At 47.2% G+C, this 144,179-nt stretch overlaps 1 protein-coding gene across 1 annotated transcript; it reads right to left on the reverse strand.

Annotated features, from left to right (window-relative positions):
• Nucleotides 1–13,800: 13,800 nt before the first annotated feature.
• Nucleotides 13,801–73,013, reverse strand: C21H14orf132 (chromosome 21 C14orf132 homolog). Its single transcript, XM_055417586.2, has 2 exons — nt 72,781–73,013; nt 13,801–22,439 (listed from the first exon to the last, which is right to left on the reverse strand). Exons 1-2 carry the CDS (start codon nt 72,805–72,807, stop codon nt 22,215–22,217), a joined length of 252 nt encoding a protein of 83 aa, XP_055273561.2. The 5' UTR covers nt 72,808–73,013; the 3' UTR covers nt 13,801–22,214.
• Between the last annotated feature and the right edge of the window lie 71,166 nt (nt 73,014–144,179).

Genomic DNA, 144,179 nt, shown 5'->3' on the forward strand with positions numbered 1-144,179 from the left:
CGTGTTCGTGGATTGGAAGAATAAATATTGTGAAAATGAGTATACTACCCAAAGTAATTTATACATTCAATGCAATCCCTATCAAGCTACCAACGATATTTTTCACAGAACTAGAACAAATAATCTCACAATTTGTATGGAAATACAAAAAACCTTGAATAGCCAAAGCAATCTTGAAGGAGAAAAATGGAACTGGAGGAATTAACCTGCCAGACTTCAGCCTCTACTACAAAGCCACAGTCATCAAGACAGTATGGTACTGGCATAAAGACAGAAATATAGATCAATGGAACAAAATAGAAAGCCCAGAGATAAATCCACGCACCTATGGACACCTTATCTTCGACAAAGGAGGCAAGAATATAAAATGGAGAAAAGACAGTCTCTTTAACAAGTGGTGCTGAGAAAACTGGTCAGCCACTTGTAAAAGAATGAAACTAGAACACTTCCTAACACCATACACCAAAATAAACTCAAAATGGATTAGAGAGCTAAATGTAAGACCAGATACTATTAAACTCCTAGAGGAGAACGTAGGCAAAACACTCTCCGACATAAATCACAGCAGGATCCTCCAAGACCCACCTCCCAGAATATTGGAAATAAAAGTAAAAATAAACAAATGGAACCTAATTAAAATCAAAAGCTTCTGCACAGCAAAGGAAACTCTAAGCAAGGTGAAAAGACAGCCTTCAGAATGGGAGAAAATAATAGCAAATGAAGCAACTGATAAAGGATTAATCTCCAAAATATAAAAGCAGCTCCTGCAGCTCAATTCCAGAAAACTAGGTGACCCAATCAAAATATGGGCCAAAGAACTAAACAGACATTTCTCCAAAGAAGACATAAAGATGGCTAACAAACACATGAAAAAATGCTCAACATCCCTCATAATCAGAGAAATGCAAATCAAAACCACAATGAGATACCATGTCACACCAGTCAGAATGGCTGCTATCCAAAAGTCTACATGCAATAAATGCTGGAGAGGGTGTGGAGAAAAGGGAACCTTCTTACACTGTTGGTGGGAATACAAACTAGCACAGCCACTAAGGAGAACAGTATGGAGATTCCTCAGAAAACTGTAAATAGAACTGCCATATGATCCAGCAATCGCACTCCTGGGCATACATACCGAGGAAACCAGAATTGAAAGAGACATATGTACTCCAATGTTCATTGCAGCACTGTTTATAATAGCCAGGACATGGAAGCAACCTAGATGTCTATCTGCAGACGAATGGATAAGAAAGCTTTGGTACATATACACAATGGAGTATTATTCAGCCATTAAAAAGAATACATTTGAATCAGTTCTAATGAGGTGGATGAAACTGGAGCCTATTATACAGAGTGAAGTAAGCCAGAAAGAAAAACACCAATACAGTATACTAACACATATATATGGAATTTAGAAAGATGCAAATAATAACCCTGTATACGAGAAAGCAAAAGAGACACAGATGTATAGAACAGTCTTTGGGACTCTATGGGAGAGGGTGAGGGTGGGATGATTTGGGAGAATGGCATTGAAACACGTATGTTGTCATATGTGAAACGAATCACTAGTTCAGGGTCAATGCATGTTATAGGATGCTCGAGGCTGGCATGCGGGGATGACCCAGAGGGAGGATAAAGGGAGGAGGGAGGTGGGAGGGCGGTTCAGGAGGGGGAACTTATGTAAACCCGGGGCAAATTCATATCAATGTATGGCAAAACCAACCAATATAATATTGTAAAATAATTTGCCTCCAATAAAAAATAAATTAATTACCTAAAAAAATAAATAAATAAACACTGAAAAAAAAAAAAAAGAAAGTGAGGGGAAAAAAAAAAGAATTTTCAACAGTATTTTGTGATCCACACAAAGGCTTTGGTGTAGTCAATAAAGCAGAAGTAGATGTTTTTCTGGAAAAAAAAAAAAATATGGGCCAAAGGACTAAATAGACATTTCTCCAAAGAAGACATAAAGATGGCTAACAAACACATGAAAAAATGCTCAACATCCCTCATAATCAGAGAAATGCAAATCAAAACCACAATGAGATACCATGTCACACCAGTCAGAATGGCTGCTATCCAAAAGTCTACATGCAATAAATACTGGAGAGGGTGTGGAGAAAAGGGAACCTTCTTACACTGTTGGTGGGAATACAAACTAGCACAGCCACTAAGGAGAACAGTATGGAGATTCCTCAGAAAACTGTAAATAGAACTGCCATATGATCCAGCAATCGCACTCCTGGGCATACACACTGAGGAAACCAGAATTGAAAGAGACATATGTACTCCAATGTTCATTGCAGCACTGTTTATAATAGCCAGGACATGGAAGCAACCTAGATGTCCATCTGCAGACGAATGGATAAGAAAGCTTTGGTACATATACACAATGGAGTATTTTTCGGCCATCAAAAAGAATGCATTTGAATCAGTTTTAATGAGGTGGATGAAATTGGAGCCAATTATACAGAGTGAAGTAAGCCAGAAAGAAAAACATCAATACAGTATACTAATGCATATATATGGAATTTAGAAAGATGGTAACCTGAACCCTGTATACGAGACTGCAAAAGAGACAGAGGCATATAGAACAGTCTTTGGGACTCTGTGGGAGAGGGTGAAGGTGGGATGATTGGGGAGAACGGCATTGTAGCATGTATATTATCATAAGTGACCAGTCCAGGTTCGACGCATGATACAGGATGCTTGGGGCTGGTGCACGGGGATGACCTGGAGGGAGGATATGGGGAAGAGGGAGGTGGGAGGGGGGTTCAAAAAAGAGAACACATGTACACCCGGGGCGGATTCATGTCAATGTATGGCAAAACCAACCAATATATTAATGTAAGGTAATTTGCCTCCAATAAAATAAATTTTAAAAAAAATTAAAAAAAAAGAAAACATAACCAAAAGTACTCTGTGAAGTATAAAGCGCTATGCATGGGTGGGTTACGTCAGGCTCCCCAGAGCAACAGTAGTTACACTGGATTGTAACGGGGCTGCCCCCACTCTACTGAAATGAAAAACCATGGTGGAGCTTTTCTGATGTGTTCTAATTCACTGGGGGCAGGACACAAAGGGGTGCCAGTCACATGTGCTGATATCAGGGTCAGGTCTGAGGTGCTAGGACTCACTGGTGGGCTGGACCTGGGGCCACGCATGCGTGCGTGCTTTGTCACTCAGTCGTGTCCTTTGTGACCCTGTGGACCGTAGCCCACCAGGCTCCTCTGTCCATGGAATTCTGCAGGCAAGAATTCTGGAGTGGGTTACCATTCCCTCCTCCAGGGGATCTTCCCAACCCAGGGATTGAACCTGGGTCTCTTGCATCTCCTGAACTGACTGGCAGATTCTCTACCACTGCACCAAATGGGAAGCCTATACTTGGGGCCATCAGAAGCCACTAAAAGGCCAAAGGCAGAGGCTATGATTAAAGCCAGAAAAGTCGAGCCTGTGGTCAGATTCAGAGTGTAAGATGCTGGAGGCAGGGGATGCTAGAGTGGGAGCAAGAATGCACTGAGGTAGCAGCAGGGTAAAGAACACAAGACGGTTCGTGATGAATAAGACAGGGCCCCTGGAGTGCCCCGGGGCCGCTTCTCATGGGAGTCAGGGTCAGCGTGCACTGAGTGGGTATCAGCCAAGCCTCTTTCTGTCACAAGGCGAAGAAATCCAACTCAGACTGATTCGGACAAACAGACTGTATTAGCTCATACAGCTGAGAAGTCCACGGGTAGGCCTTCAGGTGTGACTTGATCTAGGAGTCCAGTCAGACCCATGAGAAGCCAATGTTTTTCTTTACATCCCTGGGCTCTGCTTCCTCCCTGGCTCCATTCTTAGACCATTCTTCTATTGCCAGGGCAAGATGGCAGCTGCCACTGCAGGCTCATATCCTCATGACTGCCCATCCAGCAGAAATAGTCTCCTCTCAGTGTTCTCATACAAGTCAGGGGATCGTTCTGCTTGCACCCACTAGGTTGCGTAACGGTGCCTGGCCCAGTCACCGGTGCCAGGGGGCTGGAAAGTCATAGGTGGCCAGGCTAGGACCACGTGACTGCCCTTCACACTGTGGCCACTGAGCCTGGGAAGGACCAGTACATAACTGAGGGAGGTGGGTCCCCAAAAGAAGATGGGTGCTCTAGCAAAAGCGGGGACAGCAGGTGCTGAGAAGTCCCAAGACCAGCACAATCTGCCTCAGAGCCAGGAAGCAAAGTCTGAATTCTGGAGATGCTAGATCCCAGGGGAACACCCACAAGAGTCATATTGGGGTGCCCTTTCCACTTAGCAGAAGGGACCAACAAGGTTAAATCCCCCCCAGCCACCAGCAGACCCCCCCAAACCACCGCTATGCCCCAAGGACATCAGTTTCCTGCCAGGGCTTCTCCCCAAATACAGACCCCTGCTGGGAAAAACGTACCTTCTGAGGCTTCATCTCAGGGGAGAGTTGGGTCATGCCACATGACCATCTCTGAGCAGGTCTTGAAAACTAGACAATAGGACTCTGGGTTACAGGAACTGAGTCCTACTCCTGTCTGTTCAACTCAGAGTTGTGCGTGCATGCTAAGTCGCTTCAGCCAAAACTCAGTGAATGCTTGCTGGTTGAATGAATGAATGATGCTATTTCCAAAGGCAGTTTTGGAACAAGACAAGCACTTTGTGAGAAATGGGTACAAAACTCTCCTCCCCACCCAGCTCCTCAGGGTGGCTGGGCACCTCGGATCTCCTTTTGAACTGTCATCCTGGGCTGGACCAGCAACCCCGCTCCTCCCCGACCCCCCCCGGGGAGCAGAAGTCTGAGAACTGCAAAGGTCTCTCTCTGCACATGCCAACTCCATCCAAACCCCGACTATCGGACACCTGACCAACACCAGCAGGCTCCCAGCAGCCTGAGGCTGTGTCCCTGGCATGACCCAGCCCCCACCGAGTGAGTTCCTGTCCGGAAAAGCTCCCGGCTGGCAGAAGAATTTGCCATTTTTTTTCTAGCCAACACCTCCTGTCTGTTCTTAAGGAAAATTGGCTTTTACTTTAAAAAAGACTTAACAATTGTGAATCCTCTGTCTGTTTCCCCTTTGAGAGGTCTGTGGCCCTCTTACAACATAGGAGGGTCTTTCTCAAGGAATTGAAATGTGATCTTCAGGACGGAGGGGGCCTCTGCCCCCCATTCCCTGGGTTGAGGGGAGATTGCATAGAATTGCCAGCCAGCAGACACCGCTGGCCTCGGAGCATTTACCCTGATCCCACCTTTGTGGTTTTTCACTTCCGTGAGCCGCGCCCTCCAACTCCCCTCCCCCCACCCAACACCCTGCTTGTCCCTCCCCTCTCTCCACTCCCTCACCCTTGCTTTGGAAGCTGTCACCTCTGGACAAGTCAGAGCATCCCCGCAGCCAATCGTTACTGAAGAAGCTCTGTTCTCACAGCATTAACTCCTGCCAGCTCTGTTTGTCTTTGCCAGTTTCCTGACAACCCTCTCTCTAAACAGCCTGCCTTTTCATCCTAGCCCATCCCTAGCTTTATTTTTTTCCTATGACACTTAGTACCATTTGATCTTTTCTTTAATGTTTATTTAAAATATATTTTATCTTTCATTATACTTTTTGGCTTGGCTGAATGCCATGTGAAATCTTAGTCCCATGACCACAGATCGAACCTGTGCCCTCTGCAATAGAAGTGTGGAGTCTTAACCACTGGGCCATCAGGGAGGCCCCAGCACCATTTGACATTAAAGGGAAACTGTTCTTCCACTTAAAATACTTCTGACACCAAATGTATTGGGCTATTTTCCCCATTTAAAACGACTCTTAGAACCTACTGGGTTCTAACACTACCTAGGTTTAGTGTCAAATCCCAGATTCAATGGCTCAGTCCCAAATGCTGCCCCCGCTGCAGACACCAGTCACAAATACCAGGTCCCCAGGCCCTCCATACTTCTCTCTGACTGGCTGTAAACAGGGGGTTCCCGTCACCCCCTTCCTCAGGTTTGATAGTTTGCTAGAACAGTTCACAGAATAACATTTACTGGTTTATCATTCAGTTCAGTCGCTCAGTCGTGTCTGACTCTTTGCAACCCCATGAATCACAGCACGCCAGGCCTCCCTGTCCATCACCAACTCCCGGAGTTCACTCAAACTCATGTCCTTCGAGTCGGTGATGCCATCCAGCCATCTCATTCTCTGTCGTCCCCGTCTCCTCCCACCCCCAATCCTTCCCAGCATCAGAGTCTTTTCCAGTGATTATATAACAGATGTTATTCTGGAACTCGTCACATGAGGTGGACAAAGTATTGGAGTTTCAGCTTCAGCATCACTCCCTCCAATGAACACCCAGGATTGATCTCCTCTAGAATGGACTGGTTGGATCTCCTTGCAGTCCAAGGGACTCTCAAGAGTCTTCTCCAGCACCACAGTTCAAAAGCATCAATTCTTCGGCGATCAGCTTTCTTCACAGTCCAACTCTCACATCCATACATGACCACGGGAAAAACCATAGCCTTGACTAGATGGACTTTTGTTGGCAAAGTAATGTCTCTGCTTTTTAATATACTATCAAGGTTGGTCATAACTTTCCGTCCAAGGAGTAAGCGTCTTTTAATTTCATGGCTGCAGTCAGCTTCTGCAGTGATTTTGGAGCCCAAAAAAATAAAGTCTGACATTGTTTCCACTGTTTTCCCATCTATTTCCCATGAAGTGATGGGACCAGATGCCATGATCTTCGTTTTCTGAATGTTGAGCTTCAAGCCAACCTTTTCACTCTCCTCTTTCACTTTCATCAAGAGGCTTTTGAGTTCTTCTTCACTTTCTGCCATGAGGGTGGTGTCATCTGCAAGTCTGAGGTTATTGATATTTCTCCCAGCAATCTTGATTCCAGCTTGTGCTTCTTCCAGCCCAGCGTTCCTCATGATGTACTCTGCATATAAGTTAAATAAGCAAGGTGACAATATACAACCTTGATGTACTCCTTTTCCTATTTGGAACCAGTCTGTTGTTCCATGTCCAGTTCTGACTGTTGCTTCCTGACCTGCATACAGGTTTCTCAAGAGGCAGGTCAGGTGGTCTGGTATTCCCATCTCTTTCAGAATGTTCCACAGTTTATTGTGATCCACACAGTCAAAGGCTTTGGCATAGTCAATGAAGCAGAAATAGATGTTATTCTGGAACTCTCTTGCTTTCTCCATGATCCAGCGGATGTTGGGAATTTGATGTCTGGTTCCATAAAGCACACTAAGCTTCCCAGGTGGTTCAACGGTAAAGAATCTACCTGCCAACACAGGAGAGGCAGATTCCATCCCTTGGTTGGGAAGATTCCCTGGAGGAGGAAATGGCAACCTGCTCCAGCATTCTTGCTGGGAAATCCCATGGACAGAGGAGCCTGGTGGGCTACAGTCCATGGGGTTGCAAAGAGCTGGACACGACCAAGTGACTGAGCCCACCCCCACACATCGAGAATATTATAAAGGATCCAGATGAACAGTTGGATGAACAGGAGCACAGAGCAAGGCCTGGAAGAGTCCTAGGAAGGAGCCCCGTCCTTGAGGAGTTTGGGGTGCACCCCTCCTGGAACATGGACATGTTTATCACCCAGGAAGTTTTCCAACCCCCACAGTTTGGGGGTGTTTACAGAGGCTTCACCGAGTAGGCAGGGTCGATGATGAACTCAGCATCCTCACCCTAGAGGATGGGGGTGGATCTGAAAGCTCCAAGCTTCTAATTATGTCTTGGCTTTTCTGGCGATCAGCCCCCATCCAGGAGCCCACTTAGAAACACCCCGTTAGAACAAAGGATGCTCCCATCACCCAGGAAGTCCCCAGGGATTTAGGATCTCTGGGTGAGTTGCTCTTATCACTCAGGATATGACAAAGGTCTTAAGAGCCCAATGTCAGAGACCAGGGACAGAGACCAAATATATTTTTTCTTTTATTAAAAAAATATTGGGTTGGTCAAAATATTCTTTCAGGTTTTTCATAAGCTGTTCTGGATAAACACACACCCATGAAACCATCACCGCCATCAAGGCCATAGATAAATCCGCACCTCCCAATGTTTCTTCCATCCCTTTATTATTATAGTTGTTGTTCTTACTGTTAGAACACTTAACATAAGATCTACCCTCTTAGCAAATTTTAAGTATGCGATGCAGTGTTGTTACCTAAAGGGTGTTCTGTGGTCTGGCTGCAAGAGCTCAAAAGCCATACAGGCCAGGCTGGTGGAAAGGAAAGCCTGTTTCTTTTTTTTTTTTGCTTAATTCAGATGCCGGTGACTGGTTGAGGGGGGTTGTCAGACATCTGTCCAGAGGCTGATTCCACCCCCACCCCTGACTGACAAGCTGGCGTGAGAGCTTCTACAGAAAGACTGGGGCGGGGGGAGGCTACAGCAGAAACAGCGCAATCAGCCCTGACAGTCATCCTCAAAGGCTGCTGGTGGCCTGGCCAGCATCATCTTGGTCGTTGTAAGTACGGTTAATCTTCAGTTCCAGGGTTGGTTTCTTCCTATTTCTTTGAGACCGGTTCTCAGAATTGTGGCAGCTCATGTTGTGGGTACAGTCTGGTCATCACGGAGTTAACTTCTCCAGAATACTGATGCTCTAGTATCTATAAGACAGCTCACAGGATATGGCTCAGAATACTATCTGCAGCCCTTGAGAAAGAGCTAAAGGTCCTCGACTCTGCTGAATGACGACATGATTCTTATTTAGTCTCCTCTGACGGTTTTCCTTTGTCTCCGTATTTCTCACTTCTGTGATTAAACTTATTCTTTGACTAAAGTTTTCCACAGACCAAAGTCAGGCCACGGACACAGTGAGGGGGCAAGGACCATGGGGTCCTGCTCCGTTTCAGTATCGTTAGCTACAGACACAGGTATATTATGATGTCACAGATCCATTATTTAACTCTTGCCTTGTTTCTTATCTCCCATCTCCAGGAGAGGGTGCTAGAGAGACCTTGGTTCGGTCACTTCTGCACCCTTTCTGTCTAGAATAGAGTCTGGCCCATAGGAGGTGCTGGAGAAGGAAATGGCAACCTGCTCCAGGATTCTTGCCTGGAGAATCCCAAGGACTGAGAAGCCTAATGGGCTACAGTCCACGGGGTTGCAGAGAGGCAGACACGACTGAGCGACTCGGTAACACAGTAGGCGCTCAGTCATCAATGATCGAATGAACAAGCACATGAACTTCAGCTTCTTTTCTAAAAACTGGATCTCGGCCTCGCGTCTGGGCTGCCAGCCTGGTAAGGAGACCCTCCTCTGGCCGCCCCCTACCCCCGGGGCTTCCCACAGTCCACGCTTTCACACTTTTGTCTTCAGCTGATCCTTTGTACCCTCCCATCCCCCCAAGACAGAGTAGGGGCCCAGCCTCATTCCAGCCCAGACAGGAGCCAGGTAGGCGTTGGTTGGGAAAAGGCCCATCCAGAATCGAGGCTGGACTGGAAAGTGTTTTGTCAACCTCCAGGGCAGCACTTCTGGAGTGCTGGTTGCCATGGTAGTTAACGTTATTTGTTCAGTTTGCAGAAAAGGCCCCAGCAGCCTGGCCTGTATAAATATTAATCATGGGGATATTTCTGCTGCCCGGGTCAGGCCAGTGCCCAGCTAGAACCTGGGCCAACAGGGACCTGGCCGGACCAAAGGAAAGATGCCCGCAGGTGGTGGGCTCCCGAGCTCTGTAAACTAGGCCGTGTTCTCAGAATCATTAGAGGGCCCTTCTGCTTTCCTACCGTTCCTCCTCCCTCAAAGCTCTGACAGCTCCACGGGTGACGAGGGGTGTGGCCCTCCTGCCAGGCACCCAGGTTCCACAGTGCTTTTCATCCCAGCTCTTCTGTTCATTTATTCTCCCACGTATGTGGAGACACAGCACTGTCCCCATTGGGCCCTGTGGGAGACACAGGGGGAGCCCACAGGAGCCTTTGTCCTCCATTGGGATGGGAGCACGACAGCCCCCCTCCAAAGTGCGCGGCTCCTAGAGGAAAGGAAAGAGCTGTGCTTGGTTAAAGGATTATTTCTTTACAGGCTCAGTGTTGCAGCTGGACATTCTGCCCCAGGAAATGCATTATCAGACCATTAAACTATCAAGGCTGATTGGTAGAAGGCAAATAGAATGTGAACGGATGTATTTACCAAGCAAATTTGTAAAACCAAAAGTTTAGTATACATGCTGGTAGGGGTGGGGTTGGAGTGGGCAGTGGGGGCATTTTTTGGTAAAGGCTGGCCTGGCTGCAGGCTTCCCAGGTGGCTCAGTGGTAAAGAATCTGCCTGCCAGCACAGGAGATGCAGGAGACGTGGGTTCAATCCCTGGGATGGGAAGATCCCTTGGAGAAGAGAATGGCTACCCATTCCAATTACTCTTGCCTGGAGAATCCCATGGACAAAGGAGCCTGGCGGGCTGCAGTCCATGGGGTCGCAAAGACTCAGACACAACCGAGCAATGCATATACGGCCTGGCTGCAGCCTCTTAAAATGGAAATGTAGCTGCTTGGACTGTGGCTGCTGCCTTCACTTGAAAACTCTTGCTGCCTGCCTTCTTCCTTATTTCAAAGTGACGCTCATCTGTCTGGAGAACACGGTGTGTTGGGCTGTGTGAAAACCCCTGCCATCTTCACAGGCTGCACTGGGAGGGAGTGGGGTAGGAAGGCCCCAGGCTACTGGCCCCAGCTGGGGAGGGAGGGGATGCTGGGGAGATGGTGGGAGGTGCAAGTTTGAAAAGTCAATTCAGGAGTCACTTCCTAGCATCTGGAATCCCCTGGTGGCTCACAGGTAAAGAGTCTGCCTGCACTTTGGGAGACCTGAGTTCGATCCTTGGGTCCAGAAGATCCACTGGAGAAGGAAATGGCAACCCACTCCACTATTCTTGCCTGGAAAAATCCCATGCACAGAGGAGCCTGGCGGGCTACAGTCCATGGGGTTGCAAAGAGTCAGACACGACTGACTACACTTTCTTTCCCAGCATCCTTGCTCCCTCTTTTTTCCGGAGGCTGTGCTCTTCTCTCTGAGAACCAGACCTGCTTGGGTACAGCTGATGGCAGCCCACAGCCTACCATGACCCTCACCCTGACATTCTGGGCCCTTCAAGCTGGCTTGATGTCCATCACAGCCTTGACCTCCAGGCTCCAGCCTGAACTCTCACCCCCACCCCAGGATCCATGGACCCCTCTGCTATGGACCTGCTGCTCCAGATTTTATGCAAGGTTGAATCTTGCCTCCTCTAGGCAGCCTTCGGTGACTTATTTGGCTTTGTTTGCCCCCTTAGGAGCCTGTGCAGACTTGTATTCTGGAACCCCTTCTTTCCCTTGGCTCACTCACCTGTGGGGCAGTTGACAGGCTGTCAGCTGGGACAGAGGGGTGCTTGGGCCCTGGGCTCCCCTCCTCAGGCAGGCTAACCTCAGCTCTGCAGGATTCCAAGGTCATCAGGAGAGAAAGCTGTGAACCTTCCCGAGGCCCATGCCCAGGACTGCCCAGTGTCCATCCTATCAAACCCTCTTGGTGTACACAGGTTACAAGGCCAGTCCATAGAGTCAGATGTTGGGGAGACAGGGCCCCCCTGACTAGGGCAGCTGTGAAGTTGCCCTGGGAAAAGAGCTTGGGAAAGGAGCTTGCATGCAGGCCTGGGAATATTTTCTGGCCCTTTCTGCATCTCCCACAAGCAGTCAACATGGGTTTCCCTGAAGAGCAACCTGGGGGATAGGATCACACGGTGTGGTGTGAAGCGAGTTAGTCTGCCCCTTTCCTCCCATGGCTGCGGGGTTCAGGCCCGGCCTAGTGGGCAGATAACCTGTGTTGTCAAGCTCAGAAGGGCCCCACACTTGGTTTTTTGCCCTGCAGTCGCCATCTTGAAATTCTTCCTAACTCTGAACAAGAGCTCTGCATTTTCACTCTACAATGGGTTCTGCAAATGAGGTAACTGGACCTGAGAGTGGCAGCTGTTGGTTATCTGCTCAGCACTGAATGACCTTGCTCTGGGAGGGCTCTTCCTGCTAGACAGAGACTAGAAGAGCTGGAACCAGTCCAAGGTGATGGTTGAGGGAGGGGGATACTCTGCAGCCCAAGGCTTCCCAATCATAAGAGCCCGACACTTGACCCATGAATCTTTTGACTGGTCTGCCCCACCCTGTGACGGCCCCATGGGTAGCCCCTCCTATATTTCAGGATATCTGGATGACCTTGATGCATGCTCAGTTACTCATGTCTGACTTTTGGCGACCCCATGGACTGTAGCCCAGTTGTCCATGGAATGGACTCTGTCCATGGAATTTTCCTGGCAAGAACACTGGAGTGGGTTGCCATTTCCTACTCCAGCAGATCTTCCTGACCCAGGGATTGAACCCACGGCTGTTGCATCTCCTACATTGGCAGGCAGATTCTTTACCACTAGCGCTACCTGGGAAACCAAGAAGCCACTGTAACTGTTCCCAACTGTGTACCCCAGGAGACTCAGGATGGAAAAAAACAGAATACTGACCCTAGATAGCTGAAATTCACATCAAATGAATGACTCAATGCACCTAGACTCTTGCATCTTCCAGTCCATAGAAAAGTGCTGAATTTATTAACTTGAAATGTCTGGTCTTCTTTAATCAGCATTAACCTTTTGATGTTCGACTACGTGGTTTTCATGGCAAAAATTCCTGTATATTCTGGCTCCTCCCTCACCTCTTCAGAGCAGTCCCTCGGGGTATCTTAGAGGCTTTCTTCCAGGCTTGAGTCCTCACTTTTGTCTGCTAAATAACACATAATTCTCAACTTTTAGGTTGTACATTTTTTCCAATCGACAAGGTAACAACAGTACCTACTTTATACAACTGCTGTGGAGATCAAATGAGCTAATATACACGGAAAGAGCTCAGAACTGCACAGAACACCTAGTCAGTGACACGTTTGCTGTTACCAGTGAATGAATGAATAAAGCTGTTACATAACTGCACACTCACTGTGCCAGGTAGTGCTGAAATTTACTGGGCTGGTCCTTCAGATACCGTTCATTTATTACCTGCATGTCTGTTTCGTCTTTACCATGAGCCTGGCACTGTGCTAGGCGCAGGGGTTAAAAAATTGAGTAAGATCAATTTTGCTCACAGATGACTCAGAGTGGGGAAACTGATGGGAAAAGGGTGAACGTAGCTTCTGTGATTTGCAGCAGGTAATGTGATGAGGGGGAGGTGTGGGACAGGGGAGGAGGGACTCTGTTCTGCCTGGGAAGTGGCGGGAGGCAGAAATGCTTCTGGAAGGGGGGTCTCCGAGTAGCTCCAGTCCTTTATGTCTCATCACAGAACGAATTCAGCGAGAGGCAAAATGATACATAAGAAGCGATTCATTAGAAAAGGACGCTTGTGCTTTCCAGGTGGCGCAGTGGTTAAAGAATCTGCCTGCCAATGCAGGAGATGTGAGAGACATGGATTTGATCCCTGGGTCAGGAAGACCCTGCTGGAGAAGGAAATGGCAACACACTCCAGTATTCTTGCCTGGAAAATCCCATGGACGGAAGGGGCCTGGCAGGCTACAGTCCATGGGGTCACAAAGAGTTGGACACGACAGAGGTTTATACACACATTCCTGACGGGTTTATAAGCAGGTGGGCAAGAGAGTGTGGCCCTGAGAACTCGGTGGGCTATGGTTTTATAATCAAAGGAAAAATGGGGAGGGGGAGAAGACCACCTCTCCCTCATTCTTGAGTAGACGTCACCCTTCCAGAGGTCACCCTTCCATCATCAGCTCCTCCTCCATGTCAGGCAGGGGAAGTTTCTTGTCTCTACAAGGTCAAACTGAGTCTGTCATGGCACAGTGGAAATGAGCAAAAAGGCAGTGGGCTGTGCTAATATTCTCAGTCATATGGTTTCGGCGTAACGTCAACTTTTACTTACACTTTTGTTTTCAGTTTCTGCAGAGAAGCCTGCCGTAGGAATCATAAACTTACTGACCTCCTGGGCAGGAGGTGGGTCTCAGGCCACCATCGTTTACAGTTCTGGGGGGCATGCCTCCAGCTTCTGTTGCATGGTGTTGTGGTTAAGCAAACCTGCTTTCTTGAGTGATCATTAGTTTACGGGGGTCTCCCATACTGTTTCCTTTACCTATGATCCCTTAGTGGGACTGACTATGTAATCGCCTACTTTCTCCCTTTATTCTGTCCCTATGAGAAGGAGCACCAGAAGGGAGACAGCGCTGGTGGCGAACCTCTCAGAGATGAGTCGACAGCATCCTTCAGACAAAGCACAGGTTGGATTCAGACACAGAGGAATTCACTGTTTTCTTTTTTTAATCATAATAGAAAATGACAACAACAGCAACGGTGCCAACGGTCAAAGGGACACAATTCCACATGGCCACATTTTTTTACATCCGTTAAGGTTATAGGTTTTGAATCAAAAGAGCACACTGAAACCCTACATTAAGAAAGAGACTTTTCACTGTAGTAAAAGTTAGTGATCCCATTGTGAAGCCTGGGGGCTTCAGTAGCAAAGGACTAAAAGAATAGTTAAAATACCTTTTTATTCAGTAAACTACTTACATGTACAAGTTGAATATGAAAACATTAGTAAGACACAGAAATATTTCCGATTTTCTCGGCATGAAGGATTGGCATCTGGACGGTGGCTAGTTCCAAGAATAAGGTTTAAAACTTTAAATAGTAGAAACTTTAAACAGTAGAAAGAGTGTTAGTATGGTTTCAACTGGGGGAAACAGGGTGAGAAAAGATCAGAAACAAGACAGGATGTAGATTTGTCCAAGTCTGTTAGCCAGCTCCCCCATCTCCACCCCTTCTAAGATTTTCCCCAAGAAGCCTTTCTCAGATAGACTGATGAGGGTCGGGTGCCCCAGGGCCCAGAGACTCACGGTTACTGGCTAAGGGGGAACATGGGACAAGCTCAGCCCCACCGTCACATCCACTTTGCAGAGTGCCCCATCCAGGGTGACTCCCCATGACAGCCCAAGACAATGGAAAGCGAGAGGACGTGGATTTTCAAACTTGCTAGATTCCAGTTCGCTGCCTTCCAACTGGAAATGTTTTTAACTTGAGGCAGCAACCCTGATCACTTTTGTAGCTCAGAAGACCTTTGATTTATTCAAAGACTCACAATCGGGGAAAGAGGCCCTTTGGGAGATTCCCATAGTCTGGGAACTAGAGAGGGCATGGTCCGGTGCTGGGTGTCCCAACCTCGGCGTAACTGGCACCTGGGGAGATGCACACTTCCTTGTCCCAGGGGCTGGTCAGCCACATCCCTGGCTTCCACCCACTAGGTGCTATCAGAATACAACCCCCCCCCCATGTCATGAAAATCAAAACTGTCTCCAGACATTGCCAATGGTCCTTTAGGAGATGAAACTGCCCCCAGATGAGAACCGCAGTCCTAGTGGTTGAGAAACTTCAGAGATAGAAGCCTTGGGCTCAAGACCCCACTCTCCTGCTCATCAGGGCGATCTGGCAATGCTCCCAAACCTCTGGGAGACTGCTTCCTTGAGAAAGTGTGAAAATTTGGAAGTTCCCTTCCTGCCAGCTTACAGAGCCCGAGTCAGAACCATTTGGGTTGCTGGGACAATATTTTAAACCATGTCGAAGTTGTTCAGTCCCTCAGTGGTGTCTTGACTCTCTGCGACCCCACAGACAGTGGCACACCAGGCTCCCCTGTCCTTCACTATCTCCCAGAGTTTACTCGAATGCCTGTCCATTGAGTCAGTGATGCTACCTAACCATCTCATCCTCTGCCGCTCTTTAAACTATACATGCAGTGATTCTCTGGTTCATAATGACTTTGGGGGAAAGAGCTGATGAAACTGACTCTGAGGCCACTGGTGGCCGCTCAGCCACGTGGAGGCGGCTCGCTGGTGGGGAGGGCTCTGCATCCCCCCAGTAGTCACAAATTCCCTGCGGATGTGCCTCGTACGTCTGTCAGGACTTCTTCCCGAGGCAGCAGGGGCCTCAAACTTCCTCCCGGGAAGGCGGGAAGTCAGCTTGCAAAAGGGCCCAGGAGTGGATGAAAGGCTTCATCAGACAGCTGGCTGGAGAGGTCTGGGCAAGCACGAGTCTGCACAGTGGTCATAAAGCAGGTGCCCGCACATCCTGGGAACCGTGCAGCCCGACCAACCTCTCCAAGGGCTTCCTCTGCCTTTATTCTCTACCTTGGCAAAATATTCGACTGTTACCACGACTCAGAACAAGCTGTGCGGACTCATATTCCAAAATTTACAGTTTTAGGTGCTCCTGACCATCCATTCCACTGCAGCCCCAATAGCTGCTGTCTTCTCGCTCTGGGAGGCGCTTCCTCCCTGCAGTCACTGTGGTCTGCACTGCTTTGCCCCTGCCCACCTCCACCCTCCCATCCGAACAAAGGGCAAGAAAATGCTCAAGGTCTGATCTCCAGAAGCGACTTGCTGGGGACACCCGGCCACCGCTGAATTCTGATTTCCTGGGTTTCTTGGAGGGGCTTCTTTTCCCACTTGGAGATTTTTGACTCCAGCCCTGTGCGCTCCCAGTGTTCCGTCCCCTGGCTCTCCTCCACCCTCTCACTGCTGACCAAGACCAGGGCCCCCTGGAGCAAGCGGGGCAGGACAGGAGCACACGGGACAGCCAGGCTCCTGCTGCTCCCTTGGGCCAGGGGCGCAACTCCCAGGGCATCTCCATCAGGGCAGCCCAGCACATCCAGGATTTGCTCTATGTGGGGGGTGTGTGTGTGTGTGTGTGTGTGTGTTTTTTTTAGGTGCTGTCACGTCCGACTCTTTTCAACCCCGTGGACTATGGCACACCAAGCTCCTCTGTGTGTGTGTGTGTCTGTGTGTGTGTGTGTCTGTGTGTGTGTGTGTGTGTGTGTGTGTTAGGTGCTGTCACGTCCGACTCTTTTCAACCCCGTGGACTATGGCACACCAAGCTCCTCTGTCCATGGGATCTTCCATATTTATTTTTTTGGGCAGACCCAGATACAGAATCTCCCAGTCAATGCGTATGGCTGTTTCAGAGCTTCTAGTGCTCAGGGACAGAATTCTCAGAACAGTGACTTATTCCCCAGCCCTGCTTTACTGCCCAGGAAGATGCCACATGTTTGCACTCCAGGGATCAGAGCTTTTCCTTCCATTTGTAAAGGCTTTTGCTCCTGAGACTCGGGGTGGGGAGGTGTTGGGGTGGTGGGTTGCTCAAAGGGAGGGCTTGGCCCTGGATACAGTCCAGAAGATCAATGTCCAGGCCGTCCAGACCCTTCCAGACGTGTTTACAGGCTGATACGCCTTAAGAGCCACAGTTGGCTTTGGCAGCTATTGCTATTGCTTAGACTGTAGCCCACTAGGCTCCTCTGTCCACGGGATTTCTCAGGTAAGAATAATGGAGTGGGGTGCCATTTCCTTCTCCAGGGGATCTTCCTGACCCAGGGATCAAACCCATTCTCTCGCATTGCAGGCAGACTCTTTACCATCTGAGCCATGATGGAAGCCCCAGAGGTCAGTCAAAGGGGCAAAGGGGGCCAGATGACAGCTGGCTGAGGACACGATGGATGCCCATCCCAAGGCTGGGCACAGGCAATCTGGGTTCCCTCAATGATCCCAGGTGAATGCATGACACCCCCAACCTGGCATCCATCCAGGGGCCTGTCAGCTCTCCATTAACTTACAGCCTGGCCCCAGCTGACCTCCCAAAAGTCCTGTTTAAACACACTCTAAGGCCTCTAGCTGCTGCGAGGTTCTGAGACTGACAAATACCTGTGCACGGCTATCTGCCCCTTTCTAGGACTTCCATCGAAATCCATGCTCTAGGATCAGCAGAGCCCAGCCTCAGAGGCCCGTCTGAGGTTGCTCCATCCCAGAGGGCTCGTCACGGAGGGTGTGGACGGAGGGAGATGTGAGGTAATCAGCGAGCCTACAGTCTGATCACAGCTCCTCAGCCACACAGCCTGGCCTCAGCTTCCTCTACAAAAAAAATGACAATAATCCCCATGCACCTCTCTGCACCCTCACTCCTGCCGAGGGATGATTAAACGAGATATGGCTCACAGCACAAGGAAGGCGCGCAGGCTGACAGCAGGAAGAATAAACGGTTAATGGCATCACTACTAATAAGGAGAGGTCAGCTTCCTGCGGGAGGAGAGGACCATTCGTCTGGAAGGAGTAGGGCTGCTGTGTAGACAGCGGCCAAGTCTCTCCAGTCTCCAAGCACAGCTTCCAAGGGATGCTAGTGGGCTGGCTGGCAGGCGGCCAGGCCTTCCATTTATAGCAAGCTGGAAAGTGGCCTGTTGTCTCTCGAGCCCAGCGGTACTTACTAGCCAGTTCTCCCCTTGGATCCCGGGGGACTCTCTAAAGGAGAAATGAGCTTCTTTCTCTGGGGGTAGATGGGTAGATGGGGCCAAGGGAGCCTCATTTGCCTCTTGACCTTGGACCTATGGAAAGGGCAGCGATGACAGAGCGGGAGCCCGCAGAGCAATCGTCTCCCCCAGGGCCTACGAATCCCCTGGGGACACACCTGGGTCCAGGGTCCTCTGGCCTGGCCGCTCTTCCAAAGCTCCAGGGACTGCAACTCCTGCCCTCTTAAAGCAAGTGTTGCTATGCGCGGTGAGATGCAAACACACAGGTTTGGGATGTGGGATGTTCACGGCTTGCCGAGGGGAAATGGAGGAGCACAGGGAGAGGCAAGTACAGAGAACATTCCAGAAAAGGTAGGGCCCCATCTCCAAGGAGCAGCCACTAAAGAGGCAAGTCCCTCCTTTCTCAGCACAGACTTGTCAAGCCAGGGTGGGCTCAGAAGCCAGCCTCACCCAGGAGAAGCCAGAACGGGAGCCCCAGGCTGGGGTCCAAGGGAGGAGCATCTGTCCCCTACTTGCTCAGGAGAGTCTTGGCGCTCAGCAGAAGGACTGAGCCCAGGCTTGGGGCCCAACTTGCAGCACCGACCGTCCCAGGACTGTCCTTATCGATTCTGGCTGTGTGAGCCCCTCCTCGTGTGGGTCCCCTGTGGGGCTCTGAGTCAGGGCCCTTCTGCGTGTGTCCTGAGAACGCTGGTCTCTGGGTGCTTCTCTGGCCAAGGAAAGAGACTTGAGTTCAACTTAGAGGCAGGCAGGCAGGCAACAGGGACCCCCTTCCCCAAGGAGGCCGAGCATGTCCCAGCCCAGGATGGTCAGACCCTTCCACCTGCAGAAGTCAGAGTCAGCCGGGCCACGCCACGATGTGGGACCTCGGGAAATGGCCTCGAGAGACTCAGGGCCTGGTTTAAAGATGCCCGGAGACGCCACGCAGCCACTAAAGGCAGCATGGCGTTCCAGAAAGAGCCTGGCTTTGGGACCAGATAATTCAGGTTCATCTTGATCGTCACTTTGCTGCTGTGGCCTCAGGCAAGTTATTCCACTCCTCTGAGCTTCTGGTCCCTTATCTGTGCATCGGAGCAATGATGCTCTAGAGTAATGCCTGCATGCTCAGTTGCTTCAGTCATGTCTCTTTGTGACCCCAGGGACTGTAGCCTGCCAGGCTCCTCTGTCCATGGGATTCGCCAGGCAAGAACACTGGAGTGGGTTGCCATGCCCTCGTGCAAAGGATCTTTCTGACCCAGGTATTGAACCTGCATCTCTTAGGTCTCCTGCATTGGCAGGCAGGTTCTTTACCACTAGCGCCACCAAAGGTAATGGGGAAGATTAAATCTGTACCTGTTAACAGGGGACAAGGCTTGGATAGACTCAAGCAATACGGCCTTTACTTAACATCCAAGACAAATCCCCTTCTGTGGCCAGAGGGAGAAGACAGCGCACTCTGGCTGGAAATCTAACAGGCACGACGATCCCCGATGTCATCTGAGTGAAGTTGGAAAAAAATAAACAAAATCATAAGAGATGGAGTGGGCTGACCCTGGGTAAGACACTGCGATCCATATGGATGTCAAGTTTGGACAAGAAGGTCCCTGAAACTCCTGATCATCTCTGGCCCTGACATTAAGAAGAGAGAGAGACTTGAAAGTTGAATTTTACTAACATTCATGTCAGGGGAAAGAAAACCTTCATAGGGGAGACTCCCATGCCCAGAAACACCTCGTGAACCTGGGGACCCCCAGGGCTGCCCTGGAAGGCTGGAGGGCTCCTTAGAACTAAAAGTCAAGCTTTCCTCTCTTCCCCTCTCTGCCCCGTGTTACCAAACGTAGATCCTTCTCTCCCAGGGCCAACCCCACAGGCCATTTGAGAACAGGGTGCTGCTACCTGCCTCGGACAGGGCTGCAGGCTTCCAGGGGACATGGGTTCAGAAGGCAAAGAATGCGTGTGTTTGGACAGGAGTGAGCCCCATGAAGACAGCTTGTCTCCCCAACCCTGGCTCTGGACTTCACTCCTTGGGTTTGCTCATGAAGACACTTGTCTATCTAAGGAAGACCCTGCTCATGGGGCAGGCAGGGCCCAGGCCTTGACAGAAAGAAAGTTACTGGAGAAGCAGCTGAGATGCTGTGCTCGAAATGGCCATCACCGAGCCCTGCCTCTGAGCTGTTCCTGCCTACAGACGGCGAGGCCCGCTCTGCTCAGCAGTTCCAGAAAGAGTCCAGGGAGGCGGTGCCACATCCCTTCTCCTGATCCCTAAAGGCCACGCTAACACTCAGCGCTCATGACCGCCACTTGAGCTGAAGGTCAAGTGAAGGTCAAAGCCGTCTGGAGGTCAGGCTGGTAATCCCATTAATGCAGCAGCTCAGGGCCAACCTCCCGGAGACAAGTGGCCGCCTCCGGACATTTAAGATGTCCCTTCGCCTGTCATCAAGAATATTCCTTTTCTCCTTACACCACAGTGACAAATTCAGCCTTCTTTTTTTTTTTAACAATTGTCCCCAAATACGCATGAGGGCTTCTTTACCAGTCTTTGAAGTTTCTCAGCCACTGAGAGGGAGTTTATGCCATCTATTTCCTTTTGTCCAACTGCAGGGAGGAAGCAAGGAAAAAGCCACTCTGGGCTTGTGGGCAAGCCAGCCTGTGTCCTAGCTCCTCCTACTCTTGGGGGACAGGGAGGGCTGTCTTGGGGAAGGGTGGCTTTCCTAAGGACGGAAGAAAAGCGAGTCCTTTGCTATGTGAATCTCCCCCAGCACATGGGTGCACTCAAAGGCCAAAGGGCCTATGGTCTTAACGCGAGGGCTCCTAGGCTAGCCAGGATTCCCCAGCCATTGATTTTTAAGCATATCAGGAAATTGACTCAGGCAGACCACAATTACACCTGCAAGAGTGCACGGTAGCCTAGTGGAGTTTAAAGTGTGGGTATCTTAATGCCCTGCCCACCCTGCACACAGCTTCAGAACCACCTGGATAGTCCCTCCCCACCCAGGGCAGCTGAGAAGGCAGGAATGTGCTCAAGAAAGGGCTGAGGTCGGCCAGAGACAGCCTTGAATCACAGTCAGGAAATGTCCCTCCTTCTCTGACCCCTGCCGTTCCGTACTCTGGGACCACAGGCAAGTCACGCCCCTCTCTGGAGGGGCCACCCTAAATTCCCCATCAATTCACGAGATGCACAGACCTCATCTATAGAGTTCCGTGACTTCTCAGAGAAGAAAGAGCCTCTTGAGAGGGTAGCCAGAAGAGTTATCCACCTGGCAGGTCTAATTTTTAAAGGGGCCTTCTCTTCTCTTTACAAAGACAAGAAAGTCCATTAGGCAGATAAAAACCACCAACACTACCACCCCTGAGATCCACACCACCAGGAATTCCCCCATCCTTGGGTTTCATAAGGGGTCAGGTGACTGGCATCAAAGACGCCATTTCCAGGTCAAAGAAGGAATGGTCTATGACGCTTCCAGGGACCACCACCAATATTCTGAGGGGCCGAGTGGGAAACCAGATTGCGGTGGAAACACTCGGGTCCTGAAGGCCGCCCTTGCCCCAGCACCCCACACCCCAGAAGTGATATTAATACATTTGCCTAAAAACAAGACACGTAAGTGATGATTTAGTGCCAGCAAGGGATCATCCAATCACGTCTGTATTTTAAACCAAACTTGGCTGTTCCCGCCGGTCTCATGTTCGTGGAATGTGGTTTCAAGAATTTTCCAACCTGTTCCTCGAAGGTTTTGCCTTGTCATGCCTCCAGGGGCCGGATGCCCAGGCTTCCACATTTTCTGGATCAGCTGAACCACAGCAGAGGGGTTTTGAAATCTGGGCTGCTTAGGGGAAATTCCGGATGCATGGCTGCTCCGCTTGAGAGGCTGTGCTCCCAGTCAGAACTCCTGGTTCTAGAACATGGGTGCGGTCACAGGCCGGCGGGGACAGCGCCATCAGTGAGCCCAGCACAGGCGGGCCGGCCCGGAGCTCCCACGGCTCAGAAGGTGAAGGCGTACACCACTCCCACCACCACGATGTTCCCCAGCGTCGCGATGATGGCGATCCAGAGCAGGACCGCGTCGTGGGAGGACCTGGGCGGCTCCTCCGGCTGACCTGGGCCGTTGGAGGCAGCATGCACATTGGTGGAGGAGTTAAAGAGGGAGTACTCAGTGCTGAAGTCCTCGTTGGGCGAGTCCATGAAGGCGCCTCCCATCATGGGGAGCTGGGAAGAAGGAGAGAGAGAGAATTAACCAGGGCTGGGGGCTGGAGGGCCGCCTGCAGCGGGGAGGGTGGCTGGTCGGGCAGCCCCGTGTGAAGACACAGCACTGAACCGGACTTCGTGACTGGCCTTTCAAATAAAGCACAGTGCGCACTTTCATCTAGGAAAACGAGCGCACACAGCAGCCTTTTGAGGCAGACGTTCATGGCAACCTTGCAGGGGAAAATTTTAAGGTCCCCAGCTGTTCAGCAGACAATCCCGCGGGTAGTTGGCAATTCTTTGGGACGTATGGACCCTCCCTCTCTAAACACCAGACCGGCGGTGACAGCACACATCCTCACGTGTCTTTATTCTTCCCCTAACTGTAAAAATAATATGGGCTCAGCACAGAGCACTAAGAAAGCACAAAAGGAGAACAAAAAAGAGAATCACAATGTCACCACTTTGGGATAATCACTTAATACTGTGAAATCTGCCTTTCCAATCCTTTGCGTGTGTGTATGAGAGAGACAACCTTTAAACATGTTGTTGTATACTCCTGTATTAAAAAGCCTATCAAAATGCCATTTTACAGTTGTATAATATTCTATCCTAAGTACAAGCCATAAAGTAATCATTTCCCCAGAACTGGAGATTTAGGAATTTGGATGTTTTCCTGTTATAAATATGACAAACCTAGACAGTGTGTTAAAAACCAAAGATATCACTTTGCTGACAAAGGTCAGGCGAGTCAAGGCTATGATATTTCCAGTTGTCACGTATGGATGTGAGAGTTGGACAATAAGGAAGGCAGAGTGCCAAAGAATTGATGCTTTTAAACTGTGGTGCTGGAAAAGATTCTTAAGAGTCCCTTGGAAAGCAAGGAGATCTAACCAGTCAATCTTAAAGGAAATCAACCCTGAATACTGGAAGGACTGATGCTGAAGCTGAAGCTGTAATACTTTGGCCACCTGATGTGAACAGCTGATCATTGGAAAAGACCCTGATGCTGGGAAAGACTGAAGGCAGGAGGAGAAGAGGGTGACAGAGGGTGAGATGGTTGGATGGCATCACTGATTCAACGGACACGAACTTGGGCAAACTCCAGGAAGTGGTGAAGGACAGGGAGGCCTGGCGTGCTGCAATCCACGGGGTCACAAAGAGTTAGACATGACTTGGCGACTGAACAACAGCAGCCAACATCCTATTCATACACTTGTGCATCCACACACGCTTGCACGTACACATTTATTTTTTGGAGCAGACCCAGATGCAGAATTTCCCAGTCAATGGGTATGACTGTTTCAGAGTTTCTACTGCTCAGGGACAAAATTCTCAGAAGAGTGACTAATTCCCCAGCCCTGCTTTACTGCCCAGGAAGATGCCACACGTTTGCACTCCAGGGAGCAGAGCTTCTCCTTCCATTTGTAAAGGCTTGAGACTTTTACTCACCTGAGACTCGGTGACGGGGGAGGGGGGTGTTGGGGGGGGGGTTGCTCAAAGGGAGGGCTTGGCCCTGGATACAATCCAGAAGATCAATGTCCAGGCCGTCCCGACCCTTCCAGACACATTTACAGGCTGATACGCCTTACGTCCCAGAGCTGGCTTTGGCAGCCACTGTCATTGTTTAGACTGCAGTCCACCAGACTCCTCTGTCCATGGGATTTCTCAGGCAAGAATACTGGAGTGGGATGCCACTTCCTTCTCCAGGGGATATTCCCAACCCAGGGATCAAACCTGAGTCTCCTGCATTGGCAGGTGGGTTCTATACCACTGAGCCACCAGGGAAACCCCTTGGCAACTTTTAGGCCCACAATAAACTTTTTTTAATGGCACATGAATGAATGAGCACTGGGCAGTTGAGCCTTCCTTGGATGACATTTACCGAGCTACCACTACTACTGCCCCTACAGAGACCCAGCTATGGTCAGGAAATGTGCTGGAGATCTTAAAACACTCTCATTTAGTCATTCGTTTCTCCAGCTGCAGGGTACCATGGTACCCCCATTTCACAGATGGGTAAGTAAAGGTCAAGACCACTGCACTCATCTGTGCTGGGGTCAAGTCTGAGAGCAGTGCGTCTGGCTGTGGGGCCAGGGTGCTTCCTGTTATGTCCACAGCCCTCCCAATTCCTGGATCAGACTCAGTACTGGGTCCTGGCACAGTCACTGCTCCCTGGGACCACGCTCCAGTGGGGATGTGTGTACTGCCCGGGGGACAACGGGAGCAGAGTGGGGACCGCCTCACTCAGCCACTCGTCTGACTTGTGCTAGGGACTGTTAATTAGGGGCCATAGTTCTAGTCTCTGCAGCGGTGAGCCAGATGGGGGAGACCCCTGCTTCTGGGGGTCCACGCTCCAGCTGGGGATGAGAGCAGGAAAGGAGAAGGAGTGGAAAAGAGGGGCAGGAAGGAGGGATGGAATAAAAAAGAAAGACTATATGAGGGGGAACCCGAACCATTAGCAAATTCACACAGAGAGGCTACTTGCAGGCAGTTCCTTGTGCGGCCTGCTCTGAATCTCAGTGGCCTCTTTTTAAAGGATGCCCATGACTGGGGCAATGGGTGCTTTTGAGCATCTGCGTGGGCTGCGAAGAGCAGCCTTTGACCGGCTCGTGCTCAGAGGAGCTCGTCATTTCATCCACAGCACAGCTCGGTCCCTTATTTAGGTGGGGACCAGACAGGTGTCAATATGGGAGCTGTAGTGACAAACAGAGGCCACCGGGGGGCGACTGCTGATCCTTGCCGGGGGGCTGCCGGTCACAGGGGTGAGTTCACTGTGAGAATTCACCTGGGGCTGCATTTATATATGCAGCCTCCTTTCTTAGACCTTGCAGTTCCATTTCTAGAATGTTATCCTAGGGAAACAATTATACCAGAGATGCACAAAGATGTTGTCTAAATATTACACAGAATGTTCAGTGGAGGGAATTAAATAAATGCTGGTGTATCTATCCAGAAGATTACACAGTCTTAATGATACAGACCTATATGCAGGTCAAGTAAGATACAGATACCACAATAACATTATAAATGGTATTAACAGCATGATATTTTTGTAAAACTACTTGTATGTGTGTGTGTGTGTATGAGTTGCTCTGTCATGTCCGACTTTTTGCATCACCATGGACTGTAGCCCACCAGGTTCCTCTGTCCATGGGGATTCTCTAGGCAAGAATACTGGAGTGGGCTGCCATTCCCTTCTGAGGGGATGCTCCCGACCCAGGGATGGAACCAGGTCTCCGCACTGCAGGCCGACTCTCTACCATATGAGACACCAGGGAGCCCGATACATGTGCAAGTGCATCAGAAGACTCTGGAAAGACGCTGGATGTGAACTGTTAACTGAACAGTGGGACTAATTGACACGATCTTTTTACTTGTATGTGTATTTCTTTCTGGGCTTCCCTGGTGACTCGGTGGTGTAGAACCCACCTGCCAACGCAGGAGACATGGGTTCAATCCCTGGGTCGGGAAGATCCCCTGGAGAAGGAAATGGCAATCCACTCCAGTATTCTTGTCTGGGACAATCCATGAACAGAGAAGCCTGGTGGGCTACAGTCCATGGGGTTGCAAAGAGCCAGACACAACATAGCGATTAAACAATAACCTCCTTCAGTTCAGTTCAGCTCAGTTCAGTCGCTCAGTCATCTCCGACTCTTTATGACCCCGTGAATCACAGCACGCCAGGCCTCCCTGTCCATCACCAACTCCCAGAGTTCACTCAAACTCATGTCCATCCAGTCGCTGATGCCATCCAGCCTTCTCATTCTCTGTCATCCCCTTCTCCTCCCACCCCCAATCCCTCCCAGCATCAGAGTCTTTTCCAGTGAGTCAACTCGTCGCATGAGGTGGCCAGAGTATTGGAGTTTCAGCTTTAGCATCAGTCCTTCCAATGAATGCCCAGGACTGATCTCCTTTAGAATGGACTGGTTGGATCTCCTTGCAGTCCAAGGGACTCTCAAGAGTCTTCTCCAACACCACAGTTCAAAAGCATCAATTCTTCAGTGCTCAGCTTTCTTCAAAGTCCAACTCTCACATTCATACATGACCACTGGAAACCTCCTTACATGTGTCTATTATAACAGTGTATTAAGCTATTAAATTAGTGTACGTTCGAGCTATTTCAAATCCTGAAAGATGATGCTGTAAAAGTGCTGCACTCAATATGCCAGCAAATTTGGAAAACTCAGCAGTGGCCACAGGACTGGAAAAGGTCAGTTTTCATTCCAATCCCAAAGAAAGGCAATGCCAAAGAATGCTCAAACTACCACACAATTGCACTCATCTCACACGCTAGTAAAGTAATGCTCAAAATTCTCAGGCTTCAGCAATACGTGAACCATGAATTCCAGATGTTCAAGCTGGTTTTATAAAAGGCAGAGGAACCAGAGATCAAATTGCCCACACCCACTGGATCATGGAAAAAGCAAGAAAGTTCCAGAAAAACATCTATTTCTGCTTCATTGACTATGCCAAAGCCTTTGACTGTGTGGATCACAATAAACTGTGGAAAATTCTGAAAGAGATGGGAATACCAGACCACCTGACCTGCCTCTTGAGAAACCTATATGCAGGTCAGGAAGCAACAATTAGAACTGTACATGGAACAACAGACTGGTTCCAAATAGGAAAAGTAGTACGTCAAGGCTGTATATTGTCACCGTGCTTATTTAACTTATGTGCAGAGTACATCATGAGGAACACTGGGCTGGAAGAAGCACAGGTTGGAATCAAGATTGCTGGGAGAAATATCAATAACCTCAGATATGCAGATGATACCACCCTTATGGCAGAAAGTGAAGAGGAACTCAAAAGCCTCTTGATGAAAGTGAAAGAGGAGAGTGAAAAGGTTGGCTTGAAGCTCAACATTCAGAAAACAAGGATCATGGCATCCGGTCCCATCACTTCATGGCAAATAGATGGGGAAACAGTGGAAACAGTGTCAGACTTTATTTTTTGGGGCTCCAAAATCACTGCGGATGCCGATTGCAGCCAGGAAATTAAAAGACGCTTACGCCTTGGAAGGAAAGTTATGACCAACCTAGATAGCATATTAAAAAGCAGAGACATTACTTTGCCAACCAAGGTCCATCTAGTCAAGGCTATGGTTTTTCCCGTGGTCATGTATGGATGTGAGAGTTGGACTGTGAAGAAAGCTGAGCACTGAAGAATTGATGCTTTTGAACTGCGGTGTTGGAGAAGACTCTTGAGAGTCCCTTGGACTGCAAGGAGATCCAACCAGTCCATTCTAGACGAATTCAGTCCTGAGTGTTCATTGGAAGGACTGATGCTAAAGCTGAAACTCCAATACTTTGGCCACCTCACGCGAAGAGTTGACTCATTGGAAAATACTCTGATGCTGAGAGGGATTGGGGGCAGGAGGAGAAGGGGACGACAGAGAATGAGATGGCTGGATGGCATCACCAACTCGATGGACATGAGGTTGGGTGAACTCTGGGAGTTGGTGATGGACAGGGAGGCCTGGCGTGCTGTGATTCATGGAGTCACAAAGAGTCAGACACAACTGAGCGACTGAACTGAACTGATACTTAGTATATTTTAATAGGATGACAAACACAAATGTGAATAATAATTAATGTATCTTCTGTTTAAAATAAAATCAGAAGTTTAAATAAAATAGCTGTGACCTTGTTTTGCCCCTCAGCTGGTGATATGAATGAGACAAGTTACAGATGAATCACGCACATCCATACTAGGGGGTCAGCAGAGGCAGTGATTGACTGCCCTGCAGGGAGGGGGCCGGACTTTCCCATGAAACCTACTCACCCTTTGGATCTTAGCTAATGGTCCTGTCCACGACAGCCTTCCATCCTGTGTACCCCCAAGACCACGACCTCTCCTTGGGGGCTCCTGTCTCAAGATGTAGTTCTTATCTCGACCCCTGACCCCAGAGGTCTGGAAGCTCTCAGCAAGGAGCAGACAAGTTACTTCTCATCGTGAAATTTCTAAAGCCTTGCCCTGATCATCCGTACAGTTGCTGCTGCTGCTGCTGCTAAGTCGCTTCAGTCGTGTCCGACTCTGTGTGACCCCATAGACGGCAGCCCACCAGGCTCCTCCATCCTTGGGATTCTCCAGGCAAGAATGCTGGAGTGGTGGTGCCTAATAAATCCTGCTGATTGACAGATGAGTGATAACCACTCTCAACCTAGACCGACAACATTGTTGGCCGATTCTACCCCTCCTGCATCTCCCCACTGATCCCACCCCTATCTGGGGGAGTATCCTCTCCTCCAGCAGCCATGACATGGCACCACCCTTCTCTAGGGTCTTCATCTGACCCGCCCACCCTTATATCAGGTGAGGCCGAAGACACTGTTGGCTGAGGCCTCTTAGAAGGTGGGGTTCAGGCCAGGCTGCAAGCTGAATTTCTCCCTCACGAGCAAGCCTGGACTTCGAGGTTGGTTCAGCCCCCTTCCCTGACACCTCTGCTGCACGCCCCTCCCCAGAATTAATCACATACCCGTTGCCCCTGGCCAGCGACCATCGCAGCTTCTCCTCCCTCCCCCAGGGCCCTGGGTTCTTAGACAGACCACTCCCTTCCCCCGACTCCACTCCTGTTGAGATCTCTGGACCTTAGCCTGTTCCCCTGTCTCCCCTTCTTCAGGGCATATGGAGGTACAGTGGGTATTTTCATCCAAATCATTGGAGGAAAAGGTGGGGCACTGGGCAGGAGGCACGGGTTCAATCCTTGCCCTCCCTCTCCCCCAGTCAGGGAAGTTCCACTGGGCACTTTGTGTGGCAAAAATAAAAAATTAAAATGACACACATTTATTATCTCACAGTTCTGGAGGTCAGAAGCCTGACTGCACTCATACTGGGCTCCCTCGGGCCATCTCCCATCTCAAGACCCTGAACCATCCTCATGCACACAAGGTCCCTGGCCAAGTAAGGTGCCTACCACAGGCCTGGCTAACTGGAGGTGGATCTCCCACCACACGGGGAACTCTTGAAGGCAAGGCCACAACCCATTCATCTCAGGCCTCCTCACCCCCATTCGTAACACAGAGAAGGTGACAAGGATGACAGTGTGGAATTACTGAACTTGAAATCAGCAGACAGCCGATTTCCTGCCCCTGATCCCAGAGCTCGTGGGCGATGGGACGACTCGTTCTCCACGGTGAACCCCGCTCTGCCCTGCACCTCAGGGTCACGGCCCGTGTCTGGTTCTGCTGCCTCAGGGTGTGGGGGAGGGGGTGGGCTCTGGTGTCAGGAAGACTGGGGGGGGTGAACCCTGCTTCGTTACAGAGTATAGCCGAACGAATCATTTACCCAACTCGCCCCCATTTCCTTCCCTGTAAGTGATGGAGATAATACGGTGGAACTGCCAGATTCTCCCAAGGAGGGAATCAGGTCATCCTGATCCCGGTCACGCAGTCATTCCAAATATTCTCTTCTTCTCTTGTTTGGGCAGTAATTCAAAACCGAGAGCATGATGTATATCTCTTATTCAGCTGCTTCAGCTAAAGTGAGGGAGTCGAGAACACGGCCTTTCCAGGCGTGAGTTTTTGTGCAATCAATTAATCAGATGCTCCTTCGTGACTGTACAGATCGCCCTCCACACCCCCACAGGTTTTGTCAAGACCACCTGCCAAGAGATGCTCTGAGTCCGGCCAGCACTGTCACTCAATCCATCTCCTCAGGATTGTTGGTATTGATGGTTTTTTCCCTTTGTGAAACGGAGTCTACTTCAAAGTGCCAGGTAAGACATGGAAATAACTATACACAGCAAAATCCCATGAATAGAAAACCAAAAGAGGTTGGCCTCAATTTCACCATCTGGGAAGATCTGACCAGAAACTGACTCTTGGTAAGAACGAGGGAACAATAGCTGAAGTCACTTCAGAGTCAGGTGACCCCAGAAGCCTCTGGAAGGTCTTTCTGAAAGCCCCTCCAGCCGGCCAGGTCTAATCTTAAGCCACTTTCGGAGCTGCCCTCTGGATATCACACCCTTATGGAGATGAGTAACTGGGCCTTCTCACACCCATGGGCAGGTGTCATCACTGGACCCCTGAGGAGGGGATGAGTGGCCTTGATGAGGTCACGGCTCAGACCTGGGGGTGATGATCCCTAACTTCAAACACCAGGAAGTCCATCCTGCAGGAAAGAGCATGGCTTGAGGAGAAAGAACAAGAGGAGACGTCTTGTCTTGCTCAGTCGTTTAGTGGCTAAGTCATGTTCAGACCTCTTGCGATGCCATGGACTCGAGCCCGCCAAACTCCCCCGTCCATGGGATTTCCCAGGCAAGAATACTGAAGCGGCTTGCCAGTTCCTTCTCCAGGGGATCTTCCCAACCCAGGGATCGAACCCATGTCTCCTGCTTGGCAGGCGGGTTCTTTACCACTGAGCCACCCGGGAAGCCCCTGCTCACTCAGTTAGATGCTAGCAATCAGAAGGACGCTGCACGGGGCGAGGATGGGGGTGGGAGCAGGGGACTCATTTCCTCATCAGAGACGATCTTGTCAAGATCAGAAAAAGTCTCGTTGGCTTATTGAAGCGGGGACACCAAAACAGGGTGTTCAAGGTCAGTGTTACCTGCTCAGATTTCCTGACTGTAACTGCCAGGATGGTGGGGACCTTTTCTTTCCCACAGTATCTTGGAGCCTAGAACAGGGCAGACACTCCAAACTGTAATACTTGGTGAGTGAATGAATTCCAGGGCCATTAGCCAAGAATCCCACAGGCATACTGAGATTTGGACCCGGAGCCAACATTTCCCTTTTCGTGGGCTCAAGACCCATTTCTTAATCTGAGGTTCAGATTTTTTCATTTAAAACTGGGGAGGGGCTTCCCTGGTGGCCCTGTGGTTAAGAATCTGCCTACAATGCAGGGAACACGGGTTCGGTCCCTGGTCTGAGAAGATTCCACATGCTTCAGAGCAACTAAGCCCATGCACCACAACTACTAAGCCTGTGCTCTAGAGCCAGAGAGTCACAACTACTGAAGCCCGTGTGCCCTAGAGCCCGTGCCCCTCAACAAGAGAAGCCTCCGCAATAAGAAGCCACAGCTAGAGAGAGCCCGCACACAGCAACGAAGACACAGCACAGCCAAAATTAAATTAATTTAAAAAAATGTAGACAGCCTCACAGAAGAAGGGAGATGCCGTGAAAAACACTTTTGGGAGGAAAAAGCTAGTCTCAAGATAAACTTAGTTATCATCCCTGAAATTAAAAACACTCCTTAAAAATAATCCTATTATGCATGGATCCACATATATGCAAATGTATAGACAAGGATGGTAAATACATCAGCTAGATTTACAGCAGCAGCAGCAGCTGCAATTTGTCTGAAAAAGGAGGAGATGGGGGAAGGAGACTGATTCTTTTGTAATGTGTTATTCTGAGAAAAGAAAGGTGAGGAAGCATGATTAAATATTAACAGGGGTCTGTTCTGGTTGGTGGGCATATGGATGTCTGTCGCCATCTGGTGTTTTAAACTTGATCACATCAGTTCAATGCTTTGAACACAGGAGAGCACCACACATGAGATGGTTAGGACCAGACACCCTCGGAAGCCAGGATGGTGCCTCCGCCTTGGGGTGCCTGTCCTTCCATGTTGGGGTCGCCGTGTGGCATGTGTGGCCCAGCATGGCGTGGAAGGGCTCCAGGAGGGCGTGGCTGTCATGGACACTAGGGCCCTGTCCTCCAGGGTCCACGCAGTGCCCACCCCACCCCCTACAGCAGCCCTGCTCCATGGAGGCAAGGTCTCCAGGTCCCATCTGTTTCCTCCGAGGAGTCAGAAGTGACATAAATCTCCCCTAAGCTGGGCCCCACCAGGGGAAGGAGCAGAAGATGCTTTCAAAAGAAAATCTCCAAAGAGCGGTCACCAGAGCCCAGCCAGACACTTTCTTGAATAACGAGCACCTTGCACAGGAGGGGACATTTGTTGGCAGCGGCTGATGAAGGGAGCTCGCGGGCCATACCCGGAGCTCCACCGGACTCTGCCCCCTCGAAGGCCCTCCTCAGGGCCCCGGCACTGCAGGGTCCCAGCCCAGGCACATGTAGATTCAGCTAGACTCTGGAGGATGGGGCCCCAGTGTCCACGGCAGCCACACCCCCTGGAGCCAGTCCACACCACGCTTGGCCACATGTGCCGCATGGTGACCCCAACACAGCGGATGAAAAAGTTAAAATTGTACTAGAGTAAAAACATTCCCGGTAGCTCAGAGCATAAAGAATCTGCCTGCAATGCAGGAGACCAGGGTTCGATCCCTGGGTCAGGAAGATTCCGTGAAGAAGGAAATGGCAACCCACTCCAGTACGCTTGCCGGGAGAATCCCATGGACAGAGGAGCCTAGCGGGCTACAGTCTATGGGGTCACAAAGAGTCGGACACGACTGAGCAACTAACACACAAAAACATTCCTATTGTCCTACGTCCCTTTGGGGCCAGGAGACTTGGGGTTTGGCCGGTGCAGCCCTGTCCCCCTTTCCGAGGCTCATTCACCAGGAAGCAGCTCAGATGAGCCATCGCCAAGGTTCAAGTCCAGTGCTCAGAAGTCTGGCAGACACTAAGAAGCCCAGAGTCAGTTATGAAAGTGAAGTCGCTCAGTCGTGTCCAACTCTTTGCGACCCCATGGACTGGGGGCCACCAGGCTCCTCCGTCCATGGGATTCTCCAGGCAAGAGTACTGCAGTGGGCTGCCATTTCCTTCCCCAGGGGATTTTCCCGACCCAGGGGTCGAACCCAGGTCTCCCGCATTGCAGGCGGACGCTTTAACCTCTGAGCCACCAGGGAAGCCCTTATAAATGGCGGTAAAGTGAGACCTGAGTGGTGAGATCGTCAGATAATCGCTTAGATGAAGTCCTCAGAACTAATAAAGTCCTCCTCTGCAGGAGGCCAGACCTCCTGCACAGCACAGGAACTTGACAGTATACTCTGTAATAGCCTACATGGGAGAAGAATCTAAACAAAGAGCAGATATATGTATATATATATATATATATAAAACTGATTCACTTCGCTGTCCACCTTAAACGAACACAACATTGTAAATCAAATAGATGTCAATAAAATTTTAAAAATGTTCCTCAGACAAAATACAGGGCACCCAGTTAAATGTGAATTTCAGATAAACAACAAAATAATTCTTTTATATAATAGTAGTAAAATACTCTGGGAGTTGGTGATGGACAAGGAGGCCTGGCATGCTGCAGTTCATGGGGTCGCAAAGAAGGGGACACGACTGAGCGACTGAACTGAACTGAGTAAAATAATTTTTTTTGTGTGTGTGTCTCTGTGTGTGTGTATCTCTGTGTATGTGTGAAGTCGCTTCAGTAGTGTCAGACTCTGTGACCCTGTGGACTGTAGCCCACCAGGCTCCTCTGTCCATGGGATTCTGCAGGCAAGAATACTGGAGTGGGCTGTCATGCCCTCCTCCAGGGGATCTTCCTGATCCAGGGATTGAACCTGTATCTCTTCTGTCTCCTGCATTGGCAGGCAGATTCTTTACCATTAGCGCCACCGGCTGCTGCTGCTGCTAAGTCGCTTCAGTCGTGTCTGACTCTGTGTGACCCCATAGACGGCAGCCCACCAGGCTCTCCCGTCCCTGGGATTCTCCAGGCAAGAACACTGGAGTGGGCTGCCATTTGCCAAGCCCTAAATAATTTTCAGTTCAGTTCAGTTGCTCAGTCGTGTCCGACTCTCCGCGACCCCATGAATCACAGCATTTAGTATATCTCAAATGTCATATTAGACATATTTTGAGCAAAAAAAATTATATGTGTAGTAAAAAATTATCTGACATTCAAATTTAATTGGGCTAACAAGCACGGCTGCGTTCTGCCCACCTTCTCCACCAGCCGTGCCAACCAGCAGATGCCCCACGTGACCCCAGACACGTGCTTATTCTGATGCAGGCAGAAACTGAGAGCTCCAAACAGACCTGCTTTGGGCTCCCGGGAAAGTGGGAAATCCTTTTCTCCTCCCCCTGAGGCTATCAGTGGGAGGGCTCTGCCTCCTTCTACAGAAGCTCAGGGTCAGGATCAGTGCCAGGGCTAGTCTGCAGTGACCGCCCCCAGCCCCAGGCTTTGGGCATCTTGTCTGAAACCACTAATGAGCATCACACACCTGGCATCCAGGCCTCTGGGCCACCAAGCCCGAGGGCCGGCTCAGGAAGTCACGTGGCCCCTGGCGCTGCTATCCCGGCAGAGAACTGGCCTCCACACTTGGCTCTTTTGTTCAAAGAGTACAAGGTGTAAGAGCAGCCCTGCCCTTCCGTCAAACTCAGAGCGCTCAGGCAGCCGCCCACCTCCCTGCGTGCTTCTTCCGTGCAGGCTGAAGTTAACGGCAACATTTGCCACTCCTGTTGGCTAGTGTTTACATGCTGAAGAGTTTGAATTAAAGACAAAGTGGAGGAAACAAAAACAGTAGCTACCATTGATCGAGAGCCTGCTCTATGCCAGGTATGCCCTGGGCATCTATGGGCATGGCTGCATTTTATCATGAACAACGAACCCCTTGGGTTGGGTACCATCATCACGTATGTGAGGGGTGAAGCATCGCCCCACAGCCAACTCCACGTGGACGCTGATGCTGCGCACGATCAAGAGGAGAGATGCTTTATTCCCTCAGAGAGAGGGGAACCATGCGGCACCCCCAAATGTGACCAGGCAGAATGCCATCCGGGCCAGTGCTTAAAAAAATAACGTCAGGGATTTTTAAAGTCTTCATTGAACACGTTACAGTATTTCTCCTGCTTTATGTTTTGGCTTTTTGGTTTTGAGGAACAGGGGGACCTTAGCTCCCTAACCAGGGATCGAACCTGCGCCTTTTGCACTGGAAGGTGAAAACTTAACCACTGGACCACCAGGGAAGTTCTGACACGCTGAGAGCTTTCAGAGCAAGCTCGGTGTTTATTTGGTGCCTCCCTCACAGCATGGGATCACCGCGACATGAGTCTGGTGCAACGGTGGTTCTCAAAAAGTTTCCTGACCAGGGACGGTGATGGGTCAGATCCCATCAACTGCAGGGTTCACACTGTCCTTCTTACTTACCCCTGAGCTCTATGTTCCAGGCATTTTCACGAAGCCGCCTCATGGCTCAGGCTGCTAACCTGCCTACCGGCTCTCCACCTGGGCTCCTGTCCTCTCCTGAGCATAAAGGGGCCCAGCAGGGATGAGCAGGAAGTCCCAACAAAGAGCTGTTTCACCCTCACACCAGCCCAGCAGCAGGGAGGTGGCTGGGGGCTCAGAGAGGGGCAGTCATTTCCCTGAGCTTGCACAGCTATAAGTAACTGATCAGAAACCAGCAACATCTGCCAACTCCTAACCCCTATTGTCACCCTGGGCTGTATGGCTTTCTCCACTGGCGCCCCACACTAATTCATTCCTACAACTGCTGAAATATGTTATGTTACATTACATTTATTACACTATATTTTACTTATTATATCATATTGCATTACATTATATTATAGTTAGCTAGGTACTAACATTACTGGCTGGATGGCATCACCGACTCGATGGACATGAGTTTGAGTGAACTCCGGGAGTTGGTGATGGACAGGGAGGCCTGGCGTGCGGTGATTCATGGGGTCGCAAAGAGTCGGACACGACTGAGCGACTGAACTGAACTGAACTGAACATTACATGAGGGCTTCCCAGGTGGCGCTAGCAGTAAAGAACCTGCGGGCCAATGCAGGAGACGTAGGAGACGTGGGTTTGATCCCTGGGTCTTGAAGATCCCCTGGAGGAGGGCATGGCAACCCACTCCAGTATTCTTGCCTGGAGGACTCCCATGGACAGAAGAGCCTGGCAGGCTACAGCTCATGGGGTCAAAAGAGTTAGACACGACTGGAGCGACTTAGCACATCACATCATGTTACGTTACGTTACATTGCATCATAGTTAGCTCCGTACCTGGGTTACATTATAGTACATGATGTTAAGTTCATTATACTGTCAATACACTGTATTACGGCTAGCTGTGTGCTTGTTGTTTATCTTTCTTAAGGGCTGTGAGCTTTTTAAGGACACAAGCTGAGTTTAATTTTTCTTTGAATCCCCAGTGCCAAGCACATCAATTCACACAGACTAGATGCTAAAAATATTTTTTTATTAAAAAAATGTTTTCTCAATTACTTGCTGCACCTTGCACTCTTTGATACAATAGCTACCCGGTGGGCGAGGTGGTTCTACTTGTTGTGGCTGAATATTTCTAGATCCACAGAAGGCCCAAGAAAATAAGGATATTTTTGGAAAGCCTGGGAGCATTACAGAATTAAGAGGAAAAATCAAATTCACCATCTTTGAAACTGTTGCCATAGAAACTCAGGCCAACGCAGCAGGAGAAAACACTGTCTCATCAGAACCCATCATCTCTGATTACGAGAAATAAAGAGAACACTTGCCTTGGAGACAGAAAAGCCAGACAGCAGTGTAGGGGTCCAGACTTCCGGGACCCTGTCCACAGGGAGAACTCAGACGCCATCACTTGTTTTTAGAGGAGGCTGGCTAAGAACCTTAAGGAGAAACAGCCAAGACCAGTTCAAGTTGATGCCACCTTACTGACTATTTGCAGTTGAGCAAACACAAAACGAAGGGGAGTTTTGAAATTCTCCCTGAGGGAACAATAGGCAAAGGTTGTCATAAATTAGTACCTATTCTGCCCCAGTGAATTCAGTAGCATCTTCTGAGTAATTCCATAGCATCTCAGCAATCAACTGAGCGTCCCCTGTGGGGGCCCACAACCTTACCTGAGGGGGGCCTTCATCGTATCAAATTCTCTTTTTCCAGTAGAATAAAATCTCAGGGCCTGAGGGCGATGGCAAGATATTTATGCTACTGTTCATTCACTCATTGGCTAAGCAAGCATCTACTATTCGCGAGGGGGCAGGGGTGAAAGCCTGAGGTGCAAAGAGAAAAAACACCTGATCCTCATTTTGGAGGAAGAAAGAAGGACAAAGGGAAAGAGAGAAAAGGCGGGAGAAAGAGGGAGGGAGAGAGGCGGGGACAGAATTAACTAAAGAAACAAAATCTGAATAGAGTGCGTTCTACATGGGAGCGTGTGCATACCAGAGAGACGGCGGGAGGGGGCGACGGCACACCAGCGTCTTTACCCTCTGCTGCTGCTGCTGCTAAGTCACTTCAGTCGTGTCCGACTCTGTGTGACCCCATAGACGGAAGCCCACCAGGCTCCCCCGTCCCTGGGATTCTCCAGGCAAGAACACTGGAGTGGGTTGCCATTTCCTTCTCCAATGTGTGACAGTGGAAAGTGAAAAGTGAAAGTGAAGTCGCTCAGTCGTGTCCGACCCTTAGTGACCCCACGGACTGCAGCCTACTAGGCTCCTCCATCCATGGGATTTTCTAGGCAATAGGACTGGAGTGTCTTTACCCTCTAAGTGGGTCCTTTCGGATGATTTCTAAAACCCCCCTCCTCTATGTGACAAAATGACGAAATCATTTTCAGAGTACTCGCGACAAGAAACAAATAACAACAGCCTTGGCGGGAGAGACTGGCATCTTCATGGAATGTTTTTAATGTTTGAAGACACCAGAGTCTCCGTCAACCTATAAAGGTCCCGGTGAATCGCCACACCCCTCCCCCCCAGGGACACCTGTGTGCGCAGGGAAAAGGGGCAGACACAGCACAGACCCCAAGACGTGGCATGACTGATGTCCTGGGAAGCTTCCAGAAAGTTTTCACGAGGAGCTGTCCCTTGATATGGGTCCTGATAGATGGACACGGAGGAGTCTGTCAGGCAGAAAGAAGGGGTTGATCTGTCCAAATTCTTCTGATATGATGAGATAGGACCTAGTTCATAGCAATGTCACCCCATCCTTCATTGGCTGTGTCGGGTACCATCCTGGAAAGCTGGCTGTGGCTCCCACCAGCCCACTTGGGACATGTAAAGCTGTGATGACAGGTGTTCCTGTCTGAAGGCAAAGACTCTTCTTGTCCATTGAGAAGCCATGTTGAAGCCCCCTGCCTGGGCACAGGAGAGAAAGAGAGCCCAGTGTGCTGTGAAAAAAACAGGGCAGAGAGGATCCAAGAAAGTGAAAGTGAGGTCACTCAGTCATGTTTGACTCTTTGCGACCCCATGGACTGTAGCCCAGCAGGCTCCTCCATCCATGGGATTTTCTAGGCAAGAATACTGGAGTGGGTTGCTATTTTCTTCTCCAGATCTTCCCGACCCAGGGATTGAACACGGGTCTCCCACACTGCAGGCAGACTCTTTACCTTCTGAGCCACCCGGGAAGTCGAAGATATAAGAGGCTGAGGCTAAATGCCTAATTCCCTCCAGTGAGCATGATAGTTCCACAGATGGCCTCAACAGAGTCCCAGAGTGCCAGGAAAGCAAGTCAAGACCCAGCCATGACTTCTGGTATTCCCCCGAAGTCCCCACCATCCTGTTTTTGGATCAAGAGGACTTTGTAAGAAGTAACTGCTCACAAGGAAGCTTAATCCCTCATCAGCTGGCATGGCCAAGAGGGCTACTCCATCGTGATCCTCTGTCCCCGAGGGTAACATCCACCATCCGCAGGCTTGCGGGGACCAGGAGGGCTGGGACCTTGTCCACAGCTGCAAATCAACAGGCGCTTAAGAACCTCTCTGGGTTCAGCTTAACAAATAAACATCTCTCACCTCCTGACCACCGCTTCATAGCCTCCAGAGTTTTTTTCAAATAGTAGATGAAAAAATTTTCTTTCTATGCGCTTACAGTCATGGTTTTACTGTGTACTGACACCTTTTCTTGTTTTGAGATTCAGGAGCACTCGTGCTATCTTTGATCTTGAGCGCTTTGCACACAGCAGGTACTCAATAAATGCTCACTGGCTGGTTTGGGCAAAATCAAGTCTGTACTACGCACCACAGGAAACCTGTCTATTTGAGAGAACTCATCTTAGAAATGAGGTTGCATTCTTCCCAAGAGTATTTAAGGACGCTCCCAGGCTGATGAGGGCCAGGGTGGCCCAAGAAAGCATTTCAGTCCTCCGTGGAAAAACCCTGGTTCAGTTTCAGCTGAAAAGCTTGGGAAAAGGATCTGGGCTTATTTCCTGCAAGATCTGACAAGGATGCCACTCTGAGGATTGGTGTTAAGAGAATCTGATTGTCACCAGCAGCTGGAGGGAAGGGAGGAGAGAGGGAGGAGGAATTTGTTCTAAGAAGCAGAAAATACCTCCTTTTCCATCAAAAAAGACAGTCCTCTTGTTTCAAATGAGTAAAGTAGAAATACACACAGGTTCATGTGCTCAGTCACGTCCGACTCTTTGCAACCCCGTGGACTGCAGCCCGCCAGGCTCCTCCGTCCATGGGACTTCCCAGGCAAGAGTACTGGAGTGGGTTGCCATTTCCTTCTCCAGGGGATCTCCCCGACCCAGGGATCGAACCTGTATCTCCTGTAGCCCCTGCACTGGAGGTGGATTCTTTACCACTGAGCCACTTGAGAAACCTAAAGATACGTGTGGGTGACTGTGATCTCCATGTCAGCTTTTGCAACATGCAGGCAAGAAAGAAGGACAGAAAAATGAAAGGCTGAGTAAGACAAAGAACCACGGGTCCTTTTGGTTTTCTGTCCTGATGAATTGGGAGCAATCAAAGACCGTGACACTCATCACATAAGTGAAATGGGAAGAAGGACTGGGGTTCCAGCCAGGGTGCAGATTCAGGCTCTGTCTCCCATGGAGGGTGTGGCCACAGGCATACCACCTCTCCCCAAGCCCATTTTCTTCACCTGACCTGTCTGTGGGGCAACTCCTGGACTGCCAGACCATGGGGAAGTTCAGAGGTGATCCACTCCAGTATTCCAGCCTTGAGAATTCCATGGACTGTACAGTCTATGGGGTCGCAAAGAGTCGGATACAACTGAGCAACTTTCACTTTCACTTTTCTCACTAAGGAGATGTGTTGTTACCGAGATAGACAACTCAGTGGTGGAGGAATTATCCCTTTGAGAATGAGTGAGAAAGCTGGGGAATTGTGCGAGGCATTTATTTCCTTAAATCTTGCTCACCCGCAGGCATCATCTGTTATATACTGGTTATACTGTGGCTAACAAGTTCTACTTAAAAGAAAACACAGTAAATTAAACACACACCCACAAACATCATATTTGCTATTGCAGCTTGGATATTCCTCACACCCAGCCCAAGCTACCGCTCTGGGCTGTCCTGGTGACCCCGTTTGTTGTTTGTCACTTAAACAAAAGCAGGCAGCTCTTTGAGTGAACTGACCAACTTAATCCTGGGGCGACAAGACACATGCCCAACAGCAACAGAGTATACCAAACCCCAGCTACCCAAACAGAGAGAAAGGGCAGGACGAGGGGTTGGGCCATCCAGATTTCAACACCCGACTCGGCTACTGCAGAGCTGTGTGACCAGAGAAGAGTCCCTCACCCTCTCTGAGCACTATTTTTCTCAGCTGTAAGATGGGACCAATGAGAACACTTCCCTCCTTGGGATGCTGTGAGGACTTCATGAGCTTTCAGATGTAAAGACCTGAGCTCAACGCTTGGCCTGGGGTGTTAAGCACAGGGCCTGGCACCACATGATTATTAATTTAATAAGCAAACAACTTTCTAGCAATGATTGCTACCACTACGATTATTAGCCGCTTTTTCGATGGTTCTTGCCACTTTAGCTTTACTACTTTAAGATGGTGCATCTCTGAAAAGAACTTTTTCAAACTCTGGCATTAGGAGCTCAGTATTTTCCTTCCAACTCTAGAATCTGTAGCAAACAAGCAATGATCTAGGGAAATGGGCTGGAGGGGTGTGCTGGGGCATCCGGGAACCCTTGGCTCACTCCCTCCCCCAGAGAGCATCTTGGACCCTCTGATGTTTGGGGGATGGACGGGATGGAGGGCTTATTCCCCGTTGGTGGGCAGACTCCCTGGGGCTGGCGGTGAGGGGGAGGGAACAGATGCCTGGCCGGGGAGGAAAGTAAGTGCGTGGTGAGGCAGTAGGAGGGAAGAAAGACAGAGGGCCAGCAGAGCCCCGAATTCCCCGCTCACAGCAGGAGAGAATGCGGATGCAAACCAGCTGCTGGAATAAACTCACCCTACAGAGAAACATCAATAACCTCAGATACGCAGACGACAGCGCCCTTACGGCAGAAAGTGAAGAAGAACTAAAGAGCCTCTTGATGAAAGCGAAAGAGGAGAATGAAGAAGTTGGCTTAAAACTCAACATTCAGAAAACTAAGATCATGGCATCCGGTCCCATCACTTCATGGCAAATAGATGGGGAAACTGGAAATACTGGCTGACTTTACTATTTTGGGCTCCAAAAATCACTGCAGATGGTGACTGCAGCCATGAAATTAAAAGATTCTTGCTCCTTGGAAGAAAAGTTATGACCAACCTAGATAGCATATTAAAAAGCAGAGACACTACTTTGCCAACAAAGGTATGTCTAGTTAAGGCTATGGTTTTTCCAGTGGTCATGTATGGATGTGAGAGTTGGACTGTGAAGAAAGCTGAGTGCTGAAGAATTGATGCTTTTGGACTGTGGTGCTGGAGAAGACTCTTGAGAGTCCCTTGGACTGCAAGGAGATCCAACCAGTCCATCCTAAAGGAGATCAGTCCTGAGTGTTCATTGGAAGGACTGATGTTGAAGCTGAAACTGCAATACTTTGGCCCCCTGATGGGAAGAACTGACTCATTTGAAAAGACCCTGATGCTGGGAAAGATTGAAGGCGGGAGGAGAAGGGGACGACAGAGGACAAGATGGCTGGATGGCATCACTGCCTCAATGGACATGAGTTTGAGTGAACTCCGGGAGTTGGTGATGGACAGGGAGGCCTGGCGTGCTTCAGTCCATGGGGTCTCAGAGTCGGACACGACTGAGCGACTGAACTTTGTTGCTGTTTATCCACGAGACCAACAAACATGTCCAACTCTGGAAGCTTCTACACCTCGCAAAGCGCGCCTCCACCGGCTCCGCTCAGTCAGCGCTCGCAGTGTAACACAGGGCCACTCTCCATCGGTTCCGGCCAAGAGACTGCGGCCCTGGGAGACAAGGGCTTGTCTGAGGGCCCCAGCAAGCGTGGCGGTGGTGGTGGGGTTGCAGCTCAGAACCAGATCCGCTACTTTCGCCTTCACGCCATCCTCACACCCCGCCCTCGGGATAGGCTGGGAAGAATGACACTGTCTGGGCCACGGGGCTGCCCCTGACGTCTGGCTGCACCGATGCCAGCCCAGGGGAAGGAGCGATGCTGAAAGGCTGGAACAGGAGAGCACTGCCTTGGCCCGCGGGGTTCAGGGCACCTGGTTTCCAGGAGACGGGGTTCTGAACCTGGCCTTGAAGCAGGGGGCATTCTGGGGAAAGCACAAAGGGTTTGGGCAGCATCTGGTTGAAGCAGGGACCAGGAAGGTGTGTGCAAGGCCCCAGGTGAGAGAGGCCGCCTGGGTCTGCTCTTAGGGAGGGAGGGTCAGCCCAAGTATTGGGATGTTATCTCATCAGCCAGCATTTCCCATATCACATGGAAATCTCGGCAGCATGCTTGAGTGCTGGGCTGTGTGGGAAAAACTAAAAGTTAACTTCGATTAAAACCTGTTCTGATAAATCCTGCTTTGCTTTAAAGTGTTCTCAGAGCAGGTGACGGAGAAGGCAATGGCAAGCCACTCCAGTACTCTTGCCTAGAAAATCCCATGGATGGAGGAGCCTGGTAGGCTGCAGTCCGTGGCGTCGCTAAGGGTCGGACACGACTGAGCAACTTCACTTTCACTTTTTACTTTCACACATTGGAGAAGGAAATGGCAACCCACTCCAGTGTTCTTGCCTGGAGAATCCCAGGGACGGGGGAGCCTGGTGGGCTTCCGTCTATGGGGTCACACAGAGTCAGACACAACTGAAGTGACTTAGCAGCAGCAGCAGAGCTGGTGAAGTATTGGAGCCTTTTAAGAAGTCTCAAGCAAGGAGACAGACATTTAAAATCCCTGGAAGCATTTTAATAAGTTGCACAGTTTTCAATAAACCAATATTCACAAGGCTTTTAAAAGTCAGACAGGGAGAGTTAAGGGTTGGGGGTCAGGGGAGAGGCAGGCAGCGATGATGTCATCAAGGAACCTTCCTCCAGGGGATAAAGCATTACTGGAACAGGGCACAGCTATTTCCAGAGACAAAACATGTGAGTAAGCTGTGTGCAAAAAGGGGGCTAACTCTTCTGTGTGAATCAGGGATGTGGAGAAGTGATCGAGAGAGAAGGATGTACCCCGAGAACTGCTGGCAGGGATGGGGGTCGGTGAGAGTAGTGGGCAACAAGGATCAAGTCCTTGGGGGACGCTGACTGGGAGAGGACATAAGGAAATGTCCCACTTCTCGATCTGGGGGGCAGTTACGGGGGCATCTACATACGTATGTTGCGACCCCCAAGAGCACCCTGCATTTGTATGTTGGGGTCCCGAAGAGCAACCCACATTCAGTGATTCTCTGCGGGGAGGCATGGTCCCCACTACAGCACAGGACACAACACCGGACCAGCAAAGGGAAAGGACACGTGGGGTGAAGAAATCATGGGAAGCCAGGCGCAAGGTCATGGGAAGCCAGGCACAAGCTGTGAAGCCTCCCTCCCAGTGGAGTCACACCGGACAATCCCAACTCCCCAGCAACAGGCTGTGATGAAACGTCTAAGATGTAGCCAACTCAAGTTAGTACCCAGGGTTTTTACTGGGGGCTGGCCGGTAGGCACCCTCTGTCAGTAGGTACCAAATCCCAGACTTCCAGGAGGAAAGCGGGTACTCCACACAAACCGTATTATTTGCACGAACAGCGGAGGCACAGAGAACCATTCTTATCAGTCAGAATCTTGGGAATCCCGGCCAAGGACCAACTTGGTAAGCAAAGCTTTTCCAGGATGACGATCAGGCTTGCTATGTAAATTATCTGCACAATATGTAGATACATTGGGCTGGACACTTGAGTCGTGATCTGTATTGTCTGTAAGGTATCCTTCAATTAAAAAAAATAAACCCAGAAATAAATAATAAAATAGAATCCGCAGCTATGTCTGCATGCAATTTGAGAGACTCTGGGTTTCTAAGTGTGGTTTAAACAGATAAGATTATCTAATATTTACGTAAGTTACCATAACGTTTAAGTTAAAACTGTACCGATCTTGTATCTTGTCCTCAAAAGGTCAAGCTTTTATTTACCACGAAAAGCTGCCAGCTTTGCTGTTATAATGACTCTTTTGCTTTCACAGTTTTAAGGACTGATGACTTATAACCTTGAGTCTATGGATATTTGTTATCATTTGTTAGAATATTTGCTGTAGAAAACTCTGGGCACCTAAGGTTATGAACTGTTTGCTTCAGAAGGGTTTTTTTGCACAACCCGGCTATATGGCTGCTGATGGCTGACTTCCTAAACTGGTAAGAATGAGCTCAGTGGGGATGGTGCTGCTTGAATTAAAATCAGGACCACAGCTAACAGCTTTTGCTGCCTGGCACACAATTATTTTGCAAGTAAAACAGTGTGGCTGACAGATGAGCTTTCAAATGCAATGTTGATTCTCAGACCTCCAGAAGGAGCTGAAAAATGGGAACTGATCATGGTATTTAAGATGATGTTCTGGGAGGAGTGGCTGGCTGAGTAGGGGGCAGCTGGAGTCAGGCTGGTCAGAGGGAGCACAGGGCAGTCAGCAGGTCCAAGCATGGGTGACAGGTGAGCCCAGTGCTATGGGTTTGTATCCTTGAAATAGTGATGGCACACCGCCCTTCCCATCCCTGGGCTTCCCTTCCTTTGTTTTTTAGTTGCTCAAGTCGTGTCTGACTCTTCGTGACCCCATGGACTGTAACACGCCAGGTTTCCCTGTGCTTCACTCTCTCCTGGAGTTTGCCCAAACTCATGTCCATTGATTGAGTCAATGATGCCATCTCATCCTCTGTCACCCACTTCGAGATAATGCTCACCCCCAGGTCTATGCCAGGAGCTGGACCCTTGATCTTCCTCATTTGCACTCAACCCTTCCAGACCAAAGTCATTTGCTCAGTTGTGCAGAAAAGGAAACAGGTGTGGAGCCTGAGGCAGCTCAAGGCACGCGCCAGCATGGATGGTGGAACCAGAGTTTGAAGGCTGGCGCATCTTCCACCAAAGGCAGAAGCCTAGCTGGGACAGGGAACGCAGGGGTGCAACATGTTCCCCCAGACCGGAGGCTCTTCAATGGGACCATTGTTAAGGCTGACGAAAAGAAGGTAGAGGAGGAGCAGGTGGCCTAAGGCGGCACCTCTTCTAGAGGCCAGTTCCCACCCAGGGTGCACACCCTGCCCTGGGCTCGTCCCTGCAACCCCAAAGCTGTCGCCTGCAGGACTTGCGTTGGCTCTGTGGACGCAGTTCCCAGGCCAAGCCGCTCCTGGGGCAGTAGGATGCATGCAAACGTGTGATGCACAACCCGAGCCCCTGTCGCACTCTCCCCGTTCTCGTCTCCTGCCTGACTGGAGAACCAACGCTCCCAGGAGGCAAATGCCCCAGAGCAGACACCCAGAGTCTCAGGCAGGAGCCTAGGCCAAGTCCAGGGTCAACCTGTCGGGCATGGCCCTCCCCGGGCTCAGAGCTGGCCTCTGACAGTGGGCCTTGTGCATTACAGAGGGGGATGGAGAGTGGGACAAAGGAAGGGGTTCTGAGCCTCACCGGGTGGGAGGAGATGGGAGGGACAACCCAGACTTCACCTCTGTCCTGGCCTCCCCTCCTTCCTTCCTTCCTTGCTGAGGAGCTCTCACTGCCCCAATGTCAAATTTAGGATGTCCCAAACCACACTGAACCTGAACTGGCTGGAATCCAGAAATTACAGAACTCAGGGACCTGCCAGCCTGTTGCCTCCAGAGCCTGTGACCAGGTCAGAGCTGTCGCCACCTACAAGGAGGGCTCAAGTGTGCAGAAGCAGAGCAGCAGGAGAGGAAGCCCCATAACAGCAGGCTTGAGATGACACCTCCTCCAGGAAGCCCTCCTAGAGATTTCCCCTGCTCTGTGGCCCAGTCCACCCTTCTCTCAGAGTACTGTCAGCTCTCTTGGCTCCTCCGCTATCCCTCTGAATGGCTGGCCTTGATGGCAAAGACTGTCCTCATCACCTCTTGTCTCAATTCCCAGCAGGGAGCCAGCCAATCCCCACGGAGTGGGTGGGTTGGGGGGTGGTGACCGTTGAATGAGTTAAGTGGATTAAGGAATGATAACAGGCTTGGCAGGAAGCCCTGAGTGGCATCTTCTGCTTATTCCGTGGTGGTCTGAGCACCTCTGCTCTGGAGGCCTGGGGACTCATCCGAAGGACCCACACATGTCCTGCCTTCTGCCCTTGGTGCCACTCTTGTCTGCCAGCCCCCTTCCTTCTCTGCACGCAGAGCGCACCCTTCAGATGCAGCTCAGGAACCTTCCTGGGGCACTCGCCAGACGTTTCCTCAGCTCCCACGGAGCAGTTCCCTGCATGTCCCACCTGCTTCCATTATTATCCCTGTCTACACCCTTCAGAATGGCCGGGATCCAGCCTGGCCCAGAGAGTGCATCCTGTGTGTCTAGAGGGGGCCCAATTCTCCCCTCCGTACCTTTCAGCTTTGAAAACAAAGGTGGTAACCCCTGTTCCCCTCTCTCTGGACTCCAAGCTCTATGTTGCAAATCACGGGTGGAAATCCGAGGTCACCTATTAACTGCTATGCTCTGATTCTCCGCAGACACTGAGCTCAGATCAAAAAACCAACCAGGCCCAACTGCAGAGCTGCTGAGCCCAGGGAGGAAGCCAAGAGAAAGAGTCCGTGGCTGCCTGGTGTTCAGTTCAAATCCCAGTCTGCTACTTACTTCACCTCCCTGAGCCTCAGTTGCTTCATCTGAAAAAATGGGTAGAATTGGAATTTCTACTTGAGATTTTGATGGTGAGGTTTGGCTGTGTTGATTCAGGTAAGGCTCTCAGCAAGAACCTGGCACCTGGCAAACAGCAAGTGTTATCATGGTCAGGACAGTCACAGCGACCCGAGGGACCAACAGATCCTAGACGGTCCATTCCTCCAGCCCAGGTCACATGATTCGAGAGACAGAAAGAGCCTCTTCTGCAATGGATCCAGGACACGGAGGCCACATGCTCCCCCACCCCCCAGAATATCCACTTAATTTTCCCGACCGTAAGTATGAAAAATGGACTTCGCTTCCCACAGACCCAGTAAACATCATTTGTCAGGAGTTGAGCAGATTTTGCTTTTGCAGAAATGCTGCTCCTCCCTGTCTGCCCATGGGACGGTCCACCTTGCTTCCCACTGGGGTGCCATGAGCTGCAGGGTCCAGCAGCCTGAGCTACTCTGGCAGCTTTGAGAACATCCCAAGGACTAATCCCTGGAGCAGGGACAGAACGGGCAGTTCCATTCACTGGGACTTGCCTGCAGCCCACTTTAACAACCCTGCATGCTCCTCTGGTCCATCCAATATCCTGTGTGTGTTACACCTCCACTTGCTAGACCTTGCATGCACGGGGCACTCTCTGAAGCCAGCAGCCTTGCTGACTGACAAGCTGGGAGCTGGGAGGGCCCTTGAACACTGACCAGGGTCCTGGGCCAGGCACGGTGTTGAGTGTTTCACCGAACATGGCAGAGAGAGGTGTGATGGGTTGAGATCACTCGAGGTGCAGTGCGGAGAAGTAAAGCGACTTGTCCAGGTCACACACAGTCAGGAAGGCTAAAGAGAATTTGGACCAGGATCCCTTGACCTTGTTTCCAGAGTCTCCCATCTCTCCACCTAGTAACCGATTTTGTGGTCCTACCCTCCCACCCCATTTTCCTAGACCAGGAAACAGAAAATAATGCAATCTCAAAATGGGCACCATTTTCTGGCCAGGCTCTGCATGGCCTTGTCAGGGTCCTCCCAAGGATCAGACTCCTCAAAGCAGGAAAAGCCATCATCATGACACTTTAGAGATGAGGAAACGGAGGCTTAGGAAACTGTATGACATGCTGGGAACTTCCAGCTGGTTTCAAACTCAGGATTCAAACCCAGGTCTGCCTGACTCTGCATCTCACACCCTTCACCATCAAGCTACACTGAGTTCTCAATGTAGCCCAGAGAGGGAGTGTTAATCACCCCGCCCCAGGGTCACACAGTAGGTGAACAGGTCTCTACCACCAAGGCCAGAGAGCAGGTCTCCACAGTTTCAAGCTCCTCAACTCTGGACCCACAGAAGGATGCCTTGGGGAGTTAGTTCTGTACTCCCTGCAGGAGGCAGAGCACAGAGGGTCCTGCCCCGTGAATGCCCATAAACGCCTACTGAGTGCTGCTGGCATGCTGAGCAATCTGCAAGGAGCCAGGGAAAATAAGCTCACACCCCCCAGCCTTCTTTGTTTTGCTTTTGCTAATCAGCTCCCTCCAAGGGGCAGCTGCAGGGGCCTCTTTGCTCACCAGGCAGCAAGCTTCTGTCTTCAGCCCAAATCGCGCTGGGCAGCCTCAGGCTACTGAAACGAACAGGCATCCTAATGGCTCCGCTGAGCGCTTGACACATGTGTTCTGCACGCTCCGTTTATCACCTCCTTTCGCTCTTCCTTCAGTCCCGCGAGGTGGGTTCTGTGCTACAGACGAGGAAGCTGAGGCTCACTAACCCATTCAGGTCCCGGAGCCCTGATGTGATCCCGGCTCTGCTCTCTCTGCCCCAGACCCCCATCCCCAGCTTCCCAGATCCTCGCCACTGGGCTCAGGGCCAGGACAGCGTCCTCTATCCCATCTGATAGGAGCCCCGAGGACTAGGTCGGTGGGGGATGGCAGAGACGGAGGAAGGGAGACCTCCAGATAATGGTGACTGCGGATTCGGAGACTTCTCTCTGTGGTCGGCTCAATACAGGGCACAGCAAGGGTGCTCCGAGGATACTAATACAAAGGATTCCTTAGAGCACACTGGGAAAGTAGGAATCATGCCTTTTTCTGGCTATAGAAACTGAAGATCAGAAGGCTAGGAATTCGCCCGAGGTGGCACAGCAGCTCTGGAATGGCCAAGGGAGATGCAAGCCCAGATCTGTGCAGTTTCTAGGGATAAGTATAAACACACTGTTGGGAGACAGTTCTTGAGTCTTCATGTTCTGTCTGCTTTCTCAGTAAAGGCATGCCAGCTCTTGTTTCTGACTATCTTTTCAATGTCTGTACAGCAATGATGTTTGGACAGCAAGCTTAATCTCCTAAGAAAGAGACAACAACAGCATCCCCTTGGGGGCAGAGAGAACATTTGTTACCCGACCAGGATGATTATCCCCCTTTGAGACAATAACATCTCCCTCTGAGACGAAGGACAAAGGTTAAGCAGGTTTGCTAGCGGCTCCCTTTGAAAGAGCAGGGTTTCCTAAGCTCACTGTTACACAAACCCATGGCACAGAATCCACCAGGGCTCTGCCCAGCCCCTGTGGGCCTTGTGGGGCACCGATGTGAACGTGAAGCTCATGCTGCTGACTCTGCTGTGAGCAATTAAGCCCGCTGTCTAGAAGGCTCAAATCTTGGGTCAGCATCTTTTACATCGTGGCAGGTTAGCTTGCGAACAAGGTAAAATTTCAGACCCTTCACAGTTCTTGACATATCTGTGCTGAAGTTCAAAAAAACCAGTTGTACAAATTCTGGAAGGGAGAACTGCTGAAGAGCAGCACTCAGGAAAGATGGACCTGTCATTAGAATGAGGTAAAGATATAGCATTATTTAGTGCCCAGTGGCCATATTAATGGGTATATCAGAGCTAGATCCAAGGAGGTGATAGATTCTTCTAGAGTATCATGTCTTGTTCTGAGAAGAAGACAGACTAGACTCTGATCTTGTGAAGATTCCAGAGAGATAAGTCATTTGGAAAAACAGTTGAAGGAAATGGCCACATTTAATACCAAAAAAAAAAAAAGGATGATGCAGGAGAAGGATTACAGGATGATGGTAGAAACATAATAAATTATCAGGACTTCAGTAATTCTGTACAGTTTTACATCCATCATCTTGTTTCATTCTCTTGCCTATGCTTTGAGATAGGTGATACTATTCCCATTTAACAGACAGAAAAACTCAGGCTCTAAGAAGTTAAGAGAAACCTGTATGCAGGTCAGGAAGCAACAGTCAGAACTGGACATGGGACAACTGACTGGTTCCAAATAGGAAAAGGAGAACGTCAAGGCTGTATATTGTCACCTTGCTTATTTAACTTATATGCAGAGTACATCATGAGGAACGCTGGGCTGGAAGAAGGGACAAGCTGGAATCAAGATTGCTGGGAGAAATATCAATAATCTCAGATATGCTGATGACACTACCCTTATGGCAGAAAGTGAAGAGGAACTCAAAAGCCTCTTGATGAAAGTGAAAGAGGAGAGTGAAAAGGTTGGCTTGAAGCTCAACATTCAGAAAACAAAGATCATGGCATCTGGTCCCATCACTTCATGGGAAATAGATGGAGAAACAGTGGAAACAGTGTCAGACTTTATTTTTTTGGGCCCCAAAATCACTGCAGATGCTGATTGCAGCCATGAAATTAAAAGACGCCTACTCCTTGGAAGGAAAGTTATGACCAACCTTGATAATATATTAAAAAGCAGAGACATTACTTTGCCAACAAAGGTCCGTCCAGTCAAGGCTATGGTTTTTCCCGTGGTCATGTATGGATGTGAGAGTTGGACTGTGAAGAAAGCTGATCGCCGAAGAATTGATGCTTTTGAACTGTGGTGCTGGAGAAGACTCTTTAGAGTCCCTTGTACCACAAGGAGATCCAACCAGTCCATTCTAAGGGAGATCGATCCTGGGTGTTCATTGGAAGGACTGATGCTAAAGCTGAAACTGCAATACTTTGGCCACCTCATGCGACGAGTTGACTCACTGGAAAAGACTCTGATGCTGGGAAAGGTTGGGGGCAGGAGGAGAAGGGGACGACAGAGAATGAGATGGCTGGATGGCATCACCGACTCTGAGGACATGGGTTTGAGTGAACTCCGGGAGTTGGTGATGGACAGGGAGGCCTGGTGTGCTGTGATTCATGGGGTCGCGGAGAGTCGGACACGACTGAGCGACTGAACTGAACTGAACTGAACTGAAGAAGTTAAGCAGCTTGCTGCAAGTCGTGAGGGGCAGAGCCAGGCCTGGAACTCGGGCATTCGGCCTCCCCATCTCAGATGCTCTCTGTGGCCACAGACAGTCACAGAACAGGCTTCCAAGTGCAGACAGGATTAGACTCTCTTTCAAGGACCAGTGGGCAGAGTTAAAGGGAAGATGATTTTTCACTCAAGAGAGGAAGTTCGTACTGAGGAATGCCCATTTACTGACCCCTTTCCCGGTGCCACATTACCATACTGAAGTCTCAAAATCCTGACTGATCGTAACTCATCACAATGACCACAATCGCACTCCACAGCTGAGAACACCGGGGCTTCGGAGAAATGGAGTGATTTCCCCAGATGCGCAGTGGCAGGGCCACGTCGGAGCCCAAGGCTACCTGCCCCCCTGTGGAAGTCACTGCTTTGCGAGGTGGTGTGAGCTCCCGGTGATGAAGATACACAGAGGGTAAACTCAACCTTCCCAGGAATGCTGGGGACGGAGGCTGGCGTTTCACGGCAGATCTGCCCAGGTTACCTGGCCAGGGTTGTAGGGCGATGCAAACACACGAGTGAGAACTCACATGCACTTGGCTGAGGCAGGAGGTACGCTGGGGTGGAAGAAGAAGGTGGCAGGGTGGACTTGAAGAAGCACGTGCTGAGGGTGCTTGATGCTGCACAAGCCCTCTGTGAGGGCCCATCACGCATTTCAGAGAGGGCAGCGAGGCTCAGAGAGCCTGAGGTCTGGCCCAAAGTCACATGCGGGAAGGGCTAAGACAGGCTGCTGCTGCTGCTAACTTGAGCTGAATGGAAAAGCCTAGTGCAGGGCCCCACAGGCGGCAGACACTCTGCAGGGGCCCAGGGGGGGTGCTGGGGCCTGGGACTTCGAAGGACGGGGGGGTGCAGGGTGCAGTGGTGAGACTGGGTGTTGTCAGTAAGCAGCACCTTTCGGGGCAGGAGCGCTGCAGACCAAGGAGCAAGGGCCCGGAGGCTGACGCAGCACCCAGCTCAGGCTCGTATTGATTCCTTGCTCCCTTTTGATTCATTTATTATTTAGTAACCAGCTCTGGCCCTGGAACTAGGCAGCCGCAACCCTGGCATAAATAAGACGCAAACGTTTGTCTTCAGGGAACCTCAGACACAGGGATGCTCTGATGGAGCCCAGGATAGAGTCTCGGGGACTCAGAGAAGGAAAGAGGGCTGATCCCTTCCAGAGGGAGCAAGCCTCCCCTCCCCTAGCCCTTCGCAGGCTCTTTCAGCCTCCTGTGGGCTCTGCCTTCACCTCTGGTGCCAGGCAGTCTGAGCTCTGGAAGAGCTTGCTTCAGCACAATCCACTCTGCCCACACAGGCCCCGGGGAGGAAGACCCAGGCTAATAGCTGCGCTGCGGAGGTTTGTGACACAGAATCACACCTGCTTGGGGCTTGGGTCCCCCTCCACTTTCCGTTTTACACTCTGCAGTCCATCAGCTGCCACTCAGCAATGGCACCGGGCTCAGATCCAGCTTGCCTTAGTCCTTCCTGCCTAGGGACTGTGGGCCAGACCCTCGGGCTCTCTGAAACGGCCCGTGATGGCCCTGCTCTCACAGGGGCATCACGAAGCACAGACGCTGGCCCTCAGCAGGTGCTTAAGTTCACCAACACCACCTGCCCCTTCTTCTTCCACCCGAGGGTGGATCCTGCCTCACCTGTGAGCTTGAGCCTGAACGTGAAAGACTTGTGAAAGCGAAAGTGTTAGTCACTCAGTTGTGTCCATCTCTTTGCTACCCCAAGGACCGTAGCCGCCAGGCTCCTCTGTCCATGGGATTCTCCAGGCAAGAATATTGGAGTGGGTTGCCATGCCCTCCTCCAGGGGATCTTCCCTATCCAGGGTTCGAACCCGGGTTCTCCTGCATTGCAAGCAGATTCTTTACCATCTGAGCCACCAGGGAAGCCCATGTATTTAACTCATGCTCACATGATGTTGGTGAGGGTGACAGAGATGACAGAGGCTGGTGATAGCATCTTTTTGGCTCCTTGACATCCCCCAACACAAGACGGGAGATGTTCCAGGCATGCTGCCTGCATCCCACCCACCCCCTCTACCTGATTGATGTGGTTGCTGGGATACGCAGTGGGGCCCAGGTGGAATCTCCGGTGGGAGTGCAGAAGGGTTGGCAGGATGTCAGGGAGTGGGCAGGAGATGCAGGCGGCAGAGCTTCAGCTCAGGGCAGAGAGGCAGGGGTGCAGGGGGCTGGGGAGTGCATTAGTCACCTCCCTGAGGTCCCCCTCAAAGCTGGTGGAAGCCAAGCCTTAATACATTTCTAATCACCTCCCAGAGCTCTGTGTTGAGGAGATGGATAAGGAGCTATAACAGGTTCTGGAGAGGACTAATAGTTCCGGCTGCTGGCTGCCATCCTGGGTGGGCCTGGGGCCGAAGCAACCTGCTCCCCACCCCCTCACTTTCATTCTCCTGGGGAAGGAGGCTCCTCCGAGTCTAGGTGCCTGGGATGGGGGCGAGAGGGAACCGGCCCTGCTCATTAGGCTGCCCAACTCCCGGCTGCGAGACTCAAGCCCTGGATGACAACCTGGCTCTCTCAACGTCCCATGGAGTATTCTGTCACAGGACTCGCTGAAGGAAGGCAAGCGGCAGTGCGGTGCAGAAAGGAACTGGGGCAGTCCAGGCACGTTCTGGCGAAGTCTGGTATCAGAGACTCACCTGTGAGGTTACATTTTACAGCATTTGAAAGGAGAGAAGTGCAGATCAAGGTTCCACAGCGGGGAGGGGGCAGCAGTGGACCAGATTCAGACTTAGCACGATATTCCTTTTCCCCCAATGGGAGGAAAGGAGTAGGGGTGAAACATGCTTGTTAAAAACACAGGGTTAAGAAAACTCTGCTTCCAGCCAAGATGGAGTAACAGGGACTAGATTTGCCCTTCCAGAGGGAAACAATGAAAAAGAACAAAACACAGGGAAATGTTTTTCAAGACACTTTGGGTATCAGGCCGGGAGGGACAGTGACCTTGAGAGATGGGAAACAAGGCAAGAAAACCACGTCATTTGTGTTTACTGCCTGGGAATCCAGACGGAGCCTGGTGGACTCCGGCATTGAAGAGATGGGACTGAGCGTCTGGGGAGCCTGGGGGCAGCTGGAGACCCAGGAGGCAGAGGGTGGAGAGGAGAGAGCTGAACACAGATCTGAGCCACTCAAATATTTAGCAGAGGACTGGTGAGCACAGGTGTGTGACGAAAACACCCAAGGCAGAGAAAAAAGTCACCAGAAAAGATGACAGGGAATAACGCCTGCATTCACATAGGCCACAAATAGGATCCATTTCCACCAGCCATTTTGAGAACTCTCATAATTCACAGGGTATTGAGAAGAACACTCAGAGCAGCCTTACCTCAGTAATGGGAAAATAATACTCTTGGACTAAAGATGGCTCAGGTCCTGCCTAATACATTGTAAAAGCAAGACCCAAAAGGAACAAACTGTTTCCAAGTAATATAAGTGCATCTCAGAACAAAGCTTGAGAATATTTACAGGAATATGAAAACACCTAGCATCCAACAAGGTAAAATTCACAATGTTTGGCATCCAATCAAAAACTATCAGGCATGAAAAGCTGTAGGAAAATGTGATTCATGAGAAGGAAAAGCTATCAATCAAAACCAACCCAGAGCTGAAGCAGATTTAGAACTAGTATATGAGGACATTTGAACACTGTTATAATGGTATCCCATATGTTCTAAGAGTTGTGGGAAAAAATGAACAAGTTCAGAAGAGAATGAAAATATTTTAAAAAGACCCAAGTTAAACCTCTAGACACGAAAACTACAATGTCTGAGGTAAAAAATACACTGAATGGGATTAGCAAAGATTAGATATTAAAAAAAAAATGTTGGTGAACTTTAAAGATACATCAGTAACAATTATCCAAAATGAAACACAAACAGAAAAAAAGATTTTAAAAAGTGAACAATCATCAGGGAGTTGTGAGATTATATTTCAGTTCAGTTCAGTCGCTCAGTTGTGACCGACTCTCCGCGACCCCATGAATCACAGCACGCCAGGCCTCCCTGTCCATCACCAACTCCTGGAGTTCACTCAAACTCATGTCCATCGAGTTGGTGATGCCATCCAGCCATCTCATTCTCTGTCATCCCCATCTCCTCCCGCCCCCAATCCCTCCCAGCATCAGTCTTTCCCAGTGAGTCAACTCATTGCACGAGGTGGCCAAAGTATTGGAGTTTCAGTTTTAGCATCAGTCCTTCCAATGAACACCCAGGATTGATGTCCTCTAGAATGGACTGGTTGGCTCTCCTTGCAGTCCAAGGGACTCTCAAGAGTCTTCTCCAGCACCACAGTTCAAAAGCATCAATTCTTCGGCGATCAGCTTTCTTCACAGTCCAACTCTCATATCCATACATGACCACGGGAAAAACCATAGCCTTGACTAGACAGACCTTAGTTGGCAAAGTAATGTCTCTGCTTTTTAATATGCTATCTAGGTTGGTCGTAACTTTCCTTCCAAGGAGTAAGCGTCTTTTAATTTCATGGCTGCAATCAGCATCCGCAGTGATTTTGGAGCCCCCCAAAATAAAGTCTGACACTGTTTCCACTGTTTCTCCATCTATTTCCCATGAAGTGATGGGACCAGATGCCATGATCTTTGTTTTCTGAATGTTGAGCTTCAAGCCAACCTTTTCGCTCTCCTCTTTCACTTTCATCAAGAGGCTTTTGAGTTCCTCTTCACTTTCTGCCATAAGGGTGGTATCATCTGCATATCTGAGGTTACTGATGTTTCTCCTGGCAATCTCAATTCCAGCTCGTGCTTCTTCCAGCCCAGCGTTCCTCATGATGTACTCTGCATATAAGTTAAATAAGCAAGGTGACAATATACAACCTTGACGCACTCCTTTTCCTATTTTGAACCAGTCTGTTGTTCCATGTCCAGTTCTAACTGTTGCTTCCTGACCTACATACAGGTTTCTCAAGAGGCAGGTCAGGTGGTCCGGTATTCCCATCTCTTTCAGAATATTCCACAGTTTATTGTGATCCACACAGTCAAAAGCTTTGGCATAGTTAGCCTAATAAATGGTATGGACCTAACAGAAGCAGAAGATATTAAGAAGAGGCGGCAAGAATACACAGAAGAACTGTACAAAAAGATCTTCATGACCCAGATAATCACGGTGATATGATCACTCACCTAGAGCCAGGCATCCTAGAATTAGAAGTCAAGTGGGCCTTAGGAAGCATCACTACGAACAAAGCTAGTGGACGTGATGGAATTCCAGTTGAGCTAGCTCAAATCCTAAAAGATGATGCTGTGAAAGTGCTGCACTCAATATGCCAGCAAATTTGGAAAACTCAGCAGTGGCCACAGGACTGGAAAAGGTCAGTTTTCATTCCAACCCCAAAGAAAGGCAATGCCAAAGAATGCTCAAACTACCGTACAATTGCACTCATCTCGCACGCTAGTAAAGTCATGCTCAAAATTCTCCAAGCCAGGCTTCAACAGTGCATGAACCATGAACTAGTAGATATTCAAGCTAGTTTTAGAAAAGGCAGAGGAACCAGAGATCAAATTGCCCACATGCACTGGATCATTGAAAAAGCAAGAGAGTTCCAGAAAAACATCTATTTCTGCTTTATTGACTATGCCAAAGCCTTCAGCTGTGTGGATCACAACAAACTGTGGAAAATTCTTTAAGAGATGGGAATACCAGACCACCTGACCTGCCTCTTGAGAAATCTGTATGCAGGTCAGGAAGCAACAGTTAGAACTGGACATGGAACAATAGACTAGTTCCAAATAGGAAAAGGAGTACCTCAAGGATATATATTGTCATCCTGCTTATTTAACTTAGATGCAGAGTACATCATGAGAAATGGTGGGCTGGATGAAGCACAAGCCGGAATCAAGATTGTCAGGAGAAATATCAATAACCCATAGGGAGATGACACCACCCTTATGGCAGAAAGTGAAGAAGAACTAAAGAGCCTCTTGATGAAAGTGAAAGAGGAGAGTGAAAAAGTTGGCTTAAAGCTCTACATTCAAAAAACTAAGATCATGGCATCTGGTCCCATAACTTCATGGAAAATAAATGGGGAAACAGTGGAAACAGTGGCCGACGTTATTTTTTAGGGCTCCAAAATCACTGCAGGTGGTGACTGCAGCCATGAATTAAAAGATGCTTGCTCCTTCGAAGAAAAGCTATGAGCAATCTAGACAGCATATTAAAAAGCAGAGACATTACTTTGCCACAAAGGTCCATCTAGTCAAGGCCATGGTTTTTTCAGTAGTCACATATGGATGTACGAGTTGGACTATAAGGAAAGCTGATGCCGAAGAATTGATGCTTTTGAACTATGATGTTGGAGAAGACTCTTGAGAGTCCATGGACAGCAAGGAGACCAAACCAGTCCATCCTAAAGGAAATCAGTCTTGAATATTCATTGGAAGGACTGATGTTGAAGCTGAAACTCTAAAACTTTGGCCACCTGATGCCAAGAGCTGACTTATTTGAAAAGACCCTGATGCTGGGAAAGATTGAAGGCAGAAGGAGAAGGGGACAACAGAGGATGAGATGGTTGGATGGCATCACTGACTCAGTGGAGATGAGTTTGGGTAAATTCCAGGAGTTGGTGATGGACAAGGAAGCCTGGCCTGGTGCAGTCCATGGGGTCGCAAAGAGTCAGACACGACTGAGTGACTGAACTGAACTGAATATACATATAAATAGAAACACCAAAGGAGAAAAGAAAGAGGAAGGAACAGAAAAATGTGTAAAGAAATAATAGGAAACTCAGAACACAATAATAAAAGAATAATAATCTAATTAAAAATGAGCAGATGACCCGAATAGGCATTTTTCCAAAGAAGATATTCAAATGGCTAACAGCTACATGAAAAGGTGTTCAACATCACAGACCATCAGGGAAATGAACATCAGACCACAGTGAGACATCACCTTGTGCCTATTAGAAAGACTAGTATCAAAAATAGAAATAACAAGTGTTGGTGAGGATGTGGAGAAAACAGGTCACTCGTACACTGCTAATGGGAACGTAACTTGGTTCAGCCACTATGGAAAACAGCATAGGGATTCAAAAATTAAATTAAAACATTAAAAATAGAGCTCTATATGACCCAGCAATTCCACTTCTGGGTGTATACCTGAAGGAAATGAAATCACTATCCTGAAAAGATATTCACACTCACATATTCAGAGCACCATGATTTACAATAATAGCTGCTGCTGCTGCTGCTGCTGCTGCGTCACTTCAGTCATGTCCGACTCTGTGTGACCCCAGACAGAAGCCCACCAGGGTCCCCCGTCCCTGGGATTCTCCAGGCAAGAACACTTGAGTGGGTTGCCATTTCCTTCTCCAATGTGTGAAAGTGAAAAGTGAAGCTGCTCAGTCGTGTCCAACCCTTAGCAACCCCACGGACTGCAGCCCACCAGGCTCCTCCATCCATGGGATTTTCTAGGCAAGAGTACTGGAGTGGCTTGCCATCACTGAAAACTTGTTCCTATTGACAGATGAACAGATAAAGAAATATCATACATATTAATATGTGTATATAAAAGATCAAACCAGTCAATCGTAAAGGAAATCAACCCTGAATATGCTAAAGCTGAAGTTCCAATACTTTGGTCACCTGATGCAAAAAGATGACTCATTGGAAGAGACCCTGATGCTGAGAAAGACTGAGGGCAGGAGAAGGGAGCGAGAGAGCCTGAGATGGTTGTATAACATCACCAACTCAGTGGATACGAGTTTGAGCAAACTGCAGGATACAATGAAGGACAGGGAAGCTGGCGTGCTGCAGTCCACGGGGCCACAAAGAGTCGGACACAACTTAGTGACTGAACAACAAATGTGTGTCTGTGTGCTGAGTTTCTCAGTCGTGTCTGACTCTTTTTAGCCCCAGGCTCCTCTGTCCATGAAATTTTCCAGGCAAGAATACTGGAGTTGGTTGCCACTTCCTACTCCAGGGGATCTTCCCAACCCATGGATCAAACCCACATATCCTGCATCCCCTGCACTGGCAGGCCAATTCTTTACCACTAGCACCATCTGGGAAGCCCCATGTGTATGTATGTATATTATTAGTAATATAATAATAATATATAAATGTATAATTCAGCCATTAAAAAAGGAAATCTTGTCATTTGAGACACATTGGAAGGACTTTGAAGGCATCATGCTAAGTGAAACAAACCAAATAGAGAAAGACAAATACTGTATTCTCTCTCTTATACATAGAATCTTGAAGAAAAAAAAAACACCTCATATAAACAGACCAGACTGGTGCTTTCCAAAGGCAGGGGGTTGGGGAATTGGATGAAGTTAGTTAAAAAGTACAAACTTCCAGTTATAAGATAAATAAGTTCTGGAGATATAACATAAAGGGCAGTGACTACAGTTAGCAACACTGCACTGTACATACAGAAGTTGCTAAGAGAGCAGATCTTAAAAGTTCTCATCCCAGGAAAAAAAGAACTGTAAACATATGAATTGACAGATGTTAACTAAACTTATTGTGGTAATCTTTTGTGCAACATATGCATGTATGAAATCATTGTGCTGTACACCCTAAAATTATACAATGTCCTATGCCAACTATATCTCAATAAAACTGGGAGGACGGGAGAGAAAGAATGGCAGAGAACTCTCTAAATTGTGATGAAAAGTATAAACTCACAGATAGAAGAAGCTCCCAAACCCTAAAGATGAGAAGCATGAAGAAAACTACACTAAGCTACAGTATAATCAAAGTGCCCAAAATCAATGAGGAGAAAACTCTAAACAGCCAAAGGGGCAAAAAAAGGCACATTATGTTGGAAGAAGTAGGATACGGATGGCAGCAGATTTATCAGTGGAAAGAGTGGAAGCAGGAAGATGGTGGAACAATATTTTGAAAAACAGTCAACTTAGAATTCTATTTTTTTCAGTAAAAAGATAAGTATTCAGATATGAAAGCCAGGGGACTTTCCTGGTGGTCCAGCAGCTAAGACATTGCACTGTCAATGCAGGGAGCCCTGGTTCAATCCCTGGTCAGGGAATCAGATCCTGTATACTGCAACGAAGGAGTTCACACGCTGCAACTAAAGGTCCTGCACAAGGCAACACACATCAAAGACCCACACACGGCAGCTAACACCTGGCTCAGCCACATAAATAAAGGAATTCAAACAATACGAAAGCCAAAAAAAGACATTTTCCCCCAGACATACAAAGGCTGAAAGAATCCATCACCAGCATTTTGCACTACTAGAAATGCTAAAGTCTTTTAGGCAGAAGGAAAATGATAACACACAGAAATATGGGTCTACACAAAGCAAAAAAGAGCGCTGGAAATAGTGCCCATATGGGAAAATATTTAAGTTTTTTCCTTACTATTTAAATCTCTTTAAAAGGTAATTGACTTAAAAAAATAATAACAGTGTAACATGAGGTTTAAAACACATGTAGAAATGAAATGTGCAACTGTAATTTAATACCACAAGAGCTGAGAGGGGAGAAATAGAAGTGTATTATTATACGGCTCTTACACTGCATGTTAAGTGGCATAATACCACTTGTATATGGACTGTGATAAGCTAAAGATAAATCCTAGAAAAGCAACCACCAAAATAACAAAATAGTTACAGCTAATAAGCCAAGAGAGGAGATAAAATGGGAGAATTAAAAATTCTCATTGAATCCAAAAGAAGGAAGAAAGAGAGGGAAAGGGAAACAAAGAACAGATGGGACCAATAGCAAACAATGAGATAGTAAATTTAAACCCAACTATAAAGACAATCTGGGTTCCCTGGTGGATCAGATGGTAAAGAATACGCCTGCAGTGCAGGAGACCTGGGTTCAGAAGATCCTCTGGAGAAGGGAATGGCTACCTACTACAGTATCCTTGCCCGGAGAACTGCATGGACAGAGGAGCCTGGTAGGCTACAGTCCATGGGGTCACAAAGAGCCAGACACGACTGAGTGACTAACACTTTCACTTTTCATATAGACAATTACATTAAATATAAGTGGTTTACACATACTCCAGTCAGACGGCAGAGATTATGAGACTGGATTTAAAAAAATAAGCTGAAGAGGCACAGAGATCTGAGTTTGAATTCATCCAGTGGGCCCTAGGCATGTGACTTTGCCTCACTAAGCCTCAGTTTTTTCACCTATAAAATGGATCTTAAAATTGCCTATTCCTTGGGGCTGTCATAGGATTAGGAAGTGAGATTCTACGTGTTATTCAACCCAGGGTCTGCCTGGTACTTCCTGACCACTTGATAGAGGGCAGCAATGTAAAGCTACTGAGCACAAAGCGGGAAGGTACTGTGACATCCTGAGAGACGAGAATGAGTGTGGAGTCAACAGAGATGGGTTTCTATCGTCTCAGAGTAGAAAGAGCTGGGTTCAGACCCCCCAAAATGGGCGGAGCAGACAGCAGGTGCTCCACAAACACTCACGTGTTCAGTTGGAAATGCGCAGTCCATCTCCAAATGTCCTGCTTCTCTTAGCTCTGGGAGGTGCAATTATTTCAAGTCAGATGGAATATCCTGACTCTTAACACACTATCTAGAAACTTGGTCTACAAAACTTATTACAGATTTTTACATCTTCCTTAACTTCTCATTACACCACTGCAAAACTATAGCACTATATGCTCTCCTGAGGCAAGTCTAATTAGAATGATAAAATATTTAAATCTTTTAAATGAGAATTCAAAGCACACGAAGACAAGTCCTTTGGTTAAAAACATCTGGGATAATAGACAGTTTGTATTTTAATGGTAATTCTTGCTTTAAGAAAAAGGAGCAGCCACTGGCTGGGAAAACATTTTCTAAGCAGCAGACTGCAAGACTCCCTAGAATTCTCTGGGCAGCGCGGTGCTTCCTCTGGGAAGGGGAAACTTCTGCTGGCTTCCTGCAGATCTTTCAGAATGCTCCCACAGGCCTTTGAGTATAGCTGCAACCATTTCAAGAGATAACACAGACTCACCTCTTCAGCTTGACCAGAAGCATTTTGTGGGTTTTTTTTTTTTTCCTTCTGTGAAAAATGATTAAAATACAAACTAACTGTGAGCATCTCCAGGTCCCGGGGGAGGCAGGGTGGGGGAAGAGGGGCTGGCAGTGGATATATCAGCATCTCAGCTATGATTAGACCATGCGTCTGTCTTCTAGAAAGACCCACCCAATGGAAGATCCATCCAGATGTGACTGTGTTTTCCCACCAACAAGGCCAAGCTTCTAAGAGCTGGGCTACAGAGGGAGACAGCGGTGGGGAGGCCCGTGCTCCTCAAACCCAGGAAGCCCCCTCAAGTCTCCCCAGCAGGCAGTGACCCTCCTTTCCTAGGTTTCACACCCCTTTTCCCTTCATAAATCAAAAAACGGACTGTCACTTGCAGCAACATGGATGGACCTAGAGATTGTCACATTGAGAGAAATAAGTCAGACAGAGAAGCAAAAACATTGTACGAGTTCTCTTATACGTGGAACTAAAAAAAAAAGTGATACACATGAACTTACAAAACAGAAAGAGACTCGTAGACTTAGAGAACAAACTTATGGTTGACTGGGGGAAGGGTGGGGGTAAGGTATTGTTAGGGAGTTTGGGAAGGTCATGGACACACTGCTATGTTTAAAATGGATAACCAACAAGGACCTACTGTATAGCACATGGAACTCTGCTCAGTGTTATGTGGCAGTCTGGATGGGAGGGGGGTTTAGGGGAGAATGGACACATGTACATGTAGGGCTGAGTTCTTTGACCGTTCACCTGAATCTAGCACAGCATTGTTAGTCGGCTATACCCCAATGCAAAATAAAAAGTTAAATCATTAATTTTAAAAATTAAAATGAGTGTATAAAATAAACTTGCTGCTGCTGCTGCTGCTAAGTCACCTCAGTCGTGTCCGACTCTATGTGACCCCATAGAAGGAAGCCCAACAGGCTCCCCCGTCCCTGGGATTCTCCAGGCAAGAACACTGGAGTGGGTTGCCATTTCCTTCTCCAATGTGTGAAAGTGAAAAGTGAAAGTGAAGTCGCTCAGTCGTGTCCGACCCTTAGCGACCCCACAGACTGCGGCCTACCAGGCTCCTCCATCCATGGGATTTTCTAGGCAAGAGTACTAGAGTGGCTTGCCTAATAAACTTAGCATGTAATTAATATCAAAACAAACCAAAAAAACTTACTGTCTTGCTGCTGCTGCTGCTAAGTCGCTTCAGTCGTGTCCGACTCTGTGTGACCCCATAGACGGAAGCCCACCAGGCTCCCCTGTCCCTGGGATTCTCCAGGCAAGAACACTGGAGTGGGTTGCCATTTCCTTCTTCAATGTGAGAAAGTGAAAAGTGAAAGTGAAGTCGCTCAGTCGTGTCGGACCCTTAGCTACCCCACAGAGTGCAGCCTACCAGGCTCCTCCATCCATGGGTTTTTCTAGGCAAGAGTACTGGAGTGGCTTGCCATTGCCTTCTCCGACTGTCTTTCTAGTTAGTACCTAATAGGCTGAACGATAAGAAATTATCACTTTGTAGGTCAAAATGGTCAAATATCAGCAACTTCATATAGTTCAGCCTGATAAAGTTTTGGTCTAGCTCCTTAGTAATAATCTACTTCTCTCCTGGGCCTGGAAATGTACAAGGTGTTGCCAAGCTCTACACACATCTGTCTCGTCTAGAGATCCTTACTGCCCTGGCAGTCCCAGGATGAATCCAGTCCACAGACCTGTTCTGTTGGTCCAGGTGTAGCCTGCCTCCAAAGATGTGTGCCATCCATCCTTCCCTCCCCGGGTGTGTGTGCTGCTTTCTGCATGACAGGTGGACTCTGATTCTCCAGTCCTTCAATCTGGGCTGCGCTCAGGATTTTCTCGACCAAATGAATGTGCAGTTTGTGACATTCTGGGACTTCCAAATCTGGAACATAAGAAACTTCATAGGGTCCCCCTAGGAATGCTGATTGGAGAGGGAAGGCAGTACCAGGCAATGACCCTGAGACCACCATGTGGGGATGGGAGGGGGGAGCCCCATTTGCCTAAAGAAACATTTGCAGGATGAAAGTCCAAGTGGAGAGAAGGGTAAGGCTGCACAAAATGTGTCAGACACACAAGGAAAACTGTGATGCACATTTAGACTTCAGCCCAGCGGCCCCAGCTGACACCATCAGAGCACAAATTGCCCAGCCCACTTATTCCCAAATTCTGGTCCCATGAAAGAAATCATTGCATTAAGCCATTAACTAGCTGAAATTATATTGAAGTGAAAGTCGCTCAGTCATGTCTGACTCTTTGCGACCCCATGGACTATACAGTCTACGGAATTCTCTAGGCCAGAATACTGGAGTGTGTGGCCTTTCCCTTCACCAGGGGATCTTCCCAACCCAGGGATCAAACCCAGGTCTCCCACATTGCAGGCAGAATCTTTACCAGCTGAGCCACCAGGGAAAGCAATGAATAATTAAAGCAGATGACTTCGTGGTTGGTCGGTTGAATTGGGGGATTAGGCCTGACATAAATACACTACCATGTGTAAAATAGACAGCGAGGGGGAACCTGCTGCCTAGCAAGTAGCACCAGTCTGCAGCCTGTTAGGAATCGGGCTGTATAGCAGGAGTGGGGTGAGCGAGCGAACCTTCACACCTTCATCCGCTGCTCCCCACCGCCAGCAGCATCCCCCACTCCCACCCCATCCATGGAAACACGGTCTTCCGCGAAGCCAGTCCCTGGTGCTGTTGTGTGCAGCACAGGGAGTTCAGTTCGGTGCTCTGTGATGATCTAGAGGGGCGGGCTGGGGAGGGGAAGGAGGGGACACATGAACACATGTAGCTGATTCACTTCGGTATACAGCAGACACTAACACAACAGTGTAAAGCAATTATGTTCCAATTAAAAAAAAATAAAGATTTTAATTAGCTGTCAACATTGGAAAATCCAGACTGCTTGGAAGCATCGGCGTTTTCGGTTTTCTTAAAACACCCACGAGTGCCTGCAGCCCCTGGCCTGTGTGTCTGCAGGGCACGAGCATGCTCCTGGAGCTCCGGGCCGCTACCTGTGTGCCCTCCAGGCCAGGCCCCTGTGCCCTGGGTCACCGCAGCCCCCCACCCCATCTTGCTCCACTCCATGAGTCCACCTACCTGGCCCCAGTCACCCCCTCCCTGCCTACTGGCTTCATCTCCACTACCCCCTGACCTGCTGCTCGGCCCAAAAGAATAACTGCTTGCACCCCTCATTTCCAACAAGAGGCACCGTTCAAGTGCCATCCGTGTCATGTCATCACCCCAGCCTGGAGGGGCCTCACTCCTTTGTCTACATAACCCGCTATGCATCCTTCAAACTCAGCTCAATTCGGACCTCCAGAAGCCTCCCTGAACCCCTAAGCTGGGGGAGATGCCTCTTCTGGGGTACAGGGCAACTGCATTTACTCCAGCCTGTCACATTATCACACAGCAGGGCCTGTGACCCTCTGCCCCTCAGTGCTCCAGAGGAAGGGCCTGGCAAGCAGGAGATGTTTGCTGAATGACTAGATGAACGGTTCCACGAGGAAGGCCATTTTGTCCCCATTTCACAGGGGAGAAAACTGAGGTTTAGAGAAGTGATCTTTCCACTCCCTCTCAAAGACCAGTGGCCACTAACACAGGAACCAAGATCGCACTCTTTAGGGATCTTAAGACCCTATTTGAGGGCTTCCTTGGTGGCACAGAGGATACAAATCCTCCTGCCAATGCAGGGGACATGGACTCGATCCCTGGTCCAGGAAGATCCCACAGGCCAGGAGGCAACTCAGACCATGGGCCACAACTACTGAGCCCGTGCTCCAGAGCCTGCAGGCCACAACCATGGAAACCCATGTGCCTAGAGCCTTCTCAACAAGAGGAGCCACAGTGAGAGGCCCGAGCGCTACAAGGAAGAGAAGCCCTGCTCGTCTCAACTAGAGAAAGCCCGTGCAGCAACCAAGATCCCGTGCAACCAAAATATAACAAAATATATAAATATTTAAAAAATAAAAAATAAATTTATTTTTAATAAATAAATAAAATTATTTTAATAAATGAAAATTAAAATGTTAAAAATATGCCATTATAGGTTAAATTATGCCTCCCCCAAAGACATAGTGAAGTCCTAACTCCCAGGACCTGTGAATTTGAACTTACTTGAAACCTCGACAACATATTGAAAAGCAGAGACATTACTTTGCCAATGGTCCGTCCAGTCAAGGCTATGGTTTTTCCAGTGGTCATGGATGGATGTGAGGGTTGGACTGTGAAGACAGCTGAGCGCCGAAGAATTGATGCTTTTGAATTGTGGTGTTGGAGAAGACTTTTGACAGTTCCTTGGACTGCAAGGAGATCCAACCAGTCCATCCCAAAGGAGATAAGTCCTGAGTGTTCACTGGAAGGACTGATGTTGAAACTGAAACTCCAATACTTTGGCCACTTGAAGCGAAGAGCTGACTCATTTGAGAAGACCCTGATGCTGGGAAAGATTGAAGGCTGGAGGAGAAGGGGGTGACAGAGGATGAGATGGTTGGATGGCATCACCGACTCAATGGACATGAGTTTAGGTAAACTCCGGGAGTTGGTGATGGACAGGGAGGCCTGGTGTGCTGCAGTCCATGGGGTCGCAAAGAGTCGGACACGACTGAGGGAGTGAACAGAACTGAAAATAAGATGTATGCAGATGCTATCAAGGGAAGGTGCCAGTAGGAGGGTGGGCCCTAGTCCAATGTGACTAGTGTGCTGGGAAGAGGAAGAGAAGAGATGCAGAGACGTGAGGAGAGGGCCAGGTAACCACGGAGGTAGAGACCGCAGTGTGGCTGCCAGCCATGGACACAGCGATTGCAGACCACACCATGAAGCTGAGAGACAGGCTTGGGATTGTCCTCCCGGGAGCCTTCGAAGAGACCACAGCCCTGCCGACACCTTGACTTTGGACTTGGAGCCTCCGGAACTGGGAGAGATTACATTCCTGTTGTTTTAAGTCACCCGGAATGTGGTCGTTTGTTACGGCAGCCCTAGGAAATGAATACGGATTTAAGAACTTGTTTCAAAATGTACCTGATCATGATACTTCATGTTCCTTGGAGGCTTGATGATTCCCTGAAGCTGATCCATGGAGGGTCCTGGGTTCCCCCTGTCCCCCAGTATCTGGACTGCTCTGGGAGGGGAAGGACAGGCCTGTGGTCAGCAGCCGAGGCTCCCCTCCTGGCTCCCCTGCGTGTCAGCTGAACCACTCTGTCTCTCCATCTTCTCCCTGCCTGTACCCTGAGAATATACAGGTACCCACTCCGGCTCCAAGTTTCCCACCTGCGACAGGGATGGTCTGGAAGAAGGGAGAACCTCGATTTTCTTTTTCCTTCTTTTAAATTTTATTTACAATACTGTGTTAGTTTCTGCTGTACAGCAAAATGATTGACCTATAGACACACAGATAGATAGACAGATAAATATCCTTTTTCATGTTCTTTTCCATTAAGGTTTATAACAGCGTATTGAATATACTTCCCTGTGCTATAACAGAAGGACCTCATTGTTAACCCATTCTCTGCATAACAGTTTGCATCTGCGAATCCCAAATAAGGATCTCTATTTTGGAGCAAGTTCCCATTATTCTGGGCCTCAACATTTGAATTTGCTGAATTGATACTGGAGTGACTTCCAGGGACAACATGGCTTTTTATGACCTAACAGGGACCTAACAGCCAAAGATTTGCTCCATCCAGAGAGGTGGGAGAGGAACAGCCCTACAGTGTGGGTTTCAGGTCCAGGTCTCAACCTTGATCGCACACTGAGATCAACTAGGGGATGAAAATTAAATATTGATGCTGGCTCCCAGCTCCAGACTTAGATGGGAGTGTCTAGGGCGGGACCTGGGCAGCAGGACTCTTAAAAGTTTCCCGGTGATTCTAATGGTGGCAACGTTTGGGAACTCCTGGGTTTATGCTCGTCACTGTAGGGACAATGGAAGACAAAAATAAGAGTGAGTTCTTCTGCCCTGCTGCTGCTGCTGCTGCTAAGTCACTTCAGTCGTGCCCGAGTCTGCGCGACCCCATAGACGGCAGCCCTTCTGCCCTGGGCCTGTTTTTTTCTTTAGGGGGTCACAACATGTGAACAGGGCTCCTTGTACCTCTAGTTCATTCCATGTGTTGGCCTAGCACACAGTAGGTCCCTTAAATGTTCCTTCCCTTTCTGCAGTCCAGCTGTCTCAGGAGCTTCACATTTCATGCATGACGGAAGCTCACGGACTTACCCCCGAGCAAGCGCTCCAAGAGTCCCAGGCAGAAGCTGCAAGTTCCTTACAAGCTCACCTCAGAATGTCACTCACACTACTTGTCTTGGTCAGAAAAGTCACTAAGCCCGGGTCAGATCAAGGGGAGGGGAATCAGATCTCCCACCCCCTAATGGGGAGCCAGCAGGCACCTCCAGGAGGTAGGGAAGGGATGGCTGGAGCCATTTTTAGAGACAGGCTACCCCACTGCCAACATAGGGCTTTAAGGATCAGTCTTCGAGATATGTGCATCTCCCCTCCTCCCGGCTCCCAGGGGTCTGGGTAGCCTTGCTCTTCTGGCCATCTCTGGCCATAGAAAAGCATATACCCCTGTTCACCGTTCAACCTTCTAGAATCTCCAGGGACCCAGGGACTGGGTACAGAGGGCCTGGGGTGTTTTCAGGGTTGGGGAAAAGGACAGCAGAGTGCCTTCAAGGCTCAGGAGTGAGCTGAGTCTTTATATCTTCAGCATCCACAGCATCTTCTAAACCAGACCCACAGCTCCATGTACATGTACTAGGGAGGGTGCATCCGCATAAAAGGATCTGCTGGAAAACTGATGTCCACTCTTGTACATCCCAGAACAGTGTCTTCTTGATGTTTAACTTCTGAGAGGGGTGTCTATCTAAAATGGTGCATATCCTCCAGATATTTTTTAAGCCACAAAGAGAAATCATATTTCACAACTTTGTGAAGGGGAAGAGACTTAGGGTTTGGAGCCACAAGATGTGGTTTCTTCTGCTCCATCAGTGAATCAAACAGGTGTGCGCTTTCTATTCCATCCATCCCTCCAGCTTCTGGGCTCTGCTGAGGCTGAGGTCTTCCCAGGGCGCTGCTTCAGTTAGAAACTGATCATGCTCAGTCACCTACAATGGCTCCCACTGTCTTCTGCTTCACTGTGAACTTCTCATCCCAGGCAGTGAGTACCTTCTGCCACCAGGTCCTGGCCTCTCTCTCCCAATTCTACGATGCCCCCTACCCTCCAGCTTCCTGGAGGATTCTGTGAATACATTCTGGGCTTTCCTACCTCCATGCCTCTCTGCTTTTTTTTTGGTTGCACCGCGTGGCTTTCAGGATCTTAGCTCCCTGACCAGGGATTGAACCTCAGCCCATGGCAGTGAAAGTGCCAGCTCCTAATCACTGGGCCACCAGGGAAGTTCCGTGCCTCTCTGTTTAGAATACCTTTATTCCCAGGCCCACCAGGGGGAATCTGCCTCTAGTTCTCATCCATCAGAACCTCTAAGCTCCAGAACTGATGAGCAGGTGTTCGGGCGGGGGCATGTGACACCTCCAATTCACTGTCTTTTCCTGTGATTGTCTTTTCGAGTACATACATTTTGTCTTACCCACTCCAATCATTTCACAGATGCTTATGGAGGGTCTACTATATGACAGGTATTTTGGTCGCCCTTTCTGGGAATGGCCTGGTCTGGCATTCTCCACTGCTCTCCAAGGGTGCAGAAAGAAAATGTACATCCTATTCAACTGTCCCCCAGCATCCCTGTCCCAGTACCTGACACGGAGCTTGGCATCAGGCCAGCACTCAGCATTAGCCGAACAAGTAGATGGAGGTGTTCACATATCTCTGTCCAACTGCCCCCTGCCACTGTGTGGGGACAGCAGCTTGGTCACACACACACCCTCCTGGTGGTCACTGCACACCCGCAGCTTGTGCTGGGCACGCACTGTGGCCAAGCATAAATGCTGCGGTTGTCATTGTTTAATGGCTAAGTCATGTCCAACTCTTTTGAGAACCCATGGACTACAGCTTGCCAGGCTTCCTCTGTCCATGGGATTTTCCAGGCAAGAATACTGGAGCAGGTGGTCATACCCTCCTCGAGGGGATCTTCCCAACCCAGGGATCGAACCCATGTCTCTTATGCTTCCTGCATTGGCAAGTGAGTTCTTTACCACTGAGCTACCTGGGAAGCCTGGAGAAGAGATGAGCCATCTTTAAATATGTCTGCCTGGTCCTTTATTTTGTGTCTTTCTCAGGGGGAAGCAATAAGGTGGAAAACCTAGCAGCTTTGCAAATCCTCAGAGCCAGGTTTGAAACCCATGTTCCTAATGATGTGTCCTGGGTTACTGCTAACCAATGAAATTGTTTTTTAAATGTTTTTTAAATGAAATTGCTTCATTGCACTTAAGTGTGGTATCCTGATCTGTAAAATGGGATAATAATACCAATGTATTAGAATTTACTGTAATCAAGTATGCAAGTGTCCATGTCTGGCACAGAGCAGGTGCTCAGTAAATGTCTTTCCACATTTGATGGCACTTCATGTTTCTGTCCTTGCAGCTAGCCCAGGACTGAGCATGTAATCAGTGCTCAAACATCTGTCCACTGAAATAAACCAACCACATTAAACATGAATTGTAAACAAAAAAGAAAAAAACAGAGCTCAACCTCTGAGCAGGCTCTGCCTATAGGTGTTGAAAAGCCCTAGTTTATTTTGTCAAGTTACCATAGCAACTCCTGAAGCTTCAGCCAGTCCTAGGGTTAGCAGTAATCAATTTATCCTGTAACCATGGCAACGTCAGCTATTTGGTGGGCTCTAAAGGGAATCAGTTGGTAAAGAATCTGACTGCAGTGCAGGAGACTGGGGTTCAATCCCAGGGTTTGATTCCAGGGTCGGAAAGATCCCCTAGAGGAGGAAATGGCAACCCACTCCAGTATTCTTGCCTGGAAAATCTCCTGGACAGAGGAGCCTGGAGGGCTACAGTCCATGGGGTCGCAAGAGTCGAACACCACTTAGCAACTAAACCACCAGAGGGGGAAGGCAGAGGCAGACACTGAGTCCCTGTAGAAATAAATTTGGTGACATCTCATCACTCACCACACAGCTACCATCACCACTGCCTAAAATGACGTCCATGAGACAATATTTCTAAACATGCATTTAGAAATAAGAGATAGAAAATTAGGCAAAAAAAGACCAGCATGGCTCATGAAAGCAATTAGCATTATGGAAAACCTGTAAAAAGGCTGCCAAGAGCTGGAATCTGGGTTCCCTTTAGCCAACTTAGGGAATTCTGCACCCATTACCATCTGCATTGGGGACTCACTGTCCCCATGGCCTGGGCTGCGCTGTTACTTTTTAAAGAGGCCTCCACCAGGGTGAAGTTTGGGGGAAAAGGAAGATATCCTCTGAAACGCCATTCCCTGGTAAAGTAAACAGCAGCCAGTGGGGCTCCTGCCACATACCCAGGGGACAGAGGGAACCTGGGGGTCCTTCTTGCCACTGGACTCTCAACATAACCAACCTGGCAGAAGGTGCCAGGTCTGAACAGGGTACATGGGGACTTACTCCCCGAATGCAAACGCGGTGAACCTTCCCGAGAACCAGACTGCAACTCCGAAAGGCCACAGACAGCTCTGGAAAGCAGGCGTTTGCCTTTGTTCTGGCTCCAGAGTTAAGGCACCAAACGACAAGATCACTCCACGACCAAGGCTCCGGGGGATTCTCCTGGACTAAAACCAAGCGATGAGAGGTCATTTGTTTTGTCTGCCACTGGGAACCTGTTCTGTGCCGAGGAAAGAACAATCGCGCCCGGCACTGAAGGCTACAGACTTAGCACGAAGCAAAACAAGGACAGAGCCGCTGCTGTGCTCTGAGCTCTGGCGCTTGGCGGGTCACAGAGCGGGTCTCGCCGCCTTCCAAGGGCTAGTCTGTGGTTTCCATCAACGGCGAGAAAAGTGAGGTGGGAGGCGCCGGAGGTGAGAGCAAGTGGCAGGTTACCCGGCGCCTCGGGAAGAACCGGAATGGGGAAGACCCAGGTTGCCTGCCCAACCCGGGCTCGCACGGATCTGGGGCTGCCTCGCCTTGAAGGGCTCTGGGGCAACGGAAGGGGAACCCCGCCGGAGCGGGATGGGCCGGGAGGGACCACTGCCCAGGCCCCGAGCTCAGGTCGACGCGGCGAGCTCAGGCCGGCCCCACGCCCAGGAGCCGCGCTCGCCGCCCCAGACGCGCGCACCAGGTGGCGATGCCAGCTCCGGACAAAGGACCGGGACTCGGATCGCCGGCGGGCGCCACCTCCTGGCCTGCCCGCTCCCGGCGCGCCCAGCCCCGGAGCGGAGGGCGAGACCGTGGCCCCGAACCTGCTCAAACTTGGCGGCCCGAGGCGCGCGTGGAAGGCGCCCCCTTACCTGGGCGGCCATAAAGGACAGATCCATGGTGTCGCGGCTGCCGCCCGCGCTCGGGTCCTCGCTGCCGCTGCCGCTGCTGTCCAGCCGCCGCACAGCTGGCCGGAGAGGGCCACGCAGCGAGCAGGGGCTCTTGACACCGCGCGGCACCCTGGGCAGCTGGGTGGCGGCGGCCGGTCCCGAGCCCGCGCGGTGCCCTGCTCCTGCTCTGCGCGTTCGGCTGCTGGAGGGCTGGTGGGCGGCCTGGAGCCGGGGGGCGGGGCGGGGCGGGGCGGGGGAACTGGACGCCCCTCCACGTGACCGCTCCCAGCCCCGCCCCCCGAGGGCGGGGCTCGGCGGAACCCCCGGCGCTCCCACTCGCTTCCCTGCGGGGAGGGGTGCGGAGTAGTGGGCGCAGGGGCCTGCTGAGGCCCGAGGTCGCGTGTCTGGTCCTTACAAGAGCCAGCCCTGAATCCGAGTCCAGCGCCCTGGGCGCCCTGCCCCGTGCTGTGGCGCCCAGGCCCCAGGGGCGGCCAGCAGGGCTTTCATGGGGCTGGCCCGCCAGGGTCAGGGTTAATAGATTTTGTGCCAACCCTGTGCCCAGAGTCCCGTGTCCTGGGGACCCTGAAGCTGGGCAGAAGGATGTTTAAATCCTAGCTCTGCTTTTGCCGTTTGGGCAAGGGAGTGGCTCTCTGAGCCTGGGTTTCATCGTCTGTAAAAGGAAGAAAACAGAAGCAGAGAATTTAATGAGATCATGTATCTGGGACATAGTGTCTTCAATAAATGTGAGCTTCAACGTGGCTAATAGAACGGAGACTAAGCTGTGAATGATGCCTTCTAGAATTGCACAGTGTGCAACTTGCACAACTCACACCTTGTGGCTCTGTTTCTATCTTTCCTTACCTTCAACAATATCCCAAACTGAGCAGATGCCATAGCTCAGATGAGGACGACAGCAGAGATGCCAGAAGGGGCTTATCCCCTGTGTGTGCATGTCTGTGTGATACCCTGACCTGGTGGCTGGACCACAGATGAGCACGTGGGAGTTTTGTTCTCAAAGGGCTCCCTGGCAGGGAATAGATTGTGTGTTACCTGTGCTGCCGCCTGTGCTGAGTCCTTGCTGCTGCTGCTTCTGGTCCAGCTGCCTGCACAGCTGTCCAGGAGAAGGTCATGCAAGGAACAAGCCTCCTCGCCCCCCCACACACACACCCTGCCACCCCCCCCCCACAATGGCAGCAGCACAGAGCACAGTTTAGCAAGGGAATGGGACCAATGCCTTACTGACAATGTTCTGTGCCATCAAAATTCACCCTAATCCCCAATCTGATAGTATTTGGAAGTGAGGGAGAAGCAATTAGGTCACTTGGTCATGAGGGTGGAGCTCTCATAATGGGATTAGTGCTCTTATAAGAAGAGACATCAAAACAGTTCTTCATTTTAATTGAGTTTATTGATATTTAACTTTAGCGTTGACCCTTGTAGAAGAAATGCCTTCCCAACTTGAAACCACAGAGATACTCTAGTTTTTAACTTTGATTTTGTGTTTTCATATTTCAGCCCTTTTCTCACTGATTATTTTTTGGTCTGGGTTAAGGCAGCAATTTTCCCTTTCCCATGTTAATCTATTATCCCATCCCTTTTATGAACAAGTCCAGCCTTTTTTGATTGGTGATGATCAGTGACACCAAGTTTGTCAAGTTTCAGTCCAGGTGTGGGCTTGTTTATGGGTTGTCTGTTCTAGTTCTTTTGATGTTCAGTCTGACTCTTTGCAACCCCATGGACTGTAGCATGCCGGGCTTCCCTGTTTATCCCTACAGTAACGCTATTTTGACCACAGTTGTCAACTTCACTGGGCCACAGGATGCTCAGATAGCTGATTAAACATTATTCTGTATCAGATTTGGGGGAAATTGCATCTTTAGTATGTTGAGGTTTCAAGTCCATGAAGACAGTATGTGTCTCTATTTATTTAGACCTTCTTTGATTTTTTTCATCAGTGTTGTGTAGTTTGTACAGCATACAAAGCCTGGATGTGTTTGTTAAATACACACCTAAACATTTCTTCCTTTTCTTTTCTTTTTTAGTGATTGTAAATTTTTAGGTATTGTACTTTTAATTTTGTTGTTCATGTGTTCATTGCTAATATATAAAGATATCATTGATTTTTTATGTTTGTCTTATATCCTAGAACCTAGAACTTATTAGTTCTTGGAATTTTTTTGTGAATAAATTTCTTGGGATTTTCTGTGTAGACAATTACTTCATCTGCAAATAGGAACCATTTTACTTATTCCTTTCTGATCTGTTTGTTGTTTATTCCCTTGTTTTGTGCCTCATAGCCCTGACCAGACATCTAGGTTCAGTAAGACTGCTGGGAGCAGACATCCATGTTTCCATGTTCTCATGAGGACCCCAGGAGGCGAGCAAAGCAATGATAAAGGTGGGGAGGCCAGCACGAGGCAGTGCCAGCGGAAAAGCGGGGCTCACACTCCTGTACCCTCACTGCTCTGTGATGACGGTGTACTTGTGAAGCAGAACAGGACCCTGTGGTCCTTGCCGCCTCACCATGACCTCTGCCTGCCTTTTGTCTGTGGAAAACTTTAGTCAAAGAATAAATTTAATCAAGAGAAGTGAGAAATGGGAAAACAAAGGAAAACATTCAAAGGAGACTAAATAATAATAACATACTCATTAAGCATAGTCAAGGACCTTTAGTTCTTTCTCAAGGGCTATAGATAATATTCTGAGCCATATCCTGTGAGCTGTCCTACAGATACTAAAACTCCAGGTGGAGAAGTTCACTACACGATGACCAAACTGTACTCAGGACATGAACTGCCACAGTTCTCAGAATTGGCCTCAGAGAAATGGGGAAAAAATAGACCCTGGTACTGATGATTAACTGTACCTAAAACAACCAAGATGACGCTGGTCAGACCACTGATGACCAGTTTGAAGATGACTGTCAGAGATGACTGTGCTATTTCTGTAGATAGCCCGCCCCCCACACTCTTGTCTATAAGAGCTCTTACCCCACTGGTTGTCAGGTGGAGGGGAGTCAGCCTTTGGACAGATGTCTGCCACCCTCACCCTCCCCCAGCTGCCGGCATTTGAAATAAAACAAATTTTCCTTTCCACCAGCCTGGCCTGTTTATTGGCTTTTGAGCGGTGAGCAGCCAGATCCACACACTCTTTAGGCAACACTTGGACAGGCGGCTCATCTAGAAGATGCTCTGCAGACAAAAGGTTTGTGCCTTACCTGTAGGCGTGGCCTTGCTCAGGGGAACACAGACCTCTCCCAGGACTCAGCTCTGAAGAAAAAGAGAGATGGAACACCCTGTAGTCCATACCTGCATCAAGTGTGTCTTCTCGGATGAGTCTTTCCTGCTCCCTAGTTCCTTCATTTCTAATCAAAAGAACAGGCACGGGCCCACCAATCTTAAGTCCGTTTTTTATTGTATTTATTCTTATTTTTGGCTGCCTTGGTCTTCGTTGCTCGTGTGGCCTTTCTCTGGTTGCAGTGTGCAGGCTTCTCATTGTGGTGGCTTCTGTTCTGGAGCACGGCTCTGGCGCATGGGGGCTTCAGTAGCTGTGGGGGGCAGACTCAGTAATTGTGGTTTTTAAGCTCTAGAGCACAGGCGCAGTAGGTGGGGCACACGGGCTCAGCTGCCTCAAGGCACGTGGGATCCTCCTGGACCAGGGATCAAATCCATGTGCCCTGCATTGGCAGGTGGATTCTTAACCAGTGGACCACCAAGGAAGCCCCTCTTGCATCCATTTTTAACACCCACCATGTCCTGGAGGTGAACAGAACTGTTTAATCACCATGTCCTTTGACAAAAGAAAGCTTTCTTCTGTTGCCACACTCATAGTGACAAGGATGACCAGAGGATGTGTTATTAGCAAACGCCCGAACTTTTAAGTTAGGCTTTTTAAAGTGTTTTTAAGACACTCTATTGATGTGTAACTTACAGAAATGTACCCGATTTATATACACAGGTTGATGAATCTTGATACACACCCGTGTAACCAGAACTATGATCAAGATATAGAACATTCCACTCTCCCCCAAAAATTCCCTCTTGTCTTTTTGCAGTCAACCCATAGCCCCCAGCTCCAGCCTCAGGCAAACACTGATCATGTTTCCGTAATTGCAGGTCAGATTTGTCTTTTCTAGATTTTTCTACAGATGGTATCTTACAGATGGTACTTTTCTTTGTTGGACCTCCTTCGTTAAGCGTAATGTTTCTGAGACTCATCCATAGTGTTGCATGTACTGGTATTTACATTTTTCTTCTGAAAAGCATCTTATGTATGGATGTACCCCAGCTTGTTTATCCATTCTTCCTGGCTGAGCTGTGAGCTGTTATGAATAAAGCAACCATGAACTTTTGTGCACAAGTCGCTGTATAGACATTTTGTTTTCATTTTCTTGGGTAAAAACCTGAGCATGGAACTGCTTAGTTGTATGTTTATAATTAGCTGCCAAACTGCTTTACCAAGCATTTCACACATTTTATGTTCCCACCAATAGTGTATGAGAATTCCAGTTGCTTCATATTGTCACCATCACTTGGTATTTTCTTTTCTAAAGAAATATTTATTTTTATTTCTTTATTTATTTGGCAGCATTGGGTCTGAGTTGAGACACAAAGGTCTTCGATCTTTGTTGTGGCACGTGGGATCTTTAGTTGTGGCATGGGAACACTTCATTGTGGCATGTGGGATCTAGTTCCCTGACCAGGGATCGAACCTTGGGCCCCCTGCATTGGGAGTCTTAGCCACTGGACCACCAGGGAAGTCACATACTTGATATTTTCATCATTTTTAACTTAAACTGTTCTATCAGATATAAGGTGGTACTTTATTACAGTCTAAATTTGAATTTCCTCAATAATGTTGAACCTCTCTTTTACTTGCTAGTTATTGGCCATTTGTATATTTTCTGTGATGAAGGGTCTATTCTAATCTCTGCTTTAAAAAATTGAATCAATTGTCTTTTTACCACTGTCGCTGTTCAGTCACTAAATTGTGTCTGATTCTTTGCGACCCCGTGGACTGCAGTGCACCAGGTTCCCCGTCCTTCACTGTCTCTGGGAGTTTGCTGGAACTCCTGTCCTCTGAGTCTTTTTACTACTGAATTGTAAGAGTTCCTTATGTGTTTCGGGTACAAATGTCAGATGTTTGTACTACATGTGGTTTCTCCCAGCCTGTGATTTGTTAAATTTTCTTAATGATGTTTTTCAAAGAAAAGTTCTGAGTTTTGATAAAATCCACCTGGTCTTTTTTTTTTCCTCAATTATGGTTCATGCTTTTTGTGTCCTATTTTAGAAATCTTTGCCTATCTCAAGGTCATGAAGATTTTCCCCATTCCCCCACCCCTGCCTCCCTGCAAAGGTTTTATAGTTAAAGATTTTTGTTTAGGTCTATGATCTAGTTTTTGTTTTTATGTATGGTGTGAAATAAAGGTTGAGGTTCTTTTTTATTTCATTCCCAAATAAATTTTAATTTGTGCCAGCACCACCAACTATCCCTTCTCTGTTGAATTACCCCAGACCAGGATTATATTAAAGAAGACACAAAATTTAAGGTGGCACGTACTCTCAGGTGCCAGCTTTGTACTTGTGGGACCTTGAGTGGATCTCCTTAAATTTTAATTCCTGGGCAGCTCACTGGCCTCACCCACTGATTAAGCACCTCACAGGTAGGTCTCCACATTAGAAATATCACTTTATAGCTCTCCCTGGGCAACTGCATCCAGGCATGTAATGATCCAGTGAGGACTCTCAGACTTCTGTCCTGAGCTCCAGATGGGCCTATCCAACTGTCTATTCAGCAGCCTTTGAAAGTTGAAAGTTAGTCGCAGTCGTGTCCAACCCTGCAATCCCATGGACTGTAGCCTGCCCAGTCCTCTATCCATGGAATTCTCCAAGCCAGAACACTGGAGTGAGTAGCCTCTTCCTTCTCCAGGGGATCTTCCCAACCCAGGGATTGAACCCAGGTCTCCCGCATTGCAGGTGGATTCTTTACCAGCTAAGCCACAAGGGAAGCCCAAGAATACTGGACTGGGTAGCCTATCCCTTCTCCCACAGATCTTCCTGACCCAGTAATTGAACCAGGGTCTCCTGCATTGCAGGCAGATTCTTTACCAACTGAACTATCAGGGAAGTCCCCTGGGTGGCTAATGGCATCTCAGATTTAACCTGGCCACCACTGAGCTCTGATTTCCACTGGGCACCATCACAAGCAGGTAATGGCTCTACCCAGGTCCTCCATGTACTGTTCTGCCTGTTGCACACTGCACAAGAGTGCCAGCAGAGAGGCAGTGGGGTTAAAATCCAGCCATGCTCCTCTTGTGGAGTCCTGTGCTTGGGTTAGAGGCCACATCTGTCCCAGGGAAGGAGTGCCTTTGCTAATTCCCCCAAAGGCCTCCTAGTACATGCAGGAGTTGTCCTTCAGTACTCTCTTCCTTGCACTTCACTCTCAACCCACCAACCCTCTTTTTCACTGTGCTTTGGCCACACAGGCCTTTTTTTTTTTCTGTCTCAGCAACATACCAAGCACATTTCCCAGAGGGACATAGTCTTTGCTATTCTTTCTGCTTGGAACTCTTTTTCTCCAAATCTTTCTTTTGATGGTTCAGGTTTCATTTCAAAAATCACCTCCTCTGGGAAGTCTTTCCAACCTTAAGTAACCCATCCTTAAAGTAAAAATAGCTTTTATTTTTTTCTATAGCATCTCTCCATTTTTGAATGCATTTATTTGCCTCACTTCATGGCAGATAGATCGGAGAAGGCAATGGCGAGCCACTCTAGTACTCTTGCCTGAAAAATCCCATGGACGGAGGAGCCTGGTGGGCTTCAGTCCGTGGGGTCGCTACGAGTCAGACATGACTGAGCGACTTCACTTTCACTTTTCACTTTCACACATTGGAGAAGGAAATGGCAACCCACTCCAGTGTTCTTGCCTGGAGAATCCCAGGGATGGGGGAGCCTGGTGGGCTGCCGTCTATGGGGTCACACAGAGTCGGTCACGACTGAAGTGACTTAGCAGCATGGCAGATAGATAGGGGAAAAGTGGAAACAGTGATAGGTTTTATTTTCTTGGGCCCCCAAATCACTGCAGATGGTGACTGCAGTCACAAAATTAAAAGACACTTGCTCCTTGGAAGAAATGCTATGACAAACCTATACAGCATACTGAAAGCTGAGACATCACTTTGCCAACAAAGGTCCATCTAGTCAAAGCTATGGTTTTACCAGTAGTCATGTACAGATGAGAAAGTTGGATCTTAAAGAAGGCTGAGCACTGAGAATTGATGCTTTCTATCTGTGGTGTTGGAGAAGACTCTTGAGAGTCCCTTGGACAGCAAGGAGATCAAACAAGCCAATCCTAAAGGAAATCAACCCTGAATATTCATTGGAAGGACTGATGCTGAAGCAGAAACTCCAGTACTTTGGCCACCTGATATGAAGAGCTGACTCACTGAAAAGACCCTGAAGCTGGGAAAGATTGAGAGCAGAAGGAGAAGGGAGATGAGATGGTTGGATGGCATCAGCAACTCATGGACCTGAGTCTGAGCAAGCTCCAGGAGCTGGTGAAGGACAGGGGAGCCTGGCACGCTGCAGTACATGTTTCAAAGAGTTGGAGATGATTTAGCAGCTGAACAACAGCAACTTGCTGGAAGAGGCAGTCTACCATGGGCTCTGAGAGTCCTGAGCCTCAGTCCACCTGCCTACTCTTGGTCCTGGAAGCTTGGCATGGAACAAGGCTAGGGGATGAGTCTTTGCCCAGAACACTTAGAGGATTTGGGTTCCAGGGATAGTCTCCTGACTGCTGTTCTGCCAAGTACTGAATACATGATTCATGAGCACAGAGAACTTGGGATCCTGTGGGGGAGGAACATTCCGTTCCTTAAAAGGCTCTCAACTTGAAGGCCACAGCAGGGAAACTGACCCTGTCATTTTGCTTCATTTGGGACCCAGATGGAGTGGGTAGGGGGCCAGGAGACCCTGGAGCAGATGCCGTTTTTCCTGGGAGGCCTTTACAAACGGTTTAAGAATTCATGAGCTTCTCACTAAGCCACCTGATAAATTATTTACAGCACGTCACAGGGGTGAAGATGGCCCAGGACCCACCTCTTTATTTATTTTTATTATTTAAAAGATGTTTATTAGAGTATCGATGCTTTACAATGCTATGTCAGTTTCTGCTGTATAGCAAAGTGATTCAGCTGTATGGTTACATGTAACTCCTCGTTTTTTGGATTTCCTTCCCATTTAATTCACCACAGAGCACTGAGTCGAGCTCCCTGTGCTAGACAGTAGGTTCTCATTAGTTACCTATTTCATGTGCGACAAGTTACTTCAGTCGTGTTCCACTCTTTGCGACCCTATGGAATGTAGCCTGCCAGGCTCCTTTGTCCATGGGATTCTCCAGGCAAGAAAGCTGGAGCAGGTTGCCTTGCCCTCCTCCAGGGGATCTTCCCGACCCAGGGGTTGCAATCATGTCTCTTAAGTCTCCTGCATTAGCAGGCAGGTTCTTTCCCACTGGCACCACCAGTGGGATGGCCTAGTCACCAAGCGGTGTCCGGCTCTTGCAGCCGCATGGACTATGGCCTCCCAGGCTCCTCTGAGCCAGAGTTTTTTCCTCTCTAAAAGTGTAGTACTGATTGCAATCATGGAAGGAGTGCCGAGCACTGAACCTGCAGATAGTAGGTGTGCTGTCCATGGAAGGAGGGAAGGAAAGTTAGTTCAAGCCCATGGGGAGAAGGAGAGTGTTGGTTTGATACAGAGATTGCACGTCCGTTTATGTTTATTCTAGTTAAACACATGTTCTGCTAGAACGAGTACTCCAGGGGATTACAGAGAGGGAGAGACAGGAAGAATAGTTTTTACTTATCCATGAAACGCACCAACACCTAGCAATTGGCTGGCTTAAACAAAGTGCTTTGGGAATGTTTCCCAAATGAACAAACTAATGCGCTAATAAGCACTTATGGTTGAATAAAGGAATGGATGAAGTTGAGGAGGAGGAGGGAGGAAGTCAAATGCCTCCCCATGTCCCCTCGCCTGCTTTCCTTTGCCCATGCACACACATCAGGGCTGATTTAGAAGACGAGTGATGGCCAGATACTAGAAGCTCAGCTGCCAGGGGCTCCTATGGCACGGAAGGGAAACCTGGAGCTGGATTCCTGGGCCATTGCCACTCCACAGAGAGATAGAGGCCCACTAGCAACACCTCCTAGCGTCACTTCTGGTTTTATTTTTTGTTTTTTATTTTTGTGTTTTTGCCTTGCCTTGTGGCTTGCAGAATTTCTGTTCCCGATCAGAGATTAAACCAGGGGTCTCAGCTGTGCAAGTGCCAAGTCGTAACCACTGGACAACTAGGGAATTCTCCTAGTATCACTTCTTAATACAAAGCAGAGAGACCTTCCTAAATTCATTCACTCTCTCCAAAACAATTCCTAAGTTCCTACCAAGAGCCAGGTCTATGCAAGGCTCCCTGGAGGGGTGAACCACAGCCTCACTAGGCCATAGCTCCAGGGGAGGGAAATGTACCAAGTCCATAAATGGAGATGAGACCATCACCCAATGGAACACAGTACAGACTTGCACTATCTAATATGGTAGCTACTGACCACATGTGGCTACTAAGCATTTAAAATAGGGCCAATATGAACTGACCTATAAGTATAAAATACAGGATTTGGGGGACTTAGTATTTAGAAAAAATAATGATTTTTACATCAATTACATGCTGAAATGACAATATTGTGGCTCTTTTATGCTATATTGGGGCTTCGCAAGTGGTGCTAGTGGTGAAGAACTCGCGGGGCAATGCAGGAGACATAAGAGACATGGGTTCGATCCCTGGGTTGGGAAGATCCCGTGGAGGAGGGCATGGCAACCCACTCCAGTATTCCTGCCTGGAGAATCCCCAGAGGAGCCTGGTGGGCCACACAGTCCATAGGGTCACAGAGTCAGAAATGACTGAAACGACTTTGCACACAAATACATTGGGCTATATTATTAAAATCAGTTTCACCTGTTTTTTGTGGATTTTGCAAGTTTGTGTGTGTGTGTGTGTGTGTGTGCTCACGCGCGCGTGCGCAGGCTACTAGAAATATTTAAGTTGCTTGCATTGTGGCCTTTTAAATTTTAAGTTGTTTGTGGATTGCATTCTATTTCTCTTAAATGGCACTGGCAGACAGTTCAGAGCAAAAACCTCACCTGTGATGCTGGGGTGGAGTGTAGGAGGCTGGAGGGTTCTGGAGTGTAGCTGGCTGAAGGCCAGCTTTGTGGCCTTCAGGGATAGGCTGGTTTGAGGAAGGCAGGCAGAAAAGGGGGCTTCCTTAGTGGCTCAGTAAAGAATCTGTCTGTGATGCGGGAGACCCCGGTTCCATCCCTGGGTTGGGAATATTCCCTGGAGGAGGGCATAGCAACTCACTCCAGTATTCTTGCCTGGAGAATCCCATGGACAGAGGAGTCTGGAGGGCTATAGTCCATCGGGTCACAAAGAGAAGGGCATGACTGAGCTACTAACACACACCTAGGCAGAAAAGGAGACAAAGTGCGCCAGCCAGGGGACAGTTTTAAATCATTCTCCTGTTTCACAAGCAGAAAAGCAGAGAGGCGTTTCATGACCTGGAGGAGATAACAGCCTGCTCCACCCTGGTCAGACCAGGGACCTTGACAGGGAGCTGGGGTGTGGATGGCTTAGCCTCAGAAATCCCATGTTCCCCCTGCCCCCAGAAATCCACGCACACCTGCCTGTATCTCCCACACATGGAGAGGAAAGTATGTCTCTCTCCCCAAACACCCAGCTGAATTCTTCCACCGCCACCCACACTTGCCTCTCTTCATAGGAAATTTCCAAGGGTCCAGGCACAGACCGCAGAAGATAATTGCTGTTTTTGGTTCTTTTGTTGGCTGCTCTTCCAGAGTCTGATGAACTCATTTTAATTAAAGTGCTGATTGCATCAGGAGGAAACAGTTGGGGGTGTTTCCTGTGCAGGTCTGCTGGGGAGGGCGGCAGGGCTGTGACGCAGGGAGAGCCTTCCTCCTCCAGCTCTGCCTGCCCAGGTCAGCCGTGTCCACTGGTCTGCCTGTAACAACTGCAGTAATGATGACGCTGATGATACTCATCCTGCGGTCGCCAGGCAGCTCTGGTTGTCCTGCATGCTGATTTCCCAAGTCCTTTTGTGCCCACCTCTAGGCCACTTTCAATAGCAGCCCTGCCAGGGCCATGCGTCTGCATGTTTGAGTCACTGTTCAGAGACATGCAACTTCCCTCAAGTCACGAGCTAATGAGTGGAAGGGCAGGATTTGAACTCAGCATCTGGCCTGGTGATCTGTTCCCTGTCACTGCCTCATATCCCAAGTCCCAGGAGTACAAGGGTCCCTAGGGGACTTCCTAGGGACAAAGGTTCATATAGTCAAAGTTCTGTGATACTGGGTATCACAGAAAAATCAGTATCACATCCAAAATCACAGATGTGAGAACTGGACCATAAAGAAGGCTGAGCACCAAAGAACTGTTGCTTTCAGCATGGTGCTGGAGAAGACTCTTGAGAGACCCTTGGACTGCAGGGAGATCAAACCAATCAATCCTAGAGGAAATCAACCTTGAATATTCATTGGAAGGGCTGATGCTGAAGCTGAAGCTCCAATACTTTGACCACCTGATGAGTAGACCCACTGGAAAAGACCCTGATGCTGGGCAAGATTGAAGGCAGCGGGAGAAGGGGGCAACTGAGGATGAGATGATTGGATGACATCACCAACTCGATGGGACATGAGTTTGAGCAAACTCTGGGAGATGGTGATGGACAGGGAAACCTGGTGTGCTGCAGTCCATGGAGTCATGAAGGGTCGGAGACGACTGAGTGACTGAACTGAACTGAACTGTTTATCCATGAGAACAACAAACACGTACAACTCTTCATTCTTTGTCTTTTTTTATTGAAGATATTTTTTTTTGATGTGGACTATTTTTAAAATCTTCATTGAATTTGGCACAATACTGCTTCTGTTTTATATTTTGGTTTTTTGGCCTAGAGGCATGTGGCATCTTAGCTCCTGACCAGGGATAGAACCTGGGTGCCCTGTACTGGAAGGTGAAATCTTACTATCACCGACTTCACAGGACAGTGAAGTCAGTCAATTTCGGCCACTCCATTGGAACCCCACCCTTGTGCTCCCACGGCTCCTGGTGACGCTGGAGACAGAATGTGGGCTGCTCACCCTGGCTCCCCAACCCTCCCACTTTTGCCCCCACCAGCTTCTTCAGCTTCCTCTTCCAACTTCCCGCCTTGACACCTCTGCCCTGGCCACGCTGAACTCTTCTGCCAGATCCAAACAAACTGCATCCCCTCTCTCTCCCATCTCTGCCCAGCATCACCTTCTGCCTGGAACACAATTCTCCCTTCCCGTCCCTGCCCTCCTGCCTGCATCCTCATGATCCCTCATGGCCCCATGCTCTCATCTGCTCCCCCAGGAACCTGCCCCGGCCAGGGTAGTGCTGACTTTCGGTGATCAACCTCATGAGCACCTTCACTGATCACCACACTGACCATGTCTTCCTACACTGCAAAGCCCCTGCAAGGTACACACCAGGCTTCCCCACCCCAGAGAGCAGGAACTCGGGAGCCAGGCCTGGCTTGGAGCCTCCTTTCAAAGGTAGGCTGAAGTTTAACCCCCAGTACCTGTGATGTGACTTTACTTGAAAGCAGAGTCTTGAAGACGTTTTACATTAAAATAAAGTCATTGGGCCCTAATCCAATGGGATTGGTGTCTTTCTTTATAAGAAGAGGGGAAGAGACACAGAGAAACAGATCAGAAGAGGATGGTCACATGGTGATGGTGGCAGAGACTGGAGGGGGCAACTATAAGCCAAGGAAAGACAAGGATTGCCAACCACACCATAAGCCAGGAAGAGACAAGGAACTGCTCTCTCCAGAGCCTCAAGGGAGCAGGGCCCTCCTGACGCCTTGATGTCAGACTTTCAACTTCTAGAACTCACAGAAGAAATTTATGCTGTGTTAAGCCACCCAGTTTGGGGTGCTTTGTGACACCACCCTTAGGAAATTAATCCAGATACCCAGCTTTATAACTAACTAAGTCATTTGCTCTCTGCTTCAGTCTCGTAAAATGGGGATATAACACTTATCTTCTAGAATTGTGAGATTTGAGGGATTTAAGGGTGAACCCTGGAAAACAACAGATGTTATTTATACAAGAATTAGATGTTAGTGGGGTATTCTCCCACCAAGGGAGGCTCAAAAGGGAGGGGATATATGTATACATACAGCAGGTTCACTTTGTTGTACAGCAGAAATTAACACAGCCTTGTAAAGCAGTTAGACTCCAATAAAAAACAATAAATTCAAACAATAAACGATTCATAAGAAGGATTAGCTATTATTATTTTTAATAGCAGGTGTTCAAAATCCATGTAAGAAAACTAAGCAACTGAAAGACACACAGTAGCTGTCTCAGAACTGTCTGTTTCTTTTTTCTTTGTTTTTCTGGAATAGCTGCTTGTCTGGAAACTTCCAGCACATGTGTGTTCTCTGTCCCTTGCCATCATCCCTTCTTCTTCCTCTGGTGACAGAGTCCAGGTGTCCTTGGACAACCCCGAGTCTCAGCTCAATCCATGTCACTCAGCTGGAGCTGTTCCTACTTCCCACTACGAAGGAACTGGATTCAGAGGAGGACATGGAATCCCAAGTTGGCTCAGGGAGCGTTATTCTTGGAATTTTAACTGGAAAGAGAGGCTGTCTTTCGGTCAGGTCATTAAACCGGTAGAACGTGACTCTGCAGGTGTTAGTAGCCACCTTCCTATCGAAGCCAACCACAGGGAAAGCAGAGCTGAGAAACGAAGAGAGAAAGTTCCCAATATCATCATTTGAGCACCTCGATCCAGTGGTTCCTGAAGGCATGTCTACCTCTGAACTTTTTGGTCCCTGGAGAAAATAAACTGGAGTTCTATCCCCTGAAACGGAAATATCTGACTCAATATTGAAATTGGCACCGGAAGATGGATGTTGTGATGGAGCCGAAAACGAGGGATCAACTAAATGGGAATGGCATGGAATAAGGAGGGAAGCTGGCGGCCCCATGACTGGCTGAGAGCCACTTGCCTGTCTTGGGGCTGGGGCCATGTGCCTGCAGGTGATGGATTTTAGGAGAAAAGGACACTAGAGCATGTTGGCTGCTTCTTGTGGATTTCAGTAAGTTTTAAAAAAAAGAGATGAACTTCGATGAACTAGCACATTCAAATGATTAGTGAGAATAAAATCTGATTTCCCTCAAAGAGGTTTGTGGCTCCCCAGGTGGTACTGATGGTAAAAGAACACTCCTGCCAGTGCAAGAGACACGAGATGTGGGTTCCATCCCTGGGTTGGGAAGATCCCCTGAAGGACAGCATGGCAACCCACTCTAGTATTCTTGCTTGGAGAATCCCTAGCACAGAGGAACCTGGCAGGCTACAGTCTGTAGGGTCACAAAGAGTCAGACACAACTGAAGTGACTTAGCTTACAGAAGAGGTTTATTCTGCCTGTGGTCATTAATCCAAACTGGCTGAGTCAGGTGAGCTCCCCCCTCATCGCTATTGTTGTCCAGCCCCTCCGTTGTGTCCGACTCTTTGTGACCCCATGGACTGCAGCAAGTCACGCTTCCCTGTCCTTCACCATCTCCTGGAGTTTGCTCAAACTCATTGAGTCAGTGATGCCGTCCAACCGTCTCATCCTCTGTCATCCCCTTCTCCTCCTGCCCCAATCTTTCCCAGCATCATGGTCTTTTCCAAGGAGTCAGTTCTTATCAGGTGGCCAAAGTATTGGAGCTTCCACTTTAGCATCAGTACTTCCAATGAATATTCAGGGTTGATTTCCTTTAGGATTGACTGGTTTGATCTCCTTGCTGTCCAAGGGACTCTCAAGAGTTTTCTCCAGCACCACAATTCGAAAGCATGAATTCTTCGGTGCTCAGCGTTCTTTATGGTCCAACTCTCCCAACCATACATGGCTACTAGAGGATTAGAAAAGCCAGATCTGCCTCCAAAGGAAATTCATTTGGGGGAAAGAACCAGAGCAAGCCATGTAGGAATCCTAAAAAAGCAGGACACCTACCCTCCTCCCCTGATCCCTCCCATGTACCACCTTTGTGTCCTTTGCGTGCCACTGACAAGAATGAGGCTTGTCCTGGGACAAGAAGATAACCCTGGGATTCAGCCCTAGTACAGAGCTAGTGAGCACACCTATCTGCCTAGGCTCTGTTGGCAAGGTTACCTGGCTAAAATGGGGTATACTGAGAATGGAGGGAGGCTTGTTTCTAATCTGTAGAGTTTCTCCAAGTCACGGCCTCCATATAAGGTCCTCCCCACCCCCACCCCGCTTCAAGCAGAGTTCTGGCTCTGGATGCCGGTCCAAAGTTTGTCCTGAAACAAACAGGATATTTTAAAATTATGATGAAATTGACTATATCAGTTTCAGGTGTACAGTATAATGATTTGATATTTATATATATATTGTAAAAAGATTGACACAATACAACTAGTTAACAGCGATCACCATATATTGCTATGGAATTGTTTTTCTTGTGATGAGAATATTTAAGCTCTAGTCTCTTAACAACTTTCAAGTATAAAATGCAGTATTATTAACCATAGTCACATGCTGTACATTACATTACCATGACTTATTTAGTTTATAAGTTTGTACCTATTGAGCACCACTTTGTTCTTCAAATCTATGAGTTTGGGGGGTTTGTTTTGTTTTGTTTTTTAATTTGTTTTTTAGATTTCACATATAAGTGAGATCATATGGTATTTGTCTTTCTCAGTCTGAGTTATGTCACTTAACACAGTGACCTCAAGGTCCATTCATGTTATTGAAAAAGACAAATTTTCCTTCTTTTTTAATAGATGAAAAGTATTCATATGTATACCACATTTTCCCTATCTGTTTATCCATCGATGGACACTTAGGCTGCTTCCATGCCTCAGCTGTTGTAAATAATGGTGCAATAAGCATACGGATGCATATATTTTTTTGAGTAAGTATTCTCATTTTCTTTAGATAAATACCCAAAGTGGAGTTGCAGGGCCATATAATTGCTCTATTTTTAATTTGTTGAAGACCCTCCTTACGGTTTTCCATGGTAGCTGTACCAACTTACATTCCCACCAATAATGCGCAAGGATTCCTTCTTCTCTACACTCTTGCCAATGTTTGTTGTTTCTTGTCTTTTTTTTGTAGCAACCATACTAACAAGTGTGAGGTGATATGGGATGGTGGTTTTGATTTGCACCTCCTTGGTGATTTGGTGAGCACGTTTCCACGTACCTATTGGCCATCCATAAACCTTCTTTGGAAAAATGTCTATTCAGATCTTCTGACCATTTTAAAATCAGATTGTTTTGTTGTTGTTTTGGGTGTTTGTTTTTTTTTTCGCTATTGAGTTGACTAGAATCTTAATGAGATTGTAATGTCATTGAATTTCTAGAGAAACTCCAATCTTGGGAAAATAAAAGCCTGAGCTGCTCAACTCTCAAGGGAATCATGAAGCCTCGTACCTACACCAACAGAAATTAGATTGCCAAGGACATATAGCTTCCCAAGGAGCATCCTTCATGATCCAGCAGGGGAGGTAAGATATGAGGGGGATCTTCTCAGGTAGGCTCCCTGATAGCTCAGTTGGTAAAAAATCTGCCTGCAATACAGGAGAGTCTGGTTTGATTCCTGGGTCAGGAAGATCCGCTGAAGAAGGGATAGGCTACCCACTCCAGTATTCTTGGGTTTCTCTTGTGGCTCAGCTGGTAAAGAATCCACCTGCAATGCAGGAAACCATCCATGGTTTGGGAAGGTCCCCTGGAGAAGAGAAAGCCTACCCACTCTGGCTTACTCACTATTCTAGCCTGGAGAATTCCATGGACTGTATATAGTCCATGGGGTCGCAAAGAGTCGGACACAACTGAGCAACTTTCACTTTCACTTTTTCTTAGGTAGTAGAAGCAGGGCAACCCCAAATGACTGACCAAGGAGCTCATCCATCACCAGAAATTAGTTCTTGCTATTATCTAAAAGTTGAATACCATGACAGTGAGAGTCTTATTTTGTTTCTCCTTACCTTCTTTTCTTAAAGTGATTTTTGCTGTTGCTTTTCTTCTCTCTCCAATGTTGAACAAGTGATGTGTTATGTGAGGGAGTTAAATTATCATTCAGCCATAGGCTCTGCACCTCTAGAAACTATACTCAGATCCAGTCCAGATGAATGAAATTCACCCAGGGATCATGGATTCGGATTTGGATACAGACATGCCTTTAAGTTGTCTCTATTTTGGGGGGTTGGGAGTGGGGGGAAGGCAGTGTTTGGTTTTACTTGATCTTGTATTTTATTAGATAGAGGCATTTTTGAAGGGATGCTATGTGGAATTGAGTAGTCCAAGAGCAGGATGCAGTCAACATTTTATTTTATTTGCCCAACATCCACTCTTGCCTTTTTTGCTCTCAGCACCCTGTTTTTACCCTGTGGAATAGACCTTCTCAACTGCTGCACGGAAGGATTAGACCAAGGTAGCACCTCCTTCACCTCCCATTTTTTTACCTTAATGATTACGTTCCCATGATGCAAACCTGGATGAACAGTGATCACAGTCCACACTCCATTAGGGGTAGACATTTTTTTTGAAGGGACTTCCCTTCAGCTCAAACATTAAAGAATCTGCCTGCAATGCAGGAGCCCAAGGTTTGCTGGGTTGGGAAGATCCTCTGGAGAAGGGAATGGCAATTCATTCCAGTATGCTGTGCTAAGTTGCTTCAGTCATGTCCGACTTTTGAGACCCTATGGACTGTAGCCCACCAGACTCCTCTGTCCAAAGGAGTATCCAGGCAAGAATACTGGAGTGGGTTGCCATGCCCTCCTCCAGGGGATCTTCCTGACCCAGGGATCGAACCTGAGTCTCTTATGTCTCCTGCTTTGGCAGGGTGGTTCTTTACCACTATTTTAATGAGAATCAGGCAAACACATTCTCTGGAACTACGAGGGAAAAAGAGATGCCCTCTCCCTTGAGACTATGAAAGTGGCAGAAGGCAAGCCTGGATTTTCTGGTAGCATTTTGCTCCTATGAAAGGAGAGCCTTCCTGGAAACAGAAGTATCAGAATTGACAGCCTGAGTACGACAGACTTATGGCAACACTTCCTGGACTCCTTCCAGGGCACTCTGGAGCCCTAGAACTTGCAGCTAAGTGAGCCAATAAACCTTTTCTGCTAAGCAAGTTTGCACTGAGTTTCTGCTATTTGCAGTTAAAAGAGCCTTGACATAGAGGAACTCAAGGTGTGATTTTTGGACTGAGGGTGGTTGGTGATAAGAGCACTGGGAATTTTGGCTCAGATGGTAAAGAATCCACCTGCAGTGCAAGAGACCCTGGTTCAATCCCTGGGTCAGGAAGTTCCGCAGGAGAAGGGAATGGCTACCCACTCCAGTGTTCTTGCCTGGAGAATTCCATGGACAGAGGAGCCTGGTGGGCTACAGTCCATGGGGTCACAAAGAGTCAGACACGACTGAGTGACTAACACTTTCATCTTCAGCATTTGCCTCCAACTACAAGTAAATGACTTGGGGAAACTCCCCATCACCTATTGCAGGATTCCCATAGCTGTGTGAATCCAATAGAAAAGTGGACCTAGTTAGCTACTGAGGTGTGGAAATCTTACTATTTGAATTTTGCTTTATTTTTTCCCTTCCATATTGGAGGTATGTAAATGAGTATAGTTAACTTTGGACTTTATTTTGATATGCAATTTCAAATACATATTTTGATATGTAATTTCAAAGTCGCAGTAAAGTTCCCCATACTCGCTTCACCCAGATTCACCAATTACTAATACTTTGCTGCATTTGCTCTATCATTCTCTTTCTATGCACAAATATTCAAATTAATAATTTTTTTCTGAAGCATTTGAGAATAAAGTTGCAGATTCCATGCATTTTTACTTATAGTTATTGTGTAATTTTTAAGAACAATACAATGACCAAACTCAGATAACTTAACATTGATATAATACTATTATTTAATCTCTTTGACTTATTCAAATTTTACCAACTGTCCCATAATGCCCATTATGGTCATTTTTATTATAATACAAGACCCAGTTTGGGAATTAAGCATTGCATTTAATCTTTGTTACTTTTTAGTCTCCTTTAGTCTGAAGTGGTTCATTAGTTCATCTTTGTTTTTCCAGATTTTTTTTTTTTTTGTAGAACACTCATTAGTTGGTGTCTCAGTTGTTTTGGGCTGCTATAACAAAATGCCATGGACTGGGTGGCTTATAAACAACAGATCTTTTTTCTCACAACTCAAGGTCCAAGATTAAGGTGCCAACAGATTCTGTGTCTGGAAAGGGCCCACTAACTGGTTCATAGATGGCTGCTCTTTTCTGTGAAAGAGAGCAAGTTCTTTCTGGTATCTGTTCTTACAAGGACACTAATCCCACAGGAAGATCTCACCCTCACAACCTCGTCTCACCCTAATTACTTTCCAAAGGATTTTTCTCCAAATGCCATTACACTGGGGTTTTGAGTGAGTGAGTGAGCGCTCAGTCATGTCTGACTCTTGCGACCCCACAGACTGGATCCCGCCAGGTTTCTCTGTCCATGGAATTCTCCAGGTAAGAATACTGGACTGGGTTTGCCATTTCCTTCTCCAGGGGATCTTCCTGACCCAGGGACCACAGGGTCGCAAAGAGTCAGATACAACTGAGCAACTAACACTTTCGCCACCACCTCTGCTTACTTTTAAGACACAATTTGAGGTTATAGATCTGCCTCATACTTTTTCTGTCCCAGCCTGGGGACTAGACATTTTTCAAAGAAGCCTTGATTTCCTTCACTGGGACTGATGCTTAAATCAAGATCACCCGGTTGTTGGGCTTTTGAACTTACAGAAGGTCAACACTGGAAACTCTGATGAGCTTCTCTGAAAGCTCAGAGATCTTGAGAAAAAATGCAGACAATTTATGTAAAATGAAGACTATTTCCAGTTGTTTTAGCCATTTTATTTCTAGCTATGGTATGTTGCTAAAAAAAAAAAAAAACTTCATATATGTGGCAAAATGCCTATTTGAGAAATCAGTTGGTATCTGGCTTCTCTGGTTGTTCAGGACACTTAAGGAAGAGTGAAAGGGATTTGTCCCCTCCCCTGTTCCAACAGGGTAAGCAGCCAGGCTTTGAGTTCCAAGTTGGGTGCTCTCTTGCCTCAAACAGGATTGAATTTCTTTTGCATCTCAAGATTAAGTTTGTTCTTATCATGGAGGAAGGGGAGTTCAGCTTTGTGCTTTGAAAGGGGTTTTGGAGTGGCCTGGAGCTTGGAAGGTACCTGATTTTGCATGTTCCTGGTGTGGAAATGATACTGACTTGGATCCTGGTCCTCCCTCAATAGAAATTGACTAGAGGCCAGGTAATAAATTCAGGCAAGGCTTTCTTGGGCTACAAAATCACTGCAGATGGTGACTGAAGCCATGAAATTGAAAGGTGCTTGCTCCTTGGAAGAAAAGCTATGACAAACCTAGACAGCGTATTAAAAAGCAGAGACATCACTTTGCCAACAAAGGTCCGTCTAGCCAAAGCTATGGCTTTTCCATTAAAAAGCATGGATGGATGTGAGAGCTGGACCATAAAATAAGGTTGAGTGCCAAAGAACTTTATGCTTTTGAACTGTGGTGCTAGAGAAGATTCTTGAGAGTCCCTTGGACTACAAGGAGATCAAACCAGTCAATCCTAAATGAAATCAACCCTGAATATTCATGAGAATGAATGACCCAGCATTCAGCTGAAGCTCCAATACTTTGGCCACCTGTTGTGAAGAGCTGGCTCACTGGAAAAGACCCTGATGCTGGGAAGGATTGAGGTCTGGAGAAGAAGGGGGAGACAGAGAATGAAATGACTGGATGGCATCACCAATTCAATGGAGATAGTTTGAGCAAACTTAGGGAGATAGTGAAGGACAGGGAAACCCAGCGTGCTGCAGTCCATGGGGTCGCAAAGAGTCGGACACAGCTGAGCCACTGAAAACAACAGGAACTGAAATCCGAAGGATTCCCTCGTTTGCATAGTGGAGCAATGATAGTGTGTCACGGGGTTGCCATGAGAGTTAAATGCGATGATCCAGGCCAAGTACTCGGCTCAGTACCTGCCCACAATATACTCAACAAAATAGGCTATCATTCTTAGCTCACTGGTCAGTTGACTTACTTTTGAATTCATTCATTCCTTGTTCTTTTCAGTGTGTCTTTAAAGTATCAATCTGCTTGACTTACTTCTTGGCCTTTTACTTGGAATGTCCCAAGGACAAAAGTCTCAAGTCAATATTGGCCCAGGTCATCATAAATCATTGTCACCTTGAGATCCTCCATAGGGACCTTTGTCTCACACTCCACACATGTCAATCAACCTTGACATCAACCAGTTGAGAGGGGTGGACTTGGGCATGTGTGTCTGGGTCACTGGCATTGCCAGAAAGGCTCTTCCTTGTATTATTTTGGGAAGAGTTCCCTGCAGTCCAATGGGGCATAGCTGTGTATTATAGTCATCCTGCCTTCTCTCAGCATTGTATACCCCAGGAGGTCTGGCAGCAGGAGGAGAGAACTCCAGGTCAATGAACTTAGTTTCTGGTAATGGATATTACACTAATTAGGCAGTTGTTTTCCAAGCTAAAAATCATCACTTTGGGGATATAGCGATGCATTCATTTCGAGCGAATCTGTGTTATCATCATGATGCCTTCCTGGGCCTGACAACCAGGCAGCACATCTGTGCTTTCCACCCTGGGGGGAACTCGGAAGGCATTAGAAAGAAGGCCCTAGCAGATGTTTTGAAGCTAATGAGGCCAAAGATAGCTATGCTGAGGGCCCCTGTCCACATCACACCATTTAGACTCAATTGAAAACCGTTTCTGAATTGCCCCAGTGGTGAAGAAGACTCAGAGGCAGTGCATGGGGCGAGAATGGCAGTTGAGACCTTCCCTAGTGGTCCAGTGGTTTAGACTCTGTGCTTCCAATGCAGGGGCCATGGCTTCAATCACTGGTCAGGGAACTCAGTTCCCACACGCCAGATGGTACAGCCGAAAAAAGAAAAGAGAAGAAGAGCAGCAATTGAAGTTAAAACACCTTCCCAGATGTTTCCTCCAGACACCCTCTGGGGAACCTGGTGTGGTAGAAAGATCACCAGCTGGACATCAGCCGGTTTAGGCTGTCGTGTTGCTATACACGTGTTGCTGGTGGAGGAACTGCCCCTCTCTGGTTGGCCTTGATGAGAGGTCTTCAAGCCTCTCAGGGTTGATGTAGGGTTGTGGTTAAGAACCACACCAGCTCTAGGGCTGTGTAGAAGAACCACAACATCAGGCACGATGTTGTCCCTTGGTTTTACCTCTTACTGTCTGGGCACATTGGTCTGCCTCTCCGAGCTATACTTTTCTTTCTTATAAATGGGGATGATCATAGTACCTGTGTCATTGATGGTACTGAGGACTAAATGAGATGATAAATGGAGGTGAGTTGCTCATTCTTAACTCTCAGGAACTTTATCTACTTTATCTTTTATGCTAGTCACGTGGGCCCCACACATGGTCCACATCGTTCTATGGAGAAGATCGGGGACTGTGCGTTTTGGCTCTCCTGGAGTTGCTAATCTTGTCCTTCCACTCCACGTTCCTTTCCTGGAGATCCTGCTTCATCCTCAGTCCTGAAAAAAAGGGCATCTCTGGCACCAGGAGTCCTTGCAGTCCTGCCAGTGGCATACTGGATGCCTGGCTAGAAGTGGGCACCCACTTCCTGGTCTAGAATCATTGAGATGTGAAGCCTGGGTGATCAGTCATGGGACGCTGGGCTGTATTTGCACTGAGAGAGAACACAGGAGGCAAGCAGGGAGCAAGATATAGGAAACCACACAGCCCAGGAGAGAGAGATACAGAGATGAGGTTCAGGTAGAGACTGAAAGGATGGGGACTGTAGTATTTAGGATCTAAGTTTAGCTGCAGTGGTAGAAAATCAAGACTAATGTGCATTCTCTACCACAAAACAGTCCAGGTTGGTGTACTGGGCTTTACCCTACAGAGTTACTTGGGCGCAGGCTCCTTCTGTTCTTGTTACTATGCCATCCCTTGGCCATAGTTTCCCTTGGCCCGTGATCCAAGAAGCCCCCCTGCCTCCCCACATCTGCACACTGGCCAGTTCCCAGGAGGAGGCTGGCATACTTCCAATTTCCAGGGACTCCTAACACTTGATAGCCATAAGCTTCTCTCTGACATTTCCATAAGCCTATGTGTATTTGAGCTCATATAAGTAGATTTCCTTGCAATCAGTATGTCTCAGTCACATCCTAATTCTTAAGGAAAAAAAAAATAAGCCAGTGGATCACATTTTATTACATTTAAAATTTCCTCCTATAATTGAAACCAGAATCAGAAATGTACATGCTATTGCTAGACACTCATCAGAATCGAGCATCTTAGCTCAGATATCAGTCTCACACTATCCATTACAAACTTGTGGGAAATTGACACTATTTTTCCTTATCCTGCCAAATAGAATGGCAGGATAACATTTTCATTGTAGGTAATTACTTTTTACCCTACAGACTTTCCACCACTAAGAGTAGACAAGGTAGCTGAGGCTAATGGTCTCTGGAGAATGACCCATCTCTGAGAGAACAAAGTTATGAACTGAGTTTTTAAGTACATTATTTTTATACACATAGTCAAGACCACAGTCATGAAAGTCAAAGTTTCAATCAATTGTAAAAGCGAGAATCTTGTTTAGGTTTCAAAAGTGTATAATTGAACACTACGAGCCAAACCCCAAAGGACTTGATACTAAAAGCTTCTCATAAGCAACAGAGTTTGGAAGGATGTGGAATGATTTAAGAGCTAGCTTCTAGAAAAAAGCAGACAAAAAATTAATTGGCGAGGAAAAGAGAAGAGAATCAGGGAGGTCATAACCAGATATTGACTGAGGCTTGGGAGTAGAATATCAAAACTTCAGGTAGGTTTTTGAGGGTCCTAGGACTAAAGGTATTAAAGCCTGGCTTCCCAAAAGGTGGCCCAGGAAAGTGCCAAGTCTTGAAGAGAAGGTTTTGGAGTGGCAAAGCAGCAGTTGCATTGTGTATATACCATGTAGAATCATCTTATTCATTACTTACAGCAATATGAAAGTGAAAGTCATGACCAACTCTTTGTGACCCTATGGACTATACAGTCCATGGAATTCTCCAGGCCAGAATACTAGAGTGTGTCACCTTTCCCTTCTCCTGGGGATCTTCCCAACCTAGGGATCGACTCAGGTCTCCCACAATACAGGCAGATTCTTTATCAGCTGAGTCACAACGGAAGCCCAAGAATACTGGAGTGGGTAACCTATCCCTTCTCCAGCAGATCTTCCTGACCCAGAAATCGAACCGGGGTCTCCTGCATTGCAGGTGGATTCTATACCAAATGAGCTATCAGGGAAGCCCTATGGCAGTAAAGTTAGTCTCATTTTACAGACAAAGAAAACTGAGACTCATAAAGGGCTTCCCAGGTGGCACTAGTGGTAAAGAATCTACCTGCCAGTGCAAGAGACATAAGAGATGGCGGTTTAATCTCTGAGTTGGGAAGATCCCCTGGAGGAGTGAATGGCAACCCTCTCCAGTATTCTTGCCTGGAGAATCCCACGGACAAAGGAACCTGATGGGCTACAGCCCATAGCTTCACAAAGAGTCAAACGTGACTGAAGCAACTTATCCCATGTGCTTGCACACACACACACACACACACGCACGCATGCGCACACGCAGGTTAACTACCTCAGCAGAGTCTCTGCATCAATCAGGATAGGCTAGGTTATGCTGAAGTAACAGAGTTTCGTGGCTTAAAACAAGTTTTATTTCCCATTCATGCTGGGTACTCATAGCAAGTTGGAAGGGGTGCTGTGCTTATCACAGACAAAGACTCAAACTGATGGAGTGGACTCCATCTTGAAAGTTGACAACTGACATGCAGGAGGAAAGGGAACATCAGAGAATCTCACACTGCTCTGGGACCCTGCTCACAACTCATTGACAGGAAGCAGATCCACATCACCACCCAACCACCATCCTACAAGGGGAACACAAAAGACCACAAGGGATCCAGGGAACTGTGCTCTGTCAGATGCACAGGGGAAGAAGCCAACCGGGTATCCATCAATATCAGCAACGGCCATCACAATTCAAAGATTATTGAGTGGCCAAGTAGAGCATCAAAGCCCAGATTTGTCGTCTGTCAGATGAATGCTTGAGTGTTCTCTTTCCCTTCTCCCCTCCCCTTCCCCATTTCTCTCCCCTCCCCCCTCCTCCCTCCATCCCCCCTCCTCTTCGTTCTTTCTCTTCCTTCTCCTTATAATTCTCTTCCAATTACTACATTTTTATTACCTACCTGGAAGGAATGGCAGTAACTTCTGGAAACAAAATGATGAAGAACGTAGCTCTCCCCTCTGTTCTCATCAAGTTCATCGTCAAGTGGAAAAGCCAGATAATGAAACAAGTCATTAAAAGTTGTGAAAAGAGCTAGAACATGCCAGATGTTACAGGAACACGAAAGACAGGCAAATAACCTAAAATTTGGGAGATAGGGAAAGTCTCTAAGAGAAAAAAATACCCACGGAGACTGAAGGACAAACATGAGTTAGTAAGGTGAGGGCAGAGAGGGAGGGAGGAAGGGCAGAAGGGTAAAGAGTGAGGTTGGAGATCCAGACAAGGGACGGTTCAAAGCAGGCTTGGAAGGCACGCGAGAGTTGGGGCTTTCCTCTAAATACGGTGTTGAAGTTTCACCAGGCGCCTTTCAAGAGATAACACTGCCAATTGGAGATTAGTGTGAAGGAGGCACAGAAGTTAAGGGACAAGTTTGAAACAGGTTGTAGTCATTCTAAGATGCAGACTGGACTTGGCTGTGATGATGAGGTAGATAAAATCAGCAGGTTCCGAAAGCATTTGTAAGAGATAGTTAGGAGGTGGAATCAACAGTGCTGGAAACTGATTGGGTGTGTGAGAGTGACCTAAAATATGCCCTGGTTCCTGCTTTGATCAACTAAGCAGGTGTTTTTGCCTTTTCTGAAGTGAGGACGCTGGAGGAGATGCAGACAGGAGGAAACTTAGAGTCCATTTTTAAGCATATTGCAGTTGAGGTTTATCATGATTGGCCAGTCCAGTGGAAACATTTGGTAGTAGACAAGCATGTAGTTCTAGACCTCAGGAAAGAATCTTGGGGTAGAGAAGGCAGTGTCGGAGTCATGGGGCTTCAGGAGACAGAGGCTTGATTCAAAATTGTGTGCGTGTTTGTGTGTATACAAACTCAGACAGACTGGCTGGATTCCACTGAATGACCTGGAGGGATTTTATCCTCAGCATTTACTTCATACCTACTAGGTGCCAGGCACCATGCTAGACAGTGAGTATTCCATAATGAATAACTTCATCCCCAGCGTCTTCCCTTATGGGTGTAGTGGATCCCTCCCAGTTTCAAGACTCCATGGCTAACCACATGTATTGTAAAAAAAAAAAAAAAAAAAGGAGTATTTTCATCACCTTGAAAAACCAGAGCTTCCTAAGGATTTCCAATCATCTGTGCATATTAAGAAAGCCATCGATTATAGTAACTAAGGCTTTCCAGCATGGCTTTAAAAATATCAGTATTGTGCCCCAAAAATGCTAGGTAGCTTTAGAACCAAATCTATCAGCCACCTCCTGAAAAACAGATTGAAAGCAAGATAAATGAGCCACAGAAGCGAAATGTCTCAGCCAATTCAATGCACCAAACAGGGCAGCGATGCACCAAACAGCAGACAAGTCTTTGAATTGAAAAGCAACCAACCCTTAGAAAATGAAACTGAGGAGCAGTGCTCAATATTCAGCCCCATGTTGGGCTATAGAGGATCAACTTGGCACGGGAATCCCCGAGGGTTCTCTATGTTCAGCAGAGCATTAAGACATAGCAACTTCATTTGTGGATGTGTGTCTTAGAGAAATAAAAACACATGGTTTAGAGAAACAGGTACAGAATATTTATGGAAATGATGCTATAATAGCAAGAAAAAGAAAGGAAAAGAAAGAACCAACCTCAGTTATCATCAATTAGGAAACAGATAAATAAGCTATGATATTTCATGGTGTGAAATGCTATGTAGCTCTCTAAAAGTGGAGTGATTTTCTAAGTACTGACATATGAGGGTTCTGTGATATTAAAGAAAAATATTGCTCACGTTTTACATGAAGGTATAAGGCACGTAGGGCTCCCCCATGGCTCAGCAGTAAAGAATCTGCCTGCAATGCAGGAAACACAGGAGATGTGAGCTTGATCCCTGGGTTGGGAAGATCCCCTGGAGGAGGGGCATCATTCTTCAAGATCCATAAGTCTTGCCTGGAGAATCCCATGGACAGAGGGACTTGGCAGGCTACAGTCCATGGGTTTGTAGAGATTTGGAAATGATTGGAGCGACATAGCACGCAAACAAAGTTCAGGGCCCTCCGAGCATGGGCTCCATGTGATGACACAGACCACTCCCTGCCTCTGGTGGGGACGGGGCATTGGGCGTTGCTCTGACTAAGCCTCGGTTTCAGGCAGGAGCTCTGTCCCTGATCTTGCGATACGGCTTTCTCCGTGAGCTTGCGCACCTCCAGCTGTCAGTCTGGCCAGGGCACAAAGCCCATGCACCTTCTGCAAAAGTAGAGGGCATTTTGGGGTCCAATTTCCCTTGGGTTTTCACCAGTGCGCTGAGGGCGACAGGGTTTATTGACTTGTGGCAACAGTCATTCCCTCTCTGATCTCGGTTCTCTGACAGTTCAGGAAGTTATGAATTTACAGATTGTCTGACATTCTTATTGTTGTAAAGGTGGAAGCAATGCTCTTTCCATGCTCCTACATCCTAAGTGCAGCCTGAAACTCGACGAGCATATTAAAAGACTTTTAGCATGGTAAACTGCAGTACAATGACCCCCACCACCCAACTGCAGCAACTAACACGCTTCTTGTTTCGTCTCATTCCATCCTACTCCAGTGGGTTATTTTGCAGCAAATCCTATATGTCATCAAATTTCAAACCTAATATGTCAATATAATAAGTCAATAAATATATCACAGCAGTGAATTACCAATTTAAGGTGAAATCATTTGTGTTCAAATAAAAATCTCTAGGCTTTCAAATTCATGGGCAGAATTCTAGAAAGTGACACAGCAAACTGATACAAGCATTCATCCTTGAGAGAGGAGTAGGTTTGGGCGGGAGTCAGGGTGACATATATTTTACCTTGAGTGTCTTTATTAACAATGAGCATGTATTCTTGCATTATTTGGGTAAACTAAAAAATGTAAAAAGGAAAAAGGAAAGAAAAATAAAGAAAATGAAAGGAATAAAAACAAAGTAAAAACAAAAGCTTGGGAATCCAACATGGGCTTGAAGCCCAGCTCTCCTGCCGACCGTATGTGCGACCTTTTATTCATTCACTTTTGCCTGTGCGGGGTCTTGGTTGCTGTGCGTGGGCTTTCTCCAGTTCTGGCCAGAGGGGGCTGCTCTCTAGTTGTGCTGCGTGGGATTCTCATTGTGGTGGCTTCTCTTGCTTCGGATCACAGGCTCCAGGGAGCAGGGACTCAGTAGTTGAGGTCAACGAGTTTAGTTGCCTCTCAGCGTACGGAATCTTCCCGGGCCAGGGATCAAAACTGTGTTCCCCGGAGGGGAAGAAGGCGGAGGAATAGGATGGGGCGACCACTTTCTCCCCTACAAAATCAGCAAAAGAACATTTGAACGCTGAGTAAATCCCACAAAACAACTTCTGAATACCGGCAGAGGACATCAGGCACCCAGAAAAGCAGCCCATAGTCTTCGAAAGGAGGTAGGAAATAGTATAAAAGATAACAAGAGAGACAAAAGAGGGAGGGATGGAGCTCCGTCACGGGAAGGGAGGCTTAAAAAAAAGAGAGAAGTTTCCAAACACCTGGAAACGCTGGCGAGTGGAACCTCAGAGGGCTGCGTAACTGGGAGACAAAAGACATAAATAATTAAAACTCACAGACTAAGTCCCCAGAGGAAACTCTCAGCAGAGAAGCGGGGCAGACGCCCGCGCCCCCCACTAGCAGGCGGGGGCTGGGCAGGGAGGCGCCTGCGGCAGTGCTTAAAGGGAGAACCGGGCTTGAACGCCCAGGGCAAACTGAGGGCACGAACTTAAGATACCAAAGCAGAGTTCAGTTCAGTCGCTCAGTCATGTCCGACTGTCCGTGACCCCATGAATCACAGCACGCCAGGCCTCCCTGTCCATCACCAACTCCCGGAGTTCACTCAAACTCATGTCCACAGAGTCGGTGATGCCATCTCATTCTCTGTCGTCCGCTTCTCCTCCCGCCCCCAACCTTTCCCAGCATCAGAGTCTTGTCCAGTGAGTCAACTCGTCACATGAGGTGGCCAAAGGATTGCAGTTTCAGCTTTAGCATCAGTCCTTCCAATGAACACCCAGGACTGATCTCCTTTAGAATGGACTGGTTGGATCTCCTTGCGGTACAAGGGACTCTCAAGAGTCTTCTCCAGCACCACAGTTCAAAAGCATCAATTCTTTTGCGATCAGTTTTCTATACCAAAGCAGAAGTTGCAGCTAAAAGGCGAAAAGGCTAGGAAAAGCCTGTGAAAAGCCCCAACCCAGGACTCCGCCAGCCCCGCCTGCAGAACGGGGCGCTGAGCGAGGCGAGCGGCAGCGGGCGGCCCAGCCCCCAGCCCCCGCCGACGTCCCCGCCAGGGCAGGGGCAGCCGCGGCCCCAGAGAGGCTTCCCATGCCAAGCTGCAGGCAGGCTTCCTTGCTGGCCAGGACTTCTTGGGTTCTGTCTGGTCGATATCTGCCTGAGAAAGTGTGCCGGTTGTACTCCCAGAAAACCGAGCGGCAGGGACCGGGAAGGTGATAAGTCGCAGCGACCGTGCTCGCCAAATGCCTGGTCACCTGAGCTGCTCGGACGGGGGAAGGCACAAAACGCAGGCCCAGCCAAGTCTGCGCCTTTGTCGAGTACCCAAGGACCTGAACCTGAGCTGCTCGGACCCGGGAAGTGCATGCAACCCAGTGCCGGCCGCGGACAGCTCCTGGCAGAGCAACCCAGAGCCTAAGCAGCATAAACAGGGAAAGCACACATGCCTCGAGCGCGAGCATTCCCAGTGTAGCCGAGACACTGCGAGCACTCCCCACAGATGCCAGGGATATTTGTTAGCTGTTCCTCCCTCCCCACAGCAGGACTGAACAGGAGAGCTGGGGGAAAAAAAAAGTGTCCCCCACCGCATTCTGGTGTCAGGACGGGAATTAGACACTGAGGAGACCAGAAAACAGAAGAGCTTTTTCAACAGAAGGAACTGCCTTGGAAGTAACAGAGGGAGAAGCCTTGAGCCTCCTGCAAGAATAAGACTGAAAACCAGAGGCAGAGGCTTAAGTCCAAATCCTGAGAACACCAGAGATCTCCTGTTCCAGAGAACATTAATTGATAGGTACTCATCAAATGCCTCCATACATACACTGAAACCAGGCACCACCCAAGGGTCAACAAGTTTCAGTGAAAGACATACTACGCAAACTATCCAGCAACACAGGAGAATAGCACTGAGCTTCAATATACAGGCTGCCCAAAGCCACCCCAAACCCACTGACATCTCAAACTCATTACTGGACACTTCATTGCCCTCCAGAGAGAAGAAATCCAGCTCCACCCACCAGAACATCGACACAAGCTTCCCTAACCAGGGAACCTTGACAAGTCACCCATCCAACCCCACACACAATGAGGTAAATACATAATAAAGAGAACTCCACAAACTGCCAGAAGATGGAAAGGCCACCCCGAACACAGCAATATAAGCAAGATGAAGAGGCAGAGAAATACCCAACAAGTAAAGGAACAGGATAAATGCCCACCAACACAAACAAAAGAGGAAGATATAGGGAACCTACCCGATAAAGAATTTCGAGTTTTAATTGTGAAAATGATTCAAAATCTGGAAAGCAAAATGGAGTTACAGATAAATAAACTGGAGAAAAGGATTGAGAAGATGTAATAAATGTTTAATAAGGAATTAGAGGAAATATAAAAGAGTCAATATACAATGAATAATGCAATAGATGAGATCAGAAACAATCTGGAGGGAACAAACAGTAGAATAACAGAGGCAGAAGACAGGATAAGCGAACTAGAAGATAGAATTGAAGAAATTAATGAAACAGCGACGGAAAAAGAAAAAAAAATTAAAAGAAATGAGGACAATATTAGAGACATATGGGACAATATTAAACGCCCCAACATTTGAATCATAGGAGTCCCAGAAGAAGAAGACAAAAAGAAAGACCATGAGAGAATACTTGAGGAGATAATAGTTGAAAATTTCCCTAAAATGGGGAAGGAAATAATCACCCAAGTCCAAGAAACACAGAGAGTCCCTAACAGGATAAACCCAAGGCGAAATACTCCAAGGCACATATTAATCAAATTAACAAAGATCAAACACAAAGAACAAATATTAAAAGCAGCAAGGGAAAAACAACAAATAACACACAAGGGGATCCCCATAAGGATAACAGCTGATCTTTCAGCAGAAACTCTTCAGGCCAGGAGGGAATGGCAAGACATACTTAAAGTGATGAAAGAAAGTAACCTACAGCCCAGATTACTATACCCAGGAGGCTCTCATTCAAATATGAAGGAGAAATCAAAAGCTTTACAGACAAGCAAAAGCTGAGAGAATTCAGCATCACCAAACCAGCTCTCCAACAAATACTAAAGGATCTTCTCTAGACAGGAAACACAGAAAGGGTATATAAACTCAAACCCAAAACAATAAAGAAAATGGCAACGGGATCATACTTATCAATAATCACCTTAAACGTAAATGGGTTGAATGCCCCAACCAAAAGACAAAGGCTGGCTGAATGGATACAAAAACAAGACCCCCATATATGTTGTCTACAAGAGACCCACCTCAAAACGAGGGACACATACAGACTGAAAGTGTAGGGCTGGAAAAAGATATTCGAAAAAGATATTCCACACAAATAGAGACCAAAAGAAAGCAGGAGTAGCAATCCTCATATCAGATAAAATAGATTTTAAAACAAAGGCTGTGAAAAGAGACAAAAAAGGAAACTACATAATGATCAAAGGATCAATCCAAGGAGAAGATATAACAATTATAAATATTTATGCACCCAACATAGGAACACCACAATATGTAAGACAATTACTAACAAGTATGAAAGGGGAAATTAACAATAACACAATAATAGTGGGAGACTTTAATACCCCACTTACATCTATGGATAGATCAACGAAACAGCAAATTAACAAGGAAACACAAACTTTAAATGATACAATAGACCAGTTAGACCTAATAGATCTCTATAGGACGTTTCACCCCAAAAGAATGAATTTCACCTTTTTCTCAAGTGCACACGGAACATTTTCCAGGATAGATCACATCCTGGGCCATAAATCTAGCCTTGGTAAATTCAAAAAAATTGAAATCATTCCAAGCATCTTTTCTGACCACAATGCAGTAAGATTAGATCTCAATTTCAGGAGAAAAACTATTAAAAATGCCAACATATGGAGGCTGAATAACACGCTGCTGAATAATGAACAAATCATAGAAGAAATCAAAAGAGAAATCAAAATATGCATAGAAATGAATGAAAATGAAAACACAACAACCCAAAACCTCTGGGACACTGTAAAAGCAGTGCTAAGGGGGAAGTTCATAGCAATACAGGCACACCTCAAGAAACAAGAAAAAAGTCAACTAAATAACCTAACTCTACATCTAAAGAAACTAGAAAAGGAAGAAATTAAGAACCCCAGGGTCAGTAGAAGGAAAGAAATCATAAAAATTAAGGCAGAGATAAATGCAAAAGAAGCAAAAGAGACCATAGCAAAAATCAACAAAGCCAAAACCTGGTTCTTTGAGAAGGTAAATAAAATTGACAAACCACTAGCCAGACTCATCAAGAAACAAAGGGAGAAGAACCAAATCAATAAAATTAGAAATGAAAATGGAGAGATCACAACCGACACCACAGAAATACAAAGGAATATTAGAGAATACTATCAGCAATTATATGGCAATAAAATGAATAACTTGGAAGAAATGGACAAATTCCTAGAAAAGTACAACTTTCCAAAACTGAACCAGGAAGAAATAGAAAATCTGAACAGACCCATCACAAGCATGGAAATAGAGGAAGTAATCAGAAATCTTCCAGCAAACAAAACCCCAGGTCCAGACGGCTTCACAGCTGAATTCTACCAAAAATTTAGAGAAGAGCTAACACCTATTCTACTCAAACTCTTCCAGAAAATTGCTGAGGAAGGGAAACTTCCAAACTCATTCTATGAGGCCACCATCACCCTAATCCCAAAACCTGGTAAAGATCCCACAAAAAAAGAAAACTACAGGCCAATATCACTCATGAACATAGATGCAAAAATCTTGAACAAAATTCTAGCAATCAGAATCCAACAACACATTAAGAAGATCATACATCATGACCAAGTGGGCTTTATCCCAGGAATGCAAGGATTCTTCAATATCCGCAAATCAATCAACGTAATACACCACATTCAGTTCAGTTCAGTTCAGTTCAGTCGCTCAGTCGTGTCCGACTCTCCGCGACCCCATGAATCACAGCACGCCAGGCCTCCCTGTCCATCACCAACTCCCGGAGTACACTCAAACTCATGTCCACAGAGTCGGTGATGCCATCCAGCCATCTCATTCTCCGTCGTCCCCTTCTCCTCCCGCCCCCAACCTTTCCCAGCATCAGAGTCTTTTCCAGTGAGTCAACTCGTCGCATGAGGTGGCCAAAGTATTGCACCACATTAACAAACTGAAAAACAAAAATCATATGATTATCTCAATAGACGCAGAGAAAGCCTTTGACAAAATACAACATCCATTTATGATAAAAACTCTCCAGAAAGTGGGCATAGAAGGGACATATCTCAACATAATAAAAGCTATATACGACAAACCCACAGCAAACATTATCCTCAATGGTGAAAAACTGAAAGCATTTCCCCTAAAGTCAGGAACAAGACAAGGGTGCCCACTCTCACCACCACTATTCAACATAGTTCTGGAAGTTTTGGCTACAGCAATCAGAGCAGAAAAAGACATAAAAGGAATACAAATTGGAAAAGAAGAAGTAAAACTTTCACTGTTCGCTGATGACATGATCCTCTACACAGAAAACCCTAAAGATTCTACCAGAAAACTACTAGAGCTAATCAATGAATACAGTAAAGTTGCAGGATATAAAATCAACACACAGAAATCCCTTGCATTCTTATACAGTAATAATGAGAAAGTAGAAAGAGAAATTAAGGAAACTATTCCATTCACTGTTGTAATGAAAAGAATTAAATACTTAGGAATATATCTACCTAAGGAAACAAAAGACTTGTACATAGAAAACTATAAAACACTAGTGAAAGTAATCAAAGAGGACACTAATAGATGGAGAAATATACCATGTTCGTGGATTGGAAGAATTAATATTGTGAAAATGAGTATACTACCCAAAGTAATCTATACATTCAATGCAATCCCTATCAAGCTACCAACGATATTTTTCACAGAACTAGAACAAATAACCTCACAATTTGTATGGAAATACAAAAAACCTCGAATAGCCAAAGCAATCTTGAAGAAGAGGAACTGGGGGAATTAACCTGCCGGACTTCAGGCTCTACTACAAAGCCACAGTCATCAAGACAGTATGGTACTGGCATAAAGACAGAAATATAGATCAATGGAACAAAATAGAAAGCCCAGAGATAAATCCACTCACCTATGGACACCTCATCTTTGACAAAGGAGGCAAGAATATAAAATGGAGAAAAGACAGTCTCTTTAACAAGTGGTGCTGGGAAAACTGGTCAGCCACTTGTAAAAGAATGAAACTAAAACACTTCCTAACACCATACACCAAAATAAACTCAAAATGGATTAGAGAGCTAAATGTAAGACCAGATTCTATAAAACTCTTAGAGGAGAACGTAGGCAAAACACTCTCCGACATAAATCACAGCAGGATCCTCCAAGACCCACATCCCAGAATATTGGAAATAAAAGCAAAAATAAACAAATGGGACCTAATTAAAATCAAAAGCTTCTGCACAGCAAAGGAAACTATAAGCAAGGTGAAAAGACAGCCTTCAGAATGGGAGAAAATAATAGCAAATGAAGCAACTGATAAAGGATTAATCTCCAAATTATACAAGCAGCTCCTGCAACTCAATTCCGGAAAAATAAGTGACCCAATCAAAAAATGGGCCAAAAAACTAAACAGACATTTCTCCAAAGCAGACATAAAGATGGCTAACAAACACATGAAAAAATGCTCAACATCCCTCATAATCAGAGAAATGCAAATCAAAACCACAATGAGATACCATTTCACACCAGTCAGAATGGCTGCTATCCAAAAGTCTACATGCAATAAATGCTGGAGAGGTGTGGAGAAGGGAACCCTCTTACACTGTTGGTGGGAATGCAAACTAGTACAGCCACTAAAGAGAACAGTGTGGAGATTCCTCAAAAAACTGGAAATAAAACTGCCATATGATCCAGCAATCGCACTCCTGGGCATACACACCGAGGAAACCAGAATTGAAAGAGACACATGTACTCCAATGTTCATTGCAGCACTGTTTATAATAGCCAGGACATGGAAGCAACCTAGATGTCCATCTGCAGACGAATGGATAAGAAAGCTTTGGTACATATACACAATGGAGTATTTTCCAGCCATCAAAAAGAATGCATTTGAATCAGTTTTAATGAGGTGGATGAAACTGGAGCCTATTATACAGAGTGAAGTAAGCCAGAAAGAAAAACATCAATACAGTATACTAACGCATATATATGGAATTTAGAAAGATGGTAACCTTAACCCTGTATACGAGACAGCAAAAGAGACATAGGTGTATAGAACAGTCTTTGGGACTCTGTGGGAGAGGGTGAAGGTGGGATGATTGGGGAGAACGGCATTGTAGCATGTATATTATCATATGTGAAATGAATCACCAGTCCAGGTTCGACGCATGATACAGGATGCTTGGGGCTGGTGCACGGGGATGACCTGGAGGGAGGATATGGGGAAGAGGGAGGTGGGAGGGGGGTTCAAGAAAGGGAACATATGTACACCCGGGGCGGATTCGTGTCAATGTATGGCAAAACCAACCAATATATTAATGTAAGGTAATTTGCCTCCGATAAAATAAATTAAAAAAATAAAACAAAACTTGTTTCCCCTGCGTTAACCATTGGACCACCAGGGAAGTCCCATCAAGTTACATCACCCTTGAGACTGAAGGGTGGATAGGAATGGGGTGGCATTGGGGCACGGATAAGAATCCTTTACATAAACTAGATGAGTGTCGACTACAAATTGGCACTTGCCAAGAGTGTTTGCCAGTGACTCAACAGTAACAAGGACATTTGCTACCTGCCTGTGCTGCCACAGCTGCTGACCTTTGAACTCCTTGAAGGGAGTTCAGGGTGGAAAGTGAGGCACTCTGTGCTCCAAGGAATCTGGTGGAAGAAGTCTTTAGATAGATATTTTCAGGAACTGATTTCATGATCCCAATCCTTGCATCTCCTCATATCTAGGAAAGTATTAAATCCCTTCATGGTGACATCAGCTCTCATGACTAGCAGAAGACCTTTTGTAAAATGAGTACTTGGTTGCACTGAACTCCCTCTTCACCAAAATCTTGTATTTTGGCTATCCCCCACTGCCTCTTGGGAGCCGCCTCTCAGAGCCATCTGAGGAGCTGTCTCCTGGGTTACAGCCCTCATTTTGCCCCAAATAAGGCTTACCTTACAGCTCTCATGTTGTACATCATTTTAGTTGACATGTTTAACTATAAATATTCTGGCACATAGTAGGCAGTCAGTAATGTAATAGACCTAACTTCCTTCCATGATTTTACGCACTGTGGAAGTATGAACAAGCTTCCTCAGTGGCTCAGCATTAAAGAATTTGCCTGCCAATGCAGGAGACATAAGCTATGCGGGTTCAATCCCTGGGTCAGGAAGATCCCCGGAGGAGAACATGGAAACCCACTGCCTGGAGAATCCCCTGGACAGAGGAGCCTGGTGGGCTACAGTCCACGGGGTTGCAAAGAGTCAGATATGACTGAAGAGACTTAGCACAAAAGTATGAACAGGAGCAAACTCATTGAGGATAAAATCCTAGTTCTAATGGGCCTCTTCTGCCCCTGTGTGGTGTGTTTAAGTTATTGCTAGGATTTTCCTAACTCAGGGGGAAGTCAGAGTGAACATTCTTTCCCCTTAAATTGGAATTCATCTCTTTCACCTCTTGACCTCCAAGACCAGTTATGCAGTATTTTATTTAGGCTTCTATTACTATTGCGTGCGTGCTAAGTCGCTTCAGTCATGTCTGACTCTTTGTGACCCCATAGACTATAGCCTGCCAGGCTCCACTGTCCATGGGATTCTCCAGGCAAGAATACCGGAGAGGGTTGCCATGCCCACTTCCAGGGGACCTTCCCAACCCAGGGACCGAACCTGCATTTCTTACGTCTCTTGCACTGACAGGCAGGTTCTTTACCACCAAGCGCCCCCGGGAGGCCCCTAGTAAGTGCCCCCAGTTTCTGTTTCTCCCACGAGCTTGTAAACCCCTTGAAGGGAGGAGCTTCTTTCATTCTTTTTCTGTTTTTGTCTCCCCTCCCCTACTCTCTCTCTCAATCTTTATTCCCAAAAAAGAACAACAAAAACGGGATAACAGCATCAGACCTGAAAGGCTGTTGTTATAATTCAGTTCAGTTCAGTTCAGTCGCTCAGTCGTGACCGACTCTTTGCGACCCCGTGAATCGCAGCACGCCAGGCCCCCCTGTCCATCACCAACTCCCGGAGTTCACTCAAACTCATGTCCATCGAGTTGGTGATGCCATCCAGCCATCTCATCCTCTGTCATCCCCTTCTCCTCCAGCCCCTGATCCCTCCCAGCATCAGAGTCTTTTCCAATGAGTCAACTCTTCACATGAGGTGGTCAAAGTATTGGAGTTTCAGCTTTAGCATCAGTCCTTCCAATGAACACCTAGGACTGATTGCCTTTAGGATGGACTGGTTGGATCTCCTTGCAGTCCAAGGGACTCTCAAGAGTCTTCTCCAGCACCATAGTTCAAAAGCATCAATTCTTCGGCGATCAGCTTTCTTCACAGTCCAACTCTCACATCCATACATGACCACTGGAAAAATCATAGCCTTGACTAGATGGACCTTGGTTGGCAAAGTAATGCCTCTGCTTTTTAATATGCTATCTGGGTTGGTCATAACTTTCCTTCCAAGGAGTAAGCATCTTTTAATTTCATGGCTGCAATCACCATCTACAGTGATTTTTGAGCCCCCCAGAATATAGTCTGACACTGTTTCCCCATCTATTTCCCATGAAGTGATGGGACCAGATGCCATGATCTTAGTTTTCTGAATGTTGAGCTTCAAGTCAACTTTTTCGCTCTCCTCTTTCACTTTCATCAAGAGGCTTCTTAGTTCCTCTTCACTTTCTGCCATAAGGGTGGTGTCATCTGCATATCTGAAGTTCTTGATCTTTCTCCCGGCAATCTTGATTCCAGCTTGTGCTTCTTCCAACCCAGTGTTCCTCATGATGTACTCTGCATATAAGTTAAATAAGCAGGGTGACAATATACAGCCTTGACATACTCCTTTTCCTATTTGGAACCAGTCTGTTGTTCCATGTCCAGTTCTAAATGTTGCTTCCTGAACTGCATATAGGTTTCTCAAGAGGCAGGTCAGGTGGTCTGGGATTCCCATCTCTTAAAGAATTTTCCAGTTTATTGTGATCCACATAGCCAAAGACTTTGGCATAGTCAATGTAGCAGAAATAGATGTTTTTCTGGAACTCTCTTGCTTTTTCGATGATCCATCGGATGTTAGCAATTTGATCTATGGTTCCTCTGCCTTTTCTAAAACCAGCTTGAACATCTGGAAGGTCATGGTTCACGTATGGCTGAAGCCTGGCTTGGAGAATTTTGAGCATGACTTGACTAGCGTGTGAGATGAGTGCAATTGTGCGGTAGTTTGAGCATTCTTTGGCATTGCCTTTCTTTGGGATTGGAATGAAAAGTGACCTTTTCCAGTCCTGTGTTGTTATAATTAAATCACTTCAACTCTGTGAAGACATTTTGTAAATCCTGACTGCTTTTCAAATCTGCTCCTGTGCCCATCCACAAACTCGTGTCAACAATGCCTACAGCTTTCCACCCCATGATTTGGAGAGACAGCTCATTCCCTTGAAGAACCTGTAGCCTCCGTAGATGGTGAGAAAAAACAACTGGCAAAAACTAGAGAAGGAAGAGCCACTTTGCTGGGGACAGAGGAGAGAGAACGATTTACACAGACAGGGAATTTAGGCTGCAGCCTGAGGACTCAGAAGCCGTAGACTGTGTGGAGAAAGAAAATAAGGAGAGGAAACCTCAGCCACAAACACAGGGGGTCAGGGACAGGGAGACCCTGGGGGCCCATCTCAGGGTCCCGTGTGGCTGTACTGTTTGGAGTATGGCTGGAGATAAGTCTGGAATTGTAGCCTGTGCAAGAGCATGGGAGGCCCTCAGATGCCTAATCAAAGAATGTGGGCCTAGAGAACAGCAGAGCTTAGCCTGCTGCCTTCCAGATGGCAGAAACTCAACAGTCACTTGCGAAATTGAATTAAATGGCTGTGACAACAAGATGCTTCATTGTTTCTATCTTCAATAGTCTATTGTCTCTTACTTAGAAGTGATTTTCAAAGTTTCAGCTCTACTAAGTCTTATTTTAACAAGAGCCTTTCTCAGAACGCTTACTATACCAACATGTGAAATATATATTCATTATAAAGAAAAGTCTCATGTCTTGACAATGTGATTTTTTGCTCAAAAGGTAATCCTTAAGAAAAAAAAAACAGCTTTTTAAGAAGAGGCTAGTACACAAGTACATTTTTTTTTTTTTTTTTGAGATACAAAAGATTTAGTAATCAAATCCAGACTTTGGAACATCTCAAAAGGAGCTAAGTGCCTTTTTGCTAGAAGATAAATTTCTCTCAAAAGAACTTGATTATCATTTTAGCAGTTGACAGCTGGCATTCATCAAAGTTGTCTTCGGGGCTTTTAAGAAAAAGGAAGAGAGTGAGATCAAAATGCAGCTGGTTGGGATGGAGGGTAAGCATGAATGAGGATATGACGCTTTTCTGTTCTTAGGAATACACTTAAAGCTTTATAATTAATAGTGATGGGAGACAATGTCTTCCACTCAGAATTTGCTCTCACATTACCTTTGTTGATTGGTTGTGATCCAACCTCCTACTTTATAGAGAAGTTAAATTTAGTAGAAAAAAAGAGCAAGGATTTGACTAGGCGTGTCACATTCGATGGGGGAAATTAGTAAACACAGAAATTAAAAGATAACAGATTAAAACTATTCCATTTTCTATTCCCCAAATTGGCAACTATTTTAAAATATTCATCATTACTGCTGCCAAGGATAGGATTGTTACAGAGACCAACCTTGTTCTGCTTGCTTCACGAGAAGCCAATGAATCTGAGAGATAGAGGAGGTATTTTAAGGCAAGGAATAGGACTTTATTCGGGAAGCTGGCTGATCTTGTCAGGGTCTGAAGGCCAGGTTCTTTAATGGATTAGAGATGGGAGAAAAGTGAGGAAACAAAGTAAAAAAACCATTAATCTTGTAAATATCTCCTAGAAAGGCAAGCCTCAGGCAGGTGGGTGTGTCAATTTCTTCCTTCCTGCCTCCTAGTGGTGGACAGGATTCTGAACAAAGGCATTTTAACAATCAGGAGGGGCAGGGTTCTGTGAGGCAGACTATATTGTATGATTATAACAATGCATGCCACGAAAAGCAAGTCAAAAAAACAGTTCCAACATGGAGTCAGAATTGGCTTCTCCCTGCAATAGGATGATATGGGCACAGACAAATACTGGTGTAGTGGATACTGTAGTGTGCCATCTAGATTCCCAAGATTCCCAGAGGCACCCAATCTCCCCAGCTACCAGGAGTGCTGCTTGTAGATAGCTTATAGCTGACTCACACCTGGGAATTGACTTCCTAGGGCATCTCAGATCCAGTGTCAGGCCTGCATTGGAATACCAAAGTCTGAGCCCTTTGCCTCAATTCAGGACAATCGGAGACGCTCTCCCAGTTCTAGAATTCCTCGTGTGGACAGCTCTGCTGCATCTGTGCTGCAGTTCAACTTTTCTCTCTGCCAATCTTGCTTGTCTTACTTCCTCCCTGACAAGTGTGTGTGTGTGTGTGTGTTCGCTAGTTGCTCTGTCGTGTCCAACTCTTTGAGACCAAATGGACTGTAGCCCGCGAGGCTCCTCTGTCCATGGGATTCTTCAGGCAGGAATACTGGAGCAGGTTGCCATTCCCTTCTCCAGGGGATCTTACTGACCCAGGGATTGAACCCGGGTCTCCTGCATTGCAGGTGACTTCTTTATGTCTGAGCCACCAAGCCAAGTGAGAGCCCTTTCCCAATAAACCAAATCTCCAGCTGTCGACTGAAAAATATAGCCACACCTTGGAAGTAAAGAGTTATTTTATCTGGTGGGGATGTTAAGGACTCAGAACTGTAGAGAAAAGCATCTCAGTAGCTCTGAGAAAACTGCTCTAGGCAGGAGGGAAAGTCAGGCTATTCAGAAGTTTGCAACAAAAGGAACAGGTAGTCTAAACATTAAAGATCAGGTATCAAGCTAAGAAATTTAGCGTTCTGTGTATGGGGAAGATGCAAGTTTCTGGGCTCACTGAATTCTTTCCTTTCATATACACCTAAGATGTCTGGGGCCAGTCCTGTTTCCTTGTTCACCTTGCTTCTTGCATTATCCCGGCTCCTCAGCAATCACCATGGGGCTTGGGAGCATCCGCTGGATTGCAGTTTTGGGAGACCTCATTCACATTTGGAGGCCAGAAATTGCTGATGGCTGTGCCATTTCTTGTTTATTAATATAGCAGGAGATATTTTCATTTCACTCATCCTCAGTTCAGTTCAGTCGCTCAGCCATGTCCAACTCTTTATGACCCCATGGACAGCAGCACGCCAGGCTTTCCTGTCCATCAGCAACTCCCGGAGCCTGCTCAAACTCACATCCATCGAGTCGGTGATGCCATCCAACCATCTCATCCTCTGTCATACCCTTCCCCTCCTGCCTTCAATCTTTCCCAGCATCAGAGTCTTTCCCAATGAGTCAGCTCTTCGCATCAGGTGGCCAAAGTATTGGAGTTTCAGCTTCAGCATCAGTCCTTCCAATGAGTATTCAGGACTGATTGCCTTTAGGGTTTACTGCTTGGATCTCCTTGCAGTCAAAGGGACTCTCAAGAGTCTTCTCCAACACCACAATTCAAAAGCATCAGTTCTTTGGCACTCAGCTTTCTTTATCATCCAACTCTCACATCCACACATGACTACTGGAAAAACCATAGCCTTGACTAGACAGACCTTTGTTGGTAAAATAATGTCTCCGCTTTTTATTAGCTATCTAGGTTGGTCATAACTTTTATTCCAAGGAGTAAGCATCTTTTAATTTCATGGCTGCAGTCACCATCTGCAGAGATTTTGGAGCCCAAGAAAACAAAGTGTCTCACTGTTTCCATTGTTTCCCCATCTCTTTGCCATGAAGTGATGGAACCAGATGCCATGATCTTAGTTTTCTGAATGTTAAGTTTGAAGTCAGCTTTTTCACTCTCCTCTTTCGCAATCATCAAGAGGCTCTTTAGTTCTTCACTTTCTGCTGTGAGGGGATGTCATCTGCATATCTGAGGTTATTGATATTTTTCCTGGAAATCTTGATTCCAGCTGTGCCTCCTCCAGCTTGTGCTTCACACATCCTACATCTGTTTTAATCCAAGACAACAGCCATGAGAAAATGAACATAGTTCTGCTTGTCAAATCTATTAAAGTTTTCCTTTGTGAAGTCTTGTCTTGGTTCTGCATTTATAAAATATTTTCCACCATGAAACGAATTAATGTGCATCTTTTAATTCTCTTGAAAGTGAAATGAAAGTGAAAGTCACTCAGTCATGTCTGACTCTTTGCGACCCCCTGGACCATACAATTTATGGAATTCTCCGTGCCAGAATACTGGAGTGGCTCGCCTTTCCCTTCTCCAAGGGACCTTCTCAACCCAGGGATCGAACCCAGGTCTCCCACGTTGCAGGCAGACTCTTTACCAGCTGAATCTAATTCTTTCAGTGCTCCATATTTTTATGTCACTCTTTAATTCATCTGGAATTCATACCAGCGTAATGCGTGAAGTCGAAGTTAATTAAATCCTCTCCACCACCCCCTCCATACTGTTGACCTTCAGCACTCATTATAGAATAAACCACCTTCAGCTCCATGGATTTTGAATGACATGTGATTTGATTTCACCAGTAGAAAGTCTGAACATCTTAAACTGGGAGCTTTCTAATGTGGTGGGTCCAAGGACCAGCAAGATTCATATGTAGCCAGCAGGGGGCTCTGGCACACAAGAAATGGACCTATGCTAACTTCTAAATTTCCCCTGTCCCCTCCAAAGAGTTTGCTTTATATGAACAAAATGAACTCTAATGAAGAAAGAGAGATAATCCCAGTTTCTGCTGGGATCCAGGGGAGAGGCCTCTTTCTGCTGCCTAGGGTATAAAGAACAGAGCCTAAAAAGTCTGGTAGAGGATGTGGAACTCCACTCTCAAGCATCCCCACACAGAATTGTCTGCGTTAGTGAGTTTCCTGTTATTACAAGAGCTGGGCTCGTATTACAAACAGGGATTCCAGGAACATTTCCATTAGCCTTTCAAGGACCCGAAGTCCAACCATCAGTGTTACTCCAGGGTGCCTTTCTATAAGCTACTGTACTTGAGTTTATAAAATACACAGCACTTAATGACATCAAAGAATGTCATTAAGCCATCAGCTTCCCTCTGATTATTAAGGTTCCCATGTGGATGCCTTTACCCTTGAATATTGGAGCTTGTATAAAACCAAGCCCCTGCTCTCAAATTCATGAGCTGAGACCATATGTCTTCTCAGCAGTGATCCAGTAACTCTTTTGTGTAGTGATTTGAGGCTTGGCAGAAGGACCTTACCTGTCCCCAGCTCTCCCTCATTGGAGCACCTATGTTGACATTGCCACAGATTTATTTCATTGACTTCCAAGGGTGCTTTATTCAGTGAAAATGCCCTGCAGGGAGAACAGCAGGGGCTCCATCAGCTGACCAGTCCTGGGTCTTAACGGTCAGCCTAGAACTTAGGACCCCAGATGACTATTCTGCCATCACGCTTCTGTCGATAAAGGGCCATGGCCATGGCAGTGCAGGCAAGGAAGGAGGGTGGCTTCTAAGCCCAGCTTTTCCACCAGCAGACACGAGCTGCAACTGCAGGCAAGGCAAAGTGGGAAGCTGAAATGGGAAGGGGACATTGACCATCTGGGCCTTATATCACATTCGGCTGAGATCAGCTTTGGCAATTTAGATGGTGCAAAACTCAAGCAGTTGGTCTTCTTGCCCTTTGATACCTTGGTCATCCCAGAGTTTCAATGGCACACAGTACCTGACACACGGTAGACAGTGGGACAGTGCTGACTGATTGAGTAGGGAAATTAGAATATTGCAGAGCTGCGTTTAACAGGGAAGGGACAAAGCAGCAGGTAAAAAGATGAAACTGGAAATGGTATAACCTTTGGAGTCTGGGGTTCAAATCCCGGGTCTCTGCTATTTGCTGTGGTTCTCAGGCCAGTCACTTAAACCTCTTGGAGCTTCAGATTTGGGAAGCTGAGTTGGGAACCTTAGCCATCTTTGAGATGACTGGAGTTTGTTTATAAAGTGGCTGGCATAGAGTAGATGCTCAGTCAACAGTAGCCATTGTATGTAAAGGCTCTTTGTCTGTGTAGATCCCTTTTGGTGGCTCAGACAGTAAAGAACCTTCCTGCAGTGCAGGAGATCTGGGTTCAATCCCTGGGTTGGGAAGGTCCCCTGGAGAAGAGAGTGGCAACCCACTCCAGTATTCTTGCCTGGAAAATTCCACGGGCAGAGGACCCGTGGAGGGCTACAGCCCTGTGGGGTTCCAAAGAGTCAGACAGTACTGAGCGACTGAGCACAGTGGCTACCTTCACCCTTGAATATCAGAGCTTGGATAAGACCAAGCCCCTGCTCTTGAATTCCTGAGCTGACACCATAAGAAATTCCAAAGATTTCATTGGATATTGAGGGGGGACAACAAGGAACAACTGGCCTGTGAATCTAGTTTGCCCACCCTATTCAGATGTCTGATCTTGGCAGAATTAGAGTCCTACAGGGCCTGTCCTATTTCATGGGGAGTTCCTAAGAGAGAACTCTCTCAGAAAAGTGCCTCCTTCCTAGTTCCTAGGTTTCTTCCCCCAACTTTTTTTAAGTTCCCTTACTTTTGAATGTTGAACCAGCTTTGCATACCCAGAATAAATCCCAATTATTTGTGGAGTGTAATTCTTTTTATATACTATTGGGTTCAATTTGTTAATATTTTGTTGAGGCTTTTTGCATCCATGTTCATGAGAGATATGAGCCTGCAGTTTCCTTGTAATGTCTTTGCCTGGTTTTGGTAATAGGATAATGCTGGTCTCATAGAATGGGTTAGGAAATATTTCCTCTGCTTCCATCCTCTGAAAGAGATTGTAGACCATTTCTACCTTGAATGTTTGGTAGGACTCACCAGTGAACCCATCTAGATCTGACATTTTCTATTTTGGAAGATTATTAATTATTTAAAAAATGTATTTTAACTGGAGGATAATTACAATATTGTGATGGTTTTCACCATATCTCAGTATGAATCAGGGCCCTAGGCATACATTTTTCCCTTCCATCCTGAACCCTCCCTCCCCACCACATCCCTGCCAGATTCAATTTCTATAATAGATATATGCCTATTCAGATGGTCTCCTTCTTCCTTTTATGAGTTCTGTCAGGTTGTAAATTTGAAGGAGTTGGTCTGTTTCATCTTGGTTATCAGATTTGTTGGTGTTGAGTTATTCATAGTATTCCCTTTTTTATCCTTTTAATGTCCATGGAATCTGTAGTGATGTCCCCTCTTTCATTTCCGATATTAGTAATTTGTGTCTTCTCTCTCCTTCTCTTTGTTAGGCTGGCTACAGGTTTATCAATTTTATTGATCTTTTCACAGAACTATTCTTGGTTTCACTGATTTTCTCAGTTGATTTCCTGTTTTCAAATTCACTGATTTCTGCTCTAATTCTTATTATTTCTTTTCTTCTGTTTCTTTTGGATGTAATTTGCTCTTTTTTTTTTTAGCTTCCCTAAGTGGAAACACAAATTGTTGATTTTGTGTCTTTCTCCTTTTTTAACCTTTGTATGGAGAAGGCAATGGCAACCCACTCCAGTACTCTTGCCTGGAAAATCCCATGGACGGAAGAGCCTGGTGGGCTGCCATCTATGGGGCTGCACGGAGTCGGACACGACTGAAGCGACTTAGCAGCAGCAGCAGCGTGCAATTGATACACTCCCCTCTCAGTGGTGCTTTCACTGCATCTCCTGTAAATGTACAAGTTGGGTTTTCATTTTCATTTAATTCAAAATGTTTTAAAATTTCTCCAGGTTTATTTTTTGACCTATGTTACAAGTGTGCCTTTTAGGTTTCCTTACTTTTAAGAACAAGATGCCCTGGTTGCAGGGAGATGTAGCAGGGTTTGGTTGGTGCCCAGACCTGAGGACCAGTGTAGCCCAGCTGCCCACTGTGCATGGTCTCTCAACATACCAGAAGCCATCTGGTAAAAAGGGCTCCTCTTCCTAAATCCAAAGTCACACAAACGAAGGCTGGTGAATAACTCGAAGGGATGCATGTTCTGGTTCAGGGGATACAGAAACCATGCAACACAGATCTTGGACTCAGAGAGTTCACAGCTGAGAAGAGAAGGCAGTACTTATGAGAGGCAGGTGTGCGGAAGGCTCCACCGGCTCAGGGTAGAGGTGGTCTACTCTATCTAGGAGCACAGAGAAAGCCCAATTTGAAAAAATGGGCAGGTGTGCATCACGTGAGTTTGGGAGGTGGAGATGCACGGAAGTACCTGTCAAGACGGGCATTCCAGATCAAGCAAGTAGTGCAGCAAAAGTTCAGGAGAGAGACAGCCTGGCTTACAGAAAACCTAAACCTGGCTGTAAGCCAGCATGGGAGTGGAGGGTGCAATGAAAACTAGGCTGGGTTTGTCCTTGAAAATACTAGTATTTATAAATGCACTTATACATTTATTTATATAAAACAAATACCATTTATCAGTTGGTAAAGAATCCGCTTGCAATGCAGAGACCCTGGCTTGATTCCTGGGGTGGGAAGATCCACCGGAGAAGGGAAAGTCTACCCACCCCAGTCTTCTTGGGCTTCCCTTGTGGCTCAGCTGGTAAAGAATCTGCCTGCAATGCTGGAGACCTGGGTTCAACCCCTGGGTTGGGACGGTCATCTGAAAGGTTACCCGCTCCAGTATTCTGGCCGGAAGAATTCGAAGAACTGTATAGTCCATGGGGTTGCAGAGAGTCGGACGTGACTGAGTGACTTTCACTTTCACTCTTCAAAACTATAAAACAAAGTAGACCTAAAATGTGAGGCTTATTTTATCCTGGACCAGTCTGGGTGTCAATTTCTCCATCAGCAAACTGAAAGTCATTTGGAGGCGATCAGTAGTTTAATTGTCCTAGCAGTTAAATTATATTTCACCCCGACCTCTAGAGAACTTTATGTGGTCCTTCATAAGTAAACAGGAGTATATGAAATGTTCACTGAGAGGTTAAGCCCTCCCTTACATCATGAGGAACGCTGGGCTGGAGGAAGCACAAGCTGGAATCAAGATTGCCGGGAGAAATATCAAGAACTTCAGATATGCAGATGACGCCACCCTTATGGCAGAAAGTGAAGAGGAACTCAAAAGCCTCTTGATGAAAGTGAAAGAGGAGAGTGAAAAGTCTGGCTTGAAGCTCAACATTCAGAAAACAAAGATCATGGCATCTGGTCCCATCACTTCATGGGAAATAGATGGCAAAACAGTGGAAAGAGTGTCAGACTTTATTTTTTGGGCTCCAAAAGATCACTGCAGATGCTGATTGCAGCCATGAAATTAAAAGACGCTTGCTCCTTGGAAGGAAAGTTATGACCAACCTTGATAGTATATTAAAAAGCAGAGACATTACTTTGCCAACCAAGGTCCGTCTAGTCAAGGCAATGGTTTTTCCCGTGGTCATGTATGGATGTGAGAGTTGGACTGTGAAGAAAGCTGATCACTGAAGAATTGATGCTTTTGAACTGTGGTGTTGGAGAAGACTCTTGAGAGCCCCTTTGTACTGCAAGGAGATCCAACCAGTCCATTCTAAAGGAGATCAATCCTGGGTGTTCATTGGAAGGACTGATGCTAAAGCTGAAACTGCAATACTTTGGCCACCTCATGCCACGAGTTGACTCACTGGAAAAGACTCTGATGCTGGGAAAGGTTGGGGGCGGGAGGAGAAGGGGACGACGGAGAATGAGATGGCTGGATGGCATCACCGACTCTGTGGACATGAGTTTGAGTGAACTCCGGGAGTTGGTGATGGACAGGGAGGCCTGGCGTGCTGTGATTCATGGGGTCGCAGAGAGTCGGACACGACTGAGCAACTGAACTGAACTGAACTGAGGACTGCTTGACTCTGGCCCACTTGGTATTTCAGAAGTTTTGGCAGAGGGATTGTTTTAAAACTTGAACAATGAAAGGCTTCCTCAGCCTGGCCATATGATTTCCTTGGTAAGATGATCCTCAAAAATAGCTCTTTACTGATACATTTGCTTCCAGCTGGGTCTGTGCATCAGTAACTGCACCCAGAACTTGTTTCTAAACTAGTTCCCAATCTGCATTATTCCTTAGGTCCCTTGCTGCATGCTCCACCCAATTAATGGGGGTCCCACTGAGGTCATCTGGAGCAGTAGCTTGGCAGCCCACACCCTTACTCTGATCTCTGCTGTGGATTGATCTTTCCTGGAAAGTTTGGTGGGACTTTGTACCTTAAAGGCTCTTTTGATCCCATTTTTTCCTGTTTTGGATCTAGAAACAATTGGTTTTTTTCATCCCTGCAAGGGCCCTAATTTCTGGACTCTCTATTGCCCTCTTTTTTTTTTTTTTAAATCTGAGCTTATCTGTTCTTATAATATCTTATCAAATCCAGTCAATAGCAACCAACATATATCACTAATGATATTTTCCCAATTCTTGCCCTAGAGTTGCCATTTCAGTAAGCCCAGGGTCTGCCTCCCAAGTAACTGCAAGCAACAGTTTGACCTTATGTTGGCATCACTGACTCGATGGACATGAGTTTGAGCAAGCTCCAGGAGTTGGTGACGGACAGGGAAGCCTGCTTGGCATGCTGCAGTCCATGGGGTCATAAGAGCTGCACACGACTGAACGACTGAACTGAACTGTGCTATTTTATAATACAATGAGTTGATATAGTTCCATCCTAAGTCTTCGTTTTCATCAGTGTCCATCACCCTACCAGTAAGGAAAGGTCACACATTTTAGGTTTGCTGTTCCAGCAGAAGTCCACTTCTTGTCCCAATTTCTGTTGTAGTTAGGATGATTAATGCCAGTTGCTCCACTTACAGGACCGTTATAAGGTCTTGGGCAGCAAAGACCAATGTCTTAGGATGAGTTCCCTGGAAACAGGCTTTGAGAAGGAGTTAGTTGCACGCGAAGTTCCACTGGAGAGTCCTTTGGGGAGACACACCTGTAAGGAAGTGAGAAATGAAGGGTCAGGTGGAAGGAGAAGTTGACTTGTAATGTGGTTACCTGGAGGTCTCAACCAGTCGAACGGGGAGCTCTAGAGCTGGGATGACCCGTCACTGTCCCAACCTGGAGCAAGAGAGCAGGGCCTATGTGTCCGGGCACTGGCCATCAGGAGAGGACATAAACTTGGCTGTGGATTAACCCAACTTGGAAGGCAAGGCCCAGTGAGGGACACAGCTGTAAGCCAGCAGCATCCAGGGGACGTGTTTGCTTTATATTTATTCATGACTGCACCGGGTCTTCGTTTTGTGCATGGGCTTTCTTTGGTTGCGTTGAGCAGGGGCTACTCCTTGTTGCAGTGCCTGGGCTTCTCACCGCAGGGGCTTCTCTTATTGCAAAGCACGGGCACCAGAGCACAGGCGCAGTCGTGTGGTGTTGAGTTCCTCCATGACTTTTGCGATTCTCCTAGACGAAGAATCGAACCCATGTCTGCTGCATCGGCGGGCAGATTCCCAACCACTGGGCCACCAGGGAAGTCCCCAGGGGATGTGTTTATTATCCCTGAAGAGGGGACCTGCAAGGGGACACCAAAGTGTTCATGTGAGATAATACGAAGGCGCTGATGTTCCACAGACGGCACCATCCCTGACTCTAGCTCCCTGCAGCATGGGAGCAGGCTGACTCCAGCGGACACCTGAGATGAAGAGCATTTGGAACTGATGATCCTCGCTGACTCAATCACAATGGAGTCTTCTCTTTTCCCTTCCGTTCTCGAGAAGGGCCTCTCTTTTGCAGAAACTAAATAGGAATCATCCTTTAGAGGATTGGGGGGATTGTGAGTTTGTGCATTTCCCCAAGATGCAGTGGAGGAGCCAGAAGGAGGTGAGGATGTTGCCGAGCTGAAACAGACCACCTGATGGAGCGGAGGTCCTCCATAAATGGTCCAAGAAATACATGATTCTAAAAATGGGAAAACCTCTGTCCCCTAGAACCCCAAATTTTATGAAAAGGGAAATCTGAGGGAATCCAACCATCCAATAACAGGAAATATTTGAGTAAATATGGGCATGAAATCATGAAACCAGACTCCCGAGATGGACCTGGCGTGGAGCTCACCTCTGCCCCTTCATGCCAGGGGATTCACAAGTATTTAAACGCAACTGAGGATGTTAAGTGGATATGATATTTAGTGGGAAAGAAGCACACTCAAAATCTTAAACTCATTGTAATTCAATAGTTAAAGTATTTATGCAGGTGAAACAAGGCAGAAAGGAAAATTATAAAAAGAGCCATTATAAGGCTGTGGGCGCTGTCTTTGAAAGCTGAGAGGCTGACAAAAACAGAAAGAGTGGGGCAGTGCGGTGTGTCTTAGGGCAGGGAGGCTGAAGGGAGTTCAGCGGGGGGCGGGAGGTGACTCCAGACACAAGCTTTCGGGGTGTGGGAGCAGAACCAGGGGTCTCAACCAATGTCAGCCCAAAGTCAGCCAAGCCAGCTCACTCAGGGAAGTTCTCTGGCTGTAGGTCAGCGCTGTCACCTACATGAGGGTCCCAGCTGGTCATAAGGGCCTCTCTGTCTGCTGCTTCTCTAAGCCTAAATTTTCCTCAAAGACCTCCTGGGGAATGGAAGCCAGCTGAGGCAGAATTTTACTATCCCTTGGTCCTTGGGATAAATCTTATCTACATATTTTTGGATGAATGAGGCTTAGGTAGGTTAAACCTCTTGCAATAATGTGATAAAACTGGAATGAGAACTCAGATGTGATCACATTAAGTTTATATTCTTTCAATACCCATTTTTTGCCTCTGTCCAAACTGGGTATTGTTAGAGCAGGGATTTGTGGGTACATACACACTACATCGGGCTTCCGAGGTGGGGCTAGTGGTAAAGAACCCACCTGCAGGAGCTGCAGGAGACATAGGTTTGATCCCTGCGTTGAGGGAAAATCCCCTGGAGGAGGGCAGGGCAACCCACTCCAGTATTCTTGCCTGGAGAATCCCATAGGGCAGAGAAGCCTGGTGGGCTAGAGTCCATGGGGTCACAAAGAGTCAGACACAACTGAAGCAAATTAGCAGGCATGCACACACACACTTCATCATCCCATCAATATCATATCATCACCATCACCATCATTATCCCACCACCACCATCAAGCCATCATCTTCATCTTACCAGCCTACCACGTGAAGGTCTTGAGAGTAAACTTGAAGTTTCCTGGAAAATAAGAAATTCTGTTTTCAGACTGCAGCAACAACTCTTGCCTGACTTTCTAGCTTGCCAGCCTGCCCTACACATTTTAAGTCCCACAACCATGTGAGCCAGTTCCTTAAAGTATATCTCTTTATAAATCAGTATTGATATTGACTGGAGAAGGAAATGGCAACCCGCTCCAGTATTCTTGCCTGGGAAATCCCATGGACAGAGTGTAGCCTGGCGGGCTATAGTCTGTGGGGTCGTAAAAGAGCCAGACACAACTTAGCAACTCAACAACAACATTGATATCAATATAGATAGATATGAAGATCCATGTAAGAATATAGATATACAGATAGATATGGATAAAGGTACATATATGTACATGTACATATGCAGATAGATATATAAAGTTATATGTTTATACCCATGTATCAGTTCAGTTCAGTTCAGTCGCTCAGTCATATCCGACTCTTTGCGACCCCATGAATCACAGCATGCCAGGCCTCCCTGTCCATCACCAACTCCCGGAGTTCACTCAAACTCAAGTCCATTGAGTCAGTGATGCCATCCAGCCATCTCATTTTCTGTCGTCCCCTTCTCCTCCTGCCCCAACCCCGTATAAAGCTATCTTATTGGTTCTGCTTCTTTGGAGAACCCTGACAGATATACCTGGTCGAATTCCCTCATTTGACAGTAAAGAGAGACTAAAGGCCAGTGGGGGGAAGTGACATTCCCAAGGTCACACTTTGAGTTGGTAGCTAGATCTGGGGTATCCAGACCCACAGGCCTGGGCTCGTTTTTGTTCCCCCAATGAAACGTTTTCTGAGACCTGTGATAGTGAGAGAGCTGAGCACCAGAGGGCCTGCAGTGCCTCTTTCATCCCCTTTCAAGTGCACCCTTTCATCCTGTGCAGAAGCAAAGAGGTGCATGTTAAAGTGGTTTGGTTTCATGTCTCAGAACTTCAGCCCCAGAGGGAAGGAGGGACATTTTCCCTGATTCTCATTTCCTTGAGATTTTGTACAATGTTGGTCATTAACTTTGGGGGAGTATTGTCAGGCTGTTCAGTCCCCTGGGGGGCAGTAATGATGTCTGTGGTGCGTGAAATGCTGCTGCAGGTAGAAAACTCCAGGCAAAGAGGGCATTTGGCATTGGGAGCTGACCCAGTTTTTCAGAGAGCCCGAGAGGATTTGCTGTGCTTAAAATCCACATTGCCATTGTCCCTTGTCAGGGAAATTTCCCCTTGTCATTGCTCCTGTGGTCCTTGCCCTGGACAGCACATCACTTCCCAGGAAACTCCACAGCTTCTCTCCCACCCCACCTGAGGGCAAAGAGCCAGGGGCCTTCCCTCTGCATGATGAGACAGGAGCACTGGACTGGGAGTCAGGGAGCCTGGTGTCCAGCCTCAGCTGTATCCCCACTGAGCTGTGCAATTTTGCTGAAGTCACTTACCCTCTCTGGGCCTCCCCAACTTTTCCTCTTTCTCTTGGAGTCTTGGTAGCCCGCGGCTTATACTGTAGAGTACTTGCCACACAGCTTGATCAGTCCCTTCTCTGAGACACAAAAGGGTTGCATGGCAGTATAGAGCTCCCAGTCTGGGCAGAGATTCGGTCTGAGTCTGGTGCGGTATTCATCAACCATGTGATCTTTGACTCGTTACTGAGCCTCAATCTCTTTGTGTGTAAAACGGGGCCCTCACAAGGATTGCCCCCGAAGGCTCTCGTGAGAAGTAAGTTCATGTCCTGGTGGCTCCTGAGGTTTCCTCATGATCACTATCCAGTGTCCCTCTCTCTCTCATACTAAACTGTGGGCCCAATAGCAGGGGCTTGCTAATCAGAATTTGCCTTTGATGTATAGCCAGGGGCATAAAGGATCTTCAAGAAGTGCTCAGTGATTAAATAAATGAAAATACTCACTCAGGGATTATTAAATGACTGAGAAGATGCAACAATGAATGAGATTATGCATTAATGAACAAGTGAAAGCTGGATGGGAATATTCATGGGGATAATTTTGATCTCCAATGTTCAAATATATGTTTGGCAGTGCAACTCTTTAATGAAACAAGATGGTCTGCAAGAGTCTAACACGTGGAAGAAGAAAGCGAGGCTCTGACTCAAGTGGCGGTGGGGTTGCCTGGACTCTCCCAGCTCAGCCTGTCTTTCAACCTCTCGTTTTCCTGTATACTGTATACTGCAAGCATACCATCCCTGGATTTCCCCAAGCATTCATAAAGATGAATTTTATAAGACAGTTTTAGCCCAACCTTTCCCATTACCCATCCAGCAACCCATCCATCCATCCTGAACACATACAAAAACATTAAAACCCCTCTTCATGAAAGAATTCTCTGGGCTATTACTTATGGTGGAAAAAATTTGTCAACAACTAAAAAGATACAAGAGGCTTCCCAGCTGGCTCAGGGATAGAGAATCCACCTTTCAACGCAGGAGACCAAGGTTCAGTGCCTGGGTCTGAAAGATCCCCTGGAGGAGGAAATGGCAACCCATTCCAGTATTCTTGCCTGAGAAATCCCTACGGACAGAGGAATCTGGCAGGCTATAGGGATGTGGGGTCGCCAGAGTCAGACTCGACTCAGCAAATAAACCACAAAAACACCAAAAAGATAGGCAGTAGGAATATGCAGTAGAACAGCTATGACAGGCCTAGACAGCATATTAAAAAAGCAGAGACATCACTTTGCTGATAAAGGTCCATCTAGTCAAAGCTATGGTGTTTCCAGTAGTCATGTATGGATGTGAGAATTGGATGGTAAAGAAGGCTGAGCACCCGGAGAACTGATGCTTTTGAACTCTGGTGCTGGAGAAGACTCTTGAGAATCCTTTGGACAGCAAGGAGAGCAAACCAGTCAATCCTAAATGAAGTTAGCTGTGAGTATTCATTGGAAGGACTGAAGCTGAAACGCCAATACTGTGGCCACCTGATGCGAAGAGTCAACTCACTGGAAAAGATCCTGATGCTGGGAAAGATTGAGGGCAGGAGAAGGGGGTGACAGAGGATGAGATGGTTGGATGGCTCAAAGGACATGAGTTTGAGCAAATTCCGGGAGGTAGTAAAGGACAGTGAAGCCTGGCATTCACGGGGTTCATGGCGTTCATGGGGTTGGACACAGCTTAGCGACTGATCTACAGCAACAACAAGGGATGCTTGCACAACAAAGCACATTAGGGAATCCTGCTCTGTGGGGTTAGACTCCAGCTGACAACAAAGACAATTCCGAGAGTAGTCTGCAAAGCAGGAAAAGACTGAGTGAGAAGGGCCTGGAGTTTTGTCAAAACCCATCTCCATCTGAAGAAGACATGCAGAGAAACACTAGCGAACGAAGAGAGTGTCAGGCTGGACGAGAGGCATTCTGACCAAATGTTTCCCCTTACTTCTTATTTCCTTTATTGTTAGCAGAACGTTGCTTGCGCAATATAATTCAGGACTTAAAAAGATGATTTTTTTAAACATAAAGATATTGACTGAAACGTGCTTATTCTTTACTTCTGTACTATATCTATTTCATAAATGAGTCCAGCATACATCAAGTTGAAAAAGGTTTAAACTGCACCATGTGTGTATGTTGTGTGTATGTGTGCAGACGTGCATATGCGTGTGTGCACAAGGGCGTGTACATGTGTGTGAATTCGTGTGCATGTGTGTAAGTATGCATGGATGGGCATGCTCATGTGTATGTGTGTGTATATATATATATATATATATGTGAGTGTGTGTGTGTGCCTGACCCAGCATCTCAGAGGCAAGCCCAGGTGATCCCCAGCCCTGCCTCAGCACAGTGGCCACAGGCCTCTCTCTGCCTCCCTTGCCAGTCTCATTCCATTAGCCGAGGTGATGGCTCAGCAGGCTGGCGCTCCCGGCTCAGAGTGTTATTAAATACACAGATCGTCCCTGGCCTATTCTTAGTCCTGGCAGATTCTAGAGGAGGAAAATGAATTCCGCCTCTGCTTAGGAACAGCAAGTTCGTTCCAAGTAGTGTTACCACAGGGAAAAGCAAATGCTGTAAAGCCTTACAAAATAACCTGCAGTCCTGGACAGAGTTAGGTGTTTTTTAAGAAGAAGATTTTAAAAGAATGTCTGTGCTTGGCATGGTGTAGTACAAAGGTCATGACCCTTGGAATAAGGGAGATCTTGGCTTCAATTCTACCACCGCCACTTTCAGCTGCTGGGCTTTGAACAAAATATTTAATCTGCTTGAATATCTCATTTATGACTGTTTTCTATAACAGTGTTATGGAATGAGTGCTTATGTTGTTGTCATCGTTCAGTTGCTAAGTTGTATCTGACTCTTTTGAGACCCCATGAACTGCATGCAGCCCACAAGGTCCTCTGGGAATACTAGAGTGTGTTGCCATTCCCTTCTCCAGGGGATCGTCCCAATTCAGGGATTGAACCCGCATCTCCTGCGTTGCCGGTGGATCTTCACCATGGAGCCACCAGGAAGGCCTGAGAGCTGGTGTACCCCCTCCCCACTTCAGACGATGAAACCCCAACCCTAAACATGACAGTATTTGGAGGTAAGGACTTTGACAGACAAGTTAATTTAGATGAGGTCATGAGGTTATTAGGATCCCCATGATGGGATTAGCGCCTTTATAAGAAGAGGAAGAAACACCAGAGCTTCTTCATCCTGTCATATGAGGACACAGCAAGGAGATGACCATCTGCAAGCTTGGAAGAGAGCTCTCACCAGAACTGAATCAGCTGGCTGCTAGATCGTGGATGGGGCAGCCTCCAGAACTGTGAGAAATAAACATCTGTTGTTTAAACCACTCAGTCTGTAGTATTTCATAAGAGCAGCTTGAGTTGACAAAGACAAATGGGGATGAATATATTTAACCCTAAGTTGGAAGGGAGGGTGAAATGAGATAAGATACAAAAGCATCAATGACTGTCTGCAGGCACATAGTAGGTGCCCAATAAATATTAGCCCACATTCCTTCACCTTTCAATGAACTGCAGAATGTTTCTCTCTTCTGCGCATTTCCTTGTACCATTGTTCCTCCTAATATCTAATACAAATAATGATAAAGATGTAGAAATGGGAAATATGTGACCTGACCAGCTCTTTCTCTCCCTTCTTCCCCTCTCCACTCACCTGAGGGGTCCAGAGGCAGCTGAATTCAAGTGAGGCCTTGGACTTTGTGGCAATTACAAATGTTACCCACTATGGGATTGAGCAAGGACCTAGAGATCCCCTTACGGGAGTTCCAGAATGAGAACTGGATATTTTAAGATGCCCAGTGGAAAGTGCTTGGTCCTTTGAGACCTGAGGACTCTGGGAGGATGAAGGTAAGGCCAGTGTTTACCTCCATGTATGGACATGGATCTGTTGGCAATCGGGTGCTGAAAAATTAATAGAACAAAGGGCTAACTCTCTTTTGCTCTTGATGTTGGACAGCATACGAAGACTTGAGCTCAGGGAGCCCCTGTAGGCAGGAGACTTATTTAGCAGGGGGCTCCCCATTGGTCTACCACAAATTCTACCTTCGCACATGCAGAACTTCTGCTGCTTAGGACACATGAAGAATCAAACTAAACTGGAATTCTAAAGAGGTGACAAAAATGACCTGTCTAAGGGGTCCAGAGCCTGATAGACGGAGATAAATCATGATACATGGAGCAGATACCTAGTGAAATGGAGGGCTGGTAAAGACAGATGACAACTTGAATTTTAAAACAAAGAGGATTGTAACAAGATGTAGATGATAATGTGAATAAGGCTCTCTGGGACTGAAAAATGTGATCTTGAGGCTAAAAAACAAATAGGAGATTTTGGTCATGATTGAGACCCAACTCTAAGTCATTGCTTAGAGAGACAAGCACTCAAAATATTTGAAATCTTGGGAAAAAATTATAAAGACTTGGAAATCACAAGATAAAAAATAAGAGACTAGGAAAAGAGATGCAGAGAACTTAATACATGAACAGTTTTCCAAAAAGGGAAAAAGGGATAGACGGAGAAAAGACAAGGTAAAAATAATAGAGGACAAATTTTATGAGTCAAAAAACCCTCCTGAGTCTGTGGATTGAAACAGTTTGCCAAATTCCAGCTAGGATTAATAAGAAAAAGCACAGTCTTAGCATATCCTGCTAAAGAACTCCAGCTCTAAAGATAAAGAGAATGCTCATAAGCTTTGGGGCATAAATAACAAATTACCTATAGGGAAAAAGAATCCAGTTGACATCAGACTTCTCCTCTGCATCAACTAGAAGACTGGTGACAGTGGAGCATCATCTACAGACAGCTGGGTGCAGAGGATAGAGCTGCCAAATTCCAGGTTCCACCAAACACATCCTTCACCAGAAGTGTATACCCACGTGATCTGTCTGAAAAATGACCTGATTACGCCCTTCTCCAGGGGATCTTCCCAACCCAGGAATCTAACTGGGGTCTCCTGCATTGAAGGTATGTTCTTTATCACCTGAGATACCAGGGAAGCCTGATAGTGATGCTCATTAAATAATAAATGAACTCAGAGGCCTCAGGATGGAGGACATTAGGAAGGAAGCAATAGTGAATAAGTGACATGTAATAAAATATGTTATATATACATATGCATATAGTGAAATATAAATGAACAAGGTCAGACTGTCTGAGCACGTAATGTTTGTTGAATAAAGACTCCTGAAATAGGAAGGACAGACTACACTACACAACTGAGAGTATATAAAGCCAACTCGGCAAAACCTAGGAGGTGGGAGTGATGGGGGTGAGAGGGAAGAGTAAAAGCACCCTCACAGTCTTATGCGAATTGGGTAGAAAAGTAGAAGCGGAAACGGAAAGTATTTCCAGCACCCATCTCACCGGGTGAGGAGGAATTATGGGTGACATAGAGCATGTTGGTGGGGATATTATGGATCTTTGGTGGGAAGGAGACAAGTTAACAGAGTAGTTCCAAATGTTTGTAGCAAGTGTATACTCAGTGAGGAGAGCAGGCAAAGGGTGAATTAGGCACTGATGACACAGGGAAAAGGCAACAGTCAGAACTGGACATGGAACAACAGACTGGCTCCAAATAGGAAAAGGAGTACGTCAAGGCTGTATATTGTCACCCTGCTTATTTAACTTCTATGCAGAGTACATCATGAGGAACACTGGGCTGGAAGAAGCACAAGCTGGAATCAAGATTGCCGGGAGAAATATCAAGAACCTCAGATACGCAGATGACACCACCCTTATGGGAGAAAGTGAAGAGGAACTCAAAAGCCTCTTGATGAAAGTGAAAGAGGAGAGTGAAAAGGTTGGCTTGAAGCTCAACATTCAGAAAACAAAGATCATGGCATCTGGTCCCATCACTTTATGGGAAATAGATGGAGAAACAGTGGAAACAGTGTCAGACTTTATTTTTTTGGGCTCCAAAATCACTGCAGATGGTGATTGCAGCCATGAAATTCAAAGATGCTTACTCCTTGGAAGGAAAGTTATGACCAACCTAGATAGCATATTAAAAAGCAGAGACATTACTTTGCCAACAAAGGTCCGTCTAGTCAAGGCTATGGTTTTTCCCATGGTCATGTACGCATGTGAGAGTTGGACTGTGAAGAAGGCTGATCGCCAAAGAATTGATGCTTTTGAACTGTGGTGCTGGAAAAGACTCTTGAGAGTCCCTTGGACTGCAAGGAGATCCAACCAGTCCATTCTAAAGGACTGGATGTTCATTGGAAGGACTGATGCTAAAGCTGAAACTGCAATACTTTGGCCACCTCATGCGGCGAGTTGACTCACTGGAAAAGACTCTGATGCTGGGGAAGGTTGGGGGCGGGAGGAGAAGGGGACAACCGAGAATGAGATGGCTGGATGGCATCACCAACTCTGTGGACATGAGTTTGAGTGAACTCCGGGAGTTGGTGATGGACAGGGAGGCCTGGCGTGCTGTGATTCATGGGGTCGCGGAGAGTCGGACACGACTGAGCGACTGAACTGAACTGAACTGACATGGAAAGGATAAGGGATGTTCCAAATCAACAATGGAAAGAAATAGAATGAGTGCATGCACACTAAGCTGCTTCAGTCACATCCAGCTCTTTGCGACCCCGTGGACTGTAGCCCGCCAGGTTCTTCTGTCCATGGGATTCTCCAGGCAAGAATATTGGCGTGGGTTGCCACACCCTCCTCCAGAGAATCTTCCAGATCTGGGGATGGAACTTGCAGCTCCTGCAGCTCCTGCATTGCAGGCAGATTCTTTACCGCTCAGCTACTGGGGAAGCCCAATAAAATAATAAACATAAAATAAACTGTAAGGAATAGATTAAAGTTTATCAGTGATTACTCTAAGTGTGAATGGTTAGCTTTCCCCAAAGACGAAGCCTTTCCTATTGGATTAAAAAGATAAAATCTAACCAGTAATAAATATTTAAAATAAAGTGAATAGCAAAAATGACATGGTTGCAAGATGAAAATACAAGAATCAATAGACTTTGTCTCTTCCAATAAGAAGCAACCAGAAATGGAAATAGGAAGAAGTGTTTCATTTACAATAGTGATTTAAAAACTCTAAAATATTTAGAAATAAATATAATGAGGAAGGACAGGATCTATATGAAGAACATTAGAAAATCTCATTGAGGGATAGAAAACCAAGTTCTGATCAAATGAAAGAACATCATGAGGACTTCCCTGGTGGCCCAGTGGTTAAGACTTTGCACTTCCAAAGCAGGGGTCACAGGTTCCATCACTGGTTGGGGAACTAAGATCCTGCACACCACGTGATGTGGCAAAAAACTTAAACAAAACTGAAAGAATATTGTGAGTTGAAAAACTATATATTTTATCATTAAAATGTCAGTTCATCTAAAATAAATATGTAAATGAAATGAAATTTCAATTAGAATTTCAAAATTCTTTCCTCTCCCTGGGATAGGTTATTGAACAATATAATATATACATTTATGGAAAAATAAATGCCTAATAATTGTCCCCACACATATTCCAAATGAATGTAGGCATGAAAAAAGGATCCACCAGATATGTCAAAGGTATAAATGAAAAATGAATGACTTGCCTTACTTGACGTCAGAGTAGCTTACAAAGCCACTGTAACGAAATCAATCTCATATTGGGTTAGGACTAGATCAATAGATCAGGTGAACAGAACTGAGCATAAGCATGCAAAAATAGGTCCCACTTAGTATGAAACTTAAATGATAGCTCAATAAAGGAGAGAATGGTTTTTTGAACAAATGATAACACAACTGGTTATCCATTTAGAAGGAAACAAAATTGAATTGTTATTTTAGATCATACAAAACTTTTAGATGAGTTGCAGACTGTGTTTCAAAAGATAAATTTTAAATTTGCAAGATAAGCTGTATCATCTAGGGGTGGGGTACTGAACAAAGACAAGTAATCTAGATGCTATAAAAGGAAAGGTAGACATATTTGGTTACATAAAAAATTTAAATATATATGACAAGAAATCTCTTGTGAACAAAGTAATCATACAAATGGCAGATTTGGAAAAAAATATGCATAGCACATGTGATAGTCAATATATCAACATGTTGTTGTTTAGTTGCTAAGTCATTTTTTGACTGTGACCCCATGGACTGTAACCCACCAGGCTCCTCTGTCCATGGAATTTTCCAGGCAAGAATACTGGAGTGGGTTGCCATCTCCTCTCCCAGGGGATCTTCCTGACCCAGGGATCGAACACACATCTCCTGCAGTGGCAGGAGGATTCTTTGCCACTGAGCCACCTGGGAAGCCCTATATTCAACATATACTCACGGCTTTAAAATTTGATAAGAACAAACAACGCAGTAGAAAAAACGGGTCACCTATATGAAGAAGCAGTCTATAACCGCAAATGCAAATGGCCAAAAATTAATATGGAAATTCACCAGCAGTCAAGGATATGCAGATTAAAGTTACAATATAGCACTTTATCCCCCAAAGCCTAGTAAAATTCAAAAGAGTGATAATTGTTGCCAGAGAGCATTCAGAAGAAAGTCTCTCTCATACATTGTGGGCGGAAGTGGGAGTTGTTACTACGTTTCAGGAAGGCAATCTGCCAACATCTGTTGAAATGAAAAATTAATATGAACCTTAACCTTGCAACCCTCTTATGGGAAAAATATTCCATAGCAATGAAACCACCAGCATGGTAGCTCGGGTGGGCAAAGATGGCTATGGCAGCATCTTTCACAGGGGTAGGGGTGGGGCCAAAACCGACTGCAATTAAGCAGATACTTTCTTCTCTCTTTGTAATTAATCAGCTTCAAGGTCCTAATACTCATAAAATTTGATGACACTTTCCACTTTTATTAGCCTTAGTCCATGCTCTCTTTCTGGGGCATTTACCCTTTAACAGGGTACCAGAGACCGGTAGAAATGGAACTGTTTTGGGGGCCAGAGGGTGACCCGTGATCCTCACAGGGGAAACTGGGGGATGCTGGTGTGAACTCTGGGGGTTGTCTGAGTCAACAAAGCCTTGCTCTCCAGGTTGAGGGTTGGACTCTGTCTGCAGCCAGTGGGTCCTTATGGCCATGTGATAAGAGCTGTGTTCACTGAAGAAGGGACTGGATTCAGGGAGACCATTTGTCTACTTCAGCTTTCTGTTCTCTGCTTCCCAAGGCGGTCTTAACTGCAGGAAGCCATGAAGAGGCTTCAGAAGGTCACATTCACAGCTTCCGAGCAGACATAGCTTCTGAGAGGGAGGACCAGCATTCAACCTACTGCAACCCCCAAGCCCTCTTGGGTCCTCAACTCACACCAGCTGTGCTGTGGGGGCTGGACCAGGTGCTGATGCTCATGGATGCTACGGAGCTGGGAGCAGGGCCTGGCTTTGTCTCCTGGGGGAAGACAGCTGGGTACATCCTGAAAACAGTGTTTCTCATGGGGTTAAGGGTCCTTTGGATGTGAGCAGCACAGAACTCTCCAAAGATTCTTTTCAAATCATCTCATTTTTCCCTTAGGCTTTTATTCCCACCAGACCGAAGGGAGAAATAAAGTGTGAAAAATGAGCTGCTTCCATCCTTTCCTAAATACCAAGTAGATTTTTAAGTGTTTCTTAAATATTCCAAACATGGGTAAAAGTCCAGAACAAACGTGAAGATGCATCTATGCATTGCAAGGAGACTTGGAAATGCCTCTTTCAGAGAAGGATGGAAGGATGGCAGGCCTTGCATGGCCCCTTACCTTCCAGGTCAGAGAGAACCATCTGGCGTCCATAGCAGTTCTTTGCACCTGGCTGGGTTGATCCTCAGACGCTGAGTTTTCAGGGTGATTGTTTTTACATTTTTATTTTATTCCATGTCAAGTTTTTTCCTCCTTTAGTCTTCTCTTCCCGACCCAGCTGTCCTCTCCTTCAAAATACATTCATTCTCACATATTGGATGTCCTTCCAAACATCTATTTACTCGTATAACCCAAGGAGATTAGAGAGCAATGTTTTGGGAATATATGTGTATCTTTTATAAAATGGATAATATATTAGATTCATTTTTTGCAAGCTTTTCACTCTACATGCTGGTTTAGACGTTCAGCTGACTCCTACATAGACGTGTACAGTGCACGTTCCTTTCCATCCTCCCTGTGGAAGTAGCCCCGGCTACTTTTCAGTCCCTTGCCACTGTAAACAACAGTGCAATGGACATCTTTGAATCTGCCTCCTTGAGTTCTTGGGGACAGTTCCTCTGGGATTTGAATATGAATGTGGACTTGCTGGGTCACTGAATAGAAACTCACCAAGATGAACACTTCCGGGCTTCTGCTCTGCAGAAAGGCTCTTCCACACCCCACTCACATCAGCGTCACAGGAGAGGGTCACTTTGCTCACATCCAGATTGACACTTGTATCACCCAGCATTCCTGTTTTGCCAGTCTGCGGAATGGAAGTGGTACCTCTTTCAGATTTGCACTTCTTTGAATACTGAACATCAGTTGTCTGGTCCAGAGCTGGTTACTTGACCTTTTATCCCTCAGTTTCCTCGTCTTGAGAAGTGGTGAAGATTCACTGAGTTAGCTCATGTAAAACCTGTATACTATGCTTGTGTGCATGCGTGCTAAGTTGCTTCAGTTGTATCCAACTCTTTGCAACCTTATGGACTGTAGCCTGCCAATATCTGTCCATGGGATTCTCCAGGCAAGAATACTGGAGAGGGTTGCCATGCCCTGCTTCAGGTATGCTATGCTTGGCATACAGTAAATGTTTGATTAATGTCAGCTAAGCACAGTCCATGGATGTTTTCCAGCTTGATTATGTCCAGTGACAGGGGGCTCACTACTGAGACACAATTTACCTGAGATCAGAGAGGAGTGGGCAGCAGAACCAGGTTCAATTCAAGGGGCCTGCTTCTAAAGGAAACTGCTCCACCTTTAGTCCTGGCTGAAGAGACAAAACTTGGTGGGTAGGTCTGTAAGACATAGCTGCCCCCACCACTCACCTGGCCACAGATGAGCGGTCTTCTGGGCATTTCAGTCAATTGCTGATGGGACTGGACGAGAGGGACAGTGCATACTTGGGGGCTGGTGGTATTGCAGACAAGAAGGAGAGAGAGAGAGATGCAGAGAGAAAGAGAGGGAGAGACAGGCTGAGAGAGAGAGGACACAGAGAGGACAGGGAGACGGAAGGAGAGGGACGGGCTGACGGAGGTGGAAGGATGGGGACACGGGAAGGGCCTGTTAAGAAGGCCCCGAGCTGCTCCCCTGAGCCTTGCCTCCCAAGCGGCCTCCTCTGAAAATGAAAGTGTTCGCGGTTCACTCGTGTCCAACCCTTTGTCTGTCCATGGAGTTCTCCAGGCAAGAATACTGGAGCAGGTAGCCATTTCCTTCTCCAGGGGATCTTTCCGACCCAGGCATCGAACTTAGGTCTCCGGCATTGCAGGCAGAGTCTTTACAATCTGAGTCCAGGGAAGCCCCTATCCCTACACTAAAATCCCCCTTTTTAATTTCTGCCAACATGAGTTTCAATCCTTGCAGACAAATGCATCCTGATTCAAACCGATGGGTGACAGGGACCTGGGACCCCTATTTCTCATTCTACCTTCTGACCGTCACCAAAAAATAAAAAAGTATTGGTGGGTTAACATCTTGAGTAGCTGTTCTATCAGTTCAGTTCAGTTCAGTTCAGTTGCTCAGTCATGACTAACTCTTTGGGACTCCATGAATCACGGCACGCCAGGCCTCCCTGTCCATCACCAACTCCCGGAGATCACTCAAACTCATGTCCATCAAGTCGGTGATGCCATCCAGCCATCTCATTCTCTGTTGTCCCCTTCTCCTCCTGCCCCCAATCCTTCCCAGCATCAGAGTCTTTTCCAGTGAGTCAACTCGTCACATGAGGTGGCCAAAGTATTGGAGTTCCAGCTTCAGCATCAGTCCTTCCAATGAACACCAAGGATCAATCTCCTTTAGAATGGACTGGTTGGATCTCCTTGCAGTCCAAGGGACTCTCAAGAGTCTTCTCTAGCACCACAGTTCAAAAGCATCAATTCTTCGGCACTCAGCTTTCTTCACAGTCCAACTCTCACATCTATACATGACCACTGGAAAAACCATAGCCTTGACTAGATGGACCTTGGTTGGCAATGTAATGTCTCTGCTTTTTAATATACTATCTAGGTTGGTCATAACTTTCCTTCCAAGGAGTAAGCATCTTTTAATTTCATGGCTGCAATCAGCATCCACAGTGATTTTGGAGCCCAAAAATAAAGTCTGCCACTGTTTCCACTGTTTTCCCATCTATTTCCCATGAAGTGATGGGACCAGATGCCATGATCTTTGTTTTCTGAATGTTGAGCTTCAAGCCAACCTTTTCACTCTCCTCTTTCACTTTCATCAAGAGGCTTTTGAGTTCCTCTTCACTTTCTGCCATAAGGGTGGTGTCATCTGCATATCTGAGGTTCTTGATATTTCTCCCGGCAATCTTGATTCCAGCTTGTGCTTCTTCCAGCCCAGCGTTCCTCATGATGTACTCTGCATAGAAGTTAAATAAGCACGGTGACAATATACAGCCTTGACATACTCCTTTTCCTATTTGGAACCAGTCTGTTGTTCCATGTCCAGTTCTAACTGTTGCTTCCTGACCTGCATACAGGTTTCTCAAGAGGCAGGTCAGGTGGTCTGGGATTCCCATCTCTTTCAGAATGTTCCACAGTTTATTGTGATCCACACAGTCAAAAGCTTTGGTGTAGTCAATGAAGCAAAAATAGATGGTTTTCTGGAACTCTCTTGCTTTCTCCATGATCCAGCAGATGTTGGCAATTTGATCTCTGGTGCCTCTGCCTTTTCTAAAACCTGCTTGAACATCTGGGAGTTCACGGTTTACATACTGCTGAAGCCTGGCTTGGAGAATTTTGAGCATGACTTTACTAGCGTGTGAGATGAGTGCAATTGTGCGGTAGTTTGAGCATTCTTTGGCATTGCCTTTCTTTGGGATTGGAATGAAGACTGACCTCTTCCAGTCCTGTGGCCACTGCTGAGTTTTCCAAATCTGCTGGCATATTGAGTGCAGCACTTTCACAGCATCATCTTTCAAGACTTGAAATAGCTCAACTGGAATTCCATCACCTCCACTAGCTTTGTTCGTAGTAATGCTTTCTAAGGCCCACTTGACTTCACATTCCAAGATGTCTGGCTCTAGGTCAGTGATCACGTTATCGTGACTATCTTGGTCGTGAAGATCTTTTTTGTACAGTTCTTCTGTGTATTCGTGCCACCTCTTCTTAATATCTTCTGCTTCTGTTAGGTCCATACCATTTCTGTCCTTTATCAAGCCCATCTTTGCATGAAATGTTCCCTTGGTATCTCTAATTTTCTTGAAGAGATCTCTAGTCTTTCCTATTCTGTTGTTTTCCTCTATTTCTTTGCACTGATCACTGAGGAAGGCTTTCTTATCTCTCCTTGCTATTCTTTGGAACTCTGCATTCAGATGCTTATCTTTCCTTTTCTCCTTTGCTTTTCGCCTCTCTTCTTTTCACAGCTATTTGTAAGGCCTCCTCAGACAGCCAGTAGAGCTGGATTATTGCAGGGAAAAACCAGGTGCAGTCCACATGCCCAAAGGCAGACGCTGCCAAGTCAACCTATTTCCAGGATAGAATGGCATATAGACATTAAAAATAATAAATACGATGATTATACAGGCAAAGACTTCCCTGTGAATGAAAGAGTTAAGTGAAAAAACATAGGGAGCAGGAAGAGCTATTGATTACAAAGACATAAAGGCATGAAAACAATGTTGACAGTTGAGAATGATCAGCAGAGGCCCTGGAGAGATACGACTGGTGGTTTTGTTAAGATAACGGAGTTTTGTTTCATAATGCTGGTGCACAAGGAAGAATGCAAAATAATATTCTTTGGGCCAGTACTAAAATATATACCTTTAAACTTTCTTCTGATAAAGTACCTTGAGTGTGAAATACACTGAAGTGAAGAAGTGAAGTCACTCAGTCGTGTCCGACTCTTTGAGACCCCAAGGACTGTAGCCCACCAGGCTCCTCTGTCCATGGGATTCTCCAGGCAAGAGTACTAGAGTGGGTAGCCATTTCCTTCTCCAGGAGTTCTTCCCAACCCAGGGATTGAACCCAGGTCTCCCGCATTGGAGGCAGACTCTTTACCATCTGAGCCACCAGGGAAGTCCATGGAATACACGGTGTGTCCCACTAATGCCTTTTGTGTACTCTGGGCCCCCAGGCAAGAGATAGCTAGCCTAGCGTTTGGAAACAGGGAGACCCAGGGTGAGTTCTGGGTCCACTGTTGAACGCGTGTGAAGTGGCTCTCATCTGCCCTTGATCCGCCCCAACCTGGTGGCTGATGGGCTCACTGCACTCAGTGAGTTTTCTTCTCTTTCTCCTCCGTTCTTTTCCTTCATCAGCAACAGAACTTGTGCACACGATGCTGACACTTTAGTTTTAACACAGTTACCATGTTTCCTGCCGGGCACTGGGATACAAAGGGTACTGCACTGGATCACTCAGGGTTTCCACTGTGAGGGATGGACAACCTGATCCAGACTGGTTCACAGTGCAAGGAAATGCATTCCTAAGAGAATTAAAAACCCGTGGTTGGAGAATTCAGAAGTTCCACGGCGTCATGGAGCACACAGTTTCTCCCTCCCCGCCTTCGGGCATCCAAGAAGCTGGACACAAAAAGGCTGGTTTTCTTCACAGTCAGGTTGCATTGGGCCAATGGTTGTCCTCAATTGTGGCCAATTTGAGTTGAGGAGAGATGAAGAGGTAGAGATGGAAACAGAGGTGAAGAAGGAGGGGGAGGGGGAGGAGGAGCGGAAAAGGGAGAGAGAGATTGCCTGCCAGCTCTGCAGCTAAAGATCATGTCTTTCTTCCCATCAGACCAGCTCTTGCACATGCCTCTGAACCAATAATCTTCTCCAGCGCAATGCATTCCAAGGGCAATGCCGTTCCAAATGCAATGCCATTCTAAGTGCATTCCTGGGTCATGACCAATCATCACTAATGAGAATGAAGTCACCACAACAGCTTGGACTAATGTATGCCCATCCCTGGCCTGGAATCACTTTCTCAAATTTCATTCTGCTGTACAGTGGCGGGGACAGGGGTGGTAGAGCTATTGGACAATCTTAGGGTTCTCAACTTAATGGAAGTGCTAAGTACATTCCTCTAGCACAGGCATTAATGGGGGGGGGCATATGACGCCCACGTCTGGGGTGCAGAGGGATGGATGACTGAGGCTGGGATACTGAAAGATGCCTGGGAGTCCCCAGGGGACTCAGGAGATGGTGGGGAGCAGGGATGAGAGGAAGGACATTCCCCAGAGGAAGGAGCAGAGGCAAAGGCACAGAGGTTTGAATGGCCGTGCTCTTAGCGCATGCGCCCAACTGAGACATTCAGTGAGTCCAGAGCACGGAGGCGGGTTAGGATGGGTGGAAGGCAAGTCTAAAGTGGCAGGATGGCCCAGACTTGCTGGGGTCAAGCAGCCTGGGCTGGATTTGGTGAGTCAGGCAGAGCCACGTGGTCTCCAGTTACAATCAGACTAGTGTTTTCCAAAGCCGCACCTCGTTCTTGGGGGCCTTCATACCCTCATCTGACCATCCAGGTGGGAGCCTCCTAAAGGTGGGGGAAGGCTCATCTCTGCTGATTTTATCATCCTTCAGCTGGTCAGCTCTTGCATGTGTCAACCAAATAGCTTCTCTGCAGGAAGGGCTGTGACTCACAGCGGTGCTTCTGCGAACCTGACGTCAGGCTCTCTGCTGTGAGGCTTTACTGAGCAGCGTGTTTCTCCACCGCAGGCAAGTGACAGCCAGTGACTAATGTGTGGACGCAAAGGTGTTGCCCAGAGCTTACACTGCAGGGAAGATGAATAGAATCAATACTTGTCCTGCATATGAGTCTGAGGGGAAGCTGATTTTAAACCAACCGTGAATCATGATGTTTACTTTCTCTTCTTGATGAGACTAAATAAAGAACTGTCTTAATTCTGACCTGTGAGCCCTACCTGCTCAAAGGGGTCCTCTTTTGCTTTGTGGAGCATTGAATAATTGCAGTGACTCAGTGATGCATAGTCTTCTTCTTGGTTTCTGTTTACTATCTTTGTCTCTCTAACTCTCTGTCCTTCTGGCGATCTATGTGTCACTCTCTCTCTGCAGCATTTCATGTGGATATTCTACAAATATCTTGGTCAGGCATTATTAAAGATTCAGAGGATCTGAATTTATAATTCCTAGTCTTATTGCTAAGAATTTACACATTGCTGAATATTGCTGAGAGGTTGGAAAGAAGCCACAATAACACACTGAAGGTTTGTCACGTGAAACGGTCATGCCAACTCTAAGCACAGGCACCTTCTCAAACCTGGCTGGGCCGTAGCCCCATGGAGATGTTCCTTGGCTTGGCCTACAGTGATGCTTGAGGGAGGATTTGGATCAACGGTGAAGTTAAAGCAGTGTCCGTTGAGTACCCCCTTGGTGGCTGGCCTGGGTTGGAGTCTGGAGATACAGATGAGTTAGGGACAGCTCTGTCTTCAGGAAACCCAGAATTCAGGCAGAGGGACAGCATACCAGATATGGCATGCAGCATGCATGCGAACAGTCATTGCAGTTATGTCTGACTGTTTGACCCTATAGAGTGGGGCCCGCCAGGCTCCTCTGTCCATGGGATTCTCCAGGCATGAATACTGGAGGGAGCTGCCACGCCCTCCTCCAGGGGATCTTCCCAACCCAGGGATCGAACCCTTATTTCTTATGTCTCCGCATTGGCAGGTGTGTTCTTTACATCTATCACCACCCAGGAAGCCCTGGCATGCATCATGAACAGCCAAACACAACTTGTCCTCAGCAATCAGATTTAACTTGAGGCTGGAAAATCCCCTCTGCTTCTTGGGCCACAGAGTCCCCATGTGTACAGGTCTATACTCATGACCTTCCCACCCATCACAGACCCAATCTGATTTCATTTTCAGGAACCAGAGCTGTCCCTGTCCGTGGTTCAGTTTAGTCGCTCAGCTGTGTCCAACTCTTTGCACCCCCATGGACTGCAGCACACCAGTCTTCACTGTCCATCACCAAATCCCGGAGCTTGCTCAAATTCACATCCATTGGGTCGGTGATGCCATCCAACCATCTCATCCTCTGTCATCCCCTTTTCCTTCTGCCTTCAATCTTCCCCAGTATCAGGGTTTTTTCCAAAGAGTCAGTTCTTCATGTCAGAAGGCTAAAATATTGGAGCTTCAGCTTCAGCATCAGTCCTTCCAATGGACATTTAGGATTGATTTCCTTTAGGATTGATTTGTTGGATCTCCTTGCAGTCCAAGAGACTCTCAAGAGTCCTCTCCAACACCACAATTCAAAAGCATCAATTCTTCGGCACTCAACTTTCTTTATGGTCCAAACCTCATATGCATACATGACTACTGGAAAAACCATAGCTTTGACTAGATGGTAAAGTAATGTCTCTATTTTTTAATACGCTGTCTAGGTGGGTCATAGCTTTCCTTACAAGGAGTAAGCGTCTTTTAATTTCATGGCTGCAGTCACCATCTGCAGTGATTTTGGAGCCCAAGAAAAGTCTGTCACTGTTTCCATTGTTTCCCCATCTATTTGCCATGAAGTGATGGAACTGGATGTCATGATCTTAGTTTTTTGAATGCTGAGTTTTAAGCCAGCTTTTTCACTCTCCTCTTTCACTTTCATCAAGAGGCTCTTTAGTTCTTCTTCTCTTTCTGCCATAAAGGTAGTGTCATCTGCATATCTGAGGTTATTGATAATTCTCCTTACAATCTTGATTCCAGCTTGTGCTTCATCTAGCCTGGCATTTTTCATGATATATTCTGCATCTAAGTTAAATAAGCAGGGTGACAATATACAGCCTTGACATACTCCTTTCCCAATTTTGAACCAGTCTGTTGTTCCATGTCTGGTTCTAACTATTGCTTCTTGACTTGTTTATGGGTTTCTCAGGAGGCAGGTAACG

This window comes from Moschus berezovskii, chromosome 21, assembly GCF_049115385.1.
Source record: "Moschus berezovskii isolate FMDL1 chromosome 21, NW_MosBer_1.0, whole genome shotgun sequence".
In the NCBI taxonomy this organism is placed as follows: Eukaryota; Metazoa; Chordata; class Mammalia; order Artiodactyla; family Moschidae; genus Moschus; species Moschus berezovskii.

Excerpts from the sequence above, each read along its gene's own strand:
- C21H14orf132 (XM_055417586.2), bottom strand. The coding sequence starts at position 72,807 with ATGGATCTGTCCTTTATGGCCGCCCAG. Across the intron at positions 22,440-72,780 it reads TGTCCTTTATGGCCGCCCAG|CTCCCCATGATGGGAGGCGC; the intron begins GTAAGGGGGCGC and ends CCTTCTTCCCAG.